The sequence below is a fragment of the Chanos chanos genome, chromosome 15, assembly GCF_902362185.1.
Source record: "Chanos chanos chromosome 15, fChaCha1.1, whole genome shotgun sequence".
NCBI classification, from domain to species: domain Eukaryota; kingdom Metazoa; phylum Chordata; class Actinopteri; order Gonorynchiformes; family Chanidae; genus Chanos; species Chanos chanos.
The window spans coordinates 9,350,342-9,490,972 of record NC_044509.1 but is presented as its reverse complement, the minus strand read 5'-3'; the positions used below and the strand labels follow the sequence as shown (position 1 = coordinate 9,490,972).

The following is a 140,631-nucleotide window of genomic DNA, read 5'->3' as shown; positions in this document are numbered from 1 at the left end:
CTGTGTGACACCCTGTTTCACTGAACACAAACACAAAGACAGGGATTCATGCCATTAGAAGTCAAAAAGCGACTTGTTTGCCTGCATTTGAAATGACTCCTAATATTGGCAGAATCTCTTTCACTGTGAATACTGCACATAATCATAAATGGACATTCACAAGGAACTTTCAAAATCTCTTCAATTTTTCTTTTTTTCTCACTTTTTTTTACTTTGTTGTTTTTAGTCGTGAGGGGAAACATTAGAATGTATTAAGATAGTCTTTTATTCTTCTTCTGTGACTTAACACACATACTCACCTCTCTGAGCTCCATCATGTCCTGCAGCAGGTAGAGTATATGTGATGATGGCATGCCTTCTTCTACAGCTTTTTCAATGGACATTACATATAAGTCCATTTGAGGCTATTTGTGGACAGAAGACAGATGTCAGAGAGAGACAGAGAGAGAGGGAGAGTTGGTCAGTGCTGATTTACACTGAACTGAATGAGATGCCAAATATACATAATTTGCGCCTCTCACACATCAGTCACAGCGATAACCTAAAAGTGATTTACCTGCATTTTGCCATCGTTAAGCTCCTGGCCGACCGTTGTCAGGAGCGTGGAGAGGCACTGTAGGCTCAGTTCACTGAACCTCTCCACAAGCCTCTCCACACATTCAAAAATAGTGAGCTTGGCAACCATCTTCACTTTGAAGAGCTCACCAAGGAATCTCACATTCCCAATGGAGCTGCGACAAGCTTTCTCTTTAGCTGTGGCCAGCTCCTGCTTTGTCTGCTCCCCTGTAGCCTGCATGAGAGAGAGACAGAGAAGAGCAATATGTCAGAAAGCTTCACATCAATCCAAAAGCTATAATATTTCAAAAGCTCAAATATCTGCAAGTACAGCATGCAAAATAAGTGACCGAGCAAAAAGACATGGAATTCAGTGCTGATGGGACATTTCCTGACACATCTAGGCATATTTAATGAGGGCTAAGGTGTATGTTTTCTCACTGTGTGTGATGGCTACCAATGCTGATGGCTCCAACTGCTTGTGTACCTTATCAGATAAGAAGGTGTGCATCTCAACCTTCTCAAACTCTGCCTTACAGCGCCGAAGCAGGAGTCTGCGGAAGGTCACAGTGCTGTAGGGCCTATCTGACATGGGCACTTCTATCTGCAGTACGAAAAAGAAAAAAAAATGAGATGGGGAATATGCAGGACAGAGTCCAAGCACAGTCTACAGAAATGTTTCTTCTCTACAAATCATAAGGAACAACACCAATAAGACAAAATGGACCACTGGTATAACTCAAAAATGTCTATGGGGCGAGGAGACATATTTAAGCCCCAATTTAGTAAAAACTACAAATGTACTTCTTATAATAGAATACTTTACTTTAGCCAAGCAGCGGCACATGCTGGCATAGAGCGCAGTGAACCCAGGTTCTTCCACAGCCCTGCTGAAGACCATGTCCACCACACTCTGGAGCCTCTCCTCGCTGTTGATGGGGAGGTCGGCCATTTGCTCCACCAGCTTGTCCAATTTCTCCGGCATCACTTTGTTTAGGATGCCGCGGACCTTGCGGAGGACTTCCTGAATGGCCATAAAGAAACAAACAAAATTCAGATTGGAACTTTGCCTGTTCAGCTGTAAGTCTGACACAACTGTTAGCCACTGGTCACTGTGCGTTAGCGACCTCACCTGTGTCTCCTGGATCTCTGGATCCATATGGACAGGTTGCCTCTTCCTGGCTGGCTTCCAGGCATTCTCTGCCTTTTTCAGCCGTATCTGTTCACCCGAAGATTTCTCGGTGATTATACTGTGTGGTTGTTTGTGCTGCAGAGTAAATTCGCTAGACTGAGAGAGCGAGAGAGGAGAAAAACATTACACTCAAGATGCTGTCCAATCACAACAACCAAGTCAACAGGTGGTGGAAAGGCCTGAGCTGACACTGATCTCATCATCTTTAAAAGTTACCACACTGCAACAAGCTGAATCAATGCTATCAACTGCTCTACAACAATAAAATATGGTTGTCTAAATATCAAGTAGTTACAAGATGTACAGGGTCTACTGACACTTTGGCATTCATTAGCAATATGCGCCTGTGTGACAGGCAGAGACAAAGAGAAAGACAGCCAGTCTGTCTTTTTGTCCATTTGTGCAGTTTTATATCTCACCTCAGCTAACTGTCTCCCTAACTTTTCCTCAGGTAGCTGAGCCAAGTTGTGACTCTCCTTAGGTCCCTTGGATTTGACCTGGGAGTCCCCTGCACTACTCAGCAACTTTTCTGAAGCCTCATTCAACTCAGAAGAGTAACTGGTTGCAGTCTTCAGGAGTTTAAAATCAGCAGATGGAGCTGGTGGGGCACAGTTTTTCTTGCTGGGAGAAGTGGTTGCCACAGCAGTTGGAGCAGGTTCAAGTTCCAGGGCCTGAACAGAGCTGTGGGTGTCCTCCTCTCTGGGCAAAATCCAATTATGCTGGACACACAAAAACATAAGGTAAAGCAGCTGACATAAGCATCTCAATCTATATTCTTAAACCAAAATGTAATCCTAAATCCAGCACAAATACACTTTCTATTCACACTCTAGAACTCATATTACAATCGCAACTAACACCCCCATACACGCACTCACCAGTCTGAGTTCCATCACGTGACGTAGCATGATGCGCGTCTCCAACGGCATCTTCACGTCATTAAGACTCTTTGAAACGACGTGGAAACAGTAGTCCATCTGGGGCTGTCCATTGAGGTTCAACAGAGGTCACATAAGGTCATGGTTGGTTCTCCATTTTCATATCATCTCATAGCCTTAATTAAAAATGACTTAACCAGGCAATGCCATTATTACCAAATCCATTTAGACAAAGATACCATAAGGAATAGTGTTTCTGCAATCAGCACATTACACCAAGCAATTTACATCTTATGGTCAGAATGACTTTGTCTTTAAGAGATTTTGAACAGATAATGTGTCAAAAAAGAACTCAAAGAAAAAAAATCTTAAAGGTGCCTACCACAACGTCACAACTTGTCAGGTGCCTACCACAATCTTTTTTGGATAATGAACGAAGAGAGATGCCAAATACCTAATATTTACCATCCCCTCATGCCTCTGTGCTAGTCATAACTCAAAGGTCACTTACCTTCATTTTTGGGGTGTCTAGGTCTTTGCCAACAGCCGTTAACAAAGTGGAGAGGCACACTGCACTCTCTTTACTAAGGCTCCGCAGCAGCTTCACCACGCATCCAAGCACGACGCTCTCAGAAATCATGTTCATCTTAAACAGTTCGCTGATGAACCCGATGTTTCCGGTGGAGCGGCAGAGAGCTCTCTCTTTAGCTTTCGCAAGGTCCCTCTCAAGCTGCTCCTGCTCGCGCGCCTGAGTCAGGATGAGGGAGAGAAAGAGGAGCAGGGTGTCACAAATCCTTACCATCATTCCAAATGGCTCAACACCATCCACAAAGTGTCAAAAAGTCATATCATTGAATCCAATCCTGAGGAGAAGTCCTCCAATAAGTCATGGAATTTTAACAAGGACTGAGCTCTACGTCTTAGCGTTCTTAAGGACGGGTACCGTTGTTGCCAAGTCCAGCTGCCTCTTCTTCTTCATCACAAGTTGGTCGTGGACCTCGTCCCTTTCGAACTCCGCCTTGCATCGTCTCAGGAGGAGTGTGTGGAAAGTCACCAACCTCCCAGGCTGGTAGGCCACAGGTACTTCAAGCTGCAATACACAAAGAAAGAATGAGAGACAGGAATATGCAGGATGGAGAACAAGTGTATGGTGGAGACAAATATGTTTGCTTTTTGCTTCAGAGAGTCTTGTTCCAGACGTGCTGGCGAAGGCACGGATCTGAACGACTCGGCCTGAATGCAGTTGGGTTCATGGTCCCGCCTGGGCAACAGCCAGTTATGCTGAACATAGAGATACACAGAGAGGTGAATGCTTAGGAAAAACACATCAATTACATGTATATAATTACACATATGTAATCACACAACTGCTTCATACTTTCAAGTACATTCTGAAACTCATCATACACATTCTAAACAAGTGGTAGAAAAACGTTATCTCACACTGATGTGATTTCACTTTGAGTCAGTTTTGTCACATAAGTCAGAATGATTCAATATTTGTATCCAGTTTTCAAACAAAGCAGTTATATGCAATTGTAGACTCCTACAGAGGTTGTAGTATGCCTGTTTGCGTGATTGTGTAGCTTGTGAAGCTGCACTATAGCAACAGAGAATTCGACATGCAGGACTTGGAGCAAGTGCAGCTTACAGAAAAAAAAAAGTTCACATTACAAGTCTATCTCCTATCACAAAACATACCTTAGCCAGGGAGTGACACATTTTCGCAAATACATTACATAAGGCTGTCTCCTCCATGGCCTTCTCATGGATGACAGCCACCAGCATTTGCAGCTTCTCCTCAGTGTTCACCGAAAGGGCCATCAGACGAACCATTAATTCATCAAATTTGTTGGCCGTCACTTTGTCCAGGATGATGTTCACCTTATGGAGAAGCTTCTGAAAAGTCCCAAAAAATTCAACTTATAACCTCATCTTCTCAGCTGCAAGTCTTACACACTGTTGTTTGCGGCTGGTCACTGCACATGGGCGACCTCACCTGTGTTTTTTGGTGCACTCCATTGCCTGTGACACATTCCTTCAGGACTGTCTTTTTCCGTTCAACCTTTTCAGTCAAGCATTCACCTGGAACGTCCGTGGGCACCTGCTGTGTGCCAAACATGGTGAACTGAGAGAATGAGAGGAGAGAAAAACACTCAGGCTCTTGTCAAGCTGTGTAGTAAAGTGTGATAAGCTGAGTCAATTCAGCTGTATTAGAATGACTATATTTACTTGTGCAATTTTAACAGACAGATTATACATGAATATAAACATTTTAGACCTGGCTTGGGGTGAGTGTGTATATGCTTGTGAGTCAGTTTGCATGTCTCCATGGTGTCATAACTTACTTCAGGTCCCTGGCCGTCTGCTGTTCGTTTGAAAAGGTCGGCGAAAGTGCGCCTGTCTTTCAGCCCCTTTGAACTGATTTCGGCTGCAGTAGCGGCCATTGGGGAGGCTAGCACCTTCGCGAGATCTTCCTGTACGGCCATAAAAAGATCAGTAGAAAACTTCAGTATTTTATATCGATTCTTAGCAAGTCTAAAATACTTTTAGTTGTGTTTTGTAAGTAACCAAGTGCTGGCGACCTCACCTCTGTTTTTTGCATGTCCTCATCATGGGAAACGTCGCTAATAATTCCTGAGCTCATTGTGAATTTCGCTTTTGGCATCTAGGAGAGGAATATAATAAATAAATAAATAAATTTCACAGCGAGTTGAGTAAAGAATGTCAAACACACCTTACCTATTTCTTAGTAAATGAATGGCACCGTGTCCGTCGATTGAGGGTCGCTCTATCTCAAGAAAACGTTTTGCTTCGATCTTGAAAGCTACGCACTTTTCATCACCCACAGCTTTATTACGAACTCTAGAATAGAATCTTAACGTCACGTCACAATCACCTTTAATTCCATATAATTCTAGTATATTTTTTAGCGCTAACAACCACTTGATGAATAAACAAACAAACAATTAAAAAAGAACGATTTCTTTATTGATTTTTTATCAAAATGAGGCATACATTCCTGTCTAGTTGCTCGCTAGGATGGCAAGAAGTAACTAACATTACTAAAGATAGTTTCAAAAAGCCTATACAAGTGGCATTATCCTGAGTCAGTAAGAGAAGTTATGTTTTTCAGTTTCACACACCAAAGAAGGGGATAGACATTCAAGTTTGTAAGGAGGTATGGCACGCTGGTCAAATCAAAAGTTCATGAAGCGTCACAGACGTGGTTACAAATCAATTAACCAATAACCGGGGTGCCTTTTTAGGAGAAAGTTAAAGTTGGAGTTTCATGGTCCATAGTGGTTAAACTTCCCTACAGCTTTTCACACCATAACCCCTGTCCCTGGGCTTTAAATGCAATTGTCTGTAGGAACCATCTTCACATTGACCAAGAATTTTGTATGTTCTTTGTCAGAGTACTGCAGGCCCTGTGATAGCCCTGCTTTATGAATACCTAGACAAACTCTCTGCACATAAATACTGTCAATAATTTTGTTGAGGTTGCTTTATGAAAAAGAAAAGGTATAAAAAGTATTGAAATATTTAGAGAAGTATTGAAAAATCTGATTCTCACCGTACAGCCCACTGAATTCTCCTTAATAGGATTACTGTAATATGAATAACTTTCTCTATAAACACCTCGGAGTAAAAAACAGTTCAAGTAGTCTTGACATCTTAATGCATTTAACAACAATAATGTTCATATTCCATTGTGTTTCCCCAGGACTTTTTTGATCCCCTTCTTATTGTTCTTGTAGACATCTGCTTCACCATTGTTTTCAGGCTTCCAAAATCTTTTTTTTTTGCTTTCTTCTAAATTTGTTATTCATTGTGAGGAAAAAAAACACATTAAAACACATTAAGACAGTGTCCCTTAATGCTCATCTATTACTTACCACACACTTACCTCTCTTGAGCTGTATCAGATCCTGCAAAAGGAGACATACGCTTGATGATCGTGCGCCTTCTCTCACAACTTCTTCAATGGACCTTGAGTATTGGTCCATTAGAAGCTATTTGTGGACAGAAGGTAGATATCAGAGAGAGACCTGTAGTGTTAGTTGTAGTTGTAGTAGTAGTGATAGTGGTAGTAGTTTTGGTGATGGTAGTAACAGTGTTATATACCATCAAATAAAACCCATGGAGCCCCCCGCTACCTGAATGCATTAGCTAAGAAACTGCTGAAAAATGTGTTAACTTTATTGAATGGTACACAAAGGTCAATAACGTGTGGGGGCTTTGCACAGTGTACAAACACAAGTGGTTACCTGTCACATTCTTACCCTGGTACAAAAGCACACCTCCACCAAGAACTTAATTTGTTTTTAGGAGGCCTGTCTCAGCCTTCTCATATGTAAACAGTACAAACAGAAAATACCCTATTCATCCACAGGCACCTAAAAAGCCAAAGATTCGACATTCAGGGGCTCTAAATTCAGCTGGTCACTTGTCATACAGAGTCAGTTTGTCAACTGTCATATTGTCAGAGGAGTGACTGTTTACATTCTTTATTTCCCTGGTAATGCTGCCTGTACCTTGGCGATGGGCTGAAAGTCACAGTGCTACAGCTGATCAGGCCTGCATTCTGATGCTACAAAACTCATAGAATCTGTGAACAGGTTACAAATGCAGCCAACACATGGAAAAACAACCAGCATCTTAACATCTTCAGGCATTAGTTGAAGAGCAGTGAATGGTGAATTAGTTTGTTATACACGATGATGGTGAAAAACATTTTCTCCTCCTTTAAAGGAGCTGTGGCTTTTTCCCTCTCCTAGGTAATAGTGCCAACATATTTTTCATCAAACTTTTGTTCTCATCTCCTGTTCTCCATGGACTTTTCCCTCCACTTGTCTGTCAAATGCTGTTTGAGAAGTGGCTTTCTGTGCAAGCTGAAGTGGCCAAGTAGGGAACATGGAACCAAGGTGCAGTTTCTCTGGGGCAATTTATTGGGTTACATGTTTTGATCAAGGGAACAATGCCAATGTCCTACAGAGGGTTCACATCCCTGCAGCCACAAAGGTCACCAGCCCTATCCTTGGATCTTCATTCTGAGTTTAAAATGTGCACTTTCATATTAATGCATCAGCAAGGAACCAGCAGTGAGGACGGTCCCACCAGTATAGTAAGAGTGGTTAGATTAAATACTGTATTTATGATGATGATGATGATGATGAAGATTATCATTATTATTAGTAGTAGTAGTAACAGTGTCACATAAAACTCACCTGAGTTCCCACACATATAGCATATGCCCCAGTTTTGATTAACTGGAACACACCTGGCATTAGTAAAAGTTGAGATGGAGCTGGAGGTGCAGATGGAGCTTTACCATGTAAGGCTATGTAGGGGTGAAATGTGCCATAATATCCTCTCATTATCTAAAATATGGCACACTAATTTATACATTACAAACTTGCTTTCAGGTAAGTACTTAGAAATGAAAGTGATTTCTACTCTTAATTGTAGAAAATGTCACGTTAATACCTGGATCACTGTGTTTGTCTCCATTCTTATTCAAACAGGATGTTATGGCTGGTTTATTTTCAAAGCATAATTATACCAGGACACCCTGTTGGCGATGATGATTATTAGTAGTAGTAGTGGTTGTGGTAGTAGTTTTGGTGATGGTAGTAAGTGTTACATAAAACCAAATAAAATTCAACTATATTCAACTGATAAGCCTACATATATAGCATAGGCTGTGCCCAATTTTGATTAACTGGAACAAACCTGGCATTAGTAAAAGCTGGCATGGAGCTAGAGGTGCAGATGGAGCTTTAGCATGTGAGGCTATGTAGGGGTGAAATGTGTCATAAAATCTTTTGATTCTCTAAAATACAACATACAAATTCATACACTATAAACTCACTTTCAGGTAAATACTTAGAAATGAGAGTCATTTCTTCTAACTGTAGAAAATGTAATGTTATGTTTATCTCCAGGCTTATTTAAACAGAATGTTATGTCTGGTTAATTTAACAACATAACTACACCAGGACACCCTGTGGTTTGTTTTAGCTTAATAAAGCTGGCCAATGTCAATTCAAGCTTTTGATTAAATCTTTTCATTTGACTAAGTCTATTACCTTATCATTTTAAACAATCCCATGAAACCTGTATTGTATTACATCAATTTACTGTGAATGTATACTGTGTGTGAGGTTATCCATTGCACATTTAATTGATTTCTTCCACAATTTAATTCTTAAATTTTATAATGTTACAATTTCTAATCATGTCTCATTGGCTTGTTCATTCCTAAAAGAAAAAAAACATCAAAAAAAACATATCTTCTTGTCATCTTTATTACCAAAGAAATAACAAAATTGAGAAAAAGACTCCTTTCTGATGAGCCATCCCTGATTGATCCTACTGCTGCCACTGTGCCCTCTCATGGACTTTGATGATCTCTGAGCTCAGAACTGGCCTGTGTGACACCCTGTTTCACTGAACACAAACACAAAGACAGGGATTCATGCCATTAGAAGTCAAAAAGCGACTTGTTTGCCTGCATTTGAAATGACTCCTAATACTGGCAGAATCTCTTTCATTGTGAATACTGCACATAATCATAAATGGACATTCACAAGGAACTTTCAAAATCTCTTCAATTTTTCTTTTTTTCTCACTTTTTTTTACTTTGTTGTTTTTAGTCGTGAGGGGAAACATTAAAATGTATTAAGATAGTCTTTTATTCTTCTTCTGTGACTTAACACACATACTCACCTCTCTGAGCTCCATCATGTCCTGCAGCAGGTAGAGAACATGTGATGATGGCATGCCTTCTTTTACAGCTTTTTCAATGGACATTACATATAAGTCCATTTGAGACTATTTGTGGACAGAAGACAGATGTCAGAGAGAGACAGAGAGAGAGAGACTTGGTCAGTGCTTATTTACACTGAACTGAATGAGATGCCAAATATACATAATTTGCGCCTCTCACACATCAGACACAGCGATAACCTAAAAGTGATTTACCTGCATTTTGCCATCGTTAAGCTCCTGGCCGACCGTCGTCAGGAGCGTGGAGAGGCACTGTAGGCTCAGTTCACTGAACCTCTCCACAAGCCTCTCCACACATTCAAAAATAGTGAGCTTGGCAACCATCTTCACTTTGAAGAGCTCACCAAGGAATCTCACATTCCCAATGGAGCTGCGACAAGCTTTCTGTTTAGCTGTGGCCAGCTCCTGCTTTGTCTGCTCCCCTGTAGCCTGCATGAGAGAGAGACAGAGAAGAGCAATATGTCAGAAAGCTTCACATGAATCCAAAAGCCAAAATATTTCAAAAGCTCAAAAATCGGCAAGTACAGCATGCAAAATAAGTGACCGAGCAAAAAGACATGGAATTCAGTGCTGATGGGACATTTCCTGACACATCTAGGCATATTTAATGAGGGCTAAGGTGTATGTTTTCTCACTGTGTGTGATGGCTACCAATGCTGATGACTCTAACTGCTTGTGTACCTTATCAGATAAGAAGGTGTGCATCTCAACCTTCTCAAACTCTGCCTTACAGCGCCGAAGCAGGAGTCTACGGAAGGTCACAGTGCTGTAGGGCCTATCTGACATGGGCACTTCTATCTGCAGTACGAAAAAGAAAAAAAAATGAGATGGGGAATATGCAGGACAGAGTCCAAGCACAGTCTACAGGAATGTTTCCTCTCTACAAATGATAAGGAACAACGCCAATAAGACAAAATGGACCACGGGTATAACTCGAAAATGTCAATGGGGCAAGGAGACGTATTTAAGCCCCAATTTAGTAAAAACTACAAATGTACTTCTTATAATAGAATACTTTACTTTAGCCAAGCAGCGGCACATGCTGGCATAGAGTGCAGTGAACCCAGGTTCTTCCACAGCCCTGCTGAAGACCATGTCCACCACACTCTGGAGCCTCTCCTCGCTGTTGATGGGGAGGTCGGCCATTTGCTCCACCAGCTTGTCCAATTTCTCCGGCATCACTTTGTTTAGGATGCCGCGGACCTTGCGGAGGACTTCCTGAACGGCCATAAAGAAACAAACAAAATTCAGATTGGAACTTTGCCTGTTCAGCTGTAAGTCTGACACACTCTTACAGACACAGCTGTTAGCCACTGGTCACTGTGCGTTAGCGACCTCACCTGTGTCTCCTGGATCTCTGGATCCATATGGACAGGTTGCCTCTTCATGGCTGGCTTCCAGGCATTCTCTGCCTTTTTCAGCTGTATCTTTTCACCTGAAGATTTCTCGGTGATGATACTGCGTGGTTGTTTGTGCTGCAGAGTACATTCGCTAGACTGAGAGAGCGAGAGAGGAGAAAAACATTACACTCAAGATGCTGTCCAATCACAACAACCAAGTCAACAGGTGGTGGAAAGGCCTGAGCTGACACTGATCTCATCATCTTTAAAAGTTACCAGACTACAACAAGCTGAATCAATGCTATCAACTGCTCTACAACAATAAAATATGGTTGTCTAAATATCAAGTAGTTTCAAGATGTACAAGGTCTACTGACACTTTGGCATTTATTAGCAATATGCGCCTGTGTGACAGGCAGAGACAAAGAGAAAGACAGCCAGTCTGTCTTTTTGTCCATTTCTGCAGTTTTATATCTCACCTCAGCTAACTGTCTCCCGAATTTCTCCTCAGGTAGCTGAGCCAAGTTGTGACTCTCCTTAGGTCCCTTGGATTTGACCTGGGTGTCCCCTTCACCACTCAGCAACTTTTCTGAAGCCTCATTCAACTCAGAAGAGTCACTGGTTGCAGTCTTCAAGACTTTAAAATCAGCAGATGGAGCTGGTGTGGCACAGTTGTTCATGCTGGGAGAAGTGGTTGCCACAGCAGTTGGAGCAGGTTCAGGTTCCAGGGCCTGAACAGAGCTGTGGGTGTCCTCCTCTCTGGGCAAAATCCAATTATGCTGGACACACAAAAACATAGAGGGATTCAAGCACAAGGTAAGGCAGCTGACATAAGCATCTCAATCTTTATGCTCGACACACTCTAGAACTCATATTACAATCGCAACTAACACCCCCATACACGCACTCACCAGTCTGAGTTCCATCACGTGACGCAGCATGATGCGTGTCTCCAACGGCATCTTCACGTCATTAAGACTCTTTGAAACGACGTGGAAACAGTAGTCCATCTGGGGCTGTCCATTGAGGTTCAACAGAGGTCACATAAGGTCATGGTTGGTTCTCCATTTTCATATCATCTCATAGCCTTAATTAAAAATGACTTAACCAGGCAATGCCATTATTACCAAATCCAGTTAGACAAAGATACCATAAGGAATAATGTTTCTGCATTCAGCACATTACACCAAGCGATTTACATCTTATGGTCAGAATGACTTTGTCTTTAAGAGATTTAGAACAGATAATGTGTCTAAAGGTGATAAAGGTGCCTACCACAACTTCAGCACCATCTTTTTTGGATAATGAACAAAGAGAGATGCCAAATACCTAATATTTACCATCCCCCTCACGCCTCTGTACTAGTCATAACTCAAAGGTCACTTACCTTCATTTTTGGGGTGTCTAGGTCTTTGCCAACAGCCATTATCAAAGTGGAGAGGCACACTGCACTCTCTTTACTAAGGCTCCGCAGCAGCTTCACCACGCATCCAAGCACGACGCTCTCAGAAATCATGTTCATCTTAAACAGTTCGCTGATGAACCTGATATTTCCGGTGGAGCGGCAGAGAGCTCTCTCTTTAGCTTTCGCAAGGTCCTTCTCAAGCTGCTCCTGCTCGCACGCCTGAGTCAGGATGAGGGAGAGAAAGAGGAGCAGGGTGTCACAAAACCTTACCATCATTCCAAATGGCTCAACACCATCCACAAAGTGTCAAAAAGTCATATCATTGAATCCAATCCTGAGGAGAAGTCCCCCAGTAAGTCATGGACTTTTAACAAGGACTGAGCTCTACGTCTTAGCGTTCTTAAGGACGGGTACCGTTGTTGCCAAGTCCAGCTGTCTCTTCTTCTTCATCACAAGTTGGTCGTGGACCTCGTCCCTTTCGAACTCCGCCTTACATCGTCTCAGGAGGAGTGTGTGGAAAGTCACCAACCTCCCAGGCTGGTAGGCCACAGGTACTTCAAGCTGCAATACACAAAGAAAGAATGAGAGACAGGAATATACAGGATGGAGAACAAGTGTATGGTGGAGACAAATATGTTTGTTTTTTGCTTCAGAGAGTCTTGTTCCAGACGTGCTGGCGAAGGCACGGATCTGAACGACTCGGCCTGAATGCCGTTGGGTTCATGGTCCCGCCTGGGTGACAGCCAGTTATGCTGAACACAGAGATACACAGACAGGTGAATGCTTAGGAAAAACACATCAATTACACATACATGTACATTCCTGAACCCATATGTAATCACAAAACTGCTAAACACTTTCAATTACACTCTGAAACTCATTCAAAACAAATGGCAGAAGAAGGTTATGTCACATCGCTGTGATGTCACTTTTGAGTCAGTTTTGTCACATGAATCAGAATGATTCAATATTTGTATCCAATTTTCAAACAAAGCAGTTATATGCAATTGTAGACTCCTATAGAGGTTGTAGTATGCCTGATTGTGTGATTGCGTATACATATTTATACATGCAGTACTTGGAGCTAGTTCACATTACAAGTCTATTTCCTATCACAAAACATACCTTAGCCAGGGAGTGACACATTTTCGCAAATACATTACATAAGGCTGTCTCCTCCATGGCCTTCTCATGGATGACAGCCACCAGCATTTGCAGCTTCTCCTCAGTGTTCACTGAAAGGGCCATCAGACGAACCATTAATTCATCAAATTTGTTGGCCGTCACTTTGTCCAGGATGATGTTCACCTTATGGAGAAGCTTCTGAAAAGTCCCAAAAAATTCAACTTATAACCTCATCTTCTCAGCTGCAAGTCTTACACACTGTTGTTTGCGGCTGGTCACTGCACATGGGCGACCTCACCTGTGTTTTTTGGTGCACTCCATTGCCTGTGACACATTCCTTCAGGACTGTCTTTTTCCGTTCAACCTTTTCAGTCAAGCATTCACCTGGAACGTCCGTGGGCACCTGCTGTGTGCCAAAGATGGTGAACTGAGAGAATGAGAGGTGAGAAAAACACTCAGGCTCACGTCCAACTGTGTAGTAAACTGTGATAAACTGAGTCAATTCAACTGGATTAGAATGACTATATTTACTTGTGCAGTTTTAACAGACAGATTATATATGAATATAAACATGTTAGACCTGGCTGGGGGTGAGTGTGTATATGCTTGTGAGTCAGTTTGCATGTCTCCATGGTGTCATAACTTACTTCAGGTCCCTGGCCGTCTGCTGATCGTTTGAAAAGGTCGGCGAAAGTGCGCCTGTCTTTCAGCCCCTTTGAATTGATTTTGGCTGCAGTAGCGGCCATTGGGGAGGCTATCACTTTCGCGAGATCTTCCTGTACGGCCATAAAAAGATCAGTAGAAAACTTAAGTCTTTTACATTGATTCTTAGCAAGTCTAAAATACTTTTAGTTGTGTTTTGTAAGTCACCAAGTACTGGCGACCTCACCTCTGTTTTTTGCATGTCCTCATCATGGGAAACGTCGCTAATAATTCCTGAGCTCATTGTGAATTTCGCTTTTGGCATCTAGGATAGGAATATAATAACTAAATAAATAAATAAATAAATAAATTTCACAGCGAGTTGAGTAAAGAATGTCAAACACACCTTACCTATTTCTTAGTAAATGAATGGCACCGTGTCCACCGATTAAGGGTCGCTCTATCTCAAGAAAACGTTTTGCTTCGATCTTGAAACTATGCACTTTTCATCGCCTACAGCTTTATTACGAACTCTAGAATAGAATCGTAACGTCACGTCACAATCACCTTTAATTCCATATAATTCTAGTATAGTTTTTAGCGTTAACAACCACTTGATGAATAAACAAACAAACAATTAAAAAAGAACGATTTCTTTATTGATTTTTATCAAAATGAGGCATGCATTCATTTCCCTGCTTTTTTAATCGCTTAGCTACAGTCTTCCACAAATTCAAGTTGCATAGCCCATTCATAACAAATACATAACAACTTCTTTAACATTCTTGTTTTTAAGCTGCATATCAAAACTGGATAATTACATATCAAACAGTAATATAATGTAGCCTACTGTATGTAATGTTTCCCCCCAACAGTTTATTCTCCTCAGAATGAGTCGCATTTGTCCAAGAGTATAAAACATGAATCATTCAAAACACAGGCTTCTGTTGTCTGTGTTGTTCTTATCAAGTTAGGACAAGCCACTAGTTATGCACTAAATCCAACGTTTTGCGCCCATTAAATTCCTGAAACGTTATCTTCCAATAAGAAATGAATTTGTTAACCGCTGCCATGTATGAATACATTATGGAAAAGATGTGAGCAAATGCTCTTTTTCGATTTAAATATGCTAAGGTTTAGTGTAATTCAAGCTTCGTTGTAATGCACTAAACTCAGACTATTATTGTGAATCAAAATGTTGGACGTTAACTATGTTTACTAGTGAAACGCGGTTAGACACTTTTGCCACAAGATGTCAACATTGCACCAGAAGGTTGCTAGGGTATGGCGTTTAATGTCGCCATAAGAACAGTGGGAGAAGAGCTTTTGAGTTGTGTTACCTTGTCTTAATTAGTTCAGTTAATTTCTAAATTCATTTATAGCTTATGTGTAAAGCCATGTTTTTGTTTAAGTTTAGTCGGAATGAGAGCGATTTCAAAAGCAGACACGAGAGTTATGTATTCAGGAATTTCCCACAAACGTGATAAATGACACTTTGATATGATCTAAATTCTTGTAAGAAAGAGAGAAATCTGGGATTCATATTCATTGATGAACATTTAGGCATGAAATACTTTACCATCCATACTACCAGACCAAGACGAAGACCAAGTCCTACTTGTGATTAGGAGCCTCTAAATAATCTTCCCCAGTAGCATCAGCTCACTCAGACCTTTGTTGACTCTGGCAGGTCTAGTGGCAGCTGTCTCTCAGAGGTGCTGATTATACGAACAAACAGTGTTAGAGTGGCTCAGTAGTGATGATTGTTACATGAGCTAACAGTGATAGAATAGCTCCCTCAAGTGGTAGAGGGTCGAGTTGCAGCCACGAATACTTGTCTGGCTGCCACAAGACCAACTGCCTCCTACTGCCCCTGGCTGGGCAAAAGATTTTCCCATTTCAGATTAAATATGGCAGCCTTGCTCCAGTGGACCCCAGAAACTATGCATTCCAGTGTCAGCTGTTGTTGACAACTATGGCCCATCTCAAAGAGATATCCAAGCACTCCCTGAAAATGCTCTGTTTGACGTTGACTATGAGCTAAGGACTATCCAACAGTTGTCACTCATTTTCACAGTTTAACCAGCTGTCTAGTTGTTCACTAGGATGGCAGGAAGTAACTAACATTACTAAAGATAGTTTCAAAAAGCCTATACAAGTGGCATTATCCTGAGTCAGTAAGAGAAGTTATGTTTTTCAGTTTCACACACCAAAGAAGGGGGTAGACATTCAAGTTTGTCATGAGGTATGGCATGCTGGTCAAATCAAAAGTTCATGAATCGTCACAGACGTGGTTACAAATCAATTAACCAATAACCACAGTGCCTTTTTAGGAGAAAGTTAAAGTTGGAGTTTCATGGTCCATAGTGGTTAAACTTCCCTACAGCTTTTCACCTCGTAACCCCTGTCCCTGGGCTTTAAATGCAATTGTCTGTCGGAACCATCTTCACATTGACCAAGAATGTTGTCTGTTCTTAAGAGTTTAGGCACTATGAACAACAGGCAAATCATAAAGCAGGTTACAGGTGACCGCTTTATTCTTTGTCTCCAGGGACCAACAGTAAACTAATCATATTTCTCAACTTGAACTAAAAGGTAAAAGCTGAAATGAATGAATGAATGAGGCACTCCTATTTTGCTGTTATTGTTTTTCTCTAGTTATACCAGCAGGGTCCACTGTGTCAGTTTGGAGTGGAGCTCTCAGAGTTAGCAGTCTTTGCCAGAGTACTGCAGGCCCTGTGATAACCCCGCTTTATGAACACTCAGACAAATTCTTTGCACATGAATACTGTCAATGATTTTGTTGAGGTTTGTTTTATGAAAAAGAAAAGGCATGAAAAGTATTGAAGTATTTAGAGAAGTACTGAGAAATCTGATTCTCACCATACAGCCCACTGAATTCTCCTTAATAGGATTACTGTAATATGAATAACTTTCTCAATAAACACCTCAGAGTAAAAAACAGTTCAAGTAGTCTTGACATCTTAATGCATTTAACAACAATGATGTTCATATTCCATTGTGTTTCACCAGGACTTTTTTTTTATCCCCTTCTTATTGTTCTTGTAGACATCTGCTTAACCATTGCTTTCAGGCTTACAAAATCCCTTAAACTTTTTTCTTTTTTTTGCTTTATTCTAAATTGTTATTCATTGTGAGGGAAAAAAGACACATTAAAACAAATTAAGACAGTGTCCCTTATTACTCATCTATTACTTACCACACACTTACCTCTCTTGAGCTCTATCAGGTCCTGCAAGAGGAGACATACGCTTGATGATCGTGCGCCTTCTTTCACAACTTCTTCAATGCACCTTGAGTATTGGTCCATCAGAAGCTATTTGTGGACAGAAGGTAGATATCAGAGAGAGACCTGTACTGGTAATTGCAGTTGTAGTGATAGTGTTACTAGTACTGGTGATGGTAGTAACAGTGTTAGCTACCTGAATGCTGCTGAAAAATGTGTTAACTTAATTGAATGGTACGCAAAGGTCAGTAACGTGTGGGGGCTTTGTACAGTGTACAAACACACGAGTGGTCTCCTCTCACATTCTTACCCTGGTACAAAAGCACACCTCCACCAAGAACTTAATTCGTTTTTAGGAGGCCTGTCTCAGCCTTGTCATATGTAAACAGTACAGACAGAAAATACCCCATTCATCCACAGGCACCTAAAAAGCCAAAGGGTAGACATTCAGGGGCTCTGAATTCAGCTGGTCACTTGTTGCAGAGTCAAATCGTCAACTGTCATATTGTCAGAGGAGTGACTGTTTACATTCTTTATTTCCCTGGTAATGCTGCCTGTACCTTGGTGATGGGCTGAAAGTCACAGTGCTACAGCTGATCAGGCCTGCATTCTGATCCTACGCAACTCATAGAATCTGTGGACAGCTAACAAATGCAGCCAGCTGATGCCCTGTCCTGTTCCCGAGGCCGCTTCCCTGGCCCAGGTCAGCTCCCTAGCCAACGTCGAGGCTGTTTGAAGAGTCTGCTCCATTCCCGTTCCTGTGCCCGTTTTGGAAAGTCTGTTCCAGCCAATCCCCCACCTGCTCGGCCGCAGAGGGGACCCATCTGCAGCAGCACCTTCGGTCATCCCTCTGTGCGTTCCCAGCCCTAGATCCTGGCACCACAGGGACTGTGGTGCTGGGCCCAACCATCTCTGGGACTGCGTCCGCCCCTCACCTGTTCCTGTTTGTCCCAATTATTAACCTTGTTAATTTGAACCAATCCTGTTTTGCCCTGTTTAGTTTCCCTCTGTATTTAAGCCCTTGTGTTTCACTTGTCCTTTGTCTATCGTTGTTTGTGTTTTTATGCACACTGTTTTGCTGCACCCTTTTGTTATCGGTTTTTGTTCCTGTTTTGCACCTGTATTTTCATCTTCAGTTTGTTAGTAAAGTCCTCCTTTTGTCACCTTCATCATCGTGTCTTGCACTTAGGTCCTGCATCACACCACCAGCATAACAGCACCTCATCTTTGGACTTTTAGTTTGAAATGTCTTGTGCTCCTCTTCCATGTGTGTTTCCACCCCTCACCTGATCCTGTTTGTTGCATTTATTAACCTCGTTCTCCCCTTGTTAATTTCATCCAATCATGTTTGCCCTGTTTAGTTTTCCTCTTGTATTTAAGCCCTTGTGTTTCACCTGTCCTTTGTCTATCGTTGTTTGTGTTAGTACACACTGTTAGGCTGCACCTTTTGTTACTGGTTTTTGTTCCTGTTTGCACCTGTATTTTTTATCTTCATTTTGCAAGTAAAGTCCTCTTTTTTGTCACTACAATCTTCGTGTCTTGCGCTTGGGTCCTGCACCACTCCACCAGCGTGACAGAAATGTAATGTTAATACCTGGATCAATGTGTTTGTCTCCAGGCTTATTCAAACAGGATGTTATGGCTGCTTTATTTTCAAATCATAATTGTACCAGCACACCCTGTGGTTTGTTTTAACCTAATAAAGCCAGCCAATATAAATTCAAGCTTTTGATTAAATCATTTGCCTGAGTCTATCACCTTGTAATTCTTAAATTCCATGACACCTGTACATGTATTATATGAATTTACTGTAAAAGTATATCGCATGGAGCTTGCATTGTTCTCCCTGTATCTGCGTGGGTTTCCTCCAGGAGCTCCAGTTTCCAATCAGGTCCAAAGACACGCAGGGTAGGCGAATTGGAGACACTAAATTGCCCCTAGGTATGAATGTGTGATACCTATGTGATGTTTGTCTGTGCGTCTGCCCTGTGACAGACTGGCGACCTGTCCAGGGTGTGTCCCTGCCTTTCGCCCTATGAGTGCTGGGCGGCTTAGAAAAAAATGAATGAGTCGATTCTACTGTATTCGAATTACTATGTTTTCTTGCAAACTTAACAAACAGATTATACATAAATATAAACATGAGGCACATTTTGTAGGCATGCTAGAATTTTACCTGCGTTTGGGTGTTTTGTACAGGTGTGCATGCGAGTGTGCGTATGTGTGTGAGTCAGTTTGTATGCCTCCATGGAGTCATAACTTACTGTGGCTCACTGGCCGTCTGCTGATACTTTGACAAGGTCAGTGAAAGTGCGCCTGTCTTTCAGCCCCTGGAATTGATTCTGGTGGCAGTAGCAGCCACTGGGGAGGCTAGCACCTTTGCAAGATCTTCCTGTACGGCAGTAAAAAGATCAGTCTAAAACTTCACCTTTTTAAATGGATTCTTAACAAATCTAAAATACCCTTACTAGTCACTACGTAACGGTGACCTCACCTCTGTTTTTTGCATTTCCTCATTAAAGGAAACATTGCTAATGATTCCTGAGTGGCATCTAGGATAAGAAAATTTTAAATAAATGAATAACTAAATAAGTTAAAAAGTGGATATAATACAATGAATAAAAAAAGTCAAACACACAGTCAGAAATAGCAAGACACCTTACCTATTCTTCAGTACATAAATGGCACAGTGTGTACGGATCAATAACGTGCACAGATGTTCAGAGGGGTAGTTGCTGCACATAACTACTATGAGGGGTAGTGGCTACACAACTACTACGAGACCTACCTAGCAACAAAGTTACACAGTTGGCGAGTTAGCTAGAAAGAATGACGTTCAGTAGAATGTTTGTAGCCTGAGTACAGGCTTAAAGCCTCTTCTCAGTTGCTAATTAGGTAGCTAAGCTAAGTATTGCCAGCTAACAACATGTCGCTTGTTTGAAGCTTATGTTAACTATTAACACAACTTATGTTCCAAACTTAACTATTACCTAGCTAACTAGCTGGCTTGCACAAAAACTGTGACCAATTGCATATATTACATAGACATCAAACTAGCTTGAGAGCAATAGCTTGCTGATTATGTATCCAGCCTGCAAAGCCAGTTGACAGCAATCTGCAGCCATTGCCATCACTGTTGCTCAAAGCATTTTCTTCTGACTAGCTAACATATTCATATTTGAATGAACCCATGACTGCGTCAATGGCCCACAAAGCCAGTGGCTATTGAGGGTATCAAGGACAGAACTTTTTTTGAAAGATTGCATTTTATGTCTTATTGGTTTAGCATAGGTTCTACAGTGGACTCGCTTATCTTCAATTTTGACAAAGCTGATTGCAGTGAATCTTGAGAAACAGTACAGGGCTTGGCGTTATCCACGGTAAAGATTGGAGACTATTAGGACACACATGCACAATGTTAATTTCAACTGGACTATTATCTTTCTTCAGCTTCTTTTTTTTTTGTATTATTATTATTTCCTTTGACTTGTTTTGTGGACTTGTACTAAAAACATACTACATACAGTTTCATCCTTTCCATGTAATTAATATCTTTTGCCCTTCTCTGTTGGGCAGTGTCACGGAATTTAATTGATGCAATACTGTTAGCTAACGCTGACCCTGAGTATTAAGTCCCGCCTTGATTGACAGAATAGTAGGGGTGTGCATCTTTCCCACATAAAATGATCTGATATGTATCTAAATACATGGGCATAATTGAGGGACGATACATTTTAATACGGAATGACTCGGTGCAATTCGATGTGACACGATACAATCTGATACAGTTCTTAACATTAATTTCATGTAGACATTCATTTTTCATTATAAATTAAAATAACCCAATTCTATAAAAGGGGCATTGCTTACCTTCAAATAAATATATTTCATAAAAGACCTGGGAAATTCAAATATTTTTGTTACTTTATGGCACAGGAAAAAAAAACGGACGACAAACCATTTCAGAATTACATGTAATTGTGTTCATTACTTCTCCAATAGACACAGACAAAAAAAGACTTATTGAATGAACAAACATTTTAAATCCTTAACAATGAAATGGGCTATAGATGCTGCAGTGACCGTAGACCTTGCTGAGTTGTGGCCAAGTCGTGGCTAGACAAAGTGTTTAATAACTGTGGTTTTGTATTGTGTGTTCATGCCTGTGCTAGCTGCACTAACATCCACAGACCCTTCGTCGCCTGCCTAAGTTTCACCATAGGTAAGATTTGTCGTGCTAACACTATACTTAAATCACTGTTCGACAGAGCTTACAAATGAACAGACTTAACCCCGTATCTGAACAATACCCCCCGTATCTGCAGCCCAGAAATGAGCCAACTTAATCCATTGGAGGAGGAAATCAGAGAGACACAACAACGCAAACAGCCAAACCAAATTCCAGACCACGCCACCAATGCAGAAGCCAAGCTCACAGGAAGGGCAAAATGGGAGAGGATGTACGCCCAGGAAACAGTTGCCTGCCTAAATATACCACTAAAAGCAACTGCCCAGTAATTAAGGTACTCACAGATCTGCAAATCCCCACACAGAGACAATTAAGGGAGCAGGGAGGGAGGTAGAAAACCTAACCTGCTATACACTGTTTCATCTTATCATAGTGCCCTTGGCTATATTCCAACAGTCAGTCTTCTCATTCCCTCCAAAAAAGGCTCACACCATGTAACCTTGAATGTTTGACCATCAGCACTCTCTGCACAGAAACAAACCCAAATTACCTTTTCTATTAATTCATTCACAGATCACATCTTTATAAAAGACAAACTTCACACACTTCCTTTAATATAAATGACTATATAGTTATGAATTCTTAATACAAAATGATTGTGTTGATTAAAAATAAAGTTGCAGTTCTGTTGCAACTGCTGAACTGTCAGGCATGCAGTGGGGCTGGACCCAAACACAAGACACAGAACAGGAGCACAAGACATTTCAAAACAAAAGTCCAAACCAAGGTGCAGGCTGTGACAGAGCCCCCCCCCCTTAAGGGACGGCTCCCAGACATCCCCCGAAACAAAATAAATCCAGAACAAACCGGGTGAGTGGGGGGGCACACAGAGGGATGACCCAGTGGCAGGGTAGACCGGTGGTGCTGTCAGTGCAAAAGGGTCCCCTCAGTGGCCGAGCAGGTGGGGGGTTGGTTGGAACAGAGACACTGGAGCGCTCTCCAAACAGGCACAGGGAACGGGAATGGAGCAGACTCTCCAAACAGGCTTGGGAACAGGCGAGACGTCAGCTAGGGAGCTGAGCTGGGCCAGGGAAACGCCCTCGGGAACAGGCAGGACGTCAGCTAGCGAGCTGAGCTGGGCCTGGGCAGCGGAACCTCCATGGCGTGCTGGGCAGCGGGACCTCCATGGCGCCTTCGAGAGCCACTCTTTTGGAGGAAGGTGCTTCTTGGGGATTAAGGGGGCCTGAGACAGGAACAGGACCCAGAGACCCAGGAGTGGACACATCCCCAGAGATGGTTGGACCTAGCACCACAGTCCCTGTGGTGCCTGGTTCTAGGGCTGGGAGCCCCCCCCCCCCCCCCCCCGGATTAGGGGCCGAGGAACCTGCAGAGAGAGGGAGCCCCGCCGCACCCAGGTCAAGAGCCGGAGTCGTCTCTGCCCTGGAGACGGAAGTGTCTGCTGGGTCCATGTTGGGTCTATCGTTCTGTCAGGCGTGCAGTGGGGCTGGACCCAAACGCAAGACACAGAACAGGAGCACAAGACATTTCAAAACAAAAGTCCAAACCAAGGTGCAGGCTGTGACATGAACATTATAGCTGGCATACTACTTACTACTTGTATACTGATCTTGACGTAAAAGTAGTAAGTAGTATGCAGTACGTGAGAAATTTTAGAAATTTTGCAATACAAGACAGTTACCAGGATGGTGTACTACTCTGGCGAAAATTTCCAGTATACATCCCGAGCTCACTTCGCCAGCTACTGCATCCCATGATGGAACGCAGTAACCTCTAACTTTCCAAAAATTTTCAAAAAACATGGCAGACGGTAACAACAGCAGTGGTGGTTCCGGGATGAATAACAGCTGCAGCTCCGAATATAAACGTAAGTATCAATTGCATATCTTGGTGTAACAAGTCATATGCTTTCTTATGGGGATACTTTGATAGGTATTAGTCATGTGTTTGTTTTTATCAGATAGCTATTTTTTCATGACTGTAAGGATAGTCAACAATAGTGGAGTTTTCTGTCAGTTATCACCATTGAGTTATCTTCCAGAGCGGCAATACGAGCTAGCTGGGTACATTGTTAAATTAATTTGGACAGCAAACTTTTACATCACACTGAGCTCTTGAGAATTCATGTAAGATAAATGTTCCTATGAACATGTAGCTGCCATAGCTTGGTTTTGGTTGCCGACCGTACTTTTGAAGATGTTGCACTGAGGTGTTAGCAGTACTGTAGTGAAGTAACGTTAGCCAAAGAAATCTCTGAAATTGTTCCTATGGCATGAAATATGTTAAGAAAATTTCATTTTGGACTTATTCTTTGTAGGGACAGATGAAGACACAACAGCCCTCATCAACTGGCGTGCTTGCAATGAGGATAAATTTACAGGACGCAGGCATGCAGCTCAGAGGGGGTTCGAGTACATTTGACTCATTTGATGTTGGTTCAGAAAAGCATTACATCTACGACATGTCGTCAGAGAACTGTTTGTTGTCATCCTTTGTCTTGCAAAGAATTTGTGAAGGTCCATGGCCTTGTGGGGAGGGTGGACCCAACAAAAATAAAAGGAAAATGGGAGAATTAAAACAAAAGTATAAGGTAAGCTGATGTCACGCAAATGTCCATATGTCTTTATAAAAACAGAAACCCTGGAACTCTTAGATCATTACATCTCTGGTGTCCACATCACAAGACCATGAATGTATTTGCATGCAGTTATATATGAATGTAAAGGTATGATTTTTTTTCAGTGGTCCACTTGCTTCTGTTGTTCTGTAGGAGTTGAAGGAGTGAGCACAGAGGGTGGAGAGACCACTGCTGCATCCTGGAAGTGGTATGGGCCCATGGATGAGGCACTAGGGCAGAGGCCAGCAATACATCCTCCTGTCCTAGTGGACTCATCTGCCCAGGATGTGGACGTGGTCTCTACCCCTCCTATGCAACCAAGGCACTCCCCAACCTTGCCAAAAAGAAAAAAGGGGGGTAGAGTGGGTGGACATATTGCGCAGTATGCAGGACAGGCAGGAAGAGCGGGAACAACTACATATAGAGAGAGAAGAAAGGAAAGAGAAAGAAGCACTAGAAAGAGAGGAGCGGAAGGAGAAAAAGCGGGTAGAGAAAGAAGAAAGGAGAGAAAGAGAGAGGGTAGAAAGAGAGGAAAAGAGAGAGAGAGAGCGGAAAGACAGAGAAGAACGAAGAGAGAAGGAGAACCAAGAGAGGGAGGAGAGGCTGTTTCGTGAGATGAAGGAGCGGGAAGAAAGACGGGAGAGGGAGAGCAGGGCTAGGGAGGACAAGTTAATTGATGTGCTCAAAGTTTTACTGTAAAACAAAAAATAAAAAAACAGTTAGTAAAAGCATTTCATTTCTGCTCATTCATATGATTTAGACAATAACATTAATAGCTAATAACTGCTATAGGACATTTTTATAAGTTTATAAATTTAATGGGATTATTATAGTGAGAGATTGTATCCATCTATTTAAGATGCAGTAGTGCAATATGGTGTTTTTAGTGCTTCCAGATGGACAAATTGAAATATATTGTAGATCAAGTTACAAATGAAAACAACATACATAACAATTAGACTTGTTTACATATCAGTTAGGAACACATGTAAAGTAGATGTATGTTTATCACATTATGTCCAGCATATTATGAAAAAACACAAACATCTGTTGAAAAGATGTGTACCATAGATACATCAGAGACAACAAAGATTTGCTGAGAAAGCAAGGCCTGTTTAGTTGAAATCCCACTCACCACGTCAAGGTACAGGCCACGAGTGGGGTGTTAGTAAGACAGGACAAGGTTAGTAACACATAACAGACAAATCACAGTAAGTACAAAACATCATACACAGACAAAAAGCACGTCTTGGAAACAACAGTTGAACTATAAATGCCAACTACACACAAAGAAGAGGGGCAATGATGCCCATTGTCCGCGCCTCTCCAGGGCACAGGCCATGTTCGGTCAGTAGTCATTGTGTCTTAGTGCCTCGATATGTGCCATGGGTGCAGACAAAGCAGCAGCCAGTCTGTTTCTGAGGTTATCCCCAGGTTCAGCAACAGACTGATGCACCTCCCCATCATTTTCCGCAAGGTCATCCTCCGGGACGTCTGCTGGCTCCACAAAATCTGTTTAAAAAACAGAGGTCGTGCAGGATGGCACAGCAGGACACGACCACTGGGGCGAAGGTTGGCTTTACCTATGTGTACAGACACAATCATGCTTGATGGTACTTACAGTTCAACATACCTGCTCAGAAATCACCACAGGTCTCATTGGTAGCACACTGACTTTTAATGCATATTTAATTTTCAAAAGCATATACACTTTATATATGTCATATTTTCTTTACCTCAAAGGCCTTAAGGAAGATTGATATTCACCGGGTCTTCATCATCCCAAAGGCTCTCTCTACCAGACCCCTGGCTTTTGCAAGGTGCCTGTTGTACCTGGCCTGCACAGCACCCTGGACTGGCTCACGGTAAGGGGTCATCAAACAGATTGGGGCAGCAAGGCAAGGACAGCCTCCATCACCTGTGATGTACCAGCCAGGTGGGGGATACAGCTGCTGTACATAAACTGAGCTCCACCTGAGGACCCGGGCATCATGAACAGAACTAGGCAGGCCGCTAAAGATGTTTAAGAAGCGGCCCTTGTGGTCACAAATGGCCTGAAGCTGGATCGAGTGGAACAGCTTCCAGCTGAAGTAGTCATCTTTGTATTTTGCAGGAGGCTTGATCCTTATGTGGCTGGAGTCAATACTCCAGCCACACGGTTGAAGGCAGGACTACCTGCAAAGTGAGCGAACCCTGCTCCAATGGCCTCCAGCTCAGTCTGAGATGTAATGCCCTGCTGCAAATACAGAGTATTCCCTCCGCAGTGTCATGGACAATATCGCTGACTGTTGAGCGTGGGACATCAGACACCTCACACACCACCCAGTAGGAGGTGGCACTAGCCAGCCAATAAAGAAAAATGTCCACCTCCACCGCTTTCCCCCAACCGTGACAAAGCCCCTCTCTAGGGCCTCTATAAGGGCATTAACAGTTTGCCTGGAGAGACGGAAATCCTTCTTTAGGTCTCCATCACCAAAAAAAGAGGCGAACAACAGGAGTGTTGCCATTCAACTGGCAGTATGGCCCCCTGGTGTTATCCTGTAGAAAGAGGAAACTGTTTAAAATCTTTTTTAACAAATATGTCACTATGTGATAAATGTGTTCAAATGTGTTTAGTGTATAAAATGACTAAAAATTACGGCTATAGTTAGTACAGAGTATCTCCTTTCCTTTTTTATGTTATGGGGAGGGGGGTTGAGGGTTTGAATAGACGCACAATTTTTGTGGGGGGTTGGCTTGGATGGGGTTTATGTTTGCCCAGAGCGCCGTACAAGTTAGAACCGCTACAGCATAACACTTGCCCCGAACAACAAAAGCTAACAAGCTAAAGCAACTGCTCATTTTGCTACTAAAATTTCTGTATTGTACTTACACCAAGCTCCAGCCATACAAGTAAAGTAATTACTGTCCTTCTCATCAGCGCAGTCTTTCTCCTGCGCCTACTTGCCTTACTGTTAAATTTAATTACCCGAAAGGCAAGACATGTTTGACACAACACCGACAAATAAGTTCATTCCTTTGAATACCAAGAAGGGTCTCCCCCGACAACAAGTCTGAGGTAAAAGCTTGTAGAATGTTCTGGTTACGTGACTGTAGAACACTACATGAAAGTTATCATACTTGTATACTGTACTGTGTACTAGGGTGGAGAGTAGTGTGCAGTACGCAGTGTTACAGGGCTTGTATGCATGTTTGTTTAACTGTTTTAAGTACGTTAGCCGTGTTGCAAATTTACCCATGTCGGGAGGTATTTTGTATGCTTAGTAAAAAAACAAACTCTTTTAATTGTGGTGTTGTGTTAATTTGGTGATTTAATCAGGGATAATGGCGGACGAGCTGTCCCTATGTAAAAAGTTTGGATGAGTCGTAGGCAAACTCAGCTTCCAGTCGCGGTGTTGCGAACTTACCTATGTCGGGAGGCATTTCGCATGCTTACTAAGAAACAAGCTCCAAGTGGCCTTTTAATAGAAGCAGGCATCATATTTTGTTATTTCAGTTAATTGTGATGTTAATTTCGTGATTGGGATGAACGTTGGCAAACTGTCGAAATATTGGACATGGCATAGGGAAATTGGGAAATTCTGCTTCAAGTCGTAGAATTAGCTCCGCCAATGCATTTCATTATACATTTAAGCCTATGCATTTATGCCTGCGTGCGTACAAAGGAAATGTTACGGTTAATCTTTTAAAAAAAAACAACAACTGTTTTTGGTATCACATTTGGCAGATTGCTTGGTTTACATAAAAATGATCTAGTTGATAAACCTGAATCCTTTTAGCTGTCGCTATGACCATGTAGCCTGATGTCATGATCCACAACACTCATCAATTTAATCTCAACATATTTCAATACAAAAAAACATTGTCTCAAATGAATACAATATGTAAGGACGTTTAATTACTATCAAATTCAGAGTGGGTGATCATTAAAGCTACTATAGTTCAAGGAACGATTAGCATGTTATACTAGCCCACGGTGTGCTTAAAACAGCTGAAGCTGTAACATTAGGTTGCTATGATGCTATGAAGTAACTGGTTTATCCAGGTGACTTCTGGTTAAGTTAACTCAGAGTACGTAGTAAATCTCCTAAAAGAAGAGCCATGGCTTTGTTTTGCCAAGAGAATGAAGCCATAGGGCTCTTCTCTTCAGCCACAGGCTGCCCCCAAAGAACTGCGATCCAGCCAGGGGTTGAACGTATAATTTTCTAATCCATTTTCAGACACATTATTTATTGTGCCACTGGCCCCATCAAAGTGATCTTAATTCTTGTCGGGTTTTCTGAAAAGCTCATAAAACTACTTCATGATATGGGAAAATAGGCGCACTCATAATAGCTGGGTTGTGTTTTCCGCGACTTCGTTAAAATCCTTCATCATGACTTTTTCCACTATACAGTTGTGAAAAAAAAAACATTGCAAATGAGCCTTGCAGTCTGTGGAGTTTCTGATGGGAAATGCCATTCAGTGAGAAGGAGAGGATTGTCAGCTGGATGATGGCTTCCAGCCTGCACTGGTCTGTGAGGTCTGCGCTCTCCGAGTGCCTTTCTAGTTATTATAATAGTTTATTGAAGAACACTTATATTAACTTGAACATTCTAAAATTAGAAGTGTAATAAAAGAAAACCCAGCATTGTTACGCCTGTTTCTACTTTTATTCAAATACAAATACAAATCATTTTGCTGCCTAAACAAATACAGATAGAAATACAAATACTGGGCTCTCTGTACATCCCTAACGCACACAGGACGAAAAGCTTGATGCCAAATCTGTTTCTTTTGGAAGGTATGTACTGTCGGAATGCCAGTCTCTCTCTCCACAGCATCACAGTGCTTGTCCACTCACGTGAAGCAAATCGAGCAAAGCAAGTCTTTCCCATTCATTTTCAATGAAGCCGGGCAAGCGGCTTGCCTGGGGCATTGTGGGATTGACAGTGAAGCGAATCAAGTGAAAAGAGCAGAAATATTTTTAACTTTATTCAAATGAGGATTCGCCGGGCCAGTCAGAGATAACCCATAAGTAGTAGTATGTAAAACAGCTGCTCACTCATCAGTCTCCATCACCTGTTATATTCTCCTATTGCTCTTTTTGTTCATTGTACAAAAGTATGAATAAATATGCACTACATTCTGGAGTGTTACATGAAGTGTTGGTGTAGTGTTTATTTTAAAAGACAACAATGCTTTGTAAAATAATGAAAATAATTATTTAAAAATATTACAAATATTATTGGAATTTTCCAACAGCATATGCACATGCACAAAGATTGTCAGGGAGAAGAGATGGCAAGCCAGGACCCTGTGATGTCTATCCCGCAAGGTTTCACAGGCTGAAGGGAGTCATAGATCAGACTGAATCACACTAGAGAGATATTACAGAGAACACATACACTGGGACATTATAAAGCTTACACTGCCTGAGTGCTGATGTGTTTTTTGGGGGGCCAGGGGGGTGTTGAAGTTGGGAAGATGTACATAGATTTTTTTATTATTATTATTAAGACCTCTAAACTTTTGCTTTGCTGTTCTTTGCTTGCCTGAAATTTGCAGTAATAACTTCCTGTAAAATTGTTGTAAAATTATTTAGTTACTATTTTTATTCAATATAACTAATCATACATGAACCTACTTGATGCTTTAGACATGTAATATTCTTCAATAAATTATGTATGGATTAATAAAATGAGTAAATACTATTCTCTCAGAAAACAATGCCTCAATTTTTGTTCTGTTTTTCTTTATGGATCTGTGCATTTCCGTATGCCTGCTAATGCTGGTTTTATGTGTTATTTGTTTACCATAGGTGTACTGCCTGCATAACCCACTACCGTAAGTACATGTCTAGGCCCGATGGCAATAATGGTGCAGACATCAGTGTTTCAAATGAAACACTTATTTAAAGTAGTTAAGTAAGGTTACTGAGACTTTTGCTTATAAATGAAAGGAATAAGCAAATAAAACAGATAATAAAAGTAATTACAGCACTATTCTGACAAATCAAATATAACATAACAGAGCAAACAGGGATTACCTAACAATCAGTGTTCAAACACATTATCAATATACAGCTGACATGCTGGGTGCTCCCCTACAAAGTATCAGTCTTAGTGTGTGAGAGAGAAGGCACTTTGGCACCGGAGGAACTTTTCCATAGTTCTTAGAACTGTTGGAGAAAGTACCCCCTTTTTCACGTGTTCGCACTGCAGGAACTTAGAACGATCATAGTTCTTAGAACGCCGTTTTAAGGGGCTTTTTTAGCTCCTACTTCAGGGTAGGTACTTTCACAGCGCAATAGGAACCTTGTGACGTAGGTGTACAGCCATTGGTCCAGACGCAGGTATACGATGACTGCAACCGCCATTTTTAAAGATCCATGCAAAATATAAAGTCTTAGAACGTATTACATTTAGTTTTTGATATTCATGTCTAGAAATGTCTTAAAATGTCTGGAATTGTAGGTAGACCATGTAGGCAAGGTTTTTATGTTTTATTTTACCGGTATTTTATATCCCCAACAATGACCATTTCAGCAACATCCAATGTATATTTGTACACTGAGGAGGTAGCGTAAACTCCGCTTCAGTAGGTGCTTGTGTGGCTGTGATCCACATTTTAACCTAAAATAAGAATGTGTTTATCCAGCTTACGATTTGAGGACTGCGGCGGGGAAAAAGGGAAAAAAAACAACAAAAAACACAATGCTGCAAGCAAGGCGTCAGGCACAAGCGCCATGCTAGCACCCGAAAAGTACTATGCCCATCGAGTCTTTCACTGCTACTGCGGTGGTAAATGCATAAATATAGGGGGACATTTTCTCCCCATTGGACTGGGTCTATCGCCATGCAGTTTTATTTTCGTTAATGAGAAGGCAGTTATATGTTATCTAATGTGCACTCGATATTTCTGTCATTCAAATTCAATAAAACTCATTAATTGTGTATACTGTAGTCTAGTTTGTCGATTTCTTTTGCTGCAGTAATGGTATTTTTTTTTCTTTTTGAAGGTGTTTAAAAGGTCTTAAAAGTCATTAAATTTGTACTTAAAAATGTGTAGCTGTCCTGGGTAGTCGTAAGCAACAGCTCTTAGCTGCTATACCGTCGGCCGGCTTACGTCACTTCAGCGTTCCTACTGGCGGTGCGAATGCAAACAGAAAAAAAGCCCTAGAAAGTATGTGGTTCTAGGGGAAGCTCCCCAGGGGGTAGTTCCTATCAAATGAGACCCTACTGTTCGGTCTGAAAGCACCTAGAGAAAGAGAGAGAGAGAGCCTGTCCTGTGCATGGACCTCACGGGCATTCCACACAATAATGGGGTTGGACCCGGCGGGATGATGTAATGGCTGTGACCATGTGACCGTGTCAAGTGCTTATTGGATGTTTAGGTTTAGTACATTGATATGGGTTTTTGGATATAAGTAAGTGATTTTCTGGAGTAGATTCAGTCACTTCCGGGACCTGACTCAGTTTGTTGTATTCTGCTCACTACTGAATGCAATAAACTTGCAATGCATCAGACTCATCGAGACTTTGGCTGTTCTTGAGACTTTGGCCTCATGGTCACTGGCCCTGACTTGGCAGTCTCTTCCACAAACTCTAGTGGAAATTCCAGTTGAAATCCAGTAGAAAATCCCAGTAGAACACCAGTAGAAAACCATTTAAAAACCAATAACAATTTTAACCGGTTCCTATTGGTTTTTATAGGGATACTGAAGCACATTCAACTGGTTTCATAACTGGTTTCTATTGGAGTGCCCAGTAGAAAAACCAATAAAAACTTCTACTGGAATGTATTGGTCCAGTTGAAAAACTGATAGAAACTGCTGGTCTCAAATGGTCTGTATTGGTTGAACTGGTCTCAGATGGTATGTATTGGTTGAACTGGTCTCAAACGGTCTGTATTGGTTTTAGCTGGAGACAACTGGGTTATTGAGTTCACGTGAACTCACGTGGTGTGTGTAATGTTACAGCTGGTATTTAAATGGATTAAACTAATTTCAATTGGTGGAACCTGGCATTATAGTGAATATATCACTGCATGTAATTTACGTTTTAACAGTTTACTTCCACCACGTCCATACAGGCCCAGAACACACACACACCTTTGTATACTGCAATCTACATATACATCTTGATAATAACAATTTAACAGAGAATACTAAAAAACAGGCAACAAGTAAGTGTATAAGGAATTCCTTTATTGTCATCGTAAACGTACAACGAGATTCAGAGTGCAGTACCAAGCAACATAGAAGGAATTAAAATATAACTTCAAAATGTAAACATAAAGAAAATACAGTAACATAAAAATACGAATATAAAATCATTTTTAAGTGGCAGTGCAGTGCCTTCTGTTTGATTGATTTAATAGGCTATACAGTACATTGGAGGATGGAAATTTCTAAACATTTAAATGGCAGTCTCAAATTCTAGGCTACTTAATAGGCCTAAACATGGTTAACCAGGCATACAACATTTGCTGGTAATGGTACAATGCAGAATTTCACTTTTAAAATCATACTTTGTCGTTCTTAATGGTGGTGACCTCCCATCCAGCGCTGCCTTTGTCGTTCTTAACAGCGGTGACCTCCCTGGTGGGTGATGCTGTTTCTGTCCTTATTTCAGGGAGGGGGCCCTCTTGTTCTCCGTTGTCGTAGTGAGTTCTTGATCTTCAGCTGTACAATCCGTAACTATGTACTCACTAAACGCATTAACAGCAGCAGGCATACTCAATATAAAGCCGTATCTACAAACAGCTGTTATCTGGCCCGCCTCACATTATGGTTAGCTAAAAACGAACAGTTGCAAGCGTGTGCTACATTGAAATATACAGTCTCAACAGGGACACACAGGAACTGATTCGGTAACGTTATCACCTGTCTTTAACTATAGTTATAACTATCAGTATAACTCTACTAGCATACAAGTCCACGAAGTGAGTACTTGTTTTTGTCATATGTAAAAGCTAAAGTAAGTTAAGTAAGATATGTTAAACACTTAATGCAATGAGTAGCTTACCAGTAGCAAAACCTGGCTTTGGCAATTGGCTCCGTCGTCCAAACACCCAGTACTTGGTAGTTTTGTCGAAGTCGAAATTTTTATATACGAGAAATGGGATCAACAGCCTGATAATTATCTTCCAAGTACCTTACCAGAGTAAATCTTTTTTTTACTGTGAATTTAGGCTAACTGTAGGCTGTAACTGTAAAGCTGCGTTTTAACCGAAGCGAAATTCGCGGGCTTTAATTACTTGCCTTCGTGCAACGTTACAGCAAGGATTTTTGAATACACCAATCAGATTACTCAAGAAGGGCTAGGAGCCACATCCCCTTCCCAGGTATCTCTTCAGTCAAGACAGAGGACAAGCTGATCGCGTAATCAAAATGCTTGCTCTGATGTAATATAATTGTTTCAGTGAGTAGTGATCATGTCCAAGTAAACAGTGTGTGTGCTTCTTTGGTCAGTTTATAGCCGGCAAAATATAATTAATAAAAATTGACCAGTAGGAAGGCAGAAAATTTTCTTTAAGCAACATACAACTTTAAAAATTACTGTTTTTAAATTGAATATGAATTCATGTTCAATTTAAAAACACTTATTTTTAGAAGAAAACTAACAGTTAAAACGTTTTACAAATGACTTGACATTTTCAAAAAATAATGTATTCTCATTAGTGCACTTTGTACGTTGTTAACTGATGAATCAAACAATTAATTTCATTATATTTCATTATTTTAGAGTGCATTCTTAATTTACAGCACTTTCTCACCAAGTGCAGGTATTGGGTTTGTTAGACCAGTTGAGACCAGTTGTTTCCAGTTGAAATGAATAGCAGACAACACCAGTTACATCCTATTGGTTTCAACTGGGTGGAACTGGTGAAGCAGCCACTGCCCATGGCTCTGTTGGTCTGAATGGGTTTTAAATGGTTTCAACTGGTATGCTTAACTGGGCAAACCATTAGAATCTGAAAACCCAGTTGGAACCAATTGAAACCAGTACAGACCATTTGAGACCAGTTCATCCCAATAGACTAGCTACTGGATTTTCAATTGGAATTTCCACTAGGGAAAGAATCCTCAACCATTTTGAAATGTATATTTGTAGGTGTGGTACAATCAAGCAACAAAAATGGTTAAATAATAAGAAATATTAATGAGACTGCGTACACACTGTCAATGACCCGGGAAGCTCGCGACTTCCAAGGTTAGCATCGTTCCACGGTTAGCAAGATCAAGTAGCTTATCTTCTATCAAAAGTAAAATTCATTCACACATAACGATATAAACAAGGTAGCAATTGGCATATGTTTAACGATCAATCGACATCAGTGAAATACTTATTAAGTATATTTACATCACTGGTCAAATCAACAAGCTAACGTAACAGAACATAGCTGAACTGAACTGGCTTAATGACTGTTGATTATCTCGATTCAAAATGGAGACAAAATAACTCGTCAAAAAATATTGAAGGCAATGTCGTTATCAAATCGTTCAAACTTATCCAGGAATATTTCGAGAATCAAAATGTAAGTTAATCACCAATAAACGTGTAATTTAATCAATTTCTTCGCTCCGTGTCCTTTACCTACCGTTTCCCTCAGAATTTTGTTGCGCGTGCTCACCTACTTTGTCAGTCAAGTTTGGACATCAGGGCCGATATTAGCTAATAGTATAGCATCAATTAATTTCAGTGCCACCGCTCACCAGAAAATGGCAAAAGAAATAAATCACATGGAAGACTGATTCACCGCATTTCAAAATAAAACTGTTAACAAAATATTTCTTACACCTTTATCTGATGGGTTACGCTTAGTTACCTTACATTTTGATGAAAGCTGACTGAAGTAAATCTCGAGAATCGTCAAGAGCCTTCGAAAGAGCAACTTTATCCTCGGTACAGTTTATATACGGTACAGACATGTGCTACTCTTTACACTCCGGGTGGCGCAGGATTAATTTGAATTAAGACCATTTACCATCTTTTTACTTTCCTTTCGTTTTTTTTTGTGGAGCACTATTACATACAACATCCTCAATTACGACCACTCAAGAACAGACATTCAGTATTTTTTCATTCCTGATTAGGCACATTTATTTTGTGACTGAGAACATCGAAACATCGTTGCGAGTGAAAAATCAGTTAATGATGAATTAGTTTTTTAGACACAATGATGGTGAAAAACATTTTCTCCTCCTTTAAAGGAGCTGTGGCTTTTTCCCTTTCCTGGGGAACAGTGCCAACATATTTTTCATCGAACTTTTGTTCTCATCTCCTGTTCTCCATGGACTTTTCCCTCCACTTGTCTGTCAAATGCTGTCTGAAAAGTCGCTCTATGTGCAAGCTGAAGTGAGGCCCTTGGCCAAGGGAGGGAACATGGAACCAAGGTGCAGTTTCTCTGGGGCAATTTATTGGGTTACATGTTTTGATCAAGGGAACAATGCCAATGTCCTACAGAGGGTTCACATCCCTGCAGCCACTAAGGCCACCGGCCCTATCCTTGGATCTTCATTCTGAGTTTAAAATGTACACGTTCATATTAACGCATCAGCAAGGAACCAGCAGTGAGGATGGTCCCACCAGTATAGTAAGAGTGGTGAGATTAAATACTGCATTTATGATGATGATGATGATGACTATCATTATTAGTAGTAGTGGTAGTAGTAACAGTGTCACATAAAACTCACCTGAGTTCCCACACGTATAGCATATGCCCCAGATTTGATTAAGTGCAACACACCTGGCATTAGTAAAAGTTGGGATGGAGCTGGAGGTGCAGATGGAGCTTTACCATGTAAGGCTATGTAGGAGTGAAATGTGCCATAATATACTCTCGTTATCTAAAATATGGCACACTAATTTATACATTACAAACTTGCTTTCAGGTAAATACTTATAAATGAAAGTGATTTCTTCTCTGCACTGTAGAAAAATTGATGTTAATACCTGGATCAATGTGTTTGTCTCAAGGCTTATTCAAACAGGATGTTATGGCTGGTTTATTTTCAAAGCATAATTGTATCAGGGCACCCTGTGGTTTGTTTGTACCTAATAAAGCCAGCCAATATAAATTCAAGCTTTTGATTAAATCATTTGCCTAAGTCTATCACCTTGTAATTCTTCAAAATTCCATGACACCTGTATATGTATTATAGGAATTTACTGTAAAAGTATTTTTGAAATTATACCGCATGTGAGGTTACCTGTTGCACAGTTAAATTATTTCTCCATTAATCCTTGTAAAACTTTTTTTTAATATGATATTTTATTGTCAGGTCTTCTTGGCTTGCTTACTGACAAAAAAGAAGAAAAAAAAAACAACAAAAAGTGAGAAAAAGACTCCTTTCTGATGAGCCATCCCTGACTGATCCTACTGCTGCCACTGTGCCCCCTCATGGACTTTGATGGTCTTTGAACCCAGAACTGGCCTGTGCGACACCCTGTTTCACTGAACACAAACGGGGATTCCTGTCATTAGAAGTCAAAAAGTGACTTGATTGCCTGCATTTGAAATGACTCCTAATATTGACAGAATCTCTTTCACTGTGCATACTGCACATAGTCATAAATGAACATTCACAAGGAACTTTCAAAATCTCTTCAATTTTTCTTTTTTCCTCACTTTTTTTTACTTTGTTTTTAGTTGTGAGGGGAAACATTAAAATGTATTAAGATAGTCTTTTATTCTTCTTCTGTGACTTAACACACATACTCACCTCTCTGAGCTCCATCATGTCCTGCAGCAGGTAGAGGACATGTGATGATGGCATGCCTTCTTTTACAGCTTTTTCAATGGACATTACATATAAGTCCATTTTAGTCTATTTATGGACAGACGACAGATATCAGAGAGAGAGAGAGAGAGACAGTTGGTGAGTGCTGATTTACACTGAACTGAATGAGATGCCAGATATACATAATTTGCGGCTCTCACACATCAGTAACAGTAATAACCTAAAAGTGATTTACCTGCATTTTGCCATCGTTAAGCTCCTGGCCGACCGTCGTCAGGAGCGTGGAGAGGCACTGTAGGCTCAGTTCACTGAACCTCTCCACAAGCCTCTCCACACATTCAAAAATAGTGAGCTTGGCAACCATCTTCACTTTGAAGAGCTCACCAAGGAATCTCACATTCCCAATGGAGCTGCGACAAGCTTTCTCTTTAGCTGTGGCCAGCTCCTGCTTTGTCTGCTCCCCTGTAGCCTGCATGAGAGAGAGAAAGAAAGAGAGAGAGAGAGAGAGAGAGAGAGAGAGAGAGAGAGAGAAAAGCAATATGTCAGAAAGCTTCACATCAATCCAAAAGCTATAATATTTCAAAAGCTCCAATACCTCAATCTGCAAATACAGCATGCAAAATAAAAGCAAAAAGACATGGAATTCAGTGCTGATGGGACGTTTCCTGACACATCTAGGCATTTTTAATGAGGGCTAAGGTGTATGTTTGCTCACTGTGTTTGATGGCTACCAATGCTGATGACTCTTACTGCCTGTGTACCTTATCAGATAAGAAGGTGTGCATCTCAACCTTCTCAAACTCTGCCTTACAGCGCCGAAGCAGGAGTCTGCGGAAGGTCACAGTGCTGTAGGGCCTATCTGACATGGGCACTTCTATCTGCAGTACGAAGAAGAAAAAAAAATGAGATGGGGAATATGCAGGACAGAGTCCAAGCACAGTCTACAGGAATGTTTCCTCTCTACAAATCATATGGAACAACGCCAATAAGACAAAATGGACCACTGGTATAACTCAAAAATGTCTATGGGGCAAGGAGACGTATTTAAGCCCCAATTTAGTAAAAACTACAAATATACTTCTTATAATAGAATACTTTACTTTAGCCAAGCAGCGGCAATTTCTCCAATTTCTCTCCAATGTCCAATTTCTCCGGCATCACTTTGCTTAGGATGCCGCGGACCTTGCGGAGAACTTCCTGAACGGCCATAAAGAAACAAACAAAATTCAGATTGGAACTTTGCCTGTTCAGCTGTAAGTCTGACACACTCTTATAGCTGTTAGCCACTGGTCACTGTGCATCAGCGACCTCACCTGTGTCTCCTGGATCTCTGGATCCATATGGACAGGTTGCCTCTTCCTAGCTGGCTTCCAGGCATTCTCTGCCTTTTTTTGCAGCTGTATCTTTTCACCTGAAGATTTCTCGGTGATGATACTGCGCGGTTGTTTGTGCGGCAGAGTAAATTCGCTAGACTGAGAGAGCGAGAGAGGAGAAAAACATGACACTCAAGATGCTGTCCAATCACAACAACCAAGTCAACAGGTGGTGGAAAGGCCTGAACTCACACTGATCTCATTATCTTTAAAAGTTACCAGACTACAACAAGCTGAATCAATGCTATCAACTGCTCTACAATAATAAAATATGGTTGTCTACATATCAAGTAGTTACAAGATGTACAGGGTCTACTGACACTTTGGCATTTATTAGCAATATGCGCCTGTGTGACAGGCAGAGACAAAGAGAAAGAGAGCAGGTCTGTCTTTTTGTCCATTTCTGAAGTTTTATATCTCACCTTAGCTAAAGGTAGCTCAACCAAGATGTGACTCTCCTTAGGTCCCGGATTTGACCTGGGAGTCCCCTGCAAAACTCAGCAACTTTTCTGAAGCCCCATTCAACTCAGAAGAGTCACTGGCTGCAGTCTGTAGGAGTTTGAAATCAGCAGATGGAGCTGGTGGGGCGCAGTTTTTCTTGCTGGGAGAAGTGGTTGCCACAGCAGTTGGAGCAATCTATATTCTTAAACCTAAATGTAATCCTAAATCCAGCACAAATACACTTTCTATTCACACTCTAGAATACCCCCATACAAGCACTCACCAGTCTGAGTTCCATCACGTGACGTAGCATGATGCACGTCTCCAATGGCATCTTCAAGTCATTAGGAATTTTTGAAATGACGTTGAAACAGTAGTCCATCTGGGGCTGTCCATTGAGGTTCAACAGAGGTCACACAAGGTCATATTATATCATATTATGGTCAGAATGACTTTGTCTTTAAGAGATTTAGAACAGATAATGTGAAAAGAACTCAAAGGAAAAATTCTTAAAGGTGTCTACCACAACTTATGCACCATCTTTTTTGGATAATGAACTAAGAGAGATGCCAGATACCTAATATTTACCATCCCCCTCACGCCTCTGTACTAGTCATAGCTCAAAGGTCACTTACCTTCATTTTTGGGGTGTCCAGGTCTTTGCCAGCAGCCGTTAACAAAGTGGAGAGGCACACTGCACTCTCTTTACTAAGGCTCCGCGGCAGCTTCACCACGCATCCAAGCACGACTCTCTCAGAAATCATGTTCATCTTAAACAGTTCGCTGATGAACCTGATGTTTCCGGTGGAGCGGCAGAGAGCTCTCTCTTTAGCTTTCGCAAGGTCCTTCTCAAGCTGCTCCTGCTCGCGCCTGAGTCAGGATGAGGGAGAGAAAGAGGAGCAGGGTGTCACAAAACCTTACCATCGTTCCAAATGGCTCAACACCATCCACAAAGTGTCAAAAAGTCATATCATTGAATCCAATTCTGAGGAGAAGTCCCCCAATAAGTCTTGAACTTTTAACAAAGACTGAGCTCTACATCTTAGTGTTCCTAATGACGGGTACCATTGTTGCCAAGTCCAGCTGCCTGTTCTTCTTCATCACGACCGGGTCATGGACCTCGTCCCTTTCGAACTCCGCCTTGCATCATCTCAGGAGGAGTGTGTGGAAAGTCACTGACCTCCCAGGCTGGTAGGCCACAGGTACTTCAAGCTGCAATACACAAAGAAAGAATGAGAGACAGGAATATGCAGGACGGAGAACAAGTGTATGGTGGAGACTAATATGTTTGCTTTTTGCTTCAGAGAGTCTTGTTCCAGACGTGCTGGCGAAGGCACGGATCTGAACGACTCGGCCTGAATCCATCCCAGCAACTTGAAGCTGCACTATAGCAACAGAGAATTAGACATGCAGGACTTGGAGAAAGTGCAGCTTACAAAAAAAAGTTCACATTACAAGTCTATCTCCTATCACAAAACATACCTTAGCCAGGGAGTGACACATTTTTGCAAATACATTACATAAGGCTGTCTCCTCCATGGCCTTCTCATGGATGACAGCCACCAGCATTTGCAGCTTCTCCTCAGTGTTCACCGAAAGGGCCATCAGACGAACCATTAACTCATCAAATTTGTTGGCTGTCACTTTGTCCAGGATGATGTTCACCTTATGGAGAAGCTTCTGAAAAGTCCCAAAAAATTCAACTTATAACCTCATCTTCTCAGCTGCAAGTCTTACACACTGTTGTTTGCCGCTGGTCACTGCACATGGGCGACCTCACCTGTGTTTTTTGCACTCCATTGCCTGTGACACATTCCTTCAGGACTGTCTTTTTCCGTTCCACTTTTTCAGTCAGACATTCACTTGGAACGTCTGTGGGCACCTGCTGTGTGCCAAAGTTGGTGAACTGAGAGAATAAGAGGAGAGAAAGACACTCAGGCTCTTGTCCAGCTGTGTAGTAAACTGTTATAAGCTGAGTCAATTCAATTGTATTTAAATGACTAAATGCACTTGTGCAATTAAAAAAAACAGATTATATATGAATATAAACATTTTAGACCTGGCTGGGGGTGAGTGTGTATATGCTTGTGAGTCAGTTTGCAGATCTGCATGATGTCTTAACTTACTTCAGGTCCCTGTCCGTTTGCTGTTCGTTTGAAAAGGTCGGCGAAAGTGCGCCTGTCTTTCAGCCCCTTTGAATTGATTCTGGCTGCAGTAGCGGTCATTGGGGAGGCTAGCACCTTCACGAGATCAATAGAAAACTTCAGCCTTTTATACTCATTCTTAGCAAGTCTAAAATACTTTTACTTGTGCTTTGTAAATTACCAAGTACTAGCAACCTCACCTGTGTTTTTTGCATGTCCTCATTAAGGGAAACGTGGTTACTAATTTTTGAGTTCATTGTGAGTTGTGCTTTTGGCATCTAGGATAGGACAATATAAATAAATAGATAGATAAATAAATAAATAGATAGATATCCATACCACTAGCCCCAAACATTGTGTAATCTTCAACACTGATTTGACTGATAACTGTGTTATCCAATATGGTACATTCAAAGCATTCCCAGGTCATTATCGATATCCCTTTGTCTGAATATGAAGACTGTGGACACTACACTGGTTATGCAGTTGTCTGCAACATCTGACCACAGTAAGTAGAGCCAGGCTAATGTTGATGTAAAATTCCAGAGTATTCCAGCAACCAATAAGCAAAATTTTCAAAAACTTTACAATGGTCTTTTAAAAATGGCACTGTCAGTAGAAACATTAAATGCAACTAAATGTCACTAACCAAACTAACAAATCAGAAACAAGACAGATTACCTCTGAAAAATGAGGGAAAACGGAATTGAATCAGTTCTGTTCAGTACTTCAGACTGCAACAAATGTAGATTCTAAAGTACAATCTTTAGATAATATAATATTTAAGTAGTATATTATCAGTGTTTACAATGAAAACACAAGGAACTGAGTCTTTTACTTGTGAAATCACACTGACATGCATGTGTAAACACACAGGCGCACACACACACGCACGCACGCACAGTGTCATACATCATGAATAATAATGTACCTTTGACTGAAGTGAGCTTCCTCTTCTTCCTTCCTTTCTGTTTTGCAGGTGGATGTGCAGTTGGCACTAAAGGAGACATATTGAGAACAGTTTAAGTGCAGTGCCATTCATGAATAATAACCCTGATGCAGTAACACTGGTAAAAGCAAAGCTGGTGGAAACACTTACAAATGTAAATGATTTGACACATGTCATACAGTTCTTGCAATATGATAACTGTACTATTAAGTACACAAATAATTAAAATGTGTGCACACAGGCCTAATTCTCCCAAAGTGGTTTAATGCAAATGTGTATCAAACCACCTTGGTGCCAATAAGCCTGGATGTAATAATCAAACTCATAAGTATCATTAGGATAAGAAACAACCTCAGAGAGTGTGGTTAGGCTAAATGTAAATACACTGGACTACTTTCATTGACGTACATTCCACAAAAGTTAATGGCACAGGTGCATGGTATTTCAATAACTATTTTATTTGTTTTACATGCCTACTGTATACAATAAGAGAAAAGACATTTGGTCATTGGTCATTTTTGCATGACAGTGTGTTGAGTCGTCCTAAAGCCTAAAAGCCTAACTTTTACCATTATTTGTGTGGAAATCACGTGAACATAAGTATCATCAATCATAGTCAAGATACTACCATTCCAAAAAAAATTGCATTCCAGCAGTAAAATGCCTTTCAGTGACAGCATAGAGCAACCATGCCGTTATTACATCTCATCCCCTAGTAATTAAGCGGCTAACAAAACTAAAACAAACAAACAAAACAACAACAACAACAACAAAACAACTTTAAACATTACTGTTTACAGCAACACGTAGATCTGACAGATTGATAGCTGTTCAACACAACCTACCTTCACTGAAAAGAGGACAGGAGAGGGTAGGAGGCTTCGAATCATAGTTGACAGGAAGCAGAGGATCTGTAGAACTGGTAGGAAGCACAGTACAGCTTGTAGGTGGAGCAGTAAAGGTGGTAGATGGACTGTAGAGGTGGGAATTGGACCAGATGGAACAGCACAGGTGGTTGATGGAGCTGTAGAGGCGGTACATGGAATAGATGGAGCTGCAAAGGTGGTAGGAGGAAAAGACAGGGCTGTTAAGGCGGTAGGTGGAAAAGATGGAGCTGTAGAGGTAGTAGGTGGAAAAGACGGAGCGGTAGGGGTGATAGGTGGAAACGAAGGAGCTGTAGAGGTGGTTGATGGAAAAGATGGAGCGGTAGAGGTAGTAAGTGGAAAGGTTGGAGCTGTAGAGTAGGTGGAACAGAACCAGTGGGTGAGGTGGTAGGTGGAAAAGATGGAGCGCTAAGGGTCGTAGTTGGAACAGATGGAGTGGGAGAGGTGGTAGGTGGAAAAGATGGAGCAATAAGGTTGGTGGGTGGAACAGATGGAGTGGGAGAGGTTGGTGTAGTTGTAGAGGTGGTTGATGGAGCAGGTGGAGCTGAAGGCATGGTGGATGGGGTTGTGGCTGTAGCAGATGTGTGACAAAATGAATCAAAGAAGAATGAAAGATTTCAAGGTGAAAATTAATCAAATTTAAGAGATTGCTATGAATTCATTTAACATTTATAGCTACAAAATTGATATTACTTGACATTACTTAAGATTAAATTGTGCAAATGTCTGATCAGTGAATGCTTATATGTGGATTGAAGGATTCTTCAGTAGTGTGCAAAGCTGTAAAGAATGGAACTGTCTCGCCATCCATCAGTGCAACAAAGATCCGCCGTATGGTATTTTTTGCCTCTTGATTTTGGGGGTGGTCAAAGGTGAAAGGGCACAGGCAATCCACCACAGTCTTTGACTCCCTCTTTCACCCCAGTAGGAAAAGGGGGTACATGCCAACTTGATGCCACTTGTGCAGCTGAAACAAAGTACCATTTAGTACCTTACTCTATCATTATTTTAACCCAGTAATTTGTTTTGGCCAGTAAGTAACAGCATTAAGAAATACAAAACAATTAGATATTTCAAACCCCAGACTACTTGCAAATCTAAAGCAATAATTCTAAACACTTCCCCATGAATATTTAGAGAATAACAGCTAAAGGTGTTCATGAACATGACTATGTTATGAAAACCATTTGAACAGCTCTTCCCTTGTACATAGCATGCCACCATTTCTAAGAGGTCCTGCACTATTCTCTGTAATGACTTACCAGGAGATCTGTCTCATAAAGTTTGCTCACACAGCCATTGCTGAACTGTTTCTTGGCCCAGCTGACATCATATTCAGCTTTTTTCTGCGTTAGTTTCAGCTTTTGGGGCTGCTTAGCTTGTCAATTGCTGCACACCATTTTTGGTCCTGACTGTCCACTTGTTCTTTTGAAATGTCCCATATCGTGTTCACATTAACGCGGCATTCGCCTACCCCAATGTGTTGATGAACAACAGCAACATCTACATAGCCAAATATAGGCTGATTGTTCTAGCCCTCCGCCTGTCATTAACGCCTGAGAATTCAATTATTTTGAGACCTCACTTTTTGAGGTATCTTCGGAGGAAGTCTACGTATCACCTGAATAGCTACTGACAACGGAGAAGTGACCTGACTGAAGCCTTTGCAACGCAGCCAGACTTTAAAACAACTTCATGTTTTGCCGTTTCTTATAACGACAGTAATCGAAAGGATATTGTGAAGTAAAAGAAACAAGTGATCTGACAAAAATAAATTTTAGCTGTCAATACAACGCATTTTCACCTAAGACACCTACCTGGCCTATGTGTTTTATTACCAACACAAACTCAACGTTTCATATATGCTAATATTTTCGATATTGATCCACAATATATAACTTAGCTAAGTGTATCTGTGGGTATATTTGTGAAGATGTCGTGATACCTACAGTTAATGACAGACTAATACAAATGTGTATTGCCTTAACTTAAGCTTAAAATGTGGTTTATCTGTATTTTATTATTAATTTTTCTGGGGCGGGGGCGCTGCTAACACGTCCATGAAAGTACGATCAATTAGCTAGCTAGCTAATAAGCAGGATATCGCTTTGAGATGACACTGCTGTTGAATAATTTACAGTAGGCACAAATAAACAACTATACATTATGTTAATATGTCGCTTAAGATCAACTAAATGGTAAATACATATATCGTTCAATGTACCCGTTCATATTTTATATCTATTACATTTCTTACCATTGCTGTGACTCACCACTTTCCTTGCAAGTGCAAAATGCCATCGTGCTTATTAAATCCCGATAGGCGCTTGGGTGGCGCTTGTCCAGGATTCGGTACATGCAAACCGATTTTCAGGGCACGAACAATCGTGTGTAAACATAGTTAATGTCCAACATTTTGATTCACAATAATAGTCCGAGTTTAGTGCATTACAACGAAGCTTGAATTACACTAAAGCTTAGCATATTTAAATGGAGAAAGAGCATTTGCTCACATCTTTTCCGTAATGTCTTCATACATATCAGCGGTTAACAAATTCATTTATTAGTGGAAGATAGCGTTTCAGGAATTTAATGGGCGAAAAACTTTGGATTTAGTGCATAACTAGTGGCTTGACCTAACTTGATAAGAAGAACACAGACAACAGTAGCCTATGTTTTGAATGATTCATGTTTTATACTTTTGGACAAATGCAACTCGTACTGAGGAGAATAAACTCTTGGGGGGAAACATTACATACGGCTACATTATACTGCCATTTCATATGCAATTATCCCGTTTTGACAAGCAGCTTAAAAACAAGAATGTTAAAGTTGTCATGTGTTTGTTATGAATGTGCAATGCAACTTTAATTTGAGGAATACTAGCTAAGCGATTAAAAAAGCAGGGGAAAAATGTATGCCTCATTTTGATTAATAAATAAATAAATCGTTCTTATTTGTTTGTTTGTTTGTTTATTTATCAAGTTGTTATGCTTCAGCTAAAAAACATAGCCTACTAAAATGATATGGAATTAAAGGTGATTGTGACGTGACGTTAACGTTCTATTCTAGAGTTCGTAATAAAGCTGTAGGCGTTGAAAAGTGCATAGCTTTCACGATCGAAGCAAAACGTTTTATTGAGACAGAGCGACCCTCAATCGGTGGACACGGTGCCATTCATTTACTGAAAAACAGGTAAGGTGTGCTTGACGTTTTTTACTCAACTCGTTGTAAAATCTATCTATCTATCTATCTATCTATCTATCTATCTATCTATCTATCTATCTATTTATTTATTTATTTATTTATATTGTCCTATCCTAGATGTCAAAATCGCAACTCATAATGAGCTCAGGAATTATTAGCGACGTTTCCCTTGGGGACATGCAAAAAACACAGGTGAGGTCGCCAGTTCTTGGTGACTTACAAAGCACAAGTAAAAGTATTTTAGACTTCCTAAGAATCAGTATAAAAGGCTGAAGTTTTCTATTGATCTCGTGAAGGTGCTAGCCTCCCCAATGACCGCTACTGCAGCCAGAATCAATTCAAAGGGGCTGAAAGACAGGCGCACTTTCGCCGACCTTTTCAAACGAACAGCAGACGGCCAGGGACCTGAAGTAAGTTAAGACATCATGCAGATCTGCAAACTGACTCACAAGCATATACACACTCACCCCCAGCCAGGTCTAACATGTTTATATTCATATATAATCTGTCTGTTAAAACTGCACAAGTAAATTTAGTCATTTTAATACAGTTGAATTGACTCAGCTTATCACAGATTGCTACACAGCTGGACAAGAGCCTGAGTGTTTTTCTGTCCTCTCATTCTCTCAGTTCACCAACTTTGGCACACAGCAGGTGCCCACGGACGTTCCAGGTGAATGTCAGACTGAAAAAGCTGAACAGAAAAAGACAGTCCTGAGGGAATGTGTCACAGGCAATGGAGTGCACCAAAAAACACAGGTGAGGTCGCCCATGTGCAGTGACCAGCGGCAAACAACAGTGTGTAAGACTTGCAGCTGAGAAGATGAGGTTATAAGTTGAATTTTTTGGGACTTTTCAGAAGCTTCTCCATAAGGTGAACATCATCCTGGACAAAGTGACGGCCAACAAATTTGATGAATTAATGGTTCGTCTGATGGCCCTTTCGGTGAACACTGAGGAGAAGCTGCAAATGCTGGTGGCTGTCATCCATGAGAAGGCCATGGAGGAGACAGCCTTGTGTAACGTATTTGCTAAAATGTGTCACTCCCTGGCTAAGGTATGTTTTGTGATAGGAGATAGACTTGTAATGTAAACTTTTTTTTTGTAAGCTGCACTTTCTCCAAGTCCTGCATGTCTAATTCTCTGTTGCTATAGTGCAGCTTCAAGTTGCTGGGATGGAGCAAGCTGGTACCTCTGTGGACTTCTTTAAATTGTCACTTAGACTCACAAATATGTATACACAATCACACAAACAGGCATACTACAATCATTCTGATTCATGTGACAAAACTGACTCAAAGTGAAATCACATTGGTGTGACATAACATTCTTCTACCATTTGTTTTGAATGTGTATGAAGAGTTTCAGAGTGTATTTGAAAGTGTGTAGCAGTTTTGTGATTACGTATGGGTTCAGGAATGTACATGTATGTGTAATTGATGTGTTGTTCCTAAGCATTCACCTCTCTGTGTATCTCTGTGTTCAGCATAACTGGCTGTCGCCCAGGCGGGACCATGAACCCAACGGCATTCAGGCCGAGTCGTTCAGATCCGTGCCTTCGCCAGCACGTCTGGAACAAGACTCTCTGAAGCAAAAAGCAAACATATTTGTCTCCACCATACACTTGTTCTCCATCCTGCATATTCCTGTATCTCATTCTGCCTTTCTGTATTGCAGCTTGAAGTACCTGTGGCCTACCAGCCCGGGAGGTCGGTGACTTTCCACAGACTCCTCCTGAGACGATGCAAGGCGGAGTTCGAAAGGGACGAGGTCCACGACCAACTGGTGATGAAGAAGAAGAGGCAGCTGGACTTGGCAACAACGGTACCCGTCCTTAAGAACGCTAAGATGTAGAGCTCAGTCTTTGTTTAAAGTCCATGACTTATTGGGGGACTTAGCTTCAGGATTGGATTCAATGATATGACTTTTTGACACTTTGTGGATGGTGTTGAGCCATTTGGAATGATGGTAAGGTTTTGTGACACCCTGTTCCTCTTTCTCTCCCTCATCCTGACTCAGGCGCGCGAGCAGGAGCAGCTTGAGAAGGACCTTGCGAAAGCTAAAGAGAGAGCTCTCTGCCGCTCCACCGGAAACATCAGGTTCATCAGCGAACTGTTTAAGATGAACATGATTTCTGAGAGCGTCGTGTTTGGATGCGTGGTGAAGCTGCTGCGGAGCCTTAGTAAAGAGAGTGCAGTGTGCCTCTCCACTTTGTTAACGGCTGTTGGCAAAGACCTGGACACCCCAAAAATGAAGGTAAGTGACCTCTGAGATATGACTAGTACAGAGGCGTGAGGGGGATGGTAAATATTAGGTATTTGGCATGTCTCTTAGTTTATTATCCAAAAAAGATGGTGCAGAAGTTGTGGTAAGCACCTTTAAGAATTTTTTCTTTGAGTTCTTTTCTGACACATTATCTGTTCTAAATCTCTTAAAGACAAAGTCATTCTGACCATAATATGTAAGTCACTTGGTGTACTGTGCTGATTGCAGAAACAATATTTCTTATGGTATCTTTGTCTAAATGGATTTTGTAATAATGGCATTGCCTGGATAAGTCATTTTTAACAAGGCTATGAGATGATATGAAAATGGAGAACCAACCATGACCTTATGTGACCTCTGTTGAACCTCAATGGACAGCCCCAGATGGACTACTGTTTCCACGTCATTTCAAAGAGTCTTAATGACGTGAAGATGCCGTTGGAGATGCGCATCATGCTACGTCACGTGATGGAACTCAGACTGGTGAGTGCGTGTATGGGGGTGTTAGTTGCGATTGTAATATGAGTTCTAGAGTGTGTAGAGCATATAGATTGAGATGCTTATGTCAGCTGCCTTACCTTGTGCTTGAATCCCTCTATGTTTTTGTGTGTCCAGCATAATTGGATTTTGCCCAGAGGGGAGGTCACCCACAGCTCTGTTCAGGCCCTGGAACCTGAACCCGCTCCAACTGCTGTGGCAACCACTTCTCCCAGCAAGAACAACTGTGCCCCACCAGCTCCATCTGTTGATTTTAGACTCCTACAGACTGCAGCCAGTGACTCCTCTGAGTTCAATGAAGCTTCAGAAAAGTTGCTGAGTGGTGCAGGGGACTCCCAGGTCAAATCCAAGGGACCTGAGGAGAGTCACAACATTGCTGAGCTACTTAAGGAGAAATTAGGGAGACAGTTAGCTGAGGTGAGATATAAAACTTCAGAAATGGACAAAAAGGCAGACCTGCTCTCTTTCTCTTTGTCTCTGCCTGTCACACAGGCGCATATTGCTAATAAATACCAAAGTGTCAGTAAACCCTGTACATCTGTAACTACTTGATATTTTTGACAACCATATTTTATTATTGTAGAGCAGTTGATAGCATTGATTCAGCTTGTTGTAGTCTGGTAACTTTTAAAGATAATGAGATCAGTGTGAGTTCAGGCCTTTCCACCACCTGTTGACTTGGTTGTTGTGATTGGACAGCATCTTGAGTGTAATGTTTTTCTCCTCTCTCGCTCTCTCAGTCTAGCGAATGTACTCTGCTGCACAAACAACCAAGCAGTATCATCACCGAGAAATCTTCAGGTGAAAAGAGAGAGCTGAAAAAGGCAGAGAATGCCTGGAAGCCAGCTAGGAAGAGGCAGCCTGTCCATATGGATCCAGAGATCCAGGAGACACAGGTGAGGTCGCTGATGTGGCTAACAGCTGACCAGTGGCTAACAGCTGTGTCTGTAAGAGTGTGTCAGACTTACAGCTGAACAGGCAAAGTTCCAATCTGAATTTTGTTTGTTTCTTTATGGCCGTTCAGGAAGTCCTCCGCAAGGTCCGCGGCATCCTAAACAAAGTGATGCCGGAGAAATTGGACAAGCTGGTGGAGCAAATGGCCGACCTCCCCATCAACAGCGAGGAGAGGCTCCAGAGTGTGGTGGACATGATCTTCAACAGGGCTGTGGAAGAACCTGGGTTCACTGCGCTCTATGCCAGCATGTGCCGCTGCTTGGCTAAAGTAAAGTATTCTATTATAAGAAGTACATTTGTAGTTTTTACTAAATTGGGGCTTAAATATGTCTCCTTGCCCCATACACATTTTTGAGTTATACCAGTGGTCCATTTTGTCTTATTGGTGTTGTTCCTTATGATTCGTAGAGAAGAAACATTTCTGTAGACTATGCTTGGACTCTGTCCTGCATATTCCCCATCTCATTTTTTTTTCTTTTTTGTACTGCAGATAGAAGTGCCCATGTCAGATAGGCCCTACAGCACTGTGACCTTCCGCAGACTCCTGCTTCGGCGCTGTAAGGCAGAGTTTGAGAAGGTTGAGATGCACACCTTCTTATCTGATAAGGTACACAAGCAGAGTCATCAGCATTGGTAGCCATCCCACACAGTGAGAAAACATACACCTTAGCCCTCATTAAAAATGCCTAGATGCGTCAGGAAACGTCCCATCAGAACTGAATTCCATGTCTTTTTGCTCTATCACTTGTTTTGCATGCTGTAATTGCAGATTGAGGTATTGGAGCTTTTGAAATATTTTAGCTTTTGGATTGATGTGAAGCTTTCTGACATATTGCTCCTCTTTCTCTGTCTCTCTCTCATGCAGGCTACAGGGGAGCAGACAAAGCAGGAGCTGGCCACAGCTAAAGAGAAAGCTTGTCGCAGCTCCGTTGGGAATGTGAGATTCCTTGGTGAGCTCTTCAAAGTGAAGATGGTTGCCAAGCTCACTATTTTTGAATGTGTGGAGAGGCTTGTGGAGAGGTTCAGTGAACTGAGCCTACAGTGCCTCTCCACGCTCCTGACGACGGTCGGCCAGGAGCTTAACGATGGCAAAATGCAGGTAAATCACTTTTAGGTTATTACTGTTACTGATGTGTGAGAGGCGCAAATTAGGTATATTTGGCATCTCGTTCAGTTCAGTATAAATCAGCACTGACCAACTCTCTCTCTCTCTCTGTCTCTCTCTCTCTCTGATATCTGTCTTGTGTCCACAAATAGCCTCAAATGGACTTATATGTAATGTCCATTGAAAAAGCTGTAGAAGAAGGCATGCCATCATCACACGTCCTCTACCTGCTGCAGGACATGATGGAGCTCAGAGAGGTGAGTATGTGTGTTAAGTCACAGAAGAGGAATAAAACACTTTTAATACATTTTAATGTTTCCCCTCACAATTATAAACAACAAAGTAAAAAAAAGTGAGAAAAAAAGAAAAATCGAAGAGATTTTGAAAGTTCCTTGTGAATGTTCATTTATGATTATGTGTGGTATGCAGAGTGAAAGAGATTCTGTCAGTTATAGGAGTCATTTCAAATGCAGGAAAACAGCTTGTTGTTTGACTTGTAATGACATGAATCCCTTTCTTTGTGTTTGTGTTCAGTGAAACAGGGTGTCACACAGGCCAGTTCTGGGTTCAAAGACCATCAAAGTCCATGAGGGGGCACATTGGCAGCAGTAGGATCAGTCAGGGATGGCTCATCAGAAAGGAGTCTTTTCCTCACTTTTTGTTTTGTTTTTTGTTTTTTTTCCTTTTTTGTCAGAAAGCAAGCCAACATGACCTGACAATAAAATACCATATCGAAAAAAGTTTTACAATGATTAAATTAAGGGAAAAATAAATTAACTGTGCAACAGGTAACCTCACATGCGGTATACTTTTACAGTAAATTCATATAATACATATACAGGTGTCATGGAATTTAAGAATTACAAGGTGATAGACTTAGGCAAATGATTTAATCAAAAGCTTGAATTCACATTGGCTGGCTTTATTAGCATAAAACAAACCGCAGGGTGTCCTGGTACAATTATGCTTTGAAAATAAACCAGCCATAACATCCTATTTGAATAAGAATGGAGACAAACACATTGATCCAGGTATTAACATTACATTTTCTACAGTTAAGAGAAGAAATCACTTTCATTTGTAAGTACTTACCTGAAAGTCAGTTTGTAGTGTATAAATTAGTGTGCCATAGTTTAGAGAACAAGAGGATATTATGGCACATTTCACCCCTACATAGCCTTACATGGTAAAGCTCCATCTGCACCTCCAGCTCCATCTTAACTTTTACTAATGCCAGCTGTGTTCCAGTTAATCAAAACTGGGGCATATGCTATACGTGTGGGAACTCAGGTGAGTTTTATGTGACACTGTTACTACTACCACTACTACAACAACTACTACTACTAATAATAATGATAATCATCATCATCATCATAAATGCAGTATTTAATCTAACCACTCTTACTATTCTAGTGGGACCGTCCTCACTGCTGGTTCCTTGCTGATATGTTAATATGAAAGTGTCCATTTTAAACTCAGAATGAAGATCCAAGGATAGGGCTGGTGGCCTTTGTGGCTGCAGGGATGTTAACCCTCTGTAGGACATTGGCATTGTTCCCTTGATCAAGACATGTAACCCAGTAAATTGCCCCAGAGAAACTGCACCTTGGTTCCATGTTCCCTCCCTTGGCCAAGGGCCTCACTTCAGCTTGCACAGAGAGCCACTTTTCAGACAGCATTTGACAGACAAGTGGAGGGAAAAGTCCATGGAGAACAGGAGATGAGAACAAAAGTTTGATGAAAAATATGTTAGCACTGTTGCCCAGGAAAGGGAAAAAGCCACAGCTCTTTTAAAGGAGGAGAAAATGTTTTTCACATTGTTTTTCACAGTGAGACAGCTGCCACTAGACCTGCCAGAGTCAGTAAAGGTCTGAGTGAGCTGATGCTACTGTGGAAGATTATGTAGAGGCTCCTAATCACAAGTACGACTTGGTCTTCCTTTTGGTCCGGAAGTATGGATGGTAAACTATTTCATGCCTAAATGTTCATCAATGAATATGAATCCCAGATTTCTCTCTTTCTTGCAAGAATCAAGTGTCAATTATCACAAGAATGAATGAATAAAGTTTCTGAATTCATAACTCTCGTGTCTGCTTTTGAAATCGCTCTCATTCCGACTAAATCTGAACATCCGCCCCTAGTGGTTGATGTTAACATTACGTGTTGTTCGCTGCATGCCAGTGAAAAACACTAACGCTATGCCCAAACAACAATATTGTTAATATTACATTGTTTAGGCTACCTGAGTACAATTTGAGACTGATAGCTACTTTCACTTTTGTTGCTACAACCTTTTTGCCGTTTGCCCACGGATTACTTGTTATTTATTTAAATGTGGTTTTCCGCTTGGCTTAATGGCAACGAGTGGAAAAGAGTGCGATCGCACCCCTCACTTCCCACGTCCCCGTCACCGTGATATTTAATTTATTTATTGTATACCTGTTGGACGTATTCTTAAAAACAATAACAAGCAGAGAAGTAAAAATAATAAGTCAGTTTATCAATGGTTTAAAAAATATCATTGCCTTTATAGAAGCGAGAGGTGCAACCACACCCTCTTACAGGCAAACTAGTTGTCTTTACTCCCACTGCCAAAACATCTTAGCCAATGATACAACTTTACAACTGATACAACTGTAAAAACGTCAAATGGCTCCTTTAATATAAGCCCCATCAGAAACACAACAAGTGTTCGATCTGACGAGCAGGCTAATTTTCTGTGAAGTGCATAACTGATAGAAAGCCTTTTCATTGAAAATTTTATTATGAAGAAGCTGAACTGTTTTGCGATCGAAAACTGTAGTCAGACACACTGTATTGCACTCACGTCCAGCTATTCAGCAGTAAAGCAAAACTTGTTCTGCAGCCTTAGAACTTGGCTGGTGTTACGTCTACTTCGTTAGCAAGCTAGTTAGCTAACATAGCTAGCTACTGTTTCGCTTCTGCTTGTGCTTGTTAGATCGGCTCGCTAGCAGTACTCAGTAACAAATTTGTCATATCAGCTTAAGCCACCTCCTAAGACCAATCGTTTGGCATATTCTCATTTTATCTCGTTTCAGAAGTCTTAAATTCTGTTTATTCTTATTTACTGCCTTACTTGCTTCTTCTAATTTGCATACGGTGAAAGAGATGGCGGAACAATTTGCACTCGGTTTAGACTTACTCCTGGAAGAAGAAAGGGATTTAGCAGAGCTGGAAACCCAGCGACCTAAGGTGATTTACAGCAGCAAACCCGTTGAACTGTGTGCACTAATTCACATAGTTTATACTAGCAAGTTATAAAAATATATCTGTATCTGAGCATTTGAATGCGTGCCTCTGAATTTATGTTATGCATCTATGTATACTTGCGTCCAGACAATCAGAAAAAGAGGAAAGGTTACCTCAAGCGTCCTTTGGAGGGAGAGAGATGAAGAGGGGAATCTTATCCCCCAGTTTCAGAAGAGCCGCTCAGACAGTAAGTTTCTGTCACCCTTTCTGATTCTTGTGAATTTAATTAAAAAAAACCAAAAACAATGCTCTGATTCCTGTGGTTGTAGTAGTTGATGCCCATTGTGATCTGAAACAACATTATACAGTGACCTTTCCTGACAATGTCAATGCTGACTTTCCTTTTGTGGGGGAGTCTTGTCAACGGCTTCAAGATATACTGGAGTCTATCCATCCTCCAGCAGCTGAGGCATCTGCTGGCCCATCTAACTGGGAGTGTAGGAAGGCCCAGGCAGAGGAGAGGTGGCGTTCCTCACAGCCAGGTCTGCTGGACGGCAAACCGGCAGCTGAATTTTGCCAGGGCCACATTTGTCAGCACTGCAGTGATAAGGAGGCAGTTGTCAGATGTCATGTATCCCTTCCCAGGCAGCTTCTGTGACCTGAATGTGCTCAAGAGCTGTGTTCTGTACAATAGGGAATCAGGAATCAATGGGTTTTACTGCACTCACTATAAGGTTAATGCCATGCATTTTTCCTTCAATGTTCTGTATTCAGTTAAGTTAGATAAAGGTACCCTGTATTTCTTTCGAGCTTTTTCTTCAATCTGTTAGTTAATGGTAGACTTTGTGTGGGAAAGTCACCTAATCATATATAGTCTATAACACAACACCAGCCTCCGTTACTTATTACTGTCATACTAAATGTTTCCTTGTCTGTGATGTTGTGAGAATGCTGTCACATCTTTGCCATTTTCTCTGTTTAGTCTGTCTGCTTCCGGTGACCCTGCCAGCAACCGTATGTAGCTGTGAACCCATAGACTTGAGAGTAACTGCTGGGAAATCAGTACCTTTGATAAACACCAATGGTGTGTGCATACTTGATCAGTTGTTGAACACTTGCTATGTTTTTTATATTGTCTGTTTAGATATGATGTTTGTGTTGGTCGGTAGGGCGCTACGATCTTGCCATGCCCTTGCTGTCTTGCCTGTCATGTCAGGTGAGTTGGACTCCTCAGCTGGTGGATCTTCTAGCCTGCCATTACTGGCCTGCAAGTTTGAGCTGCCAGACAATCTACCACCAAGATGTTTTGAGGATTTTGCGAAGACTAAAGTCATGGCTCCTGCTTTGTCACGCCAAGCATTCACCAGGCTGCTGGAGGAGAAATCCATACCTCACATTTCCATATCATGGAAATGTGAGGTATGATTTCCAGTCAACAGGGCACACAGGTCTTTGTGTATTTTATGCTGTAGACAGCTGAGAGGGTTAAAGCTGAGGTTGCCAGTCTGGAGACTCTCAAGAAAGACCTGAATCTCAGCTTCACAGACTGTTGAGCAATGGGTGTCTGATGTCAAATTCTCAGCATTCACAGGTAAGACATTCTGTTGACAGTGGCGACATTGCGTTCATTATCAACATGGTGCCACTGCATATTGAAGCAAAACTGTGCTGTTCTCTTAGAAAAGGGTTCAGCTACAAACAGTCAGGAGGAGCAGCAGAAGGAAATGGAAGAGCTGTCTGCAAGTCTTCAACGCCAGAGACATGATCTGTTTGGACAGAGTGGTATGTTAACACTGGAGATTTGATTTTCTTTTGATGCACTGTATCTGTTTTACTACTTACTAAAGTTGTTGTATATGGTGGATATAGGAGTTCCTGATTTGTCATGCTCATTCTTTAGTGTTAACAAAATTTAGATAGTAATTAGATTTGTTTATTTAAAGCACTTTTATCAGTTGGGAGTTTTCCAGTTCTTGTCATATTTCCCACATTACATTTAGACAGCTGCATTAAACGGCAGCACACAAGGCGTAGAGTTGCAGACCTGAAGAGAAGACTGAGAGAAGTCCTACTTCAGTACAACTCCTCTTTGAGTGACGGTGACAGGATTGATGTGGATGCAGCCTGTGATCCATCACATAACTTCATATTTCCTTGGCATGATCAAAAGGATGGTTAGTAATGCTACAGAAGTGTTCAGTTTCAATGTAAATTTCTTAAGTACAGCATTTAAAAGCATGCGTTAATCTGCAAACATGTTCAGGCAGTCCCACAAGAGTCAGTTACCACTGAAATGGTGGATTGTCCACCTTAAGCTAACCTACTACTTTTATTAGATAATTGACAAATAATGTACCCAAATCTTTACAAATATATGAGTAAAGCTTTACAATTTTGTTTCAAACAGCTGTGTCCCTGGCTATGAAGGGGCAGGTTTTTGACAAGGTTATGCTGGTCAGTCGCCTTGCGGAGGAACAAATGATCTTAGTGAAGGAGATGACCCAGCATCACGCCTACATCAAGGGGAAACTAGAAAGATTGCGAGACTTCATCTGCAGCCCCGAGAGAGCATAGTTCTCCAGAGTGAATTTTCGCACTCCTTACTATAAGACAAAAATGAAAACTAATATACAACGTTTTGATTCATTGCTGCTTAGAATTCTTTGGACACTGATCATGCATACCTGATGATTGTCCTTAAATCCTTTTTTCTAGACATCCCCAGTGGGTTCACGGACAGGGGGTACAGAGGACTACATTGTGTTCCTCTCCAAAGACTGCAAAAGTTGCAGAGACTGCAGACAGAGGTGAAGTCCACCTACCAGTGAGTAGCCTACCGGTGTGTGGATCCAACTCTCTCTTTAGAGGAGGAACAAAGTGGGGCTGATTACAGCAGTCCAGACCTTAGTGAGGAAGAGGACAGTTAGTTGTCTCAAGCCTGCCATGCCCTGTGTTTGCTTGTTTGTTTGTTTGTTTGTTTGTTTTTTTATGCCTGGCATGTCTGTTGTTGATTGTGACAGAGGGCTCTGTCAGGAACTGCAGCAGAACTCTTGGTTAAGCCCTAACCTATTACATTCCCTTTCCCCAGTTCAAATTTAGCCGTGTCTGTGAGTGCACGCACAAAACTAGTGGCTAATTGTGCTTTGTTTTCATACACACAATCATGCCCACTACATAATCCATCCTCTATCACTCGTACATAAATCTAACACTAACATACATATCACACATCCACAGCAACACAGCAATTACAACCCCTTTATTATCACTGAGCTGTTATTTGTCTTTGAAGTTTTCTCTGTCGTCTTTGTAAATTGGTAAATGCGCACTGTGTTTGTCTGCTGTCTTACAGATTGACTGTATATGAGCTACATGTTACGGATGCTGCTTAGGACCAAACTGGGTAAAAATCTGCTGTCTGCTGTTCGTTTTTGTAGGTTTGGTGTACGGCAGTTTCGTGCCACAAACTGTAGCGTCAACCATTGTGGGATGGGCAAATAATTGAGATATGTTATAAGATACGAAAATGAAAATATATTATAAAATTTACTAGATTCATTATTGTGCTGTAATCATTGAGGCTGGATGGGTGTATTAAATGTGGGGTTTTTTTTACAGATATCTGAGGTGAAGTGAGGGGAAAAGAAATGTATTTTATCTGTCACTCTTACCTATGGTAGGAGCCGGGGGCGGGGTAGATGATTAAAAGTGAGCCCCTGGGTGTCTAGAGGGCAGTTTAACTCACAGCTCGGTCATGGTAGGACCTTGGTGTGGCGTGTACAGGAAAAGTTGTTTGTACATATGTAAATTTGAGCACTTTTGTTTTGATTTGTCTATTTGTTTTGCCAACTTTGAAAACACATTTTTCACTGTTTTTGGATTTTTGCATTGTTGGGCTGATTTGGGTAGCACTGTAAATAAACATCATTACACTAAAGTGCCATTGCGGTGGAGCCAATTTTGTTACTATCACCCAAGAATCCCATCACTCCCTTACATTAATCTTGACTTACTTTTATACCTATAAAACTGGCTCAATAAACTTTCTTTTACCAACTTATTGCCAACCTCTTGTAATATTTCTTGATTCAATCCAGTATTTTCATCAAGTGTGGGAGTTAATATGGCAACAAACTGTTGGAGAGTGAAAGAATAAAAAGTTCAAATTATGTTCATAATGTAAATCTATTCATACACAGTATATGCATAATAGATTTCATTGCCACACAAACCCTTGCATGAAATATGTCATATGGTGGGTAGAGATGTCTTTAAATACCAGTTTTGGGGATTGTCTTTGGTCCCTGTAACATAGAGGGAACGGCTACAGAGCTGAATTTGGCCCTTTTGTAGGAGGAGCTGCTGAGCTTGTGTTCATGCTGTTCTGAGAATCCACATCCCTGCTTATTATGGCAAAGCTTTGCATATTTATAGAACTCTCACAATGGGAGGATAAAGGGGCTCAGATATGAGTTGGAAAGGGTGTGTATACAAAACCACTGTAACAGTCAAATATACACAACACCAAAAGAAGAACATGGGTTTAATGATTTACTGATCTTTATTACAGACCTGCATGTTGTTTCTTTGGACCTCTAGGCTGACCTAGCCTATTCCACAGTAAGTGAAGAGGAGTACGTTACTGTAATTACTGAAAAATGAGTAATGTGCATTGATATCTCTGTTCTCCATTCTATGGTTGTTATACAAATCCAACCCATACAACTACTACAGCCTGATTGAGCTGCATGTTACTGTTACCTACCATGTTGTGTGAGGGCTAAACCAACCAAAATGATATTTATGTTTGGTTGGGGCATACGTGTCCATATAATGCCAGTTCAGTGTGGACATACCTGTTTTCTGGACTTTGCCAAAACCAATATCTCATACGTTTGAAAATTCATTTACATTTTGCCTGATTTACTTGCTGACAGCCAAAACATGAATGGTACACAAAGGTCAGTAACGTGTGGGGGCTTTGTACAGTGTACAAACACGAGTGGTTTCCTCTCACATTCTTACCCTGGTACAAAAGCACACCTCCACCAAGAACTTAATTCGTTTTTAGGAGGCCTGTCTCAGCCTTCTCATATATAAACAGTACAGACAGAAAATACCCCATTCATCCACAGGCACCTAAAAAGCCAAAGAGTAGACATTCAGGGGCTCTAAATTCAGCTGGTCACTTGTCATACACAGTCAATTTGTCAACTGTCATATTGTCAGAGAAGTGACTGTTTACATTCTTTATTTCCCTGGTAATGCTGCCCGTACCTTGGCGATGGGCCGAAAGTCACAGTGCTACAGCTGATCAGGCCTGCGTTCTGATGCTACGCAACTCATAGAATCTGTGAACAGCTAACAAATGCAGCCAACACATGGAAAAACAACCAGCATCTTAACATCTTCAGGCATTAGCTGAAGAGCAGTGAATGGTGAATTAGTTTTTTAGACACAATGATGGTGAAAAACATTTTCTCCTCCTTTAAAGGAACTGTGGCTTTTTCCCTTTCCTGGGCAACAGTGCTAACATATTTTTCATCGAACTTTTGTTCTCATCTCCTGTTCTCCGTGGATGTCACGGCCCTCTGGGCTTTGCCCCTTTTCCCCCAGGCCGTGGTTCTGGTTCTCTTTGTGTTTCCTGATAGGCATGCTGGTGGTGTGGCAGGAGGCAATCAGCCCAATTGGGTACACCGGCGCGCAGTTGTACTTGGGTTCAAAAGCTCTGCCCCTCCACCTCTCCCTGCCCCTCCTCTTCTGTAACGCAGACACACCAATTTCATAATGCGCCGCAACTTCTAAAAGTTGTTCGCGAGTCAACACATCCAGCAACTCCTCGGACGGAGACTGGATGAAAACCTCAACAGGCTGGGACGCCATATCCTAAGCCACGGAAATTTAATCCAAAAATGGAAACAAATGCTTCAATTTATAATAACGACGATCAATTCAAACAAATGAATTCGCAAAGAAGTAAATTCCAATTTGTAATTAACAAAATAAAACTTCCGACCCTCACTAACACCAAAAAGCTACCTAACTAACGTTGACCCTGATCTTCAGACAGTTTAGGGCCGGGTAATTATGCACTAAATCCCGTAAGCTTGAGAAAACTGCCCATTAACAAGCAGTCCCCCCAAACTTCGGACATGCCCCCGAGACAATCGCTACTAAGCCCTTTACCGCCCAAAAAAACAACAAACTAAAACAAAAAAAACGCATCCAAGGACACGTTCTTCACCTACTATGGGGAGAATTTTACTTCCAAAAAACGTCAGGCGCTGGCAGATCCACTATAAAAATTCAAGTAAATTAAAAAAAACTCAGTTATTATAAACCAGGTAAGTAGCGCAAAACTCAATTACTCTCGCTACCGAACTCAATTAAGCCGAACGCCAATCAATTAAATTCAATTATTCAATTCTAAATTGCCTGCTTCCGAAATCCGCGCTCACTCCGCCCCCCTTACAAAAAAAAGTGCAACGCACTTACCAAAATCAGAAGCCCAACTACACAAAGATATTTCTTTGATGTAGTGGCATCAACGACGTAAAATTGAGTAAGCGGAAAATTCAAAACGCAATAACTGCAAAAAGAGACGCCACATCTAATTACAAAATAAGAAGTCTAGCTTTAGACGAGCCCCCAATTGATACGCCCACAAGGTGAGTGCAACAATAAATGAGGGGGGAGAGAATGCGGATCAGGCTTAACAAACAAAATCTATTTAATCAATACAAAAGAAAACGAATGCGAGCCATCAGGGATCCCAAAAGAACTTCAGTAAACGAAAACACGTCGGTCCGACCGGCCACCTCCAAAATTAACGTCCACCCTGGCAACCTAAAACGAACAAAAAGAAAGAAGAGGAGGGGCAGGGAGAGGTGGAGGGGCAGAGCTTTTGAACCCAAGTACAACTGCGCGCCGGTGTACCCAATTGGGCTGATTGCCTCCCGCCACACCACCAGCATGCCTATCAGGAAACACAAAGAGAGAACCAGAACCACGGCCTGGGGGAAAAGGGGCAAAGCCCAGAGGGCCGTGACAGTGGACCTGTCCATCAACTGCTGTCTGAAAAGTCTGTCTAAGCTGAAGTGAGGCCCTTGGTCAAGGCAGGGAGCATGGAACCATGGTGCAGTTTCTCTGGGGCAATTTACTGGGTTACATGACTTGATCAAGGGAACAATGCCAATGTCCTACAGAGGGTTAACATCCCTGCAGCCACAAAGGTCACCAGCCCTATCCTTGGATCTTCATTCTGAGTTTAAAATGGACACTTTCATATTAACGCATCAGCAAGCGACCAGCAGTGAAGACGGTCCCACCAGTATAGTAAGAGTGGTTAGATTAAATACTGTATTTATGATGATGATGATGATGATTAGCAGTAGTAGTAGTAGTAGTAACAGTGTCACATAAAACTCACCTGAGTTCCCACACGTATAGCATATGCCCCAGTTTTGATTAACTGGAACACACCTGGCATTAGTAAAAGTTGGGATGGAGCTGGAGGTGCAGATGGAGCTTTACCATGTAAAGCTATGTAGGGGGGAAATGTGCCATAATATACTCTCGTTCTCTAAAATATGGCACACTAATTTATACACTTCAAACTGACTTTCAGGTAAGTACTTAGAAATGAAAGTGATTTCTTCTCTTAACTGTAGAAAATGTAATGTTAATACCTGGATCAATGTGTTTGTCTCCAGGCTTATTCAAACAGGATGTTATGACTGGTTTATTTTCAAAGCATAACTCTACCAGGACACCCTGGTTTGTTTTAGCCTAATAAAGCCAGTGTCAGGGTTCCTGCATAAACTGTTTTCTCTGTTGTGCCCCTGCTGGTCATTTCTGGTATTGGCTGTCATTTGTTTTTGGTTTTTGGTTTTATTTTGGTTTTCCATGTGCTCTGGCCCCGCCCTCACTTATTGTGTCATTGTGCTCACCTGTTGCTCGTTGGAGTTGTATTAGTCTGTCAATTCAAACCCTGCCTGTTCTACGCTTTGTTTGTCAGTTCGTACCACTTTTCCCCCCAATGTGTTGTGCTAGCCCTTTGTTATTCTGATTGCCTTCTGTATTTGACCGCTGCCTGTTTTATGACTGTTTTTTGCCTGTTTGATTTTGCTTCCTCTGCCTTCCTGTCCTGCCCTGCACCTGTTTTTTGAACCTTCTGCCTGTCCCTGGAATTTGCCTTTGTCTGCTGTTTTGGATTGTTCTCCTGCCTCTGACTGCTTTTTGGTGTGACATCTGCTTGTTTTTTGGATTCTGCTCTCTGTCAAGTGTATTGAAAGGCTGTTGCGTGGCACAGTAAACCTCCCTAGATCATTCATCGGCTGCATCTGAGCTCTAAGTTCTTCCTGACAGCCAGCCAATGTGAATTCAAGCTTTTGAATAAATCATTTGCCTAAGTCTATCGTCTTATAATTCTTAAATTCCATGACACCTGTATATGTATTATATGAATTTACTGTAAAAGTATACCGCATGTGAGGTTATCTGTTGCACAGTTAACTTATTTCCTCCTTAATTTAATCCTTGTAAAACTTTTTTTTAATATGGTATTTTATTGTCAGGTCTTCTTGGCTTGCTTACTACCAAAAAAAACAACGAAACAAACAAAAAAAAACCCACAAAAAGTGAGAAAAAGACTCCTTTCTGATGAGCCATCCCTGACTGATCCTACTGCTGCCACTGTGCCCCCTCATGGACTTTGATGGTCTTTGAACCCAGAACTGGCCTGTGTGACACCCTGTTTCACTGAACACAAACACAAAGAAAGGGATTCATGTCATTACAAGTCAAACAACAAGCTGTTTTCCTGCATTTGAAATGACTCCTATAACTGACAGAATCTCTTTCACTGTGCATACCGCACATAATCATAAATGAACATTCACAAGGAACTTTCAAAATCTCTTCAATTTTTCTTTTTTCTCACTTTTCTTTTACTTTTTTATTTTTAGTTGTGAGGGGAAACATTAAAATGTATTAAAAGTGTTTTATTCTTCTTCTGTGACTTAACACACATACTCACCTCTCTGAGCTCCATCATGTCCTGCAGCAGGTAGAGGACATGTGATGATGGCATGCCTTGTTTTACAGCTTTTTCAATGGACATTACATATAAGTCCATTTGAGACTATTTGTGGACAGAAGACAGATATCAGAGAGAGAGAGACTTGGTCAGTGCTGATTTACACTGAATTGAACGAGATGCCAAATATACCTAATTTGCGCCTCTCACACATCAGTAACAGTAATAACCTAAAAGTGATTTACCTGTATTTTGCCATCGTTAAGCTCCTGGCCGACCGTCGTCAGGAGCATGGAGAGGCACTGTAGGCTCAGTTCACTGAACCTCTCCACAAGCCTCTCCACACATTCAAAAATAGTGAGCTTGGCAACCATCTTCACTTTGAAGAGCTCACCAAGGAATCTCACGTTCCCAATGGAGCTGCGACAAGCTTTCTCTTTAGCTTTTGCCAGCTCCTGCTTTGTCTGCTCCCCTGTAGCCTGCATGAGAGAGAGAAAGAGAGAGAGAGAGAAGAGCAATATGTCAGAAAGCTTCACATCAATCCAAAAGCTAAAATATTTCAAAAGCTCAAATACCTCAATCTGCAAATACAGCATGCAAAATAAGTGATAGAGCAAAAAGACATGGAATTCAGTGCTGATGGGACATTTCCTGACACATCTAGGCATATTTAATGAGGGCTAAGGTGTATGTTTTCTCACTGTGTGTGATGGCTACCAATGCTGATGACTCTAACTGCTTGTGTACCTTATCAGATGAGAAGGTGTGCATCTCAACCTTCTCAAACTCTGCCTTACAGCGCCGAAGCAGGAGTCTGCGGAAGGTCACAGTGCTGTAGGGCCTATCTGACATGGGCACTTCTATCTGCAGTACGAAGAAGAAAAAAAAATGAGATGGGGAATATGCAGGACAGAGTCCAAGCACAGTCTACAGGAATGTTTCTTCTCTACAAATCATAAGGAACAACACCAATTAGACAAAATGGACCACTGGTATAACTCAAAAATGTCTATGGGGCAAGGACACGTATTTAAGCCCCAACTTAGTAAAAACTACAAATGTACTTCTTATAATAGAATACTTTACTTTAGCCAAGCAGCGGCACATGCTGGCATAGAGCGCAGTGAACCCAGGTTCTTCCACAGCCTTGCTGAAGACCATGTCCACCACACTCTGGAGCCTCTCCTCGCTGTTGATGGGGAGGTCGGCCATTTGCTCCACCAGCTTGTCCAATTTCTCCGGCATCACTTTGTTTAGGATGCCGCGGACCTTGCGGAGGACTTCCTGAACGGCCATAAAGAAACAAACAAAATTCAGATTGGAACTTTGCCTGTTCAGCTGTAAGTCTGACACACTCTTACAGGCACAGCTGTTAGCCACTGGTCACTGTGCGTTAGCGACCTCACCTGTGTCTCCTGGATCTCTGGATCCATATGGACAGGTTGCCTCTTCATGGCTGGCTTCCAGGCATTCTCTGCCTTTTTCAGCTCTCTCTTTTCACCTGAAGATTTCTCGGTGATGATACCGCGTGGTTGTTTGTGCTGCAGAGTAAATTCGCTAGACTGAGAGAGCGAGAGAGGAGAAAAACATGACACTCAAGCTGCTGTCCAATCACAACAACCAAGTCAACAGGTGGTGGAAAGGCCTGAACTCACACTGATCTCATTATCTTTAAAAGTTACCAGACTACAACAAGCTGAATCAATGCTATCAACTGCTCTACAACAATAAAATATGGTTGTCTAAATATATAGTTACAGATGTACAGGGTTTACTGACACTTTGGCATTTATTAGCAATATTTGCCTGTGTGACAGGCAGAGACAAAGAGAAAGAGAGCAGGTCTGTCTTTTTGTCCATTTCTGAAGTTTTATATCTCACCTCAGCTAACTGTCTCCCTAATTTCTTCTTTGGTAGCTCAGCCAAGATGTGACTCTCCTCAGGTCCCTTGGATTTGACCTGGGAGTCCCCTGCACCACTCAGCAACTTTTCTGAAGCCTCAGTCAACTCAGAGGAGTCACTGGCTGCAGTTTGTACGAGTCTAAAATCAACAGATGGAGCTGGTGGGGTACTGTTGTTCATGCTGGGAGAAGTGGTCGCCACAGCAGTTGGAGCAGGTTCAGGTTCCAGGGCCTGAACAGAGCTGTGAGTGTCCTCCTCTCTGGGCAATATCCAATTATGCTGGACACACAAAAACATAAGGTAAAGCAGCTGACATAAGCATCTCAATCTATATTCTTAAACCTAAATGTAATCCTAAATCCAGAACAAATACACTTTCTATACAAACTGTAGAACACATGTTACAATTACAACTAACACCCCCATACACGCACTCACCAGTCTGAGTTCCATCACGTGACGTAGCATGATGCGTGTCTCCAATGGCATCTTCACGTCATTAGGAATTTTTGAAATGACGTTGAAACAGTAGTCCATCTGGGGCTGTCCATTGAGATTCAACAGAGGTCACACAAGGTCATGGTTGGTTCTCCATTTTCATATCATCTCATAGCCTTGTTAAAAATGACTTATCCAGGCAATGCCATTATTACCAAATCCATTTAGACAAAGATACCATAAGGAATAATGTTTCTGCAATCAGCACATTACACCAAGCGATCGACATCTCATGGTCAGAATGACTTTGTCTTTAAGAGATTTAGAACAGATAATGTGTCAGAAAAGAACTCAAAGGAAAAAATCTTAAAGGTGCTTACCACAACATCTGCACCATCTTTTTTGGATAATGAACTAAGAGACATGCCAAATACCTAATATTTACCACCCCCCTCATGCCCCAGTACTAGTCGTAACTCAAAGGTCACTTACCTTCATTTTTGGGGTGTCCAGGTCTTTGCCAACAGCCGTTAACAAAGTGGAGAGGCACACTGCACTCTCTTTACTAAGGCTCCGCAGCAGCTTCACCACGCATCCAAGCACGACGCTCTCAGAAATCATGCTCATCTTAAACAGTTCGCTGATGAACCTGATGTTTCCGGTGGAGCGGCAGAGAGCTCTCTCTTTAGCTTTCGCAAGGTCCTTCTCAAGCTGCTCCTGCTCGCGCGCCTGAGTCAGGATGAGGGAGAGAAAGAGGAGCAGGGTGTCACAAAACCTTACCATCATTCCAAATGGCTCAACACCATCCACAAAGTGTCAAAAAGTCATATCATTGAATCCAATCCTGAAGAGAAGTCTCCCAGTAAGTCATGGACTTTTAACAAGGACTGAGCTCTACGTCTTAGCGTTCTTAAGGACGGGTACCGTTGTTGCCAAGTCCAGCTGCCTCTTCTTCTTCATTACAACTGGGTCGTGGACCTCGTCCCTTTCGAACTCCGCCTTGCATCGTCTCAGGAGGAGTCTGTGGAAAGTCACCGACCTCCCGGGCTGGTGGGCCACAGGTACTTCAAGCTTCAATACAGAAAGGCAGAATGAGAGGCAGGAATATGTAGGACGGAGAACAAGTGTATGATTGAGACAAATATGTTTGCTTTTTGCTTCAGAGAGTCTTGTTCCAGACGTGCTGGCGAAGGCACGGATCTGAACGACTCGGCCTGAATGCCGTTGGGTTCATGGTCCCACCTGGGCGACAGCCAGTTATGCTGAACACAGAGATACACAGACAGGTGAATGCTCAGGAAAAACACATCAATTGCACGTACATATACATTCCTGAACCCACATTTAATCACAAAATTGCTATGCTTTTTCAATTACACTCTGAAACTCTTCATACACATTCAAAACAAATGGTAGAAGAATGTTATGTCACACCGATGTGATTTCACTTTGAGTCAGTTTTGTCACAGGAATCAGAATGATTCAATATTTGTATCCAGTTTTCAAACTAAGCAGTTCTATGCAATTGTAGACTCCTATAGAGGTTGTAATATGCCTGTTTGTGTGATTGTGTATACATATTTATGAGTCTAAGTGACAATTTAAAGAAGTCCACAGAGGTACCAGCTTGCTCCGTCCCAGCAACTTGAAGCTGCACTATAGCAACAGAGAATTAGGACTTGGAGCAAGTGCAGCTTACAAAAAAAAGTCCACCTTACAAGTCTATCTCCTATCACAAAACATACCTTAGCCAGGGAGTGGCACATTTTCGCAAATACATTACATAAGGCTGTCTCCTCCATGGCCTTCTCATGGATGACAGCCACCAGCATTTGCAGCTTCTCCTCAGTGTTCACCGAAAGGGCCATCAGACGAACCATTAACTCGTCAAATTTGTTGGCCGTCACTTTGTCCAGGATGATGTTCACCTTATGGAGAAGCTTCTGAAAAGTCCCAAAAAATTCAACTTAGAACCTCATCTTCTCAGCTGCAAGTCTTACACACTGTTGTTTGCCACTGGTCACTGCACATGGGCGACCTCACCTGTGTTTTTTGGTGCACTCCATTGCCTGTGACACATTCCTTCAGGACTGTCTTTTTCCGTTCCACTTTTTCAGTCTGACATTCACCTGGAACATCCGTGGGCACTTGCTGTGTGCCAAAGTTGGTGAACTGACAGAATGAGAGGAGAGAAGAACACTCAGGCTCACGTCCAACTGTGTAGTAAACTGTGATAAGCTGAGTCAATTCAACTGTATTAAAATGACTAAATTTACTTGTGCAATTTGAAAAAACAGATTATATATGAATATAAACATTTTAGACCTGGCTTGGGGTGAGTGTGTGTATGCTTGTGAGTCAGTTTGCATATCTCCATGATGTCATAACTTACTTCAGGTCCCTGGCCGTCTGCTGTTCGTTTGAAAAGGTCGGCGAAAGTGCGCCTGTCTTTCAGCCCCTTTGAGGTGATTTCGGCTTCAGTAGCGGTCATTGGAGAGGCTAGCACCTTCACGAGATCAATATAAAACTTCAGCCTTTTATACTCATTCTTAGCAAGTCTAAAATACTTTTACGTGCGCTGTGTAAATCACCAAGTACTGGCGACCTCACCTGTGTTTTTTGCATGTCCTCATTAAGGGAAACGTCGCTAATAATTCCTGAACTCATTTTGAGTTGCGCTTTTGGCATCTAGGATAGGACAATATAAATAAATAGATAGATAGATAGATAGATAGATAGATAGATAGATAGATAGATAGATAGATAGATAGATAGATAGATAGATTTCACAGCGAGTTGAGTAAAGAACGTCAAACACACCTTACCTATTTCTCAGTAAATGAATCTCACCGTGTCCGTCGATTGAGGTCGCTCTGCTTCGATCTTGAAAGCTATGCACTTTTCATCGCCTACAGCTTTATTACGAACTCTAGAATAGAATCTTAACGTCACGTCACAATCACCTTTAATTCCATATAATTCTAGTATGTTTTTAGCGGTAGCATAACCACCTGATGAAGAAAGAAACAAACAAATGAATAAGAACCATTTATTTATTGATCTTTGTCAAAATGAGGCATACTTTTATTTCCCTACTTTTTTAATCGCTTATCTACAATCTTCCACAAATTAAAGTTGCATAGCACATTCATAACAAATACATAACAAATTCTTAAACATTCTTGTATTTAAGCTGCTTGTCAAAACTGGATAATTACATATCAAACAGCAATATAATGTACCCTACTGTATGTAATATTTCCCCTCAACAGATTATTCTCCTCAGTATGAGTCGCATTTGTCCAAGAGTATAAAACATGAATCATTCAAAACATAGGCTACTGTTGTCTGTATTCTTCTTATTAGGTTAGGACAAGCCACTAGTTATTCCTGAAACGTTATCTTTCAATAAGAAATGAATTTGTTAACCGCCGACATGTATGAATTCATAACGGAAAAGATGTGAGCAAATGCTCTTTATCGATTTAAATAGGTTAAGGTTTAGTATAATTCAAGCTTCATTGTAATGCACTAAACTCAGACTATTGCTGTGAGTAAAAATGTCGGACGTTAACTATGTTTACTAGTGAAATGCAGTTATATTCTTTTGCCCCAAGATGTCAACATTGCACCAGAAGGTTGCTAGGCTATGGCGTTTAAAGTCGCCATAAGAACAGTGGGAGAAGAGCTTTTGAGTTGTGTTAATTTGTCTTAATTATTTCAGTTCATTTCTAAATTACTTTATAGCTTATGTGTAGAGCCATGTTTTTGTTTAAGTTTAGTCGAAACGAGAGCGATTTTAAAAGCAGACACGAGTTATGAATTCAGGAATTTCCGACAAACGTGATAAATGACACTTTGATATGATCTAAATTCTTGAAAGAAAGAGAGAAATCTGGGATTTATATTCATTAATGAACATTTAGTAATGAAATAGTTTACCATCCATGCTACCAGACCAAGACGAAGACCAAGTCGTACTTGTGATTAGGAGCCTCTACGTAATCTCCCACACTGGCATCAGCTCACGTTAGACCTTTGCTGACTATGGCAGGTGTAGTGGCAGCTGTCTCGCAGAGGTGCTGATTATACGAGCTAACAGTGTTAGAGTGGCTCCCTCAAGTGGTAGAGGGTCGAGTTCCAGCCATGGATACTTCTCGTGCTTGTCCAGCTGCCACATGACCGACTGCCTCCTGCAAAAGGTTTTCCCATTTCAGATTAAATATGGCAGCCTTGCTCCATTGGACCCCAGAAACTCTGCACTCCAATGTCAACTGATGTTGACAATTACGGCCAATCTTGAAGAGACATCCAAGCACTCCCTGAAAATGCTCAGTTTGATGTTGACTAGAAGCTAAGGTCTATCCAACAGTTGTCACTCATTTTCACAGTTTAACCAGCTGTCTAGTTGTTCACTAGGATGGCAGGAAGTAACTAACATTACTAAAGATAGTTTCAAAAATCCTCTACTAGTGGCTTTATGCTGAGTCAGTAAGAGAAGTTATGTTTTTCAGTTTCACACACCAAAGAAAGGGGTAAACACTCAAGTTTGTCATGAGGTATGGCACGCTGGTCAAATCAAAAGTTCATGAAGCTCCACGGACGTGGTTACAAATCAATTAAGCAATAACCGGGGTGCCTTTTTAGGAGAAAGTTAAAGTTGGAGTTTCATGGTCCATAGTGGTTAAACTTCCCTGCAGCTTTTCACACCGTAACCCCTGTCCCTGGGCTTTAAATGCAATTGTTTGTCGGAACCATCTTCACATTGACCAAGGATTTTGCATGTTCTTAAGAGGGACCAACAGTAAACTAATCGTATTTCTCAATTTTAACTAAAAGGTTGTAGTGGAATTTCAATTGCGGACAACGAATTTACTCTTCAAAGTTTTATTGTGAGTTATGGGACAAATTTAGAAAATAAAGAGGGAATATTTGGATCCGCACAATTCGGGCCATTTTCAAATGTATGACGTCACCTCAGCCAGCCTAGCCCAAGTATGCACAAAGACCCAGGCTGCTGTTATGCGCAGTTGAAAGGTGGAGAATTTAAATCCCCTGTAACGTCACAATTGCCAATTACCTATTTTGACACACACATACAAAAAAAGACACAACAAAGGTAAAAGCTGAAATGAATGAATGAATGAGGCACTCCTATTTTGCTGTTATTGTTTTTCTCTAGTTATACCAGCAGGGTCCACTGTGTCAGTTTGGAGTGGAGCTCTCAGAGTTAGCAGTCTTTGCCAGAGTACTGCGGGCCCTGTGATAACCCCGCTTTATGAACACTTAGACAAACTCTTTGCACATAAACACTGTCAATGATTTTGTTGAGGTTTGTTTTATGAAAAACAAAAGGCATAAAAAGTATTGAAGTATTTAGAGATGTATTGAAAAATCTGATTTTCACCATACAGCCCACTGAATTCTCATTAATAGGGTTACTGTAATATGAATAACTTTCTCAATAAACACCTCGGAGTAAAAAAAACAGTTCAAGTAGTCTTGACATGATAATGATGTTCATATTCCATTGTGTTTCCCCAGGACTTTTCTGATCCCCTAATCCTTCTGATCCTTCTTATTGTTCTTGTAGACATCTGCTTCACCATTGCTTTCAGGCCTCCAAAATCTCTTAAACTTTTTTTTTTTTGCTTTATTCTAAATTGTTATTCATTGTGAGGGAAAAAACATTAAAACACATTAAGATAGTGTCCCTTATTACTCATCTATTACTTACCACACACTTACCTCTCTTGAGCTCTATCAGGTCCTGCAAAAGGAGACATACGCTTGATGATCGTGCGCCTTCTTTCACAACTTCTTCAATGCACCTTGAGTATTGGTCCATTAGAAGCTATTTGTGGACAGAAGGTAGATATCAGAGAGAGACCTGTAGTGGTAGTTGTTATTGTAGTAGTAGTAGTGATAGTGGTAGTAGTTTTGGTGATGTAGTAACAGTGTTATATACTGTCAAATAAAATTCACCGGAGCCCCTAGCTACCTGAATGCATTAGCTAAGAAACTGCTGAAAAATGTGTTAACTCTATTGAATGATACACAAAGGTCAATAACGTGTGGGGGATTTGTACAGTGTACAAACACGAGTGGTCTCCTCTCACATTCTTACCCTGGTACAAAAGCACACCTCCCCCAAGAACTTAATTAGCTTTTAGGAGGCCGGTCTAAGCCTTCTCATATATAAACAGTACAGACAGAAAATACCCCATTCATCCACAGGCACCTAAAAAGCCAAAGAGTAGACATTCAGGGGCTCTAAATTCAGCTGGTCACTTGTCATACAGAGTCAAATCGTCAACTGTCATATTGTCAGAGGAGTGACTGTTTACATTCTTTATTTCCCTGGTAATGCTGCCTGTACCTTGGTGATGGGCTGAAAGTCACAGTGCTACAGCTGATCAGGCCTGCATTCTGATCCTACGCAACTCATAGAATCTGTGAGCAGCTAACAAATGCAGCCAACACATGGAAAAACAAACAGCATCTTAACATCTTCAGGCATTAGCTGAAGAGCAGTGAATGGTGAATTAGTTTTTTAGGCACAATGATGGTGAAAAACATTTTCTCCTCCTTTAAAGGAGCTGTGGCAGTTTCCCTTTCCTGGGGAACAGTGCCAACATATTTTTCATCAAACTTTTGTTTTCATCTCCTGTTCTCCATGGACTTTTCCCTCCACTTGTCTGTCAAATGCTGTCTGAAAAGTGGCTCTCTGTGCAAGCTGAAGTGAGGCCCTTGGCCAAGGTAGGGAACATGGAACCATGGTGCAGTTTCTCTGGGGCAATTTATTGGGTTACATGTCTTGATCAAGGGAACAATGCCAATGTCCTACGGAGGGTTAACATCCCTGCAGCCACAAAGGCCACCAGCCCTATCCTTGGATCTTCATTCTGAGTTTAAAATGTACACGTTCATATTAACGCATCAGCAGTGAGGACGGTCCCACCAGTATAGTAAGAGTGGTGAGATTAAATACTGCATTTATGATGATGATGATGACGACTATCATTATTAGTAGTAATGGTAGTAGTAACAGTGTCACATAAAACTCACCTCAGTTCCCACACGTATAGCATATGCCCCAGTTTTGATTAGGTGGAACACACCTGGCATTAGTAAAAGTTGGGATGGAGCTGGAGGTGCAGATGGAGCTTTACCATGTAAGGCTATGTAGGAGTGAAATGTGCCATAATATACTCTCGTTCTCTAAACTATGGCACACTAATTTATACATTACAAACTGACTTTCAGGTAAGTACTTACAAATGAAAGTGATTTCTTCTCTTAACTGTAGAAAATGTAATGTTAATACCTGTGTTTGTCTCCAGGCTTATTCAAACAGGATGTTATGGCTGGTTTATTTTCAAAGCATAATTGTACCAGGACACCCTGTGGTTTGTTTTATGCTAATAAAGCCAGCCAATGTAAATTCAAGCTTTTGATTAAATCTATCATTTGCCTAAGTCTATCACCTTGTAATTCTTATAATTCTTGTAATTCTTGTAATTCACCTGTATATGTATTATATGAATTTACTGTAAAAGTATACCGCATGTGATGTTACCTGTTGCACAGTTAATTTATTTTTCCCTAATTTAATCACTGTAAAACTTTTTTATAATATGGTATTTTATTGTCAGGTCTTGTTGGCTTGCTTACTGACAAAAAAGAAAAGAAAACAAAACAAAACAAAAGACTCCTTTCTGATGAGCCATCCCTGACTGATCCTACCGCTGCCACTGTGCCCCCTCATGGACTTTGATGGTCTTTGAACCAAGAACTGGCCTGTGTGTTTCACTGAACATAAACACAAAGAAAGGGATTCATGTCATTACAAGTCAAACAACAAGCTGTTTTCCTGCGTTTGAAATGACTCCTATAACTGACAGAATCTCTTTCACTGTGCATACCACACATAATCATAAATGAACATTCACAAGGAACTTTCAAAATCTCTTCAATTTTTCTTTTTTCTCACTTTTCTTTTACTTTTTTATTTTTAGTTGTGAGGAGAAACATTAAAATGTATTAAAAGTGTTTATTCCTCTTCTGTGACTTAATACACATACTCACCTCTCTGAGCTCCATCATGTCCTGCAGCAGATAGAGGACGTGTGATGATGGCATGCCTTGTTTTACAGCTTTTTCAATGGACATTACATATAAGTCCATTTGAGACTATATGTAGAAGACAGATATCAGAGAGAGAGAGAGTTGGTCAGTGCTGATTTACACTGAACTGAATGAGATGCCAAATATACATAATTTGCGGCTCTCACACATCAGTCACAGCGATAACCTAAAAGTGATTTACCTGCATTTTGCCATCGTTAAGCTCCTGGCCGACCGTCGTCAGGAGCGTGGAGAGGCACTGTAGGCTCAGTTCACTGAACCTCTCCACAAGCCTCTCCACACATTCAAAAATAGTGAGCTTGGCAACCATCTTCACTTTGAAGAGCTCACCAAGGAATCTCACAGTCCCAATGGAGCTGCGACAAGCTTTCTGTTTAGCTGTGGCCAGCTCCTGCTTTGTCTGCTCCCCTGTAGCCTGCATGAGAGAGAGAAAGAGAGAGAGAGAGAAGAGCAATATGTCAGAAAGCTTCACATCAATCCAAAAGCTAAAATATTTCAAAAGCTCAAATACCTCAATCTGCAAATACAGCATGCAAAATAAGTGATAGAGCAAAAAGACACGGAATTCAGTGCTGATGGGATGTTTCCTGACACATCTAGGCATTTTGAGGGCTAAGGTGTATGTTTGCTCACTGTGCAGGATGGCTACCAATGCTGATGACTCTAACTGCTTGTGTACCTTATCAGATGAGAAGGTGTGCATCTCAACCTTCTCAAACTCTGCCTTACAGCGCCGAAGCAGGAGTCTGCGGAAGGTCACAGTGCTGTAGGGCCTATCTGACATGGGCACTTCTATCTGCAGTACGAAAAAGAAAAAAAAATGAGATGGGGAATATGCAGGACAGAGTCCAAGCACAGTCTACAGGAATGTTTCTTCTCTACAAATCATAAGGAACAACACCAATAAGACAAAATGGACCACTGGCATAACTCAATAATGTCTATGGGGCAAGGAGACGTATTTAAGCCCCAAGTTAGTAAAAACTACAAATGTACTTCTTATAATAGAATACTTTACTTTAGCCAAGCAGCGGCACATGCTGGCATAGAGCGCAGTGAACCCAGGTTCTTTCACAGCCCTGTTGAAGATCATGTCCACCACACTCTGGAGCCTCTCCTCGCTGTTGATGGGGAGGTCGGCCATTTGCTCCACCAGCTTGTCCAATTTCTCCGGCATCACTTTGTTTAGGATGCCGCGGACCTTGCGGAGGACTTCCTGAACGGCCATAAAGAAACAAACAAAATTCAGATTGGAACTTTGCCTGTTCAGCTGTAAGTCTGACACACTCTTACAGACACAGCTGTTAGCCACTGGTCACTGTGCGTTAGCGACCTCACCTGTGTCTCCTGGATCTCTGGATCCATATGGACAGGTTGCCTCTTCATGGCTGGCTTCCAGGCATTCTCTGCCTTTTTCAGCTCTCTCTTTTCACCTGAAGATTTCTCGGTGATGATACCGCGTGGTTGTTTGTGCTGCAGAGTAAATTCCCTAGACTGAGAGAGCGAGAGAGGAGAAAAACATGACACTCAAGCTGCTGTCCAATCACAACAACCAAGTCAACAGGTGGTGGAAAGGCCTGAACTCACACTGATCTCATCATCTTTAAAAGTTACCACACTACAACAAGCTGAATCAGTGCTATCAAGTGCTCTACAACAATAAAATATGGTTGTCTAAATATATAGTTACAGATGTACAGGGTTTACTGACACTTTGGCATTTATTAGCAATATGCGCCTGTGTGACAGGCAGAGACAAAGAGAAAGAGAGCAGGTCTGTCTTTTTGTCCATTTCTGAAGTTTTATATCTCACCTCAGCTAACTGTCTCCCTAATTTCTCCTTTGGTAGCTCAGCCAAGATGTGACTCTCCTCAGGTCCCTTGGATTTGACCTGGGAGTCCCCTGCACCACTCAGCAACTTTTCTGAAGCCTCAGTCAACTCAGAGGAGTCACTGGCTGCAGTTTGTACGAGTCTAATATCAACAGATGAAGCTGGTGGGGTACTGTTGTTCATGCTGGGAGAAGTGGTCGCCACAGCAGTTGGAGCGGGTTCAGGTTCCAGGGCCTGAACAGAGCTGTGGGTGTCGTCCTCTCCGGGCAAAATCCAATTATGCTGGACACACAAAAACATAAGGTAAAGCAGCTGACATAAGCATCTCAATCTATATTCTTAAACCTAAATGTAATCCTAAATCCAGAACAAATACACTTTCTATACAAACTGTAGAACAAATGTTACAATTACAACTAACACCCCCATACACGCACTCACCAGTCTGAGTTCCATCACGTGACGTAGCATGATGCGTGTCTCCAATGGCATCTTCACGTCATTCGGAATTTTTGAAATGACGTTGAAACAGTAGTCCATCTGGGGCTGTCCATTGAGGTTCAACAGAGGTCACATAAGGTCATGGTTGGTTCTCCATTCTCATATCATCTCATAGCCTTGTTAAAAATGACTTATCCAGGCAATGCCATTATTACAAAATCCATTTAGACAAAGATACCATAAGGAATAATGTTTCTGCAATCAGCACATTACACCAAGCGATCGACATCTTATGGTCAGAATGACTTTGTCTTTAAGAGATTTAGGACAGATAATGTGTCAGAAAAGAACTCAAAGGAAAAATTCTTAAAGGTGCTTACCACAACATCTGCACCATCTTTTTTGGATAATGAACTAAGACAGATGCCAAATACCTAATATTTACCATCCCCCTCACGCCTCTGTACTAGTCGTAACTCAAAGGTCACTTACCTTCATTTTTGGGGTGTCCAGGTCTTTGCCAACAGCCGTTAACAAAGTGGAGAGGCACACTGCACTCTCTTTACTAAGGCTCTGCAGCAGCTTCACCACGCATCCAAGCACGACTCTCTCAGAAATCATGTTCATCTTAAACAGTACGCTGATGAACCTGATGTTTCCGGTGGAGCGGCAGAGAGCTCTCTCTTTAGCTTTTGCAAGGTCCTTCTCAAGCTGCTCCTGCTCGTGCACCTGAGTCAGGATGAGGGAGAGAAAGAGGAGCAGGGTGTCACAAAACCTTACCATCATTCCAAATGGCTCAACACCATCCACAAAGTGTCAAAAAGTCATATCATTGAATCCAATCCTGAGGAGAAGTCCCCCAGTAAGTCATGGACTTTTAACAAGGACTGAGCTCTATGTCTTAGCGTTCTTAAGGACGGGTACCGTTGTTGCCAAGTCCAGCTGCCTCTTCTTCTTTATTACAACTGGGTCGTGGACCTCATCCCTTTCAAACTCCGCCTTGCATCGTCTCAGGAGGAGTGTGTGGAAAGTCACCGACCTCCCGGGCTGGTAGGCCACAGGTACTTCAAGCTGCAATACACAAAGACAGAATGAGAGACAGGAATATGCAGGACGGAGAACAAGTGTATGATTGAGACAAATATGTTTGCTTTTTGCTTCAGAGAGTCTCGTTCCAGACGTGCTGGCGAAGGCACGGATCTGAACGACTCGGCCTGAATGCCGTTGGGTTCATGGTCCCGCCTGGGCAACAGCCAGTTATGCTGAACACAGAGATACACAGACAGGTGAATGCTCAGGAAAAACACATCAATTACACATACATGTACATTCCTGAACCCACATGTAATCACAAAACTGTTACAAACTTTCAAATACACTCTGAAACTCTTCATACACATTCAAAACAAATGGTAGAAGAATGTTATGTCACACCGATGTGATTTCACTTTGAGTCAGTTTTGTCACATGAATCAGAATGATTCAATATTTGTATCCAATTTTCAAACTAAGCAGTTCTATGCAATTGTAGACTCCTATAGAGGTTGTAATATGCCTGTTTGTGTGATTGTATATACATATTTATGAGTCTAAGTGACAATTTAAAGAAGTCCACAGAGGTACCAGCTTGCTCCATCCCAGCAACTTGAAGCTGCACTATAGCAACAGAGAATTAGGACTTGGAGCAAGTGCAGCTTACAAAAAAAAAGTTCACATTACAAGTCTATCTCCCATCACAAAACATACCTTAGCCAGGGAGTGGCACATTTTCGCAAATACATTACATAAGGCTGTCTCCTCCATGGCCTTCTCATGGATGACAGCCACCAGCATTTGCAGCTTCTCCTCAGTGTTCACCGAAAGGGCCATCAGACGAACCATTAACTCGTCAAATTTGTTGGCCGTCACTTTGTCCAGGATGATGTTCACCTTATGGAGAAGCTTCTGAAAAGTCCCAAAAAATTCAACTTATAACCTCATCTTCTCAGCTGCAAGTCTTACACACTGTTGTTTGCCACTGGTCACTGCACATGGGCGACCTCACCTGTGTTTTTTGGTGCACTCCATTGCCTGTGACACATTCCTTCAGGACTGTCTTTTTCCGTTCCACTTTTTCAGTCAAGCATTCACCTGGAACATCCGTGGGCACTTGCTGTGTGCCAAAGTTGGTGAACTGAGAGAATGAGAGGAGAGAAGAACACTCAGGCTCTCGTCCAGCTGTGTAGTAAACTGTGATAAGCTGAGTCAATTCAACTGTATTAAAATGACTAAATTTACTTGTGCAGTTTTAACAGACAGATTATGTATGAATATAAACATTTTAGACCTGGCTTGGGGTGCGTGTGTGCATGTGAGTGTCTGTATGCTTGTGAGTCAGTTTGCATATCTCCATGGTGTCATGACTTACTTCAGGTCTCTGGCCGTCTGCTGTTCTTTTGAAAAGGTCTGCGAAAGTGCGCCTGTCTTTCAGCCCCTTTGAGGTGATTTCGGCTTCAGTAGCGGTCATTGGAGAGGCTAGCACCTTCGCAAGATCAATAGAAAACTTCAGTCTTTTATTCTGATTCTTAGCAAGTCTAAAATACTTTTACTTGTGCTGTATAAATCATCAAGTACTGGCGACCTCACCTGTGTTATTTTCATGTCCTCATTAAGGGAAACGTCGCTAATAATTCGTGAACTCATTGTGAGTTGCGCTTTTGGAATCTAGGATAGGAAAATATAAATACATAAATAGATAGATAGATAGATTTCACAGCGAGTTGAGTAAAGAACGACAAACACACCTTACCTATTTCTCAGTAAATGAATCTCACCGTGTCCGTCGATTGAGGTCGCTCTGCTTCGAACTTGAAAGCCTACAGCTTTATTACGAACTAGAATAGAACGTTAACGTCACGTCACAATCACCTTTAATTCCATATCATTTTAGTACGGTTTTAGGGGAACCATAACCACTTGATCAGTAAACAAACAAACAAATAAATAAGAACCATTTATTTATTCATTTTTTATCAAAATGAAGTATACATTTATTTCCCTGCTTTTTTAATCGCTTGTCTACAGTCTTCCACAAATTAAAGTTGCATAGCACATTCATAACAAATACATAACAACTTCTTAAACATCCTTGTTTTTAAGCTGCTTGTCAAAAGTGGATAATTACATATCAAACAGCAATATAATGTAGCCTACTGTATATAATGTTTCCCCCCAACAGTTTATTCTGCTCAGTATGAATCGCCTTTGTCCAAAAGTATAAAACATGAATCATTCAAAACGTAGGTTGATGTTGTCGGTGTTCTTCTTATCGAGTTAGGACAAGCCACTAGTTATTCCTGAAACGTTATCTTTCAATAAGAAATTAATTTGTTAACCGCCGACATGTATGAATACATAACATAAAAGATGTGAGCAAATGCTCTTTATCGATTTAAATAGGTTAAAGTTTAGTATAATTCAAGCTTCATTGTAATGCACTAAACTCAGACTATTGCTGTGAATAAAAATGTCGGACGTTAACTACGTTTACTCGTGAAATGCAATTATATTCTTTTGCCACAAGATGTAAACATTACACCAGAGTGTTGTTAGGGTATGGCATTTAATGTCGCCATAAGAACAGTGGGAGAAGAGCTTTTGAGTTGTGTTAATTTGTCTTAATTATTTCAGTTCATTTCTAAATTACTTTATAGTTTATGTGTAGAGCCATGTTTTTGTTTAAGTTTAGTCGAGATGAGATTTCAAAAGCAGACACGAGAGTTATGAATTTCTCACAAACGTGATAAATGACACTTTGATATGATCTAAATTCTTGTAAGAAAGAGAGAAATCTGGGATTCATATTTATTGATGAACATTTAGGCACGAAATAGTTTACCATCCATGCTACCAGACCAAGACGAAGACCTAGTCGTACTTGTGATTAGGAGCCTCTACGTAATCTCCCACACTGGCATCAGCTCACGTTAGACCTTTGCTGACTCTGACAGGTCTAGTGGCAGCTGTCTCACAGAGGTGCTGATTATACGAGCTAACAGTGATAGAGTGGCTCCCTCTAGTGGTAGAGGGTCGAGTTGCAGCCATGGATACTTCTCGTGCTTGTTAGACTGCCTCCTGCAAAAGGTTTTCCCATTTCAGATTTAATATGGAAGCCTCGCTCCATTGGACTCCAGAAACTCTGTTGTTGACAACTATGGCCCATCTCAAAGAGACATCCAAGCACTCCCTGAAAATGCTCTGTTTGATGTTGACTATGAGCTAAGGACTATCCAACAGTTGTCACTCATTTTCACAGTTTAACCAGCTGTCTAATTGCTCACTAGGATGGCAGGAAGTAACTAACATTACTAAAGATAGTTTCAAAAAGCCTCTACAAGTGGCTTTATGCTGAGTCAGTAAGAGAAGTTATGTTTTTCAGTTTCACACACCAAAGAAGGGGGTAAACACTCAAGTTTGTCATGAGGTATGGCACGCTGGTCAAATCAAAAGTTCATGAAACTCCACAGACGTGGTTACAAATCAATTAAGCAATAACCGGGGTGCCTTTTTAGGAGAAAGTTAAAGTTGGAGTTTCATGGTCCATAGTGGTTAAACTTCCCTACAGCTTTTCACACCGTAACCCCTGTCCCTGGGCTTTAAATGCAATTGTTTGTCGGAACCATCTTCACATTGACCAAGGATTTTGCATGTTCTTAAGAGGGACCAACAGTAAACTAATCATATTTCTCAATTTGAACTAAAAGGTTGTAGTGGAATTTCAATTGCGGACAACGAATTTACTCTTCAAAGTTTTATTGTGAGTTATGGGACAAATTTAGAAAATAAAGAGGGAATATTTGGATCCGCACAATTCGGGCCATTTTCAAATGTATGACGTCACCTCAGCCAGCCTAGCCCAAGTATGCACAAAGACCCAGGCTGCTGTTATGCACAGTTGAAAGGCGGAGAATTTAAATCCCCTGTAACGTCACAATTGCCAATTACCTATTTTGACACACACATACAAAAAAAGACACAACAAAGGTAAAAGCTGAAATGAATGAATGAATGAATGAGGCACTCCTGTTTTGCTGTTATTGTTTTTCTCTAGTTATACCAGCAGGGTCCACTGTGTCAGTTTGGAGTGGAGCTCTCAGAGTTAGCAGTCTTTGCCAGAGTACTGCGGGCCCTGTGATAACCCTACTTTATGAATACTTAGACAAACTCTTTGCACATAAACACGGTCAATGATTTTGTTGAGGTTTGTTTTATGAAAAACAAAAGGCATAAAAAGTATTGAAGTATTTAGAGATGTATTGAAAAATCTGATTTTCACCATACAGCCCACTGAATTCTCATTAATAGGGTTACTGTAATATGAATAACTTTCTCAATAAACACCTCGGAGTAAAAAAAACAGTTCAAGTAGTCTTGACATGATAATGATGTTCATATTCCATTGTGTTTCCCCAGGACTTTTCTGATCCCCTAATCCTTCTGATCCTTCTTATTGTTCTTGTAGACATCTGCTTCACCATTGCTTTCAGGCCTCCAAAATCTCTTAAACTTTTTTTTTTTTGCTTTATTCTAAATTGTTATTCATTGTGAGGGAAAAAACATTAAAACACATTAAGATAGTGTCCCTTATTACTCATCTATTACTTACCACATACTTACCTCTCTTGAGCTCTATCAGGTCCTGCAAAAGGAGACATACGCTTGATGATCGTGCGCCTTCTTTCACAACTTCTTCAATGCACCTTGAGTATTGGTCCATTAGAAGCTATTTGTGGACAGAAGGTAGATGTCAGAGAGAGACCTGTAGTGGTAGTTGTTATTGTAGTAGTAGTAGTGATAGTGGTAGTAGTTTTGGTGATGTAGTAACAGTGTTATATACTGTCAAATAAAATTCACCGGAGCCCCTAGCTACCTGAATGCATTAGCTAAGAAACTGCTGAAAAATGTGTTAACTCTATTGAATGATACACAAAGGTCAATAACGTGTGGGGGATTTGTACAGTGTACAAACACGAGTGGTCTCCTCTCACATTCTTACCCTGGTACAAAAGCACACCTCCCCCAAGAACTTAATTAGCTTTTAGGAGGCCGGTCTAAGCCTTCTCATATATAAACAGTACAGACAGAAAATACCCCATTCATCCACAGGCACCTAAAAAGCCAAAGAGTAGACATTCAGGGGCTCTAAATTCAGCTGGTCACTTGTCATACAGAGTCAAATCGTCAACTGTCATATTGTCAGAGGAGTGACTGTTTACATTCTTTATTTCCCTGGTAATGCTGCCTGTACCTTGGTGATGGGCCGAAAGTCACAGTGCTACAGCTGATCAGGCCTGCATTCTGATCCTACGCAACTCATAGAATCTGTGAGCAGCTAACAAATGCAGCCAACACATGGAAAAACAAACAGCATCTTAACATCTTCAGGCATTAGCTGAAGAGCAGTGAATGGTGAATTAGTTTTTTAGGCACAATGATGGTGAAAAACATTTTCTCCTCCTTTAAAGGAGCTGTGGCAGTTTCCCTTTCCTGGGGAACAGTGCCAACATATTTTTCATCAAACTTTTGTTTTCATCTCCTGTTCTCCATGGACTTTTCCCTCCACTTGTCTGTCAAATGCTGTCTGAAAAGTGGCTCTCTGTGCAAGCTGAAGTGAGGCCCTTGGCCAAGGTAGGGAACATGGAACCATGGTGCTGTTTCTCTGGGGCAATTTATTGGGTTACATGTCTTGATCAAGGGAACAATGCCAATGTCCTACGGAGGGTTAACATCCCTGCAGCCACAATGGCCACCAGCCCTATCCTTGGATCTTCATTCTGAGTTTAAAATGTACACGTTCATATTAACGCATCAGCAGTGAGGACGGTCCCACCAGTATAGTAAGAGTGGTGAGATTAAATACTGCATTTATGATGATGATGATGACGACTATCATTATTAGTAGTAATGGTAGTAGTAACAGTGTCACATAAAACTCACCTGAGTTCCCACACGTATAGCATATGCCCCAGTTTTGATTAGGTGGAACACACCTGGCATTAGTAAAAGTTGGGATGGAGCTGGAGGTGCAGATGGAGCTTTACCATGTAAGGCTATGTAGGAGTGAAATGTGCAATAATATACTCTCGTTCTCTAAACTATGGCACACTAATTTATACATTACAAACTGACTTTCAGGTAAGTACTTAGAAATGAAAGTGATTTCTTCTCTTAACTGTAGAAAATGTAATGTTAATACCTGTGTTTGTCTCCAGGCTTATTCAAACAGGATGTTATGGCTGGTTTATTTTCAAAGCATAATTGTACCAGGACACCCTGTGGTTTTTTTTTATGCTAATAAAGCCAGCCAATGTAAATTCAAGCTTTTGATTAAATCTATCATTTGCCTAAGTCTATCACCTTGTAATTCTTATAATTCTTGTAATTCTTGTAATTCACCTGTATATGTATTATATGAATTTACTGTAAAAGTATACCGCATGTGATGTTACCTGTTGCACAGTTAATTTATTTTTCCCTAATTTAATCACTGTAAAACTTTTTTATAATATGGTATTTTATTGTCAGGTCTTGTTGGCTTGCTTACTGACAAAAAAGAAAAGAAAACAAAACAAAACAAAAGACTCCTTTCTGATGAGCCATCCCTGACTGATCCTACCGCTGCCACTGTGCCCCCTCATGGACTTTGATGGTCTTTGAACCAAGAACTGGCCTGTGTGTTTCACTGAACACAAACACAAAGAAAGGGATTCATGTCATTACAAGTCAAACAACAAGCTGTTTTCCTGCATTTGAAATGACTCATATAACTGACAGAATCTCTTTCACTGTGCATACCGCACATAATCATAAATGAACATTCACAAGGAACTTTCAAAATCTCTTCAATTTTTCTTTTTTCTCACTTTTCTTTTACTTTTTTATTTTTAGTTGTGAGGAGAAACATTAAAATGTATTAAAAGTGTTTATTCCTCTTCTGTGACTTAATACACATACTCACCTCTCTGAGCTCCATCATGTCCTGCAGCAGATAGAGGACGTGTGATGATGGCATGCCTTGTTTTACAGCTTTTTCAATGGACATTACATATAAGTCCATTTGAGACTATATGTAGAAGACAGATATCAGAGAGAGAGAGAGTTGGTCAGTGCTGATTTACACTGAACTGAATGAGATGCCAAATATACATAATTTGCGGCTCTCACACATCAGTCACAGCGATAACCTAAAAGTGATTTACCTGCATTTCGTTAAGCTCCTGGCCGACCGTCGTCAGGAGCGTGGAGAGGCACTGTAGGCTCAGTTCACTGAACCTCTCCACAAGCCTCTCCACACATTCAAAAATAGTGAGCTTGGCAACCATCTTCACTTTGAAGAGCTCACCAAGGAATCTCACAGTCCCAATGGAGCTGCGACAAGCTTTCTCTTTAGCTGTGGCCAGCTCCTGCTTTGTCTGCTCCCCTGTAGCCTGCATGAGAGAGAGAGAGAGAGAGAGAGAGAGAGAGAGAGAGAAAAGCAATATGTCAGAAAGCTTCACATCAATCCAAAAGCTAAAATATTTCAAAAGCTCAAATACCTCAATCTGCAAATACAGCATCCTGAATAAGTGAAAGAGCAAAAAGACATGGAATTCAGTGCTGATGGGATGTTTCCTGACACATCTAGGCATTGTTAATGAGGACTAAGGTGTATGTTTGCTCACTGTGTGTGATGGCTACCAATGCTGATGACTCTAACTGCTTGTGTACCTTATCAGATGAGAAGGTGTGCATCTCAACCTTCTCAAACTCTGCCTTACAGCGCCGAAGCAGGAGTCTGCGGAAGGTCACAGTGCTGTAGGGCCTATCTGACATGGGCACTTCTATCTGCAGTACGAAAAAGAAAAAAAAATGAGATGGGGAATATGCAGGACAGAGTCCAAGCACAGTCTACAGGAATGTTTCTTCTCTACAAATCATAAGGAACAACACCAATAAGACAAAATGGACCACTGGCATAACTCAATAATGTCTATGGGGCAAGGAGACGTATTTAAGCCACAGTTTAGTAAAAACTACAAATGTACTTCTTATAATAGAATACTTTACTTTAGCCAAGCAGCGGCACATGCTGGCATAGAGCGCAGTGAACCCAGGTTCTTCCACAGCCCTGTTGAAGATCATGTCCACCACACTCTGGAGCCTCTCCTCGCTGTTGATGGGGAGGTCGGCCATTTGCTCCACCAGCTTGTCCAATTTCTCCGGCATCACTTTGTTTAGGATGCCGCGGACCTTGCGGAGGACTTCCTGAACGGCCATAAAGAAACAAACAAAATTCAGATTGGAACTTTGCCTGTTCAGCTGTAAGTCTGACACACTCTTACAGACACAGCTGTTAGCCACTGGTCACTGTGCGTTAGCGACCTCACCTGTGTCTCCTGGATCTCTGGATCCATATGGACAGGTTGCCTCTTCATGGCTGGCTTCCAGGCATTCTCTGCCTTTTTCAGCTCTCTCTTTTCACCTGAAGATTTCTCGGTGATGATACCGCGTGGTTGTTTGTGCTGCAGAGTAAATTCGCTAGACTGAGAGAGCGAGAGAGGAGAAAAACATGACACTCAAGCTGCTGTCCAATCACAACAACCAAGTCAACAGGTGGTGGAAAGGCCTGAACTCACACTGATCTCATTATCTTTAAAAGTTACCACACTACAACAAGCTGAATCAGTGCTATCAAGTGCTCTACAACAATAAAATATGGTTGTCTAAATATATAGTTACAAGATGTACAGGGATTACTGACACTTTGGCATTTATTAGCAATATGCGCCTGTGTGACAGGCAGAGACAAAGAGAAAGAGAGCAGGTCTGCCTTTTTGTCCATTTCTGAAGTTTTATATCTCACCTCAGCTAACTGTCTCCCTAATTTCTCCTTTGGTAGCTCAGCCAAGATGTGACTCTCCTCAGGTCCCTTGGATTTGACCTGGGAGTCCCCTGCACCACTCAGCAACTTTTCTGAATCCTCAGTCAACTCAGAGGAGTCACTGGCTGCAGTTTGTACGAGTCTAATATCAACAGATGGAGCTGGTGGGGTACTGTTGTTCATGCTGGGAGAAGTGGTCGCCACAGCAGTTGGAGCGGGTTCAGGTTCCAGGGCCTGAACAGAGCTGTGGGTGTCCGTCCCTCTCGGGCAAAATCCAATTATGCTGGACACACAAAAACATAGAGGGATTCAAAGCAGCTGACATAAGCATCTCAATCTATATTCTTAAACCTAAATGTAATCCTAAATCCAGCACAAATACACTTTCTATACAAACTGTAGAACAAATGTTACAATTACAACTAACACCCCCATACACGCACTCACCAGTCTGAGTTCCATCACGTGACGTAGCATGATGCGTGTCTCCAATGGCATCTTCACGTCATTCGGAATTTTTGAAATGACGTTGAAACAGTAGTCCATCTGGGGCTGTCCATTGAGGTTCAACAGAGGTCACATAAGGTCATGGTTGGTTCTCCATTCTCATATCATCTCATAGCCTTGTTAAAAATGACTTATCCAGGCAATGCCATTATTACAAAATCCATTTAGAAAAAGATACCATAAGGAATAATGTTTCTGCAATCAGCACATTACACCAAGCGACCGACATCTTATGGTCAGAATGACTTTGTCTTTAAGAGATTTAGAACAGATAATGTGTCAGAAAAGAACTAAAAGGAAAAATTCTTAAAGGTGCCTACCACAACTTCTGCACCATCTTTTTTTGATAATGAACTAAGACAGATGCCAAATACCTAATATTTACCATCCCCCTCACGCCTCTGTGCTAGTCATAACTCAAAGGTCACTTACCTTCATTTTTGGGGTGTCCAGGTTTTTGCCAACAGCCGTTAACAAAGTGGAGAGGCACACTGCACTCTCTTTACTAAGGCTCCGCAGCAGCTTCACCACGCATCCAAGCACGACGCTCTCAGAAATCATGTTCATCTTAAACAGTTCGCTGATGAACCTGATATTTCCGGTGGAGCGGCAGAGAGCTCTCTCTTTAGCTTTCGCGAGGTCCCTCTCAAGCTGCTCCTGCTCGCGCGCCTGAGTCAGGATGAGGGAGAGAAAGAGGAGCAGGGTGTCACAAAACCTTACCATCATTCCAAATGGCTCAACACCATCCACAAAGTGTCAAAAAGTCATATCATTGAATCCAATCCTGAAGAGAAGTCTCCCAGTAAGTCATGGACTTTTAACAAGGACTGAGCTCTACGTCTTAGCGTTCTTAAGGACGGGTACCGTTGTTGCCAAGTCCAGCTGCCTCTTCTTCTTCATTACAACTGGGTCGTGGACCTCGTCCCTTTCGAACTCCGCCTTGCATCGTCTCAGGAGGAGTCTGTGGAAAGTCACCGATCTCCCGGGCTGGTAGGGCACAGGTACTTCAAGCTGCAATACAGAAAGGCAGAATGAGAGACAGGAATATGCAGGACGGAGAACAAGTGTATGATTGAGACAAATATGTTTGCTTTTTGCTTCAGAGAGTCTTGTTCCAGACGTGCTGGCGAAGGCACGGATCTGAACGACTCGGCCTGAATGCCGTTGGGTTCATGGTCCCGCCTGGGCGACAGCCAGTTATGCTGAACACAGAGATACACAGACAGGTGAATGCTCAGGAAAAACACATCAATTACACATACATGTACATTCCTGAACCCACATGTAATCACAAAATTGCTACACACTTTCAAATACAGTCTGAAACTCTTCATACACATTCAAAACAAATGGTAGAAGAATGTTATGTCACACCGATGTGATTTCACTTTGAGTCAGTTTTGTCACATGAATCAGAATGATTCAATATTTGTATCCAGTTTTCAAACTAAGCATTTCTATGCAATTGTAGACTCCTATAGAGGTTGTAATATGCCTGTTTGTGTGATTGTGTATACATATTTATGAGTCTAAGTGACAATTTAAAGAAGTCCACAGAGGTACCAGCTTGCTCCATCCCAGCAACTTGAAGCTGTACTATAGCAACAGAGACTTAGGACTTGGAGAAAGTGCAGCTTAGAAAAAAAAAGTTTACATTACAAGTCTATCTCCCATCACAAAACATACCTTAGCCAGGGAGTGGCACATTTTCGCAAATACATTACATAAGGCTGTCTCCTCCATGGCCTTCTCATGGATGACAGCCACCAGCATTTGCAGCTTCTCCTCAGTGTTCACCGAAAGGGCCATCAGACGAACCATTAATTCATCAAATTTGTTGGCCGTCACTTTGTCCAGGATGACGTTCACCTTATGGAGAAGCTTCTGAAAAGTCCCAAAAAATTCAACTTATAACCTCATCTTCTCAGCTGCAAATCTTACACACTGTTGTTTGCCACTGGTCACTGCACATGGGCGACCTCACCTGTGTTTTTTGGTGCACTCCATTGCCTGTGACACATTCCTTCAGGACTGTCTTTTTCCGTTCCACTTTTTCAGTCTGACATTTACCTGGAACGTCTGTGGGCACCTGCTGTGTGCCAAAGTTGGTGAACTGAGAGAATGAGAGGAGAGAAGAACACTCAGGCTCTCGTCCAGCTGTGTAGTAAACTGTGATAAGCTGACTCAATTCAACTGTATTACAATGGCTAAATTTACTTGTGCAATTTTAACAGACAGATTATATATGAATTTAAACATGTTAGACCTGGCTTGGGGTGCGTGTGTGCATGTGAGTGTCTGTATGCTTGTGAGTCAGTTTGCATATCTCCATGGTGTCATGACTTACTTCAGGTCTCTGGCCGTCTGCTGTTCTTTTGAAAAGGTCGGCGAAAGTGCGCCTGTCTTTCAGCCCCTTTGAGGTGATTTCGGCTTCAGTAGCGGTCATTGGAGAGGCTAGCACCTTCGCGAGATCAATAGAAAACTTCAGTCTTTTATTCTGATTCTTAGCAAGTCTAAAATACTTTTACTTGTGCTGTATAAATCATCAAGTACTGGCGACCTCACCTGTGTTATTTTCATGTCATCATTAAGGGAAACATCGCTAATAATTCGAGAACTCATTGTGAGTTGCGCTTTGGGAATCTAGGATAGGAAAATATAAATACATAAATAGGTAGATAGATAGATAGATAGATAGATAGATAGATAGATAGATAGATAGATAGATTTCACAGCGAGTTGAGTAAAGAACGACAAACACACCTTACCTATTTCTCAGTAAATGAATCTCACCGTGTCCGTCGATTGAGGTCGCTCTGCTTCGAACTTGAAAGCTATGCACTTTTCATCGCCTACAGCTTTATTACGAACTAGAATAGAACGTTAACGTCACGTCACAATCACCTTTAATTCCATATCATTTTAGTACGGTTTTAGGGGAACCATAACCACTTGATCGGTAAACAAACAAACAAATAAATAAGAACCATTTATTTATTCATTTTTTATCAAAATGAAGTATACATTGCATAGCACATTCATAACAAATACATAACAACTTCTTAAACATTCTTGTATTTAAGCTGCTTGTCAAAAGTGGATAATTACATATCAAACAGCAATATAATGTAGCCTACTGTATGTAATGTTTCCCCACAACAGTTTACTCTGCTCAGTATGAATCGCATTTGTCCAAAAGTATAAAACATGAATCATTCAAAACGTAGGTTGATGTTGTCGGTGTTCTTCTTATTGAGTTAGGACAAGCCACTCGTTATTCCTGAAACGTTATCTTACAATAAGAAATGAATTTGTTAACATGTAGGAATACATACGGAAAAAATGTGAGCAAATGCTCTTTATCGATTTAAATATGCTAAGGTTTAGTATAATTCAAGCTTCATTGTAATGCACTAAACTCAGACTATCGCTGTGAATAAAAATGTCGGACGTTAACTATGTTTACTCGTGAAATGCAGTTATATTCTTTTGCCCCAAGATGTCAACATTGCACCAGAGTGTTGTTAGGGTATGGCGTTTAATGTCGCCATAAGAACAGTGGGAGAAGAGCTTTTGAGTTGTGTTAATTTGTCTTAATTATTTCAGTTAATTTCTAAATTACTTTATAGTTTATGTGTAGAGCCATGTTTTTGTTTAAGTTTAGTCGAAATGAGATTTCAAAAGCAGACACGAGAGTTATGAATTTCTCACAAACGTGATATATGACACTTTGATATGATCTAAATTCTCGTAAGAAAGAGAGAAATCTGGGATTCATATTCATTGATGAACATTTAGGCACGAAATAGTTTACCATCCATGCTACCAGACCAAGACGAAGACCTAGTCGTACTTGTGATTAGGAGCCTCTACGTAATCTCCCACACTGGCATCAGCTCACGTTAGACCTTTGCTGACTATGGCAGGTCTAGTGGCAGCTGTCTCACAGAGGTGCTGATTATATGAGCTAACAGTGTTAGAGTGGCTCCCTCTAGTGGTAGAGGGTCGAGTTGCAGCCATGGATACTTCTCGTGCTTGTTAGACTGCCTCCTGCAAAAGGTTTTCCCATTTCAGATTTAATATGGAAGCCTCGCTCCATTGGACTCCAGAAACTCTGTTGTTGACAACTATGGCCCATCTCGAAGAGACATCCAAGCACTCCCTGAAAATGCTCAGTTTGATGTTGACTATAAGCTAGGACTATCCAACAGTTGTCACTCATTTTCACAGTTTAACCAGCTGTCTAGTTGCTCACTAGGATAGCAGGAAGTAACTAACATTACTAAAGATAGTTTCAAAAAGCCTATACAAGTGGCTTTATGCTGAGTCAGTAAGAGAAGTTATGTTTTTCAGTTTCACACACCAAAGAAGGGGGTAAACACTCAAGTTTGTCATGAGGTATGGCACGCTGGTCAAATCAAAAGTTCATGAAGCGTCACAGACGTGGTTACAAATCAATTAACCAATAACCTGGGTGCCTTTTTAGGAGAAAGTTAAAGTTGGAGTTTCATGATCCATAGTGGTTAAACTTCCCTACAGCTTTTCACACCGTAACCCCTGTCCCTGGGCTTTAAATGCAATTGTTTGTCGGAACCATCTTCACATTGACCAAGAATGTTGTCTGTTCTTAAGAGTTTAGGCATTATGAACAACGGTCAAATCATAAAGCAGGTTACAGGTGACCGCTTTATTCTTTGTCTCCAGGGACCAACAGTAAACTAATCATATTTCTCAGTTTGAACTGAAAGGTAAAAGCTGAAATGAATGAATGAATGAATGAGGCACTCCTATTTTGCCGTTATTGTTTTTCTCTGGCTATACCAGCAGGGTCCACTGTGTCAGTTTGGAGTGGAGCTTTCCGGCATCACATAATAAGTATTATGTACCATATTTGCCATGTGATAACCCTGCTTTATGAGCACCTAGACAAAACATAAACACTGTCAATGATTTTTTGAGGTTTGCTTTACGAAAAACAAAAGGTATAGAAGGTATTGAAGCATTTAGAGAATTATTGAAAAATCTGATTCTCACCCAACAGCCCGCTGAATTCTCATTAATAGGGTTACTGTAATATGAATAACTTTCTCTATAAACACCTCAGAGTAAAAAACAGTTCAAGTAGTCTTGACATCTTAATGCATTTAACAACAATGATGTTCATATTCCATTGTGTTTCCCCAGGACTTTTTTGATCCCCTTCTTATTGTTCTTGTAGACATCTGCTTCACCATTGCTTTCAGTCTCTTATGGAACACGGTGTGAAAGTGGTTTCAAACCTTGCCAATTCCTTCTGCTGTAGATGCTCCTACTTAGCTGAATCCGACACCCACGTCAAAGAGAAAGCTGCTCAGTTTGGGTTTGTTTTAGGGTTAGGGTGTCTCGCCAAACTGTTTTCCGGATCTCTTGGGAGTGTGTGTGGATGCTGTTGGGTTTATGGAAACAGTTGTCTTGGTGCAGTTCATATTTGAGATGATTCTGTGAAGCTGGAGTTGTGGACATTTTTAAAGTGGTCTGTCCCCCTTCGAGTGATTTCATGTCAGATGCTGGTCGGTATGGCGACACAGAGAAGATCTTTCTGGAATGCCTGCAGCTGTGCTCTCTACAGGATGAAGTTCTGCATTGCATTGGTGTTGTGTTTTTGATTGCTGTGTTAGGTGAGTTACACCTTTCACATAATGTAGTCACACATCAACAAACTGTCATTCATATGCAATTCATGCACGTAATACAGAAACTGAAAATATGTCTTGAGTTTTTTATTATTATTGTTCTTGCTAGACTGCTTCATTTCTGAAATGGCAACTGCAAATACCATCCAGGAGAGGACACAGCTAAGCTGGCTCAGTCGTATAATTGATAAACTGGCGAAATGTGGTCACCATGCCAACAAAGCAGCGTTGTACTAGGAACTTTGTACACTTCTCTTCACCAAGAGCTGTCATGACGAGGTATTTCAGCAAATAAAACATTCATTTGGACTTCAGGTTCATTTGTTTTATGGTAATTTATGTAATGTAATACTCTGTTTTCTTCTTTTTCTCAGGCGTACAGGTGGTGTGTATGGGCTGTGAAGGAGATTAATGGGATTGGGATTAATGGGATTTTGCCTGTTAAAGTAGTGGTAGACGCTCTCAGACAAGCCTCAAAGGTAAAGATGCTGTCATTCTGTTGTTCCATGGAAATTTTTTTTTTCTTCAGTTTTGTAGAAGGTTGAAAACTATTTTGTGGGCCTTGTTAAGATAATTTTCTGTTTTTTACTACACAAAGTCATTTTTATTGTCTTTTAAAATGAAATTTGTTGTTTATCATAATGCTTAGTCTTAGCTACATGCTCTTACAGGCTTGTGTTGTCAAGAGAGAGTTCTGGGAGGCAGAACAGCTGATAAAACTTGTTGTATTACTGGCACGGTCAGTTCAAAATGATTGATGTCTTTCAATGTAGGTATATAGGCAATAGGTGATTTGTTATTTTTTAACATGGCCCAATGGACACTTGCACTACTCTATAGCATGTATCTGGGGATGGCAGGTTAACAAGGGGGATGCATTTTAGTCATTATGCTGACAAGGGGGGATGGCATCCCCCTCATCCCCCTACAAATCGCTTACTGTATATAGGTATTTGTTTTTGCCTTAAGCCCTACCTCATATTTAAACTGCATCTTTTTGTCTTTTTAGGGAACATTTTTGTCATAAACATCCAAAAATTTTCTGACACTCGCCTTGATTATGGCTTTTACTGACTAAACGTTGATAACATCTGCCAGTCTGTGGCAGTTTACCAGGTGAGTCTGAGCGTTTCAAGTTTGTCCTGTTTTGCGTATACTTACATATAGATTTTTCCAGTGCATGTTGACGCTGATTGTATCTTCCTATTCCAGACACCTCTTGACATCCGGCAGTCAGTTGTTGGAGGATGGAACATCCACGTAGCTACTGCACATGAAGACCTTGCTTATGTTCCTCTTATGTTCCTCAGTACAGCTCTGGCAAACCTGACAATGCATTGTGTGTACTCATTTAACTTCAGCTCAGTTCTCAGTTTGAGATGATTGTTTTGATGAGTATAATATTCCAACCTGAGATTTCTCTTTTAACGTTTTGTGCTTGTCTCTTCTCCTTTCATTTTGCAAATTTGAGAAAAACATTGCTACTTCAGTTGGAACAGAGCCCGCAAATAATGAGCAGTTCATTTCTTATGATAAATATTTAAACTTGTTGAAACCTGCTGAATTTCTTTCACACATTTTATTTAGATGCACTATTCTCTTTTCGGTTATCTACTGCTGAAATGTTCAGCCACAAAATGAGTCTCACAGAAAGATTTAGTGGTGCGGGTATTTTGATTTATTATGAGTTGTGTTGCGGTGTTTTCATATTCCATGCTGAATGTGCCATAGACATCATCACGCACATTCTCCCAGAAGATCATCTAATGCTGACCTCCTCCAAAAGAGTGAAAGGTAGTGTTTTTCATCAGTCCACAGCTCTGCCTCCCATGCCCGCTGTTTAGTTAATCTTGATGCGTTTCGGACTGAGTTCCTGACCTTTCACCAAAATACAGTGGCCTGGTAAATTAAGTCTCGTTGCAGTGTGTTTTTCCCGGCTCTGATACTGGAGGAGATTGTAACAGGCTGCCATATTAAAGAAGCTGAAGAGAAACTACTTCAAGAAGCTCATGATCTCCATCTCTCCTTCCTCTGGCTGGCCAGAAAAGCTTTTGGCCAGTTTAACGCCCAGACAGCGAAACGCTACGGCAACCTGGGCCGACTGTATCAGTCCATATGCAAGTGTAAAGTGAGTAGACTGTCTCCACTTTTTACCATCGAACCAGAAAGACAATTCTCACTCAATTTCAGTCATGTTAGCAGTCCTGCAAGAACCTTTGTTTATGTATCTCATGATGCATTGAGTAATTTGTGTGATAGATTCATTTAAAACATGAGAATTTGTGTCACTGTATAATTAAGCCTGTTCCAGTTTGCAATGTTTGTGTTGCTCTCGCTCTCTTGATCAGGAGTCTGAGGAGATGCACATTAAAGCCATTGAAATCAAGGAGCAGCTGCTGGGACAGGGGGATTATGAGGTGGGCCTGTCTGCTGGTCACCAGGCCTCTCTCTACAACTACGGCATGAACCAGTGCAAAGACGCAGAGAAACTCTATCTGCACTCCATTGCTGTTGGTGAGGTTGTGAATTAGCGCTGTGTAGTCTACTCTCTTACATTTTTCTCCTGCTTTATGTTTCCAACTTTTTTTTTTTTTGCAACCCCTTCCTTTTGACGGGAAAGAAAACGCTCAGTGAAGGCTACAGTGGATTAGAGGTTCACTACAATTAAACTGTATATTAATTAAACTGTACAACTCTGTAGGGAACTACAAGAAAGTCTTTGAATACCACAATATCATGTCCAGTTGGAACAGACTGAGAGACAGGCAGTATACTGTGTCCAAAGTTATAAAGGAACATCAGCAGCACCTCCCCGGGCCACTGATGAGGTGGTACAGTCCTTCTTACTATCACAGAGCCATGAGACTGAACCACCTGCTTAAACACATTCCTTTTGCCTGGACGCACTCTCTTATTTAACCACACAACAAAAAGAAAACCCTCAGGAGCCTGAGCTGTGTTGCTTACTGACATTGGATTAACAGCAGTGAGATGACAGATTGAGTGCAAAGGCCTATGGAACACGAGAAATCCAGCTTCCTGGTTCCTTATCACAAAGCCTGTTCGGAGGCATTCCTCCTCCTCTTGTTAAAAGTAAAGTCCTTTCTTTATGTTCTTTCATTGCTTTAAATAACCCATAATTCCATAGCAAGTCGGGAAGCTGTCCACACAGCAACATGTATTTTAGGCAACTTGATTTTCAATACTTTTTTTGCCTTACGTTCTTATACTTGCGTTTTCCATTTTTTTTAGGATGCAAGGTTTTTTGTTTTGCTTTGTTTTTAATATCATTAATGAATGTGGTTGAATATGTTCAAAATTTCTCTGGTTCACGTCTGAAGCAGTCAGTTGATTCAGGAAATGCAGTGCTGTGTTTGATAGGCAAACCCAGCCTGGACATTTCTGTTCACTGAACACGACGGACACAATTGTTGAATTTAGACAACAATGTCTGTTTTGTACTTTAACTTTTCCTTTGAAACGAGTGTGTCTGAAGTACCAAGTATGTTTACAGACCTCAGCAGCCCGGCCAAAAATGAAGAGTACTGCCTGGTCCCCGAGGGATGCCTTTCACTTGTTAGAGTGGGTGCAACTGAATAATGCTTACAGCTATGTGTGGGGGCCAAACATTTCCCTCTGTTGGTTCACCTTACAAAGAGTCTGTTTCTTTTGTGTTATTTTTAATGGATCTTACCCTTCCTCTCCGCAGCTGCCCTTTTTCTTCATCACGTCCGATTCCGATACAGTGACTTTAATAATCTGGGAGGCTCCAGTGTGTTGTACATCCTCCTATTTTTAGCTGGCACCTTCGGCAGACAAGGTTGTCAAAATTCTGGAGCCACACAAGCGTCCCACCCCGGTCCAAAAGAAAAAAAGAAAGGGGAAATGTGTTTAGTTTCAAATGTATCACAGTTGGCTGAATCATGATTGGATATATTTAAATCAGTGAAAAAGGTGTGCAGTTGAGTCACACGTTTTAGAATGTTGCCTTTTTTAGATTTGGCGTAGCACAGGGAATTGATCTGAGTCACAGATGCATCTTTCCCGCTGGAACCGTAGCCGTCTCTTCAGTCAAGAGCTATTCATGAGGTGGAGGCGTTGATGGAGTTAGTGGTAGACCGTGATATATTGCTTTTGTTATATTGAGTCGCTTTATGTTTTCTTCCCTACTGAATATGTGCATAGTGTTGGTAGACACTCCATATTATCTGTCTCACATATTTAAATGATTTACTTTTTTGTCGAGTATTTTGTGAGAAATATGTGTTCTCAGACAAAAGTTAACACTGCCCTTTATTAAAACAGGCAGACCAGGTGCCATGGCTTAGTTGGTTAAAGCGCCTGTCTAGTAAACAGGAGATCCTGGGTTCGAATCCCAGCGGTGCCTCATGGGCTTGTGACTGGAGGGTTGCCGGTTCTATTCCCAGCCCAACAACCACAGCTGTGTGCCCTAATGCTTAACCCCAATGCTCCCTGGGTGCAAGGAATGCTGCCCACTGCATCTGGTGTGTGTGTGTTCACTACTGGTGGATGGGTTAAATGCAGAGGACAAATTCACTGTTCACAGTGTGTGTGTGCAATCACAGAAACTTAACTGAAGTAGTTTTTGTAACTGTGTAAAAGCAATACTGATTGTATGTTTTGTAAATTTGTCTCCATTTATGAAGGTTCATGGTATACTTCTGTAAAAATTTGAGTTTGTTTGAATACCTTGAGTTTGTGGCGTAATGAACTACGGTTTATGAATTTATATTTCTGGTGAGATGACGACAAACTGTTATGATTTCACTTGTGTGCTTCACAAAATGTGAAATTGCTTTAAGTTTTGAGTTTTTGTCACTCTGCAGCATATATGTGAAGAAATGACACCAATTAATTTTTGGTAGTGTTTTGCACATTTTGATAATGTGTGAATGAGACACTGCACAGAAATTGAGAAAGTAAGAAGTGGAGTTATGTCTGGAAACAGTGCACCTTGTTTGTAATCATGGTTGCAGTCCTTTAACTCTGTTGAAAACATTTATCAAGAAATTGTGAAGTATATGATCAGTGGTCTATTTCATATGTCTATTGTCATATGTTGATTTTTTTCTTCTTTCTTTTTTCCCCCTCCTTTGCTTGTTCCTACTACTTTAGCCTGTTTGCTGTGTTCCAAAGTTCCAACAGAGGGTGATAGTGAGGTTTGCACTCTGTTATGAGGATATACAAATGATATTTGAGTGGAAATTTTGTTTAAACTTGGTCTTCAAACTGTAAACTTTAAATGACCTCTGTATTACTCACTGTGTTTAGGAAAACATTGTACGAATAGATTTCCCTTTAAGTTTCCAGTTTTGACTATTCTCAAATGTGGGAAAACCATTAGATCTGTCTTTACTGTCAACAAAGGGCCACAGAGAAAGTTTATGCATAGAACTAAAAAAGAGTTAAAATGGGTGGAATATGTAATGCAGTATTGCACTACATTTCCATAGCTGCAGTATATAAAATCAGGTCAGTTGGATCTTGTAATTAAACTTGTTTACAGCCACCATCTGCCTCCTCAGTCATTTGATGATGACTGTATATGGTTGTGTATTTTTTAATATGGAGGATCTGTGGTATTGATATGTCAATTTTTCATTCATTAAACATTTACATCATGACATTATAACATCATAACATTCATTTAAACACCCTTTTGGGTTGCTGTGTTATAGCATATACTGCACTTCTGAGACATACTACACTAAAGTTGACCCAAAGCACCAATTGTGGAGTGGTAAAGACAAGGATGGAGGAAACTTTTGTATCAGGGATCCATTGTCCATAATTTGTTTGTTAGTGCTCTCTTGGTCACACTATAATAACACTAAAAAAAGGTCCTAAGTCCCCTTTACCTCTGACACAGTCTGATATATCATCCTGTTTTGAAGTACAGCTTGTTTACAGCAAAGTTTGAACTGCACTTTGATTTCATTAGAGGTGAAGAGTTCAAGTCTAGATTAACCCATTTTAATTTACAACAGCAGAGACAGTTCAGTGAACATATTTGATATCGTTCATATGCTGAAACTGAATTACTCGGACCATATTTAGTCTCCCAACAGCGTCAATAAAAATATTTTCTAAGGAGGTATTCTTGGAGGGTAGGAGCATTTTAGTCCCTTTCCTAAATGTTTTGTGACTCACAAGAGATGTGCAGTTTACTGAATTGGGGTTAACGTACCGGTTGTGCAGATTTGCCTCAAATGACTTACTACAGGAAACGAGGAATCGCCAAGTCTGTCGACTCGAGTCATCACGGGGTTCATAGCAGTGCCTCGTCAGTCAGCGATTCATTCAGAAAGATTCATTCGCTGTCGACCGACCTCGTCGCTACGTCATGACGTGCACGCAAGCAGAATAGGAAAGCAAATGACGCCAAATAGAACAACAAAGCAACAGTTACAGTCACACAAGCTTTGAAAATTCAAAAAAATTCTGCCATGAAATGAAGAAAACATGGGGGCCAAAGAGTCAAGGATTGGTTTCCTCTCATATGACGAGGCAATCAAAAGAGGTAAGCGGTACATAGTATTGGCTAGTCCCTTTGCTAAGCACTTGATGTTGTCAGTGTTGAGCTAACATAAGCTAGCTAGCTGTCAAGTGCACTGCCTTGCAAGCTCTTTTGCTAACACAATGTCTGTTGATGCCAAGTTTCATTTGTTTGCTATACTTAATGTGTCTCTAAGACAGGGTGTGCTTAATGATCACGAGGAAAGCTTGTCTTTAGAATTACTTGTTTGAACTGTCATTGCTGAGTTAGCTATAGTGTGGTAGTCGCCAGCTAGCATCAGCGACTTCGCAATGTTACGGAATCTCTCCATTAAGTTGGTCAACTTGCCAACTAACCGGTCACCGCACTCCTAAAAGACTATGTTGATATAGCGCAGTTTTTCTGTGAGTCTGTCAGTCTAGTGCTTTGATATGATAGATTTCAACCCATTTTCTGCTGCTCGGGGTGTTTGCCCCAGTGGCCAGCACAGTAAAGTCGTCGGTGTAATCAGGCAGTTCAGCCAGTTCAAGGATTTGATTTGTTGTTACCGTCTGTATCATTCAGCTCGCTGTCTCCTATAGTTTATTTCGTGAATACCCTCCACCAGTCATGTTGTGACCTGCTTCATTTGCTTCGTAATGAGTCAGTTTTGTGTTTAGCTTAAGCACTGACTGTGACAGCATTTACCGACTGTAACCGTGGGATCTCAAACTCAGTGCCACTGAGACTAAGATATTTAATATCGCAGTGTTGTTTTGATTCTGACATGAAGCATGAACGTGGCCAAGCAGAACGCCATGAATACCACTTTCATTGCAATGACATTATCCTGTTTCATTTCTGCATATTATGCTTGTTTGTTCACCATTTTGCTCAATGTCACTGTCTCTTGCAGTCACAGATGTTGAACTCAAACGGTTGAGGGATGCTTTCAGAAGGACATGCGGCCTGTCATGCTACATGAGTCAGCAGTGCTTCTTCAAGGAGGTACTGGGTGACATGGTTCCCCACAAGATTGCTGAGGTAAGGCCAGTTTCGCAGACAGTTTTAGGTTTCCTCTGAGACTGAAGCCGTTGTTGTGAATTCCTCCTGATCACTGTGCTAAAAAAAATGGCGTGTCTGAGTGTGCGGCTGTTGGAATGCGCCTCTGCGAGTTCCAGCATGTGATAATTAGATGGGTTGCCGTGGGATTTCAGTGCTCCTCTACATTCTCAGTCGGCGTCCTCCTGGTGTCATTGTTATTTACGTATCGGGGCCGTAGATTCGCTTACACTCGTATGGAAACTGTACTGAGGTTTCTGCTGAACAGAGTTCGTTTGAGGTTAAGCGGTTGCTTCTCAGTTCTCTGAAAATATCTCATTTTCAGATCTCTGCAGCCACGGATGCTAACAGGGCATTGATACTCTTCGCCGCATTCATTATAAGAGTAGTTTGGGGATAGTTGTTACGTTTGCCAGTTTTATTTCTCTGACTGACTGTTGGGTATGAGAGCTGACCTCAGATACATGGTTTCGAGAACCTGCTGTGCTATGACGTGTTGACATTTCTCTTTACTTGGTACAGAAAACCAAATCAGTTAGAGGTACATCAGAGTGTTTAGGCACCAATTAGTCATCCTTCTCAGCTGGTACAAATCACCACTTCCTGTTCCTGTTTTAGACCCAGTAATGTCAGAGTGAAAGTAGATCAGAGCCTCACATTCATGACGATTAGCCCTGCACCTGAAGAGGACATTTTATTACAAAAACTTAAAAGCAATTCAGAATGTGCTGTTTCTTCAAAAGTTCAAGACTTTAAGTGGAACTGTGTCCAAGAGGTCTAATTTCCCATTAAGCCGAACTCCTCATAGGCTCTGTCGTGACAAGCTGTTAAGTGCTAACCTACCTTTTTCCTCCCAGTCAATTTTTAAAGCCTTGTTCCTGTCTCACTTGCTCTAATTAGGTTAAAGTCAGTCTAGAGCTAAGAACTCTGCACTTAAAAGCCCCATGCTGTCATTGGCAAAGATTTTAAATGAGTTTAAAATGGCAGATGAATATGGGTTAAGAATTTTAAGACATGTTTGTATGTCAAAGTCAAACAGTAGATTTTTATTTATTTAAAGATTAATGTGCGAATTGACGGCGTGAATCCTGTAAAGGGAGGTGTGTGTTTAGAGGCCCAACAGTAACATGACATTTAGATTGAGGAACATAAGAAGTTCTCCAGATTTGCCAGTGAATTTTGTTTTTAATAAGCAGTTGAAGACGACAGGGAACTACCTCAGTATTCTGGTTCTTCTCAGGAATAATGTTCAGTTTTTTTAAAGGAAATACTCACCACACAATGCTGCAGAAAAGCTACGCGCCCCCGTGGTATTGGTGGAAATAACCCAAAAATCACAAGGAGTAATGCAATAACTAAAAAGAGATTTGGCTACGTTTTTGGGCAGGTTAAATATGGCACTCATTGCATCACGTCTGTATAATATGTGGACTTGACAGATAAAAATGGATAGGGATTCTGATCAAGATCATTAGACATCAGACTTTTATGTGTTCATATTCTTCCCATTGTGCGTTATCAGGCCCATTTCAATATCTGTAAATTGCTTCAGTGGTGATTTAAACTATGGCACTTTTAATTTCACCCAGTAGCCCGACTCACTCTCTGACCAAAGAGATGGAACAGAGGATGGTGCTATGATATTTCAAGTTAGGTGAAATTACATTAAGTAAATTAAGTTAGATAAAGTTAGATAATTTAAATAAAGTTTATTAGCCCCCTCAGAACGACAACTGCTAATGAAATGAATGTTTTTATATCTGAATGTTAACATTTAGCACTGAAGGCACGTTCAGTCCATTAAAAAAACTAGACTACATGCATGAGAGGACACAGGAGAAGCAGAGCTGATGACATTCTCCAGAAATAACAGTTTTTGTGTCCCTTGTTTTATCAAAGTACCTGGCCAGGATGTCAAATGAAGGACCAAAATCTAACCAAATAGAAAGTAAACAGAAAGATGTGTGCACAGTAGGATAAAAGAGGAATGAATAGATCGGTCTAAAAGAGTGAACTTTTTACTCGGGCATGGGGGCATCCCTTTGGTTAGAAGTGAAAGGATAAGCAAATGCAAGCTGGATCATTTACAGTGTGACCTTTGCACTGTGACCCTCAGCTAAAGTGGTGATAAAGGGGGGTGTGACTGGATGTGCAATTCCTGAATTTCACCCCCTCTGCTGCAGAACAGAGGAAGTGGAAGTCTCTTTGATGTGCAATGAGTTTCTTCCTCCATTCATCTCTGTCACTTCCATGTAACTTACAGCCCTACACTGACAAATACAAATGATTTTTACGGGCAAACTGAGGACTTTCAGTTGGTCAGATGATGAAATAGGATCCCAGCCTCTCGTAGACAGTGAATTACAGTGAATTTATTGCTTGTCACACACAGAAGCTCAGGGCTGTTTTGGCAGCCTGACATGGCCCTACCATCCCTGACTGTTACAGAGCATCCTTTATGTAAGGTTTGCATTATCGGGTTAGATTTTTACGTCTGAAAGCCCGTACCGATTAATGTGAATCGCCTCTCTCTCTCTTTCAGGTCATCTACAGTTCATTTGGTGGCACTTCCAAAGGATTGCATTTTAACAATCTGATAGTTGGACTAGTGCTTCTGACAAGGGGGCGCGATGAGGAGAAAGCAAAATGTGAGTGACTTTTGTAAATTGGTGGTGGGTTTGCTTCAGTGGTTGTGAGTCCCATTTCTCTGCGGCTTTCTGCTTCCTGGTGAATACTCTTCCCACAGTTCATCTTTCGAACGCTCACTCTCAAAACTCACTTTTCATCTGTACCTCACATTACCTGGCAATTGTATGAAATGTAATACAGCCTGTCACGTAGCCTGTTTAAGTTGGAAGTAGCATTTATTTTTAAAAGAGGTACCACTTTCCCTCTGTTCCGCCTCTGTAATGTCTCTGTGTTTTGTCTTCCAGACATTTTTAGCCTTTTTGCCAATGAGTCGGGCAGTTATGCCACGCGCGAGGACATGGAGACCATGCTACAGGCCATGGATGGAGAAGTTCATCCATCACTCAGGAAGTTTTTCAACGAGGTCGGTCAACCTCCGCCATTAACGCTGGTCTTCTCAAATAAACAACGCAACTCAACCTCCCATTCAAACTGCAGACGTGTTCCGTTTGAACCGAAATGACTGTACAGAAGTCTGTCCCAGAGGTCCCGTCAGGGCTTTGTTTCTGTTGATCAAGCTGGAGGAGAGAGAAACGCCAAATGGCCTTTTGCTTATTTGCTTTGTAAAAGGGCACCTCAGTTTGTTTATGAAGTGAGCCGTGCCAAGGCCTGGTCAGGTGGTTTGTAGACACAGGTCTTCGTTTATTTTCGCGGCATCAGGTTTTTTTTTTCTTTCTTTTTTTTTTTTTTTTTTGGGGGGGGGGGGTCTATACTCAGCAGGTTCTTATGTACACTTTCTTAGGTCTCGTCTGTTTCGGTCAACAACATCTGCTTAGCGCAAGCACGCTGTGAGACCACATGCCTTGGCAGCCTAATCAAATTATGAGCATATGAAACTATTTTTATTTTCTGGAACTTTCTCCAGCAGGGACCTATATTTGCCCAAACTTCAACATGTTGACCCATTTGGGAATGCATTTTCGTTTCCAAGATTTCTGATTAGCATTTACTGCGTACTCATAGTATAAATGAGGACTAAAAAAATGTGTGTTTTTTAGGTCAAGACAGGACATTTTGTACTGTTTCTTAGAATAAATAATTGCACCACTGTAAATGGACATTATGGGTTTTATATTTGACTTTTGAAATCTCTTTACGATTGTAAAAAGTACTTGGATCTTTTCTGATCAGTCCTAAATCCTAAACGTTTCCCTGTCCTATAAATGGAACTCCTTGTATTTTAATGATAGCAAATGAATTCATGGTTATTGGTCTTTGAGCATTGTGCCTCTGCTCTTGTCTGTGCCAGGCGGAGAAAGTGAATTATGACAAATTCAAATGCTGGATCCTGCAGAACAAGGACGCTTTCACCTTCTCTCGCTGGCTCCTGTCCAGCAGTGTGTGTGTAACTCTGACCGATGATAGTGACACACCCACCTTCTACCAGACCCTGGCAGGGGTCACACACTGTAAGTTCAAGTGTTGGTTTTCGTTTCAGACTGGCCCTCATAACTATCGCTTTTAAATTTGTTGCTTTTGATATTATGGAAAACATACAACAACCATTGAAATACGGTCTGTAGTGCTATTAAAAATAGCCTTAAAAAATAGTTTACAAGTTTTTTTAGCCAATTTCAGCATGTAAACTCATGGTGTTGTGTAAGCAGGTGTGAAGAATGTGTTGATTTTTTTTTTTTTGTATAACAAGTTTTAGGCCTTCTTTCTCAGCAACTTGGCACTCGACATTTGCATTGAGTGCATATTTACAGAGGTTAGATTGGGATCAGGCAGATTGAATAGGCTCAAACATTTCTCCTGGTGGTTTCGGAGGTTTATGTTTCATGAGAAGAGACAGTGTTACCACAGGTTGTCACTCTACAACTAAATTTCACCTTACAGAGAATCAAACAACTTCCTTAAAGCCTGTTGTCACAGATGAGTGCCATCTCAGATCTTATGGTTTATTTTTCGAAGTGGTTTGAAAGATCAAGGTATGAAATCAAAAAAAAAGAGCGACGGTAAGCGCTCTCGTCTTTCAGCTGCTGCTAATGTAAACCCACTTTGTCAGTGTCAGTCATCTGTCTCTGTACCTGGGCCTTTTTTCACCCAAGTTTGTTTCTGTTCTTTACGGATCATTGGCAGAAGGCTGAGTCTGTTCATGTCTTGAGTTATGTGAGCTCCCGTTGTTTTAGCGTTTCCGTGACGATTGACGCTGCTCTTGTTTTTCCTGTTACAGTAGAAGAAGCAGACATCATTGACCTCGAGAAACGGTACTGGTTACTGAAAGCGCAGTCGAGGACTGGCCGCTTTGACCTGGAAACCTTCGTTCCCTTGGTGTCCCCTCCCATCCATGCCTCTCTGAGCGAAGGTAAGGGGAATAAATCCTACCAGGTTTTGGCATCTACATTTGGACTCCCTCCTTAAAGCCGCCTCTAAAAGTATACCAGAAACCGTCTATTCAGACACAAGATTTGACCTGATGCACTGGAGTGTTTGAGATATAAAGAAGTGTTTGTCTGTTTAATGTGCTTCCCCCTGTTTCAGGCCTGTTCCACGCGTTTGATGAGAACAGGGACAATCACATTGATTTCAAAGAGATCTCATGCGGCCTGTCGGCCTGCTGTAGAGGCCCTTTGGCAGAGAGACAGAAGTGTAAGTTTGGGAAGCCACCGCCAGATTTAGCGGAGCATTTGAGAAGTGAAATCTGCTGGCGCACAACTTTTCTTTTCTTTTGTAGCTGTCTCATTTTTCGTTTGCCTTCTTTTTGTCTGTTGCCTCAGTTTGTTTTAAAGTATTTGACGTTGACCGGGATGGAGTCCTGTCTCGAAAGGAAATCCATGAGATGGTTGGTGCATTATTAGAAGTGTGGAAAGACAACCGCACCGACGCTGTACCTGTAAGTGTCCACAGAAAAAAAGACAGGTGTTTATAAGATCACTTTGCATGCTGTTGTTCTAGCTTTCCCATATTTTTAAATGTTGATTTGTCTCTCATTTTTGTCAGAGCTAGATTTATTACGTTATGCTTGACCTATTGTTTTTGCAGGAGTTGGAATCTAGTGTACCTGACATTGTGGAGGACATCCTGAGAGTGCATGACACTACCAAGGTATAATTTTACAGTGCCTGTGAAAATGTGTATGAAATTAGAAACAGGCGGTTGCGTATTGTGGGAAATGTACGCACCTGCTTAAGTATGAAATCCTGTTCTGTGTTCTGCAGTTGGGCCATTTGACACTTGAAGACTATCAGATATGGAGTGTGCAGAGTGCACTAGCTGATGAGTTCCTCAACCTTTTGTTTCAGGTATGACAGTGTGTTCCTAGTCTTTTGTGTGTGTGTGTTTGTGTGTTTGTGTGTTCGTGTGTGTGTGAACATGAAGTCTCAATGTCTCACTCTCTCCTTAGGTGTGTCACATTGTGCTGGGACTGCGGCCTGCCACCCCTGAGGAGGAGGGACAGATTATAAGGTTTGTGTATGTGTGTGTCTGTGTATCTGTGTGTGTGATGTGTGCTCGCTCACTCTGCAGTGAGAATGTAACTGTTGGTGTGCTCTGTCCAGGGGATGGTTGGAAAGGGAGAGCAGACATGGCCTGCAGCCTGGAGACTACTGGTTTCTCATTGCCACTCAGTGGTGGCAGCAGTGGAAAGACTACGTCAAATTTGTGAGCTGCTCCAAATGATCTCATTTATCTCATTCTCATGATCTCTATGTCTGCAGTGATCTTTCACGTAATGTCTGAAATACCATCAGAATGAAGTGGAATCCGAACGTGAACGTTCTGTAACTAACCCCAATGTTACTGGTACTTTCAGGACAACAAATCAATAGTGATGGATCAGCCATCTGTGTACGCGGCTGGCAGGAGTCCTGTTTCCGTCGGCGGGACAGAGCAGGGGAGCGAAGGGGACGGAATGGTTAGTTCTCACTCTTCTTCGGAGGAGAAGTTCTCTGACAACATCTCGAGCGCCTCTGAAGCATCCGAGACCACGAGTGGCAGTGAGTAAAACGCAGTACCCAGCGCCTCTCAGTACTGTCACTCTGTATTGAGCCTTTACTATATTTTGTTTTTTGTTTTTGTTTTGTTTTTTTTCACTCTTTTGCACTGATGTCGGTTATCTTCGACCCTCTCTGCAGGCCTTCTTCCCTCAAGCTCCACTGCCACAGATATCTGCTTCCCCAGACAGCCCGACACCTCAGACACAGACAGCCAGAGCTTCCTAGGGGCTGATGGGAGCGTGACAGCCCTGAGGCCTGGTGCCATAGACAACCAGCCTCTCGTTACCTCAGAGCCACTAAAGGTACCGTCTGACATCAGACTAGTCCCTGAAACAGACAGAAAGCAAAATTTCTCCCAGACATCCTAGTTTTCGTTCTTGCACTGGCAAGACGTTTGAAAGCAGTATCATGTTTTTTTTTTCGTGGCTTTTTTTACACTGACATGAGCCCTCAGGAAAAAAAAGAGGCCCTAATGTATCTTGACACGGACTTGTCGCACATGTTTAGATGTTCTTTAATTTGTCACGTGACCTTCTTCTCCTTTGTAAGGCTCCTACACTGACGATGGAAGGAGGTTTATTGAAGCGCTCCTCCAGCCTGGGTCTTGGTCGGGACTTTGAGATAGTTCCCGAACCTGTGTGGAGAGCTCTGTACCACTGGTACGGAGCCAACCTCAGCCTGCCACGCCCGGTACGTGGTACTGCCTCCACAGTCAGCTAGCCCGGCCGCTTTAAGACGGTGTATCTGTATAACGGCTCTGTGTCTTCGCTGTCTGCCCGCAGGTCATTAGAACCAGGGAGGCGGAGCAAGCCGAGCTGGAGCTTTTCCCCAGACACCTGCTGTTCTTACGGCAGCAGCCCCCCGTCCGCACGCCCCAGTCAAACGTCTGGGCCAACATGGGTGAGTCTAGTCCCAACAGGCAACCACTGTAACGCCCCAGCTGTGGCTCTAACGTGACTATGACAAGAGGAGAGTCCTGGAGGCAAGGACTTGTTTGAGTCATAGCGCTGTGTCATCTCAGCCGTCTGCTCTAAGCCGTTTGGGGAATGTGTACTCTGCCTGCTTTGTCCGGCGATCAGTTTACCGTGTACACTACACTCATGAGTCACTGTTTTACAGTGTGTGTTTTTCCTTAGAGTATTACTCAGATGTTACCATAATTACTGTATTTGGAAGACATATGTAAGTACTCTATGTGCCAGCAGTCTGAAAAAAAAAAAGAAGTTTGTTTTATGCCCCTGCTTGGAAATAGTATGCATTATGAGAGGAGTTGGAAGTGAGTCGTTTGTTCCTGTAGTAGCAGAGGTTGCAGAGCAGTATGAGAACAGATCTCGGTTCCTCTTTCATTTGTTCGTAATGGGCTTTGTAATGTCACAAGATCTGACCCAGACGTTTATCCCACTCATGTGATGTGGTTTGGGAGAATGATAAAACCAACACGTAACTGTATAGTGTGTATTTCAGGGTAATGTAGCATATCTGCTTTTCAGTTGGATCCACTTAGTACTGTTAGGTTACCCTGGACACAGCATGTGTTGTTTAGAGAACTCCAAAACAAACGCAGATTTATTGTAATGAAAAGTCTTAAATGTCTGCAATTTCATATAGGTCATTTAACAATAAACCAAAAACTGCTAGGACTTTTATTCTGAATTTAGGTTAAATCTCTTTCGCATGACTGCATAGAGCAGCAGTGCCTCATTCTCTCTCTCTCTGTCTCTCTGTCTTCTGTTTGTCTCTCTCTCTCTCTCTCTCTCTCTCTCTCTCTCTCTCTCGCTCCTTCTGTCTCCCATGCTGCCTTGCTGCAGGTACCGTGCCCTCCCCGAGTGCTCCTCTGAAGCGAGTGCTGATGTACACGGGCTGTTTCAGTCGAGTGGCCACCATAAAGGACATCCACGAATACCTGGCCCAGAGACTCCGCATCAGAGACGAAGACATGAGACTGTGGCTCTACTTCAATGAGGTGAAGGGTCACACAAGCCTTAAAAACGCGCATGCAAACACGCAACTCTTGCACCTTCACACGGAAACACACGGCAGCCAGATTCTCTTCCGTGGGGGGATGTGCAGATGCTCAATATGATCTTTATAGATCTTGCCATACTGTGTTTGCTTTTCCAGATCTTCAGTTTTGCTCCCAAGGCTTTCAGTTCCAATGATCCGTACAATGTCTTATTCCACAGAATTACTTGACTCTCCTGGATGATGAGGACCATTCCTTGGAAGGGCTGAAGATTCCAGATGAACAGTACATGGTTATAGAAGGTGTGCATCTGATCAGTCATGAGGCCCTGAGCTCAGTTTTAACATGTACACCTGAGTGTTAACATAGAGACTACATCCTGATGACATTTAAGTGTTTACTCTGTTTCATTTGTTTAGTACGGAACAAAGACATGAGTTGGCCTGAGGAGATGTCCTTCTTAGCTAATAGCAACAGGATAAACAGACACAAAGGTAAAACAGTACTTATCACAAAACTTGTAAGTAATCACCCATTGCAGATTGGTTTCTGCCTGTAAAAGTGCATGTTTTTAACCAGCGGAAACCTTTTGTCAAATTAGTCTGTGTGTGTGCGCATGTGTGTGCGTCCGTGTGCATGCACTGATGACTCACTTGGCTCACTTTATTATGTTGAAAATGTTTTTTTCTAAACTGCCTCGCAATCTTTGCATAATTTCTGGAGTATGTTTCTCTCAGTAATCTTTGCCATTATCATTATAATATCGACTAGCATTTGAACGAGTATTTGGAGCGTTGGATTTATATTCAAATCCAATCTCACAGTCCTTTTCCCTTCTGCAGTTCCCACAGAGAAAGGAGCAACAGGACTGAGTAACCTGGGAAACACTTGCTTTATGAACTCAAGTATTCAGTGTGTGAGCAACACTAAGCCTCTGACAGAGTACTTCACCTCAGGAAGTCACCTTTATGAGCTCAATAGGTACGGGCGAACATTTCCTGTCGACTCTTCTGTGCAGTGTTTCCTTTAACACTTGACCTCTGTGTCATTGTCGTATTGGACATTTATTTCCTATTGCTTCTAAATGCTCAACTGACATTTTTTTCAATTCTGATACTGGATGCCGGTCAAATGTTTATTAAGCCATTTCGGCAGCTTACTGAACCTGAATGGGTCGCTTCTCAAAACGGTAGTGTGCGTGTTGTTTTCAACAAAATCAGAATGCAGTGCTGTTCTTACTTTGGTTACAGAACCAATCCGATTGGGATGCGTGGTCACATGGCTAAATGCTATGGTGATCTGGTACAGGAATTATGGAGTGGTACTCAGAAGAGTGTGGCCCCACTGAAACTAAGGGTACGCTCCCAACCCCTGCTCTCAACAATAACTGTTTCTCTTTTTAATCCAACCCTGATGGATTCCTCTTGTTTTCTCTTCTATTTCTCTCTCCTGGATCCTGTCCTGCAGTGGATAATAGCTAAGTATGCCCCACGGTTTAATGGCTTTCAGCAGCAGGACTCACAGGAACTGCTGGCTTTCTTGCTGGATGGTCTTCACGAGGACCTGAACCGGGTCCATGAGAAGCCCTATGTAGAGCTGAAAGACAGTGATGGGAGACCAGACTGGGAGGTTGCATCTGAGGTTAGATTTTATACTTTGTTTCCCTATATCCTTTTCTCAGTAGTACTCTTAAAGAGGTCTGATACAACAGATTGTTCTCAGGTCCTGGGATTCAGGCAGTCTTGCAGATACGGCCAAGTGTCTTTTGGTCTTTAAGAGCGTGTTGATGCAGTAGCTTAATCGGAGTGTTGTTTTTCGAGAAAGATATACAGGTTCTGTACTGAAGTCATTGAGATGTGTCAGTTTTCCTCCTAACATTATGATTCAATTTTGTGTTCACTTTACACTTAGGCCTGGGAGAATCATTTGCGAAGGAACCGTTCTATAGTGGTGGACCTGTTCCACGGTCAGCTCAGGTCACAGGTCAAGTGTAAAACCTGTGGACACGTCAGCGCTCGCTTTGACCCTTTCAATTTCCTCTCCCTACCTTTGCCGATGGACAATTCCATGCACTTGGAGATCATAGGTGAGCTCACACTGACATTGTGAACAGATTCTCGTTAGAGCACCAGCACAAGCATCAGTAAATGCTACAGGAATATTCTAGAAAAGTGATTCTCAACTCTGTTCCTGGGGGCGCACTGTCCTGCACGTCTTTGTATTAACTTTTCATTATCACAGTTAGTTGAGCTAATCAAGGGCTCGATGATTGATTAATCTGTGGAATCAGGTGTGTCAGTCCTGAGTTAAAACAAAGATGTGCAGAACAGTGGGCCCCCAGGACTGGAGTTGAGAATCACTCTTCTAGAACAGCCTCTTGACACAGCTCATTTCAGTGTCAGTATATTAGCATCTTGCTCAGTGATAAATTGTAAATGGATAAGTTGTAAATTGTTTTGTTATTTTGTATAGTAATACGGCTGGATGGATCCACACCAATTCGGTACGGACTCAGACTCAATGTGGATGAGAAGTATTCGGGTCTGAAGAAACTGCTCAGTGAACTGTGTTGTCTAAAACCAGAGCAGATTCTTTTAGCTGAGGTTCACATGTCCAATATAAAGGTACCTGTCACATTAAAAGAGTTAAAGTTGTGTGTTGTACATGTTGTTTTGTTTGTGCTGCTATTGTTCAGATGACTAATGCGTATCAACCTCATTCTAGAATTTTCTGCTGGACAGTCAGAAGGTACGGCGGGTGGTCAGTGGGTTTCTGTGTGCGTTTGAAATCCCACTGGCTGAATCTCCTTTATCTGTCTCCTCCACCGAGGAAACTGCCAAAGGTACAAGTCACATCTGGTAAAATAGTGTAAAGTGAATGTCGACCATTTTTTAAATATTTTGAGATTACATGATAGTATGTATACTGTGAGATAGTGAGTATACTGTTAAATGATATAGCACTGATATAACACTAAACAGGAAAACTTTGCCACTGAAATCCTCAGTAATGTTTGGTGTTGTATTTTCAAGCATCTTTAACCTTTCCATGTTATTATACTACACAGAGCCCCCTAGTGTGGTGGATGGGAATAGCACCACAATCTCTAACGGTACTTCTCTGAAGATTGACGTGATCCCCACAGGCATGCCCAGCACTGTGGTGCCCAGGGCCACTGAGACTGGCCTTGCCAACGGCCTACCCAATGGGCATGTGTTACCCCCTCCTGAAACCCCTTACTCTGGATTCATCATCGCCATCCACAGGAAAATGGTGAGCTATCCATGGAAAATGAACTCTCAAATGAAAGTCCAACGAGGGAACTTTCCACCTAATTCCACCAACTCAAATAGTGCCTTGCCTTTACAGTTGGGTGATATCTATGAATGGACGTGGTATGAGTCAATCATTTGCATTTGTTTCCCCAGATGCGGGCAGAGCTCTACTTCCTCTCTGCTCAGAAGAACAGACCCAGTTTGTTTGGCATGCCTCTGATCGTACCATGCACCGCGCACACCCGTGCCAGAGACCTGTACGACGCGGTGTGGACGCAGGTGTCTCGGCTGGCCAGTCCGCTCCCACCGCAAGAGGCCAGCAACCACGCTCAGGACTGGTCAGTGCCCTGTCTGTCTGAAATCTTCCCTGAGATACTCAGGATTTTAGCTCTGTTTGGAGCTTAAGTGATATAACCATACATGACCTCAGTGTATTACCCCGGTCTGTATTTGTGTGACCCGCTAAAGGGGCTCATGTATTTCTCACTTGGTTAGCATGTGGTAAATTGGTTAAGGGTGTAGCAGTTGTGAGCTGCTGAACATGATGGTTCTGTCGTATGCTGAGTAAGGCACTTAACCTCAGGTTTGCTCAAACCATGGAACATGTGACTCAGACTGTAGATCACTGTGAAGGAGCATGACAGCTCTTGTTCTCAGTCAGTGGAACATACTCATCTATGCTTTTGTCCTTTCAGTGATGATAGTTTGGGTTATCAGTACCCCTTCACGCTCTGTGTAGTACAGAGAGATGGGAACTCCTGTGCCTGGTGCCCATGGTATAGGTACGAATGTCTGTTATTTGATCTACTACAAAGTTATAGTGGGATGTAGTGTCGTTGTACATAGACTGTGTGTTGCTGTGTTACAGGTTCTGCAGAGGTTGTCCCATAGAATGCAGTGATGCTATTGCTACTGTGGGGAACTGTTGCATAGCTGTGGACTGGGACCCCACCGCCCTGCACCTCCGCTATCAGACATCACAGGAGAGGGTAAGATTTCTCTCTTCACAGGCACGTCGGATCAGGAGAGCGAGCTTGGTTAGATCGGAGGCCATATTTTTATTTACAGTAAGAAACGTTACCCCAACAGATTTTTGCCTTTGGATCAAATGGTTGTTTCTTTAAAATGAAATGATTCTCAACGATCTCTCTTAAAATAAAGTAAAAGAAATCCAATCAAATAAACAATCGCAGAAAATTGGGGTAAATTTGCGATTTTGGTTTTATCAATACAAAATACCTAAACTAATCTTTTTCAATGGTATTATGCCTGTCTCAGTGGTGAGTTATATTTTATAATGTGAACGACTGTGTGTCCCGGGTGTGGGGTTCCTGAAGATGGTGGAGGAGCATGTGAGTGTGGAGCAGAGTCGGCGTGCCCAGGCAGAACCCATCAGTCTGGACAGTTGTCTGAAAGCATTCACCACAGAAGAGGAACTGGGAGAAGACGAGCTTTACTACTGCTCCAAATGCAAGACCCACAGACTGGCCACCAAGAAGCTGGACCTCTGGAGGCTGCCTCCCATCCTGGTGAGACCTCTCCTCATCTCTCATATCTGTCCTCAAACATCCCTCTCTATGTTTGTTTATGGGGCGTTTGTTAGCTATGAACTGGCGTCCATGGTACAAATTAATGATTAGGGGCCTTTTTGAAATGATGGGCTGCTCTCATTCAAAGTCTATGTATTGCTATCCAACATACTATATTTCTGTTTTGTGGTCTAGATCATCCATTTGAAGCGGTTCCAGTTTGTGAATGGGCGATGGATTAAATCTCAAAAGATAGTGCGGTTCCCTCGGGAGAATTTCGACCCAAGCGCGTTCCTGACTCCGCGGGAGACGGATCAAAACCAGCAGGGTTGGAGAGACGGGCTAGGGGAGGAGCTATCTGAAATGGGCGGAGCATCAAAGGCTGTTTCCGGGGACGGTTTGCCCAGCCCCTCGCCAACCATCAGTAACATCAAAGGTGCGACCCTACACTCGGTAGTCTAACTTGATAGTTTGCAGATCCATGTTAGATTGATATGTGTTTTAAACATGCGAACGTGCTTGTGTCTGATTGTACTGGTAGATTCTCCTGGCTCGGGACGGCTGTCCAGCGCCCCCCTAAGCCGAGACTGCAGTCCTAGCTGCAGCCCCAAGGGTGACGGCCGAAGACAAGCGCGAGGTCGTCCTCTTCAGCTGGGATCCAGACTGCAGCTTTCTCTCAGTAAAGAGAGTCTGGACAGTGGTAGAGAGAGCCCCATGGAACTTGAGCCTAGTGCTGGAAAAGCAGAAGCCCACAGCGACGCGGAAGTTACGGGTCTGGACTCAGCATTGGGAGAAGACACTGGGAGGGACTGTGACAACACCATGTCCGTATCTGAACTGGAAAGCAACGGCTGCACTGAGGACAGCATGGACCTGGATGCCTCTCAGGACCAAAGAGAACGAATCTGTCTGGAGCCCATTTATGACCTGTACGCGATATCGGTAAGACACAATTCGTGCACAGTTTTCACAGTAATCCACAATTTGTGCTTTGGTTCCCAAAAGGTTTATATCACCAAGAAAGACTAAATTACAGCTTAACCGCACTTATTCTTCTCCTTAATCCAAAAAACCAGCCACGTTTCATTTCAAATTCTAGTCCATGAAACGGAGAGTCTTGGAAGCTTACGATTAATCTGTATGTGTTCACAGTGTCACTCAGGGATTCTAGGAGGTGGCCACTATGTGACGTATGCCAAAAATCCCAATGGGAAATGGTACTGTTATAATGACAGCAGCTGTAAGGTAAGGCCTGGCCATGCATACTCTCACGTTCTCTTATCATGCTGCCACAGTAACATAAAACACATACCGACTTCATACACACGTATGATGTCAAATGAATTTGAGTTTGGCGGCCTTGTATAGAGAGGAGGAGAAAGTCTCACTGTATGTTAATCACGTATAGGAGCTGAGCTGTGAAGAAGTCGACGCTGACTCTGCGTATATCCTGTTCTATGAGCAACAGGGTGTGGACTATTCTCAATTCATGCCAAAGACTGATGGCAAAAAGATGGCAGACACCAGCAGCATGGATGAGGATTTTGAGATGGACTATAAGAAATACTGCGTCCTCCAGTGACGCCGGCGTACTGTGCAATGCTTCTGCTTCGTTGGTCAGTGTCCAAGATGCATCAAGTGCTCAAACCATTGGAAAGCCAGAGTCTCTCAGATTGAGAGGAACTAATTACTTTAACTTGTAGCAGAAACATGGCTTTTTGCTTTTCTTTCCTTTTTTTTTTTTTTTTTTTTTTGTGTATTTTTTTTTTTTTTTGTGTATTTTTTTTTTTTTTTTAAACTTCTTAATGTATAGACATATTTGCCAAGCAGTGGTACTGTCCAATTTATTTCAGATCTGCAGTGCACAGCGAAACAGATGAGGTTTCTGTCATTTCTTTGTCATTTCTAGGGCACCTCAACACTAACGTTAAATTTGAGTCAGTAGGAGATCTGTGGGTGTTAAGTGGTAATTTTCTTAGCTCAGTTCAGGCCTTCAACATATGGAACATATGTGAAAAAGGTGGAAACTCTTTTGTCAGCACTGTGCGGTACAAACAATTCAGTCGATGCTTATTTATTGTTGAGAACGTGTGAGAGAGTGTATTAAAAATTCTTACTGGATATAAGAGAATATTTCCAATATTAGTTGCCATTGAAATATTACTTTGTGTAAGTATAATAATGTCCGAAACTAATTTAACAAGTCTTAGTTAGATACGCTTTGGTAAGCTGGATGCTTGTTCTATTAGGTCAGAAAGATCAGTTTTGCTCTAGATACCGAATCTCGATGCCATGCTTTATATTTTGATTTAATGTCACTTTTTAATGGTTTAAATATGAATAGACATGCTTTTTTGAGCCATCATGTCGGTTTTCCAGTGAGGTTTTCTTAGCCATCCGGTCATAGATTACGTGCCATCAAACAATATTTACACTTTAATGCTTCGATTATGACATGCCAGACTTTCAGTGATATTTATTCCATCAGAGTGTCAAACAGGAAAAATCCATGTACCGTTGTATTTAATCTCAGTCAAGTGCTATAGTACTTGATGTACTGTAGTATATCAGATACTATAAGTATGGTGGTGTTTGAGTCTCTGGAGCCTGCCTCCCCTTGTGAGTGGTTTGTGTTTTTTTGTGAATGGAAGAAAATAAGACATTTTACAACCTTGGCTGATGTGCGTGTACCTTGAAATCAATGTTGTTATTGTTTGTCCCTTAAAAATGTCTAGTGCGTAAAAACAGGTCAAATTACAGATAACAGCTAAAATAAAGGAAACACTTTTGCAAATGAGAGATGCAAAGTATACTGAGAGCAAGTGCTTCCCTACGATGGTGTGGTTCCTAAGTTAATTAAGCAATTGACACACCAACGTGTATAAAAAAGCCGTGTAGGCGCTTCCCCGTCAAAACAGTCCAGCAACCCTGAATCAGCCTACTGCACATATCGGTCATCTGCCATAGGGTAGTAACATGTCATTTCAACAGGAACCTTCGTCTGAGAACCACGTTGCAATCCATCAAACCCTTTGTGCTTAAAAATGCCCGATGTCCATTAGAGCAGGGCAGAGAACCCAGGAAATGGTCATCTGACCACTGAAAAATTAAAGTCATGGGATTAAGAGAGTCATAATTCACCTCGTTCCCGACTAAAAGTACAACTTGCACGTTAAAAGGAACTTCAAGAGGCAGCTGGATGTTTCCCCACATTGTACAGTTCTGGTACTTCTCTTTTGGTGATGTTAGCATTCCTGGTACGGTACACATCTAATGAAAACCTTAAGAGTGTAAAGTTCACTTTAAATGCGAAGAATTTCAAACCCTCCCTGAGTGATCAGCATCCTATAGGAAAAGATTTCTGTTCTAACGGAGCTGGTGTCCTCTAGAAATGATACGACCTCTACAGAGAGGGGAGGGAGATTTCATGGAACGCTGCGATAAACATGAAAAACCGTTAAAAAAGATGTGCCACAGACATCGCTGTATCAGCACTTGAGAGAGCCTTTGCCAACATCATCAACAACACACCTAATAATCAAATTTCTTATGAAAAATTATTTAAGGATTCCCCACCCTCCTGTATAGGTCCTGTCGTGTATAATCTACGCCAATCTGTTCAAAGAGTTTGAAACTGCTCTGGTGGGTTTTGGTGGACCAACGCTGTGTTAAGGCAATTGATGTCGATGTTTCTCTTATCTCAGCTGTTCTCTGTGTATTGTTATATTAACATTTTACGTGGTACGCGGTACATCTTTCACAGCTTTCCAATTGCGAGGGTTATTTGAATTAAAAAAAAAGAAAAAAGAAAGAAATCCTTGTTTGAATAGTGTTAAACATTACGAAATATGTGGAGGCTGCCAATCTGGTTTTCATTTAATCTGCATAGTGTGTGGTGTTTGCGTCATTCATAATGTACTTGGTTTTCATAGCTTGCTGGGGCAATGTGTCTCCTCCTAGCTTGTATAAGTCAACTGATCACTGCCTTTATGGCATTTAATTTGATTCCAAGTTCTGTGCAGAAATCAGCTCTTTAACCCACACTCTCCTTTTCAGCAGTCCTATGACAAATGTGTAATCTACTACTGAAATGTTTTATGTCCTGTGTCTTTTATTAATTGTACTTTTTTAATTCAATTATTTAATGTACTTTATATTGTAAAGTTGTGTTCAGATCTCTTGGTTCATTTGCACTGACCTCTGAGCAGAGAACAATATGTATATAGTGAGTTTTGGAAAATTGATGTATTTGAATATGAATTGTTCAAATGTGTACTGTATATGGAATGAAGCAGTATATGTATTAAAGCATACAGCATAGCTAATTCAGTTGAGTTATTCTCATTTATTTTGTCGTTAGTTAAATTGAAGCTATATACCCTTTATTCACACATAACATTAATTTTGTTTGTTTTACGTTGCTTTTGACAGTCAGTACTATTAGAAAAAAAGCTTCATTACATGCTTGTGTACTTTGGCTACCATGCTTCAAATACTATAAACCATACACCACAACATTCCCTCTTATTTCAGCACATCAGACGCAGCTCTATTTAATGCAACATGCGTGTTTTCTCTGAGAATTTTTTAGCATTGTGTAATTAACAACTCTAGCTTTGTGTGACTGCCAACGAGATGATTGCTCTAAGTTTGACAGGAAACCACAGGCTAGGAGGACCTCTGCGTTACTCAGCCCCTTAGCTGTAGACGTGCATTGTTCACTCTTCACCATAAGTGCATATACTAAGACAGGGCTCACAGGCGGGAAGTGACAGCCCCTCTTTCAAAACTTGTCTTACTTTTTTCTGTCAGGATGTGCACTACTCTCTGAGAGAGAGATCAGTCATGACTGTGTGATGAGTGTGGGAACTGGTCAGCCGTCGTCTTTTTTCGGTGAGTATACAAAATCTCTTGGAAAAATAGATACTTTTAAAAAATGTTTTTAAAGTGTTACGAATCAGAAGGGGGTCCGAAAAGCTTATATTGATAATTAATACGAAATTGCTCAGTTGTTGATGCAACAATTAAAAACAGATTGACCAATCTCTACCAGAAAATAAAATAGTTGTGAAACAGTTTGAGGAAACAACACGTAGATTTGTGAGATTTCATTACAAATTCATTACTTCTCTTAAAGTCTTATAGTGGAAATCCAGACAGACGACCTCCGGAATAATGCTTTCTGTTTACAAATCCAATCATTACGGATTCAAATGATTCATTTGTAACATTTCTCAGGTGGTGGTAATTACCGTAACGAGTGTAGTTTTGAGACAGTGAGAGCATCCCTGCTGAATGCTTTCATGGTTCGATTTGTGCTATCATTTAACTGTGTCTTCTGCTGCTGCGGCGGATGTTGAAGAATGTGGGGTTTAACGCTCAGAGTCACACAGACAATGCTCAGTTGACATGGCACAGTCTGGAACCTATGCCACCGACAGCCCCCACCCCACAGCAGGTAAGGACATCTTTTCACCTCATGTACACGCAAGACTCATTCGATTTAATACACAATATTGTTAAATAGCATCACTTTCATATTTGTGTTAATGAACAACACCTCAGTCAATGTGTTGTACTTTAGACTCGTTTGTGTTATTTTACTTAGGTCCAAGCATATTGAACGAGATACACTATGTTCTCATTAGCGTATCAGCTCTCACTGTCCTGATGATCATCACATTGTCTTTTGTGTGGCTGAGAAAGTAAGTTTAAAACCATTTTCCCAAGAAGAGGCTCTAAAATGACAAAATTTATCATGCTTTCATTTTAATTATGCAGCATTTTACAGTCAACATTTCATCTGCCTTGTTTAGGTATCGTTCCTTAACAAGAACCATCGATCGTCTGCAGAGCGATAATCGAGCGGCTCACCCTTTACCTCCAGACCCTGAAGACTTCAGTCCCTGTGTCACAGAGACTGTCAGTGTTACAGTAGGCAGAGAGAGCCAATCTGCACCCCCCTTGCTCAGGCAAAGCACCAGATCTCCTAGGTTCCAGAAGTCGGGTGCCAGATCTCTATGGAAACCGATCCAAAATGTAGGTTCTACACTAATGATGAAACAGTGAGAGAACAAATGTTAATTGGTTGTGTTGTAAAGGTTAATATACATTGTGGGCTCTTTGCTGTGGCTAAATTTTCTCAGGGTTCCCGTTTTAATAAGGCAGATCTCAGCCTCCAACAGCTCATCAAGGCTGGGAGAGAGGGAACAATTTATAAGGCTAAAATGATAAAAGGAACCTGCAAAGGTCACTCCGTGTTTATCTGCAAGGTCGCAAAACGTAGTAAGGCCCATTTTATCTCCCAGTTTGTGCCACTTCGCACAGCTTAGTACATTTTGAAAAGGTTCCAACATGTTCTAAACACACATTTTCTGCTCCAGGTGTCAGTCTCAAACGAATGGACAGGGAGATCTCCATTATGCGCAAGTTAGGAAGTCATAAGAACATACTACAGCTCCTGGACTGGGACATCTGTGAGGGTGAGAGACAATGGCTTTGTTGTTTCAAACAAAGGAGTTACAAACCTCTATTCCGCAGAGCCACCGCATTTGTATGCTTAATTTCTCATCGTGCATTTGACCTAGATGTATATTTTAACATCCTATTTCTCCTCTACTCTTTGGCTTTCCCATCTCTCTCTCTCTCTCTCTCTCTCTCTCTTTCTCTCTCTCACTTCTTGTTCTATGGTCTGTGTTTCCTGTACGGGTTGTGCGCAGCGGATAATCCACCAGTGTATATTTAAAGTAACACATAAAGTTCAGTGTTCTGCTACTGAAGTGTAAACTAGTTATTGAACTAGCTGTTAACTAAATTATGAATATTCCTGTGTCCCAGCTCCATATACTCTGATCATGGAATTTGTGGCTTATGGAACCTTGCGAAGTTACCTTCAAGTGAATCAAGACAGCCTGAGTATGAACAGTGATCTTCAGCACCTTTTTACTATTTCAGCCTATCACATAGCGCATGCCATGGACCACCTGCGCTCCAAAATGGTACAACACCCACACCAATTTTGCACATATATTAATGGATAAGCTATATTTCTAATGCTAATTTAGAAAGGTCAGGTTTATGCTGCTTCCTGACATCTGAGGACATGTTTATGGTTTGCTATGATTGTATCTACTGTCATTCAGAGTTCAGAATAAGCTCATGTGTTGTAGAATTTTGAATGCCACTTTGGTGAATGTTTTGAGTTCATATCTCATATTTAAACTGAAACTTTGTTATGTCCTTACCATAAGTTCCTCATACTCTGCTCAGTCAATGGTTAGTAATGGATTACTTCACACACTGAGCAAACTGCATTGTGTGTGATTCACAGGTAGTGCATTGTGATTTGGCATTAAGAAACATTATGGTGAACAGATTTCCCAGTGAGGTTAAAGTGGCGGAGTTTGGACTGGCAAGAGACTTAACACGTATGAGAAGCAGGCGCAGTAGCCGTAACAAAGATTACAAGGTGAGATATTTTAATCTGAAACTCGGCGTGGGATAAAGCACTGATGCTAATAAACCCTGCTGTAAGGTCAACAATGTGGTCACATTATTCTCATTCTCAAGTGCACACTGCCCACTTGTCAGTCATTCTCGTTATGTAAATCTGTAGACTGTGGTCAGAATGTAAACAGCGTAGCACTGTTGAATCTCGCTTTAGGAACGCGTTCCCCTGCGTTGGTATCCCCCAGAGTATTTTAGGAACGACCATTACGGGTTTAAAGGGGATGTCTGGGCATTTGGAATCGTGATGTGGGAGATGCAAACATTCGGTAAGTCGGTCTTTAAAGACTTCTATTGTCACGGTTACCATTATAGAAAATCTATTCCAACAGGCTGCGGTGCCAATGTATAGCTTTCACATGCGGTGGGGTAACTGCTTGTTATTTCAGGTCTCTTGCCATATCCTGACCTGGATTCCACAGAGAAGGTTGTGCAGCAGGTCTGTGCCGGACACAGAAACGCAGAGCCGGATGGATGTAGGCCAGAAATGTGAGTGTCTGTGGTTAGAGTGTGTCACAAGTCACAAGAAGTTATTTTCACAGGAAATGAAGTATGTTCACAAGAAAGCTTCTTTATTTAGAAGAAATGTATACATTGCATCGCTATTCATAGACAATGACAGTTACATCCAGGGCAGTGGTGGACAAAATACACACATCATTGTACTTGAGTGAAAACAGACACACCCTTTATAATATATATCCAATAAAACTAAAAGCCCTCCATTTAAATTTCCACTTGAGTTCAGGAAAAAGTACTTGCCTTTAAATGTACTTATATATAAAAAGTAAATGTATTGTGATTTATTATGGTTATTATGTTATACTAGTTTTGTATATACATGTACAAACATGGTAGTACTATAGTAGACTATACTATACCATACTATACTATATTGTACTATAACATACCAAACTAGACTATACTATACCATAGTGTATCACACTATTATAATAATAATAATAATAATAATAATAATAATAATAATAATAGTTTATTTAGAGCCCAGTAACACTATTTATAATCTCAAAGGGCTTTACATGTCCATATCAAAGTCAAATCAAAATTATATTATCTATACTTTGGAGAAAATAGATTAGTCTTTAGTTTGGTTTTAAAGTTATGGAGAGAGTTTGCCTCCCTAATTTCTGTAGTTAGACTATTCCAGAGGAAGGGAGAGCGGTAGGAAAAGGCTCGGTAGCCAGCAGACTTCTTTTTAACTCTTGGAATGACTAATAGTCCAGAATCTTGAGAGAGCAGGGTACAAGGGGGGTTACAGGGTGTAATTAAGTCAGATAGGTAGGCTGGCGCAAGCCCATGTAAAATTTTATATGTTTAGAAGAGGACCTTAAAATCTGCCCTTGTGTGAATCGGGAGCCAATGAGGGGAGGCCAGGACAAGAGTAATATGATCAGACTTCCTTGCCCTGGTTAGGATTCTGGCAGAAGCATTCTGGACCAGCTGAAGACTTTTGGTAATAGAGGCAGGCAGACCAGAGTACAGAGCATTGCAGTAATCAGGGCGAGACGTGATGAATGCATGAACAATGGTTTCCAGATCAGACGTACTTAGAAAGGGCCTAATTTTAGCAATATTAGGGAGGTGATAAAAGGCAGTTTTGTTTCTGTTTTTGATATGAGTGGCTAGCGAGAGACTAGAGTCAAGAATCACACCAAAGTTTTTAGCTGTAGAGTTTTGAGAGATGATACAGTTGTCAAAATTTAGGATAAGATCACTAAAAAGACACTTATGCGTTTGGGGGAACAATAACCGACATTTCAGTCTTGCCTTCATTAAGCATCAGGAAATTTTGAAGACATCCAAGCCTTAATAGCACAAAGACACGCCTCAAGGTTAGCCAATTCAGAGTGGTCATTGTGCTTTATAGGTAACAAAATCTGAGTATCATCAGCACAGCGATGGAAGTTAATGTTGTAACTATGAATAATGTCATCCTAAGGGAGCATGTAAATAGAGAACAGGACTGACCCCTGAGCATCTCCATAGTTAAGCTCACGGTACTCAGAGGTCACATTATTATAGTGGACACACTGCTTTCTCTCTGAGAGATAAGATTTAAACCAAGAGAGTGCCAGGCCACGAATGCCAATTTGATTTTCCAGGCACTTTAACAGTATAGTGTGATCGACCGTGTCAAATGCTGCACTCAGATCAAGTAGAATAAGAATAGAGGTAGCACCAGCATCCATGGCTAATAAAAGATCATTAGTTACTCTAGTAAATATGGTTTTAGTACAGTGAAAACACCTGGAGCCTGACTGAAACATTTCAAACAGACTGTTAGAGGACATATGGGCTATAAGCTGAGCAGCTAAAATTTTTTCAAGTATTTTTGAAAGAAATAGGAGATTAGAGGTCAGCCTGTAGTTATTTAAGGCTTCAGGATCAAGGTTAGTTTTTTAAAGTAAAGGCCTGATCACAGCCGTTTTAAAAGCAGAGGGTAAGTTACGTATTTAGGAGGTTAAGCATTGTTGGGCTAAGGACCAAGAAAAGCTCTATGTAAAGTTTAGCAGGTAGGGGGTCAAGGAGGCGACAGGCTGGTTTAGCAGAGTGCACCAATTTGGACAGCGCATTTAGAGAGATAGGGTTAAATTGGGTTAAAGGGTGCACATCCTGATTTGTCTCAGGAACAGTCACGGACAGTGTGCAGGCAGTCTGATTTGATAAACTAATTTGAATATCATGACGAATTAAGTCTATCTTTTGCGAGAAAAATTCAACAAAATCGTTTGCAGTAAAAGGGCTAGATAGAGGGTAGTGACTCTCTGTAACTTTAGATACTCTATCAAAAAGGAACCTGGTAAGTACTAAGTACATTTTTAAGTACTATACAAAAACTACTTAAAAATGAGAAGGGATTTTTTTCTGTGTGGTCTATGTTTGGGTCTGTCTCTTTCAGGGTTCTAAAATATTTGAAAAAGTCTAACACACTCCCAAATATACAACCAGAAAAGCTTCTCTTAGTTGAAGTGTACTCATAGCATTATTCTTTATGCTTAATATACATAGATATACTCCTTGCATTCAGGGTCTAGTGCTGTGGTCAGTCAGAGATCTTTGTGTGCATAAAGCAGAACATGTTTTAATATGTTATGGAAATAGGATCCTATTACTGAGAAAAATGACTGTGTAACTGGCTTTCCTCTTGTTTCATAGCTGGCAGATGATGACAGACTGCTGGCAAGAGCCATATTCTATGAGGCCTTCCTTCAAAGACATCGTCAGAGTTTTTGAGAATATTCTGGAAAATGATATGGTGAGTGATCTGAACATAGCAAGCTTGTTGGACTATAGGCTTCAAATTCTTATCCATCAACAGAACCTCACAAAATAAATCTTAAATACCCTCTAAAGTGGAACTGGTCACCACAAACGTGATAAGATCATTTACTGAAATAAGCTTGGTCTGTCATTTTATGATTCATTTGTGATGTTTCATTCATGATGTTTTTAGGGAACTGCTATAACAAGTGTGGTTAGTTCTAAAGAACTTCAAAGGATTTTAAAAGTAGTTGGACTTCTCTTTTTTTCTGAAAGTATGCAATTAAAATTAATTACCAGTTATATCCTATTGACTACACAGGAAAGAGAAAATATTTAGAAATTTGGGTAGCGTAAATATCCAGTGGGTTGGAACTGATTGTTTGTGAAAATGATGGATTAAAATATGATTTTGTTTGTTTTCCTTAAAGTCTTAGCCTCCGTTTTCTATACCCCATTTACTTAATAGCCTTATCTCTTTCATAAAGTATTCACTGTTTCTTCTTTGTGGAGACATTTCAGCATCTTTATAACCATATTTACAGATTTTATCATTTGCAATGGTCTCACTTTTAGGACTATGTGGATGTAGACAACTCGAGGCTCCTGGCAAAACTAGAAGCTGAAAACTGACAAATGATTGGCTGGAACTGGGTCATTATCCACAGGAGAGGGGAAGGAGGATACGGATCTCAGACTGATGTTTAGCTGACTCATCACTGACATGTTCAGTCTTGACCCTACGAGAAGAGCAGTTTTCTGATGGCTGTGTGTGTAAAGAGGATGAAACCATCATGTTTATATTTATGTAAAAACACATATATTGTAAATATTAATATCAATACTCCAGAAACATTTCAATGTGAATGTATGCTTTTATTCCCATACTTTCTTAAATCCCTTACATCCATGTATTAAGTTATGGCCATACAAACCTTACGCACTAACGAGAGTTCATTAAAGAGAATTTTCCATTGTGTCCATTCAGTAGTGTGAAATAACTATGTACAATATTCTTCCAACCCTGAGAATTTAATGCAGCTCTGACTCATGGGTGCAGTCCAGGCAAGCAAAATTAGACCCTGATGGGATTGGGAGTTGATTCTGAGTTCACACCAGTTAGGAAGCTTAATGCTACTTTAGGAAATTTGTCTGTGTTTGTGTGAGTTGGGGTGGTGGGTGGATGTAGTTCATTGCAGCCCTTTTGACTGCAGAATAGTAGCGGTTTGAGGACAATTTTAAAGTTGCATTGCGAAGATTTCACCTGCACGTTTATATTTTCCTTTTGGATCTGTAAATAACCGCTCATCTTATCATGTGAGAGATCTAGCAAACGTTAAAATCATGAAAGGCACGATAAGCTGTCGGTTTAAAGAGATGGAATTTAACTGCTTCAAAGGAGTGCATAGGTGGGCGATGTGGGGTGGTCTCCGGTGGCAGCCGACGTGCGACGTGACGCAGTCTTCGTGACGTAGGTAGTGGCTTGTTCGGAGCCCTTCGGCTAGCAAGCTAATAACGTACTGAGGAACATAGCTAGTTTATTCCCACTGTATTTGTTACATGTACAGCTGTTACCAAAATAATCGAAGATTAATGAAGATTAAGATTTAAAAGGTAAGTTAATTTCTTAATCTTTTAGATCGACGAAACGATATCTTAAATCTGTCGATTTACGCTGCGATTCAGTTAACGGTAGCTAAGGGTGTGTTTATGTTGTGGGAGTGCGTACTGGCGACATGATGAGCTCTCCCAGCTGGAATGATGGTGGACGATTTAGCGAGCACGCTAGCATGCGACCAAATGAATTAGCTCGAGGGCGAAGATGTTTCTAACACACATTTTAAACACAAGATGGAAAGGAAATCGCAGTCGTATAAACCTGGAGCTTTAGGATGAATTTGATTTCGTTTGTTTGCGAACCCTGACAACCTTTTATCATTGTACATTTGTGAGAAATGAGTGGAAAATATGCCAGCTAGCTAGCTTATTCAATCTATGATTCAGACCTTAGCCAGGATAAAGGGCTCAGCTATGAGTGTGCGGCCCGCAGTGATTGTTGTATGGGTATTTTTTCACTGCGACTGATCATCACCTGCCAGGCAAAGCAAGCTGACATTAAAACGAAGCAAACTAACGGGTAATGCTTTAATTAGAACTCACATTATACCACACCGACATTACTTGTAAGAAAACAAGGACGTTCCGTTTCGTATTACTTGTATTCCTCATCAGTGGATGCTTGGATGGTTCTTCATGAAAATTGGATTGCGGGCACTAGGAAATGCCTGGAATCACGGTACAATTTGAGACGCGTCTTTTAGCTTTAAACGGCCTCCTAACTTAAAACAAGATCAATTATTTTTTCTGTTCTGGCAGACATGGGGCCATCCGGCTCACTACTGTAATATTTAAACCTGTTGGTTCAGTTGTGATACAAACATCCCCGACCATACTCAAGCAGTGAGTTTTAATACGGGTTTTACTCAGTGATGGCAGTTTCTCTTTTTATGTAAGACTTTGATAAGATTATACTCTTAATACCAAAAAGAAATTTACTTTAAAGTAATCATTCATAATATGAGTGCCTGTCCCGTGACAGTTTAACCCTATATGGTGAGATATTTGCTTAAATTGTAAAAGCATTAGAATGGACTCTGTTTATGTGTGATTCAGTTATGTGATATTCTTTGAATCATATGAGTTCTTTTGTCCTTGGTCTTGCTCTGTGCCCATAGCCCCTGTAGAGGCCTCTAGCTCCGTGCCATGTCTTTGGAGCACACTTCCGACTTGGCCAACGACAACACCTGCGTGACCTCTTCGGTGACCCTCGACCTCCGTTCTCCTCACAGCGTTCTCTTAGACGCAGAACTTAGCCAGAAGAACAAAGCCAAGGGCCCGTCCTCCTCCTCTTCCCCGAAAAGCCGCCACATCTACGCCACCGCCACCCCAGCTCAGCTCCTCAACGGCCTCATGGGCGGGCTGGAGGACGAAACATCTCACCAACACCGTGAGGAAGAGCGGGCCAGGAACCAAGAGAACGAACAGGGCCATCCCGGCACGGGGAGCAACACCAAATGGATGAAAGAGGGCCAGAACCAGCTTCGTAAGGTGGCTGAGCAGCAGCAGGACATGAACCGGAACCCCGACCAGAACCTTAACCTAAACGAGAACGAGAGCCCGGATGGAAACCCCAACCAGAACCTGGAGGAGCAGGTTGGAGACCAGAATACGACATCCAACAAGACCTTGAGGTCCCTTTGCTCCGACCTGGAGCTGAAGAACGCTGCTAACGAACCTCTTTTAATCGATACCTCTGATGCATCTCAGGGGAAGGAGCAGGAAAATGCGGTAGAGGAGAAAGAAGAGGAAGAAGAAGAAGAGGAAGAGGAGGAGGACAGTTTGGCTCCCAGCGGAGCTGAGAAGGACACAGACTCGTCAGAGACTCAAAGTGGAAGTGAAGCCAGGAAAGGGGAGGATGGTGGCAGAAACGCGTGCTTCCTTTTTCAGGGAAAGAGTGGAGTGCCCAGTGATGAAGACTCCAGCTGCATGTCATTGTCTCAGGGAAGCACTGCCAACAGCACTCCTGATGGAGACCCAGGTACCTGAAACCTTACAGAATAGGTTACTGTATTTAAACTTGTTGGGTTGGCCCTTGTCGATTACCTGAGCTATATATTATTGTCAATGTGTGACTTAGAGCTTGTAGTCATAAACAAAGCATTTCTGCCCCCCCTGTTAACGAGGTTAATATAGAAGTGGTATTATTCCTTAATTAAGAAGAAATTGAGCGAAATGGCCGTCTACAGGATTAGATTTGATCTTACCCACATGCCACACACAATTCCTCTTATTTGGTTTCTACCATCTCTTTTTTTGGTCCTCCAGTTTTTTTACTGTCTATATCTGACTTCACTTTTCCTCCTCTGATCCTTTTCTCCATACCTCTCCATTTTGCCTCATCTCTCAGTCTCCCTTTTTTACTTTTTTTTTGTTTTTTTTTTGTAATTTTGTAAATATCATATTGATACGTATTTTTTGCATTCTGTAGAGTCGTACTGGGACCGCAGTGCGTTTGAGACTGACTCAGACCTGCCGGCTGGCTGGATGAGGGTGCGGGACACCTCCGGCACATATTATTGGCACATCCCCACAGGCACTACCCAGTGGGAGCCGCCCTCCCCTCTGGAGGAGGGTATGGCCCCCGAAAGGCCCTCCAGCACCTCACCTGCCATCACCCCCTGTGAGGAGGAAGCAGAGGTAAGGATGGAGTGTGACGTGTGTGTGCGTACAGGTGGATCTCCCAGGACTTGTCAGGTACTAAACTCGTGTTTGTACCCTTAGGTGACATGGAACATGGGAACCCGTCCTAACCGATTTAATGATGAGGAACTGTGGAAGGTCAGTGGCAATGAGCCGTTTTCTTTATTAAGCTATCTCTCATACTGGAAATGAACTGAGTTTTCATGCTGCGTGAAATGAGTTTTTTGGGCTGCTTTTTGAAATCTGAATTCCAGGGATGGTTAACGAGGATGGTTTGCATAATCGCAAATGACTGGCGTCTTTTGCGTGGTTACATAAGCGCCCAATCAAAACAAACCACAAAATGAGGTTGCATCACGGACTGTCCTAGAACCACGTCCAGTTCAACTCCAGTCACCATTCCAGAATTGAAGTGCTATAACTGTGATTTGTATCACTTAGACCTCCATAGTCTTCTGTCATGATTGGCCAGACAGATGTCAATCATTCAGACTGTACTCAGACTTTGAGCCCATGTCTTTTATGAGAGCGCTCTCGATGGAGCTGGTACATGTAAATTCCTGCTCTTAACAACTCCATCAAAACATGCAGTGAGTAACTGCCCCCACAGCTCTAATGGACATCTGGCTGCTTTTACTGTTTCGCTTTTATATTCCAGATGACGAGCAACCCTAGTCATAAATAAAAAAAAAAGTAACTGAATTAGAATATTTATGATGACTCACATCCACACCGTGTGCAGGGCTGAAATGAACAGCATGGGAGTGTATACTGTTGGCATCTGATACTGAAATATAGCTTTGTGTGTATTGTCATGTTTTAGGAGGAGGATGTGACATCTGATCAGAGTCTGAAAGAATTTGAGGGGGCTACTCTACGATATGCCTCTATCAACCTTAGGTGAGCTGTTTTGTCAACATAAGGATATCTGTACTATAGACTTCAAACAATAGTACCAGAGTCTAGCACTAACTGTATGTGAGTGATACTCTAATGTGCTTTACTGTTGGTTTTCTGACACCCATCCCTCTTTTATACACAGTTGCTCTCAGTCTGAGGGCGAGGAGAAGCAGAATCCCTACAGCGCTGACGTAGAGGCCAAGGTATTGACTCCACTTTAGGCTCTACTGACTTGGTTTTGCATTTACTTTGACTGAAATTTAGAGTGTGTGCCATCTGCGTTGGTGCTCATGTCTTTGTATGCGCGCGTGCGCGTGTGTGCGTGTGTTTGTGTGTGTGTCGCAGTGCTTTGCTGTACGTTCTCTTGGCTGGGTGGAGATCTCAGAGGAAGAGATGGCTCCAGGAAAAAGCAGCATTGCAGTGAATAACTGTATCAGACAGCTCTCCTACCATAAACACAACCTCCACGACACGGCCGGCATCTGGGGAGAGGTATGCGTGTGTGCCCGCTACCCACTACAGGCTTTTGATTGGCTGTCCCATGAGTTTTGCAGGACAGCCTGTTTAGATATTGAACAGGGTATGATTGCAGAATCATCCTCTGATGCCCTAAGCTTTTTTTCTTGACCGTGTTCTGGATTAAATGGAATGCAGAGATTAGGGAAGGCCAGGATGACACTACTGAATCTTAGTGGTGTAAGGAAAAGCACCGTACTATCACCTTTCTTCTAATAATTGGTGGAAAATTGGTTGCCAGTGAGATCAATCCTAAGCCAACACATTGTTGGCTCTGTTTAAAAAGGGTTTATTCAACATTATGTTGCATGACTTCTGTTTTACAAATTTTTTTCTTGAATACAGTTTAAGTGCTGTCAGAGCTTAATTTGATACATCTCGAAGGAGTTAACCTATTTACCTTACCTTGGGAAAATATCAGTGTGCGAATAGACTCTTTTTTTTCTTTTTGGGTGCTTTCGATTGACAGTTTCTAGAGGGCCAAATGTTGTGTTACCTAGCAGCAGTGTACCGCGTGGTACATGGCACTGTCTCTCTGCTCGAGAAGATTGTTTGATACAACTTTTAATTGCAGGTAATTAGCTTGCTAAAAATAGGTTTCAGTGAAAATCGACTGTAACACATGGTAACCATTTTGAAATGATTTTAAGAGTTTTGTACCTTGTTTCACAAAATGTCACAAACAAATAAACTGAAAAACAGTTACAATCTAAAGGAAAGAAAAGAAGACAACTAAAACACAAGACAGAATGACACGGTCATGTACAGAATTAGAAATGAAGAAAAAAAAAAAAAAAAACCCATCTAGCTCCGGAGGGCAAAGCTTTTGGGGTTTGAAGCGTCCGTGACTCAGTTACGAAGTAACCTCGCCCGTCGCTCGCCCTCTCCTGCGCCCTGTCTGTGTCTGAACGCGACGCTGAGGCTTTTTGATGTGTTCCGGACTCTTCTCAGGGGAAGGACATGCTGCTGGTCCTGGAGAACGAGACCCTCAATCTAATTGATCCCCTGGGGCAGACGCTGCTCCACTCTCAACCCATCGTCAGCATCCGCGTGTGGGGAGTGGGCAGGGACAACGGCAGGTGAGTGGAAGCTTTTTCGGGACTCCTCATGTCAGCAGTCAGAGACGGCAGTGCAGCTTGAGAAAACCGTCGTGTTATTTACTCAGAAATATAATGTTCATCCGTATATGTCTAATGGTAGGCATATTCAAAATGGAATTAAACCAATTATGGAAGTGACATAACTGAAGTATCCTTCTACCGGAGGGAAAATGTGATGCAAAATTTCTGTCTTTGCTCACGTACACACACACACACACACACACACACACACACTATTAAGTCAATTGATTGTGTTTGCTGCCCTGAATTAAGCAGTGCTTTTTTTGGTCCAGTTTTGTTTTGTTTTGGGTTGTTGTGGAATTCAGCTGCTTTATTTAAATCTTGAGCTTTGTATTGTGGCAAAACTAAATCTGTCCCCCCCCCCCCCAACCCTTAAGTTTTTTTGAGTTTGAATCACTGTTAAGTTCTGCTTCCTCATTTGTTTCTTGTTGAAACCTTGTTTGATTTTTCTCTGTCCTGCTGCATTCTGGGACTCAGGGAGAGGTAGTGTATCGCCGTTGCTATAAATATTTTCCTTTTGCATTTGTGGTTGCCATGACGACATAAATCACCATGTTATATTCTCCAGTGGTCTCTACAGACCAGATCCGTTCATCACTTAAAACAGAGTGACAGTTTTGTATAATTGTACTTACTAATGTGTTCTATGTGTATTTACTAATATACTAAAACATTCTTCATGTTCCTGTTGGCCAACTTCATAACTATGTATGATCTGAAATGCTTTCTTTGTGGTTTATTTTGCCATGTACCATTCACTCATCCCAAGTAGATTCTTGAAATGATTTTTTTCCAGATTTTCATATTTCCATCTGACCGCGTCTCATTTTTCAAGTCCATTTTTTTTTCAGTATTTTTTTTCCCCCACAAGCATCAAGAAGTATTCTGTGTCTAAATAGCACTTTGTTTACCTGTGTTTTCGTGTACGTGCAGGGACTTTGCCTATGTGGCACGGGACAAGCTGACCCACGTTCTGAAATGCCACGTGTTCAGGTGTGACACACCAGCTAAAAACATCGCCACTAGTATGCATGACATCTGCTCCAAGGTGAGAACTGTGGTTGGAACGAACCCCCACACACATGTACGCACTTAAATTTGTGACTCATTGGAGCATTTAAGAGAAAGCGCCGAGAAAAACAGCTCAGTCCGTCAAGTGCGTCTGCCAGTTTTACAAATAATAAGCTCCTCATTCGGACTCTTAATTCAGTTCACGCACACGGTGCATAGCCGTCATTACAACAGTTTTCTGTAATATGGCTGTGAGGTTTTTGACACTTTCTTATGTTGGAAAATTGTCGGACGAAAAAAAAAAAAAAAAAAAACAGGACTGAATGTCTTAAAGAGGACAGGCCTTCTCTGCATTTGATTTGTTATAGAGTTTTTTTTTTTTGTGATTTCTCTAGATAATGGCTCAGAGGAAGTCCTCCAAATCCAGCCTGAGCAGACTCAACATCGACCCCTCCAAACTCGTCGACCTTCCATTCCAGGGTATAAGGCCACACCACGTCTGTCACCGTGACCTACACACAGACCACAGAGTCTTTCCTGTGCTCTTTACTGGAACTGCCGTTTGGTTTTGTTTTGTTTTGTTTGGTTTTGTTTTGATTTCACGCTGTAGCTGATTTATTCAAAATGATCCCTTGATGTTTACACGGCAGTCTTTTTGTGTTGGGTGATTTAGTGCCACTGACGCTGATGTGAATTATTTCCAGCCTTATAATCCTCTTAATAAAAATAAAATAATAAATAGTCTCTCTCTCTCTCTCTCTCTCTCTCTCTTTTTCTCTCTCTCTCTCTTCCACTACCCCCACGCCCACAGAGTTTCCAGCACCGAAGAATGAGTTGGTGCAGCGCTTCCAGGTGCTTTACCTTGGTAATGTGACAGTGGCCAAACCAGTGGGTAAGGAATGATTTAACTCTCTGTTCTCTCCATTAATGCTTACGTTTCACGTCGGTTTATATAGATGCTTTGGTAATGTTGTCAAATGTCAGAGACATCTGGTTTGCGTCCAAATATCTGTATTATTTATATTTATTCTAGCTATAGTCACTCCTCTCGACCTTCTCCTAACAACAAATCTTTCCCAAGTATTAACATATCTTTATCTTGATTATGAAAGCATTACTCATTTCTTGGAATCTTACTAAATGTTTTGGTGCATTTTGGCTTCTGTTGTGGTTATCAATAGAGTTTTTCTCCCAATGAAAATGTCAAGAGTTTCTCTGTTTGAATGAATGTCTGTTTTATCAGGCCACTACTAATGTTACTGTTATAGTGCTAATAAAATCTCTTCACATCATGTACCAGACATCTCTCCTTATCAGGTAACAGACGTACTCAGCTGGCTTCCATTAGAGAGTAATGGCCCTCGGTCTCTTTTCAAACAGAGAGAACAGAACACTAAGAGAAGATGTCAGCTCTTATTGCTCTTATCTATGTCTCTCTCTCTCTCTCTCTCTCTCTCTCTCAGGTATGGACATTGTTAATGTTGCCTTGGAAACGGCCCTGACCACCAAAGACAAAAAGGAGTGGACACCTGTCATTGTGAATGTGGCTTCTGCTACACTCACTATTCTCACCGCAGAGGTGAACAAGCGATCACACGCACACACACACACACACACACACGCAACGCACAGACTAATGTAGGTATACTTTGTAATTTCTGAGTATTGGAAGAGCTGCTTTGTGAGGCCCCTGTTCATCTGTGGTTTCTCACCTCTTCCTGTGTGCGTGCGTGTGCGTGCGTGCTCGCTTGTGTGCGTGTGTGTGTGTGTGTGCGCGTCTACTGTGTTTTAGAAAGAGGAGGTGCTCTCTGAGTGTCGGGTGCGTTTCCTGTCCTTCATGGGAGTTGGGCGGGATGTGCACACTTTTGCGTTCATCATGGCTGAAGGCCCCGGAGACTTCATCTGTCACATGTTCTGGTGTGAGCCCAACGCGGCCAGTCTGAGTGAGGCCGTGCAGGCCGCCTGTATGGTGAGTCTTTCACTTCACCACCTCTCCAACAGTTTAGTCTCATTCTGATGGGTATTCCGGAGTGTTCTTTGTAAGCCACTGGCTCATGACACACTTGGATTGAAATCTTTACACCATTAGAATAAATTATGCGCGACTGAGATTAGACCCTGAGATTAAAGTCAACGAAGTGTCGTTTGTCTTTCGACAGCTTCGCTACCAGAAATGTCTGGACGCGAGACCCCCCAGCACCAGCTCCTGTCTGCCTGGCCCCCCCGCTGACTCGGTGGCTCGTCGGGTGGGCTCCAGCGTGAAGAAGGGGGTCCAGAGTCTGTTGGGCAGCTTCAAGAGGTCCGGAGCCCAGACGCCCTGAGAGGCGCGCACGCTCTCCCTCCTTTCCCCTCCTCTCCTCCTTCTGCTCCCCTTCTCACCCCTTCCGTCCCACTCCCCCACCAGCCTCCCGCTGACTCGCCGGGCTTTCATCCCGAAAATCACAGGAAGTGTGGCAACCCCCGCTGGTCCGAAACACTCCCCGTCAACCGTCTGTACATTTCAGCACTCCAAGGCCTGACAGAGCAGGTTTATCTGTCCAGTGTGTGTGTGAGTGTGTGTGTGTGTGTGTATGTGTGTGTGTGTGTGTGTGTGTGAGAGAGAGAAAAGAGGACACTATTGAATTCTGTTGTAAGATGGTAAGTTCACTTTGTTTCGTCAAACCTGCCACACGATCATTCTCGGTAATATCTGGAGAATAAGACAAAATATTGTTTTGTTCATAGCTGATATTTATGGTGAGGAGAGCGAGACTCTTGGTCGTAAACCAACACTATGTAAGCAATGTTAAAAACCTCCAGATTGAATGTGGTTCAGCACCGATAACATCTTTAACCTGAAAATACAGTCTGAGGAAAGGACCAAAAAAAAAATGCAACATCATTGTAATTATTCGAATATGTAAATGATTTTTGTGTTCATTTCAGATAAATAACTTTAGTAGTCTTTAAATATGCATGATTTCAAAATATAACACTAACACAGGTCAGAGAACTTTCTAAGCTAGCACATGTATTACCACTGGTTTGGCTGTATTCTCTCATTGAGAAAATTTACTCCTCATTCTCCGTGTCTTAGGAGTTTTTTTTTTTTTATACATCCATCTGAATAAGACAGGGAAGCAGCCCGACCACATTAAGAATCTCACTATATTGTGTGAATATATATATAACTGTAACACTTGTTTTACGTCACGCACTCTTACGCTCAGAGGAACTGACCATTTAGTAAAACTGGAAAGGAGTCTTTTTGTTTGGTTTGTTTGTTTATTATGGTTTCTCCGTGCTTTTTTTTGCCAACTGAACACTACAAGTTTGTTTGTTTGTTTTTTTTTTCACTCCGTTTCTGTTCCGTTCTTTTACGTTATCACGGAATAACAGAGCCACTAAAGACGAGGCTTGACGTGTCTTACCTCTGGTATTGAGAGTACAAAGTTTTTAGTGCAAATGTGTAACTCGGAGTTAATATTCTTCCTTTGTTGTGTAGATTAGTGCTTATGCCCATCCTAGCACCATTACTGAATGGCATTTAAGTACATTATTTAAGACAACTTTTTTAATTTGCATATCGTAGTCTTCCAGAAGAGATTCATATATATATATATATATATATATATATATATATATATGGTGGAGCTTAGGATATTTCACACAGAAATAAAAAAATAAATGGGCATTACAGTATTTTTGTTGTTATTGTTTTAAAATGTATTTAAATGGAGTTTTATTTTTCTTTAACAGAGACTTTTGAGTTTTCTTTGCAATGCAATACTTTTCATTTCCCCGCGTAGAGGGAACTTTATTTTTGGACTTAATCGAGGTCTCACCACTATGTGGTCACCGGCAAAGGAAGTCCTCAAGTTCTATAAACGAGTGTGTCTAGGCTCAGCCGGAGAGGCCCAGCTTTACAACAGCCCTTTTTACCGGTTAAAATTGAAGCAAACAAGCGTGTGTTCTGTTACAGGCGAAGCTCTGTCTGTTGACAGAGGAAAGCAGCCGGGCTATTCATACTGTGCGTTAGGTTTGGTCAAATGTATCATGAGAGGGTTGGAACAGTCTGTAAAATGAGAGTACTGTCAGTCAATAATTATAGTACTGTATACTGTCTCTAGACCCCTTAAAGGGACAGACACACGTTTTTCTCCGGTCGCTCTCTGAGCTTACCTTAGATCTGATCTCCGATCAGCACTTAGGGGGTTGTATTTACTGTAAGTTTTCTATAAGTGTCTCACACCCTGTGTCATGATTGAAAAAAAAAAAAAAAAATCTTTTCAACTGGATGTATCTCTGTTTTAAAACTTTTCACCCAGATACTTAAATCAGTCTTTGTGACAGTGATTTTTGTCTTGTATATATAAAATGTCTTTTAGTTTGAATTCTTTTTAATTGCACATCATGTTTTGCTAGTTTGCATCATATTAAGGCTGTAAAAAAAAAAAAGAAGCCATTCACAAATGTATCATATTCTATGACAAAACACTAATTGTGATTGTAAATAGTGACTAAGAAATAGCCTGATGCCCCTCTAACACAAATCGACACTAAAGATGTTTATTTTAGTCTTCTCTGCTATGTTGTGTTGTTGAACACTCTCTTTGTTGCACCCTGATTTGGTTTACAAGGCAGTTGGTCTGTAAAGGAGTCCTGGACGTTGGCTGTATGTTGACTGCCATGGGAAGGGACACCTGAAACCTACTGTTGAAAGTAGAATGTAATGAATAAAATGGATAAATTTCTGTTTTTTTTTTTAATCACATAATTGTCCTGGAGTAACACATGCTGCAGTTTAAATACTAACAGAAATCTAATTGTATATGTGTTTGTTGTCTCACTGTGTGTGTGTTTTGTATGTAAGGAGCTCATTTACCCTAGAGACTGTTTAGATTTAGTTCAGTTAATGTGAAGCTTGAAAAAAAATGGATTTCGGTAACATTGGGCAATAATATCTGCTTATTACAATTTATACTTAAGGAGAGAGAAATGAAATGTTTGGTAGGTTTACTAGACAAAATAACTGTCAGTCACTTTTTACCACAGTCGAGTTAAGTCAACTCTCGCCATCCTTTCACTCATAGGGTCTGCTAGTAGAGCGAAAAACGCAGTAGGTTTAGGAATGACAAATGAAATGTTGTCTTCTCCTCTGCTAATTAGGAAATATTTAAAGGAATTTTGTGCTTCGGTGCACATTACACAACTGGTTACCTGCCTGATAGAAAGCTTGGAAATGTTCATCTATGCATAAATAAAACATTTAGGCTCTAATTAGTTATTATGCATGTAGAGCTGTTTTGTTAGCAAACCAGTTTTGACTTGTAATATGCAGACATTAGGCAAATGTTACCTTTGAGTCCTCCTGTTAATGTTTTTCCTAAAAAAAAAAAAAAAAAATGAAATAAAGAATGCTTTTATTTATCATCTGTTCAGCTGAAGGCTATGATGGAGGGATTTTGATTTTTTTTTTTAAAAAAAAAGCTTGTTTTACTTTAAAAAAAAGTGTAAATTAGTCGTGATGTATATACGTGTATATTAATATAAAGTGTCACCGGACAAAATAAAATGAGGAAATATCCCTTCTCTCGGATCTTTCTTTTTTTTTAAATGACATCATTCTCACATTCACACTTACGTAATTCTCACATTCATACTAACAGTCTGCCCATAGTGCATAATCTCAAGTTAGGATCAGCTAAATGAACATAGTTTGCTACCTTTTCATGTAAACATATGGCTATGTATAGTTCAGGTACACAGAAACACAGAACCATGATGTGGTAATTAGGTGATGCTGCCATAGACATTAGACCTTTGATGTAAAGCTTTCTTTTGGCTTGTCTAAAACTTTTCAAATTATTGACTGTTAGGTAACAAAACAGGAAATGCTGAATTTTGGCTAACCATGCCATGGATTGGTTTAGCAAGCATGGCATTCTCTGATACCTTGTTCTGTCCTGATGGGGGTGCTATAGGGCTCACTGTTAGCTTTGTAATGCATGTATCTACTCAGCAATTCATGGAAGGGTATTGGCATAGTAAGACTTTCATTATTACTCTGATGACACTGTCATGTACTGTTGAGCTGTCACTTTGGCAAGAATTCTGGGAAATCTAAAATAGTCCTGTTTTGTTTGTTGTAGGCATGTAAAGCCTTTAAATAGTGATATTGGGCTCTAAATAAACTTGAAACCTAGAAACAGAATTTTAAAGGATCTTAGCTCAAACGCATTTCAAATACCGAGACATCAAAAATGACGTGATGAACTGATAAAACGACAGCACATTCACACATTGCGACACAAATCAAATTGTTATGATTATTTTATTCTTCTAATTGATGGCATGCTTTGGCTAAAGAGACACAGTCTGATGCTGTTCATTAATTGTTGGAAAAAGTTGCTAGTCACAGTAACTTCCCCAGGTTCTCTTGATTAGGCTAATTTATGAATATTTGTCTGACCTGATTGAGGTCAGTGTGTAACACTGATCTTCACAGACCATTGATGATCTAACCCACAGAAACGCTGTTCTGTAAAAAGTTATCTGTGATCAGCTCCTGCCTTGTGCTGGTTTATACAAGGCCAGCAGGTTCACACTACATGTTTACTATCACAAGATCTTGTGCTCCTGTATGTATCGACAGCTCATAGAGATGGCTTTTTATCTTTTGTTCTTATGTTTGCTGTGTGCTGCTTGTCTTATTATACAACTGTATGTGTTGTTGTTTTGGCCAGGTCTCTGTCAGATGAAACAATATGACAGATATTAATAGAAAGTATGGTTTTGTTATAACCAGTTGCGGGGTCCTTTCTCCTATGCACTAATATGTTAATACAATGTAATAAAGCCTTATTAACCTTTTAACTCACACCTAATTCTTTACAAATGATAATCCAGTGAAGAATATGCACAATCTCAGATTATATTACTGGCTCATATCAATGCTTGTGGTGCTATATTTTACGCAAATCATAATATGAATAGCCCATAGCCTATTTGAGGAAGTATGGAGAAATATGGAGACTTCCTCTTTGGGTTATTAATTCTGAGCAGGGAGAGCAAGATCTTTCAGTGGGGATTAATGTGCTTGCTAATATTTTGGATCATAAATTAATATTTCAATGGGTTAATCATGGTTTTGGAAACTTACTCAGAAGCACAATTCAGAACAAAACAAACAAATCCCCACATAAAACACTGATAATTTCTAAATGATCACAGTAAAATCTTAATGTACTATTATACGTGAGATGCTGTTTTAAACTAGAAACACAAATCCATGTTCTCTGAACTTACAACTATATAATGATTATATGTTTTATACAATATAAGCTATAGCCTATGTTTGATTATTATTGACTACGTTGGAAAATTTGCAGCTATGACTGATATGATAAATATGACATAGACCTACTTTCTTTTATTATCGTCTTTCATATCACAACGGGAGTAGTTCAAAGAGGACCTCTAACTGACTTTGATCTTACTGTCCATAAATGATCGGTATTACTCTCCGTAATAATCAATAAACTGGCTATGAGTCAACGTGCTCATACAATCTACTATCAGTGAGGGATTCTGAGTATGTTCTTGATATTTGTATCAGCTTTCAACAGAGGGAAAATCTCGTGACTGAATAAATATGTATGACTTGAAATCACTAAAACAAAACCAACAGGATCGTCGTTCCGTCTTCATGTTCTGACTCATTAAAATTTAAACTGTGCCGCATAGGGGTGTACGGCGATAAATATATTCCCTTGTATTTCAGCTGACACAGTTGACAGTTTACAAATTTCAACGTCCTTCTGTTTCTTTGTGTGTTTTCAGTTTACCATAATCGTTTGAGGATTTCGCTTTCCCCAGCAATGTCAATCCATTACACGTCCGCAGCTTCTCCATGCAAATCCCAACGTTTCCATATAGACGGTTCAGTTGTTTTGGTGGAAAAACACTGCCTGTGAAGGACATTTAAAACACACACACACACACACACACACACACACACATACAGATATATAATAAACTGAAGTGTAAGCTTCCATTCAAGTTCATCAGATCTCATTCATGTTTATAATTCGTCTGTGTCTGTGGGGGATTAAGCCAATAATCATTGTATCAATAATTTATATTATCCGAATCTTGTTCTGCTCTGGTGAACTTGGTCTGAATGAAGTCTTGTAGACTTTCACTAAGCAGGCCTATATGAAAGATTGTGGAGGGTTCTCTCTATACTTCTCTCTGTTCTGATGTTGAGAAGAGAACTGTGGATTTTCTTGTGCTGAAACTCTTAACTTAAAATGATCATACTGTATTAGTTTGTGACTAGTATGACCATGCCCATCAACTTGAGTCTCACTTGTACAAGCATTTTAATCACCCTTAGTGATAAAAACATAAGGATGATCTCTCTTCAGTTTTTGTTTGGAGTTATGGAAAGGCTCTGTTCACTCTTAGTTCAAACTGACAGGAGAGGATCTTCACAACCTGAGAACTGAGCAGTCAGTTTGGTTAATTGCCGAACAACAATCCACTCATGTGGAACGCCGTTGTAAACCCTAGGTTAACCGACAGGGGATGTGAATCTGTATACGCAAGCATTGCACCTCTGCATTCTCTCTCGTTTTTTTTTGTTCCTCTTTGAAGGAAACATGTTGTGTCTTCAAACTCAGGACTGTTTTAGGTGGTGAAGGAACACATCTCCTGCTGATGTTATTAATCTTGCTCATGTCTAAACAGGAAATGCATGTTTTGCTGTTGGTTTCCGCTGGGACTCAGCGGGAAGCCCTCACAGCAGGGCGCAGTAATCCCTCAAACAGAATGTGCTCTCGTGCCGCTTGTCATAGCATCGTCTTGATGAAGAGACTGGGAGAAATGCTGCGGTGCGGTCGCCAAAACCGACTTGATGCAAATTGGCAGTTCCGTGCACTTTTATTTTCACTTAGCTGACACTTGCTTCAAATCCCACGTCTCAAAGACTCCGGAGACACGCAAACACACACGGGCTTTCGAAAACAGCCGCGGGACTAACTGGCTAAATAACTGTTAATTTATTTTATACCCAGCGCTGAAAGCAACGTCTTTTTTTGTTTCTTTGTCACCCGAATCTACGGGCCGACACGCCACCCAGTCATTAAATATCACTCCTTTGTTCTTGGGTTTTTAATCTCTTGCCTTTCCACCATTCCTCATTTCGTCCTTTCGCGCTCCTTTCACTGCCCCAGTTATTATTAGGGCTTTGATTGGCAGGGTGGGGTTGCGATGATGGTTGGTGACATGTTGATGATAAAGCGATGTAGATACGAAGTAGGACTCAGGTGGCTTTCATTCACCAAATCACTGACTCTAGAGGGAGCTATGCGTCTTTCATGGTCAGTAATCACCCAAAGTAGCATGAAATGACATGTCGGCTGGATTTTTTCTTTCTTTCTTTCTTTCTTTTTTAATAATACAGCAGCATGC

The 140,631-nt window shown here is 41.3% G+C and overlaps 3 protein-coding genes, 1 non-coding gene and 1 pseudogene across 4 annotated transcripts; all 5 read left to right on the top strand.

Annotated features, from left to right (window-relative positions):
• Window positions 1–69,358: 69,358 nt before the first annotated feature.
• Window positions 69,359–94,513, top strand: LOC115828245 (amyloid protein-binding protein 2-like; annotated as a pseudogene).
• Window positions 94,514–95,944: 1,431 nt separating this feature from the next.
• Window positions 95,945–96,018, top strand: trnat-agu (transfer RNA threonine (anticodon AGU)). The gene has a single exon. It is a non-coding gene; the product is annotated as a tRNA-Thr (tRNA).
• A 2,040-nt stretch (window positions 96,019–98,058) lies between these two features.
• LOC115828660 (ubiquitin carboxyl-terminal hydrolase 32) lies at window positions 98,059–114,302 on the top strand. The gene is made up of 34 exons (XM_030792720.1): window positions 98,059–98,172; window positions 99,044–99,171; window positions 101,732–101,837; window positions 102,123–102,241; window positions 103,127–103,286; window positions 104,054–104,185; window positions 104,362–104,469; window positions 104,598–104,713; window positions 104,863–104,925; window positions 105,039–105,122; window positions 105,224–105,285; window positions 105,378–105,480; window positions 105,632–105,815; window positions 105,954–106,117; window positions 106,365–106,505; window positions 106,598–106,715; window positions 107,624–107,778; window positions 107,999–108,080; window positions 108,198–108,272; window positions 108,621–108,759; window positions 109,029–109,134; window positions 109,246–109,419; window positions 109,690–109,864; window positions 110,251–110,402; window positions 110,503–110,620; window positions 110,846–111,051; window positions 111,207–111,391; window positions 111,749–111,835; window positions 111,922–112,042; window positions 112,391–112,582; window positions 112,778–113,018; window positions 113,124–113,524; window positions 113,735–113,827; window positions 113,991–114,302. Exons 1-34 carry the CDS (start codon window positions 98,115–98,117, stop codon window positions 114,162–114,164), a joined length of 4,722 nt encoding a protein of 1,573 aa, XP_030648580.1. The 5' UTR covers window positions 98,059–98,114; the 3' UTR covers window positions 114,165–114,302.
• Window positions 114,303–117,991: 3,689 nt separating this feature from the next.
• On the top strand, window positions 117,992–124,003 carry LOC115828244 (fibroblast growth factor receptor 2-like). Its single transcript, XM_030792197.1, has 11 exons — window positions 117,992–118,040; window positions 118,191–118,287; window positions 118,399–118,504; window positions 118,729–118,867; window positions 118,966–119,064; window positions 119,420–119,580; window positions 119,913–120,050; window positions 120,246–120,357; window positions 120,478–120,577; window positions 123,266–123,365; window positions 123,947–124,003. The coding sequence occupies exons 1-11, from the start codon at window positions 117,992–117,994 to the stop codon at window positions 124,001–124,003; spliced, it is 1,158 nt and encodes a 385-aa protein (XP_030648057.1).
• An 891-nt stretch (window positions 124,004–124,894) lies between these two features.
• apbb1 (amyloid beta (A4) precursor protein-binding, family B, member 1 (Fe65)) lies at window positions 124,895–133,723 on the top strand. The gene is made up of 14 exons (XM_030792408.1): window positions 124,895–124,984; window positions 126,106–126,968; window positions 127,419–127,627; window positions 127,712–127,768; window positions 128,454–128,530; window positions 128,673–128,733; window positions 128,876–129,022; window positions 129,998–130,125; window positions 131,101–131,215; window positions 131,574–131,658; window positions 131,990–132,070; window positions 132,642–132,757; window positions 132,971–133,147; window positions 133,338–133,723. The coding sequence occupies exons 2-14, from the start codon at window positions 126,134–126,136 to the stop codon at window positions 133,497–133,499; spliced, it is 2,250 nt and encodes a 749-aa protein (XP_030648268.1). The 5' UTR covers window positions 124,895–124,984; window positions 126,106–126,133; the 3' UTR covers window positions 133,500–133,723.
• The last annotated feature ends 6,908 nt before the right edge of the window (window positions 133,724–140,631 follow it).

Bases quoted from the DNA above. Each gene is read 5' to 3' on its own strand.
- LOC115828660 (XM_030792720.1), top strand. From the start codon at position 98,115: ATGGGGGCCAAAGAGTCAAGGATTGGTTTCCTCTCATATGACGAGGCA. The intron at 104,714-104,862 runs GTAAGTGTCCAC...TTGTTTTTGCAG, and splicing joins ACCGCACCGACGCTGTACCT to GAGTTGGAATCTAGTGTACC. The intron at 105,123-105,223 runs GTATGACAGTGT...CTCTCTCCTTAG, and splicing joins TCCTCAACCTTTTGTTTCAG to GTGTGTCACATTGTGCTGGG.
- apbb1 (XM_030792408.1), top strand. From the start codon at position 126,134: ATGTCTTTGGAGCACACTTCCGACTTGGCCAACGACAACACCTGCGTG. The intron at 128,531-128,672 runs GTGAGCTGTTTT...TTTTATACACAG, and splicing joins TATGCCTCTATCAACCTTAG to TTGCTCTCAGTCTGAGGGCG. The intron at 131,659-131,989 runs GTATAAGGCCAC...CCACGCCCACAG, and splicing joins CGTCGACCTTCCATTCCAGG to AGTTTCCAGCACCGAAGAAT.
- LOC115828244 (XM_030792197.1), top strand. From the start codon at position 117,992: ATGGCACAGTCTGGAACCTATGCCACCGACAGCCCCCACCCCACAGCA. The intron at 119,065-119,419 runs GTGAGAGACAAT...CCTGTGTCCCAG, and splicing joins GGACTGGGACATCTGTGAGG to CTCCATATACTCTGATCATG. The intron at 120,051-120,245 runs GTGAGATATTTT...ATCTCGCTTTAG, and splicing joins GCCGTAACAAAGATTACAAG to GAACGCGTTCCCCTGCGTTG.